At 40.6% G+C, this 144179-nt stretch overlaps 1 protein-coding gene and 1 long non-coding RNA gene across 6 annotated transcripts; one reads left to right on the top strand and one right to left on the bottom strand.

Annotated features, from left to right (window-relative positions):
- The first annotated feature begins 65204 nt into the window (after positions 1 to 65204).
- PFKP (phosphofructokinase, platelet) lies at positions 65205 to 143172 on the top strand. 5 transcript variants are annotated; one of them, XM_083378221.1, is made up of 23 exons: positions 65205 to 65579; positions 84001 to 84074; positions 91390 to 91467; positions 93193 to 93382; positions 97995 to 98160; positions 100838 to 100882; positions 100969 to 101077; positions 101934 to 102029; positions 104033 to 104125; positions 105663 to 105788; positions 107255 to 107319; positions 108547 to 108616; positions 111513 to 111659; positions 113896 to 113966; positions 115058 to 115145; positions 115792 to 115944; positions 124690 to 124842; positions 127140 to 127304; positions 129675 to 129736; positions 132146 to 132257; positions 135779 to 135878; positions 140130 to 140235; positions 142644 to 143172. In XM_083378221.1, the coding sequence occupies exons 1-23, from the start codon at positions 65498 to 65500 to the stop codon at positions 142780 to 142782; spliced, it is 2490 nt and encodes an 829-aa protein (XP_083234347.1). In that variant the 5' UTR covers positions 65205 to 65497; the 3' UTR covers positions 142783 to 143172. The 5 variants fall into 5 exon arrangements, 4 of the variants coding, with proteins under 4 accessions (XP_083234347.1, XP_083234345.1, XP_083234344.1 ...); XM_083378219.1 differs by lacking the exon at positions 115792 to 115944; XM_083378218.1 differs by lacking the exon at positions 124690 to 124842.
- On the bottom strand, positions 132407 to 136734 carry LOC310649625. The gene is made up of 3 exons (XR_014494270.1): positions 136656 to 136734; positions 135449 to 135523; positions 132407 to 132876 (listed from the first exon to the last, which is right to left on the bottom strand). It is a non-coding gene; the product is annotated as an uncharacterized lncRNA (long non-coding RNA).
- Positions 143173 to 144179: the final 1007 nt, after the last annotated feature.

The following is a 144179-nucleotide window of genomic DNA, read 5'->3' as shown; positions in this document are numbered from 1 at the left end:
AAATGGAATTAAAATAAAATAAATAAATAAATAAATACAGTACAAGGCCACAGGAACAGGAACAACTCCAAACACAAAAGCCCAAGAAGGTATAAAAACCCATCACTCCCAGCTCCATTTTGTCAGCCACCCCAGAAACACTGAAGCTTCTGGCAACTCAATAAACTGGAACTTCTTTCCTAAAGCAGTCTCCATTTTCTTATTCCTGGCTTGACTGAAGATTTTTCTTTCAACACAGTGATGGTAGGAGCATGTGGGAGACTATGACTCTGAATCCAACAGATCCCAAGAACAACTTCTGAGCTCTTAATCCAGAGGAGTGCAGTGCTGGTAACATTGGCTAGGATACCTCACAGAACCTTCAAAATCCCACATCTCTGGCAGAGAACCTGAGACTGAGGAAGACACAGACTACCTGTAAGGTTGAGAAGGAAATTTTCTGGAATACTTGTGTGTGTGTGTGTGTGAGAGAGAGAGAGAGAGAGAGACAGACAGACAGACAGACAGACAGACAGACAGACAGACAGAGACAAAGTGCATGTGTGCGCGCACATGTGTATGGACACACACATACATGACAAATACCCACATGGAGACATAAATATCTGTTTAAAAAGAGGAAAAAAACAGTTTGCAGATAGAATTCCCTCCTGGATCTAAACCACCTTCCTTTAAGTCTTTCAGAAGTTATATATCAGAAAGCTGCTTCCCTCTAGTGGATAAGCAAAATAATATTTTTAAATGTCCATGTTTAGCCCAAAGACTGCATATTTAAAATACAATGTTTGACAGGCTTCCTAAATTATCCTGTGTATCTGTAGTGTAAGGTTATCTAATGCTCAGACCTTTAAGATTCAATAGAAGATTGAACACAGGCTTTCTAAGTAAAGCTTTATTTTTGGCCAAGAACAAAGCTGGGTGCGCCTGAGCGGTCTCAGTGGCAGGTGAGACAAAGCTGGCAGGGCACACACCCCAAGTATCAAATCATCAGCTTTTATAGCTGTTACAGAACAAAGAAGTACATGTCCATCATGAAATTCCAGCTTAAACTTGCCCAAACCTGCCCCAAACCTGCCTCCTGTTCTACTGCTTTTGTTTTGTTGCCTTGATAGGTGATAATGACACAGACATCATATGATTTAGTACCTACTTCCCTTATTTCTATTCTCCTGGGCAGTTGAATAGCACATTTTCCTGCCCATGCCTCTGTGAAGTCCTGTAAAGTACTGATGGCCAAGAACCCTTTCCCACAGTCAATTGGAATCAATTTAAGGTGATCCAGGTGTTCGGAGCCACAAATACTCAGGGCTCGTACAGTGGCTTGACAAAGACTGAAGGGTATTTGAGGTTTACTAGAGGAAATCATGTGGTCCTCCCATTGGTTATAACTACTGGGGTAGCAGGGATGATAGAGATGAGAATATGAAGGTCAATAATGAACCTTAGGGGCGATAGTGTACTGGCAAGTGCCAGGAAATTAAGAAGTAGGGGAGATACAATAGCAGTATTCCAGTATTTGAGGGGCTGCCACCAAGAAGAGGGGGTAACGTTATTCACCAAAGCACCAGAAGACAAGAAATGATGGTTGGAAACTGATCGAAGAGAGACATGACCTGGAATTAAGGAGAAACTTCCTGACAGTGAGGAAAATTAACCAGTGGAACAGCTTGCCTCTAGAAATCGTGGGTGCTTAATCACTGGAGGTTTTTAAGAAGAAACTAGACATTCACTTGTCTGAGATGGTATAGGTCCTCCTGCGTGAGCAGGGGACTGGACTAGAAGACCTCCAAGGCCACCTCCAGCTTTATTCTTTCAAGATTATAGGGTTTTACATTCCATCCCTTGGAACATTTGCCCTGATTCTGGATAGAGATTGTAGCAGTTGGCAAGGCTTGCCTAGCTTGGGAAGAGGTTGATAAGGCACACTGACCATTCCACCCTGGTGGGAGTTTGTATAGGCAGATTAACTTCCCACATTGAGTCCATAAGGGCAGCAAGGTTTTGCTAGGGTGCTGGGGGCAAATTCCTCTAAGTAGAGCTTCAAGAGCTTGCTTGCATAATGATAAAGTGGTACATTTTTGACATTCTCTCAATCTCCATTTGAACCAAAAGTTCTGGTCATCAGGGTAGCATGGATGTCTGGGGCCAGCGTGTTCTTGTCCCTCCCATTCTTCTTTCTTACTATTTATGGTACATGTGCAAGATCCAAAATACTCGCCCACTCCTATTGGCCCTCGATCCTCTAAGACTTTACCGTGGAATCCAGGTTTCCAAGCCCCCAAGTTGAGAAAGCAGAGTTTGTAGCTACCATGGGCCAAATTCAGTTTCCGGGTCTTTTTCCCCTCTGACATCCCCATGTTTACCATCCCCAGTATCAAAGAAATCATTATCACTCTCGCAATCTGATTCTTCCTGCAAAGCACATAACTCAAGGAATAAATCAAATTCGTGAGACCCATTGAAATGGCCCTCGACAATGTCCTCCCAGGACAATACTTGCTCTTCTTCTTCTCCTCCTCAGACAGGTTCCAACAGAGTCAGTCCTTCCTCACAAGTTCGTTGTACTAGAGTCAGGGGTCTGGGACACATGCACCTTTTGGAGTAAGTTAGGGAGATCTTGTTGGAGAAACTCCTGGGGAGGCAAAATAGAGGGAGAAAGAAGCAGAAATCACTACAAAGAGATTTGTAAATTTTGGGGCTACCCCCAGATATTTGTCCAAATTGTAGCCTTGGGTTGTAGTGTTCCTCTGAGTCAAGACGGCAAACTCAGTAATGCAATCATAGTTCCATCCAGATTATTTTTATGTGTAACAGGATTGTGCTAATTTTTCTGATGACATTTGTCCTCCATGACCATTTACCAGATCCACTGTTGCCTCTGCATCACAGCAGCAAATGAAATGATAGCCAGATGTGAGGAGGTGATTTATGGCAGAAAGCCACTCAATATTTTCAAAACTACAGAGCAGTGTTTCTCAACCTTGGCAACTCAAAGATGTGTGGATTTCAATTCCCAGAATTATTTCAGCCAGCAATACTGGGAGTTGAAGTCCACACATCTTCAAATGGCCAAAATTGAAAAACACTGTTAAAGAGGTTTGCAGAAAGTCCTGGTTTCATAATAAGATCCCTGAAGAAGCAGAGCTGGAATATTCAAAACCACCCCCCCCTCAAAAATTATTTATTAAAGAGTGGGTAATTAAATAAGTTAATGATTTTTTCCATATCTGAAAATCTTGCCAAGAAAATTGCAGGCTATTGCCAGGAATCAACATTGAGTTGAAGGCATTATAAGCCACACTGAAAATCCATGGTTATCTCAATGGTCTCTCCCCAAAGTTTTCAGATTATTATCTTGTAGTCTAGTTAGCATTGCTATGCAACAAATTAAATATAGTTTCAAGGTATCTACCATTTTATTTTATTTATTTAAAGTAAATAGTTTTTGGTGCACCATAAAACAGGAAAGAGGAAGAAGGATTTATTCCAGGATATTTTAGACTTTCATATCTTGACTATGGTTTGGGATTACCTAAGTGATCTTGGCTTTTAAATTCAGCCAAAGTTAGCTACAGTAAGTTAATGGTACTTGCTGAATGCTTCTTTAATGTTATGAAGGCTGCTAAAAACTTAATAAATCATTTTACTGCCTTTTAATAAAGGATATCACCAAATTTTGATGGCGTAGTCTTGTAGAAAAGAGTTTTTGGGTCTGCAGTAATGGGATATTCGTTTTATGGGATATTCTCTCTTCTAGATTAGAATAGACCCAATCTTTTTGGCCTTTCACAAGGCTTTAAAAACTTGGTATATACCTGGGCCATAGCTATATTAAGGACCCCATTATTTAGTTTTGCAATTAATTAATTAATTAATTACTATTTGTGGTCATTTTGCGAGTATTTTTTACAAGTAGTCCTCCACTTATAACCACAACTGAGCCCGACATTTCTGTTGATAAATGAGATAGTTAAGGGATTTTTGTCCCATTTAATGACCCTTCTTGTCAATGTTGTTAAGTGAATAGCCATAGTTGTTACATTAGTAACATGATTGTTAAGTAAATCTAGTTTCCGCATATGCTTTGGTTGTCATGAATATGGGGGTCTGTTGCCAAGTGTTTGAATTTTGATCATATAACCATGGAGATGCTCCAATGGTCATGTGAAAAATGGTCATAAGTCACTTTTTTTATTGAAAAGTTTTAAAATACATTTTTGAAACATATACCCCATCTACCCCACCCCTCTCCCCATCCGTCCCATCCCAACACACACACCCCAACTTCCCAGAGCCGAATACAGGGTATTACATATGTGCTGCTCGCTTCGGCAGCACATATACTAAAGTTGGAACGATGCAGAGAAGATTAGCATAAGTCACTTTTTTCAGTGGCTTTGTAACTTTGAAGAGTCACTAAATGATCTGTTGTTAAGTCAAGAAGTAACAAGAAGTAACTTTTAAATTGTTTGAATTATAATTTTAGGATTGTAAGTGTCACTGCGTGTTTTTTTTTTAGTTTTGCCAGCTTTCTGTCTGTACATTTCTGTCTGTACATTTTCCCCTGCTCTCTGCACCTGTGTTACTATCTTACCATGTAACCATAGTGAATGTCACATGTTCAGCCATGTTATGGTTTTACTCTGTTTTGTCCTACTAAGTGTGCATGTCTAGAAAAAGTTTTCTCAAAGTTCATCGCCCTCTGTTAGGGAATAATAATCCTCCCCTGACAGTAAGTACCCAGTCACTTGGTTAAGTTGGATGGCTACAGAAAATTAATTAATTAATTAATTAATTAATTAATTAATATAATTGGAAGGGGACTTGCAGGTCTTCTAGTCCAACCCCCTCCTCAGGCAGGAAACCCTATACCATTTCAGACAAATGGTTGTCCAGTCTCTTCTTTAAAACCTCCAGTGTTGGAGCATTCACCGCTTCTGGAGGCAGGTTGTTCCACTGGTTAATTGTTCTAACTGTCAGGAAGTTTCTCCTTAGTTCTAGGTTGCTTCTCTCCTTGACTAGTTTCCATCCGTTGCTTCTTGTCCTGCTTTCAGGTGCTTTGGAGAATAGCTTGACTCCCTCTTCTTTGTGGCAGCCCCTGAGATATTAGAACACTGCTATCATGTCACCCCTCACCCTTCTCTTCGTTAAACTACACATACCCAATTCCAGCAACTGTTCCCTGTATGTTTTAGCCTCCAGTCCCCCAATCATCTTTGTTGCTCTTCTCTGTACTCTTTCTAGAGTCTCGACATCGTTGTTTACATCGTGGTGACCAAAACCGGATGCAGTATTTGAGGTGTGGCCTTACCAAGGCATTGTAAAGTGGTATTAGTACTTCACTTGATCTTGATTCTGTCCCTCTGTTAATGTCAAACTAGACATACCCAATTCCAACAACCGTTCCTTATATGTTTTAGCCTCCAGTCCCCTGATCATCTTTACTGCTCTTCTCTTCTAAAGTCTCAACAACTTTTATTAGATGTTCCTCTACTAAATATTAGAGAAAATGCCATGTTCTTCAATTCAGATCCAGCAAAGACAGTAAAGAAGTACAAATCGGTTCCAGTTGAGAACTTAGAATCAGTTCAGAAAACTCATTGAATTTGATTTGGATGTCCAACTCAATCTCGACCTTAGTTCTAAACTGGACCTGATGTTATTTGATTCCATCTGATTCAGACAAAATGAAATGCCTGTGTTCATGGAGGGAAAAATCTCTGAACTAAGCTGAATCAATGTGGACACATTCACTTCAAGGAAACAAATCGACCAATCAATTTAGTTTGTGGAATCAGCTTGAAGATCTGACTTTTCCAAATAAATTCAGAAGCATTGAATATTCACGAGCAAGCCAAGTGTGCCTGAGGGAGAGGGAAAAAATCAAAAGCATCTGCCCCAGGGAAATAAAAACACAGCCATGTTAAATAATTGAAATCTGTTCTTTCCCAATCTTGCAAATCAGCTGTATTTTTTTTTAAGAAAATCGCTCTGCAAAATGAGCATTTTGCTTCGCAATCTACCACCCGTCTGTGCCGGCTGGGTGTTAAAAACCCTCTTACAAAAACCAAAACTAATGCTCCTATCAACTCCCCCAAGACTCACAAGTTCTTCTAGAGACACCCCTTTCCACAAAGGGACATCGTCTCACAGTTTACTCTTGAGAGTAGCAAGGCTAAATTTGTGCCAGAAAGAAAGGGGGGAGGAAGAGTTTATATAATTATGGAAGTGTAAAAAATGAGAGAATTCTGTGGTCCTGTGATCATTTAGAATATTTTTTGGGGGGGATATTAATGGTTACAAGTAGTCCTCAACTTATTATCACAGTTGAGCCCAAAATTTTCATTGGGGTAAGCAGTAGAATTGTTGAGTTTTGCCCCATTTTACAAACTTTTTTTGCCACGGTTATTAAGTGGATCACTGCAGTTATTGAGTGAATCATGCTGTTATTAAGCAAACCTGGTTTCCCCCACTGACTTTGCTTGTACACAGCCAGATGGGAAGGTTATAAATGGAGACCACATGACTCAGGGTTGTAAGTTGTAAGTTACAATAAATGCCAGTTGCCAAGAATCAGAATTTTAATCATGTGATCTACAGGGATGCTGCAAGGGTCGTAGGTGTGAAAAATGGTCCTAAGTCATTTTTTTCAGTGCTGTTTTAACTTTGATCAGTCACTAAATGAATGATTGTAAGCTGAGGAATACCTGTACATAATAAAACAGAATAAGAGATGGAAGGGACCTTGGAGGTCATCTAATCCAACCCCCTGCTCAAACAGGAAACCCGACACCATTCCAGACAAATGGTTGTCCAGTCTCTTCTTTAAAACCTCCAATGATGAAGCACCCACAACATCTTTAGGGCAAGCTGTTCCACTGGTTAATTGTCCTCACTGTTAGGAAGTTTCTCCTTAGATCTAGGTTGCTTCTCTCTTTGGTCAGTTTCCATCGGTTGGTTTCCCCCTTGTCTTTAGAAGGTTACAAAACGTGTTAATGTGACCCCCTGCAACTATAGATAGGAGTCAGTGGCCAAGTACCTGAATTTTGATCACATGACCATGGGGATGATGCAACGGTCATAAGTGTGAAAAGCAGTCATAACTCACTTTTCTTGAGTGCAGTTGAACTTTGAACAAATGGTTATAAGTTGAACCAACCTTCCATCTGCAGTGCCCAAGAAACAAAGATGGTTTTCATAGCAGTATGATGAAAACCCCAGCATTGTATGTGTGTGTGTGTGTGAGAGAGAGAGAGAGAAAGAGAGAGAGAGAGAGAGAAAGAGAGAGAGAGAGAGAGAGAGAGAGAGAGAGAGCAAGCACAGGTAGTCCTTGAATTACCACCACAACTGAGCCCAAAATTTATGTTGCTAAGTGAAACATTTGTTAGGTGAGTTTTGCCTCATTTTACGACTTTTCTTGCAACAGTTGTTAAGTGAATGTTCACATTTGTTAAGTTAGTAACTCGGTTGTTAAGTGAATCTGGCTTTGTCCCTGATTTTGCTTCTCAGAAGGTCGCAGAAGGGGGTCATGTGATCCCAGGACACTGTAACCATCATAAATATGAACCTCTTGCCAAGCATCTGAATAGGGATGCTGCAATGGTCATAAGTGCGAAAAACAATCATAAGTCACTTTTTTTCAGAGCTATTGTAACTTTGAACGGTTACTAAATGAACTATTGTAAGTCGAGGTCTATCTCTACACAGAAGCCACTGATTCCACTCTAAACACTTAATTCAACTGGGCAGCCAACAAGCTATTTCTTTAGCAGGATGCCCAGGACAAACTGCATGACATAAGTTGTCCCAACTGCAGTCCTTTCTGCCTAACAGTTGAGCTGGCACTGGTTACCAGTTAAACAACAACAACAACAACTCCTGCTGCATTATAACAGACTTTGTAGAATAGCTTTCAGATTCAGATCTGAATCTGAACTTCAGCTATTTGCACAGTGGGAGAAAAGGCTTGGAATATAATTAGTCTAAGCTTGGAAGAAACTGCTTTGCCAGTTTACATTTAAAAAGACACAAGCAGTCTTTTTTAGGTATTATGACACCCTCTGCTGGTTTCTCACTTGTATGCAAGATTGTCTCAAGTGAAAAAACCCACAAAGAAATTCAGTTCACTAAGATTGGATTGTCCGACTTCCTCCAGATTTTTGGAACAGCTTGACCAAGATGAGAGTTGGTTAGTAGAACAATGAGGTTTACAAGACAGCACATATTTTTTACAGCCAGTTCTTAAATTTATGATTTTTACTTATATGATTTTTGAAACTAGAAAAACTGAAATTTTCAGTTTGTAAGGACAGTTGCTGTTTTAGGTAAAGATTACTTCACTGGTCCTAGCTGTGGTCATAAAATGAGGACTACCAAATTTTTGATTAATCTGTTCAGCAGGGATATCTTTAAGGTGTGATCAAATAGTAAAACTGGCACCCACAACAATGCAATTAAACCCCGGCACTTTTCAAAATGCAAATGCACAATAAAGGGAGTCATTTTCAGTTGCAAAGTTATGATGGCCATCTTGACTTCATTTTTTTATATTGTTTTATTATACCATTTTAAAACACCTGTAGTACATTATATGATTTGGGTATATCTTACAACCATTCCTTTAGTGACTGTTCAAAGTCACAATAGCACCGAAAAAGTGAGTTATGATCGTTTATCACACATAGGCCCATGGCAGTAGCATCATGTGATCAAAATTTGGGCGGTTGGCAACTGGCAAGTATTTATGACAAATGCGCTGCCCTGGAATCACATTTGTAACCTTCCTATCCAGTTCCCACAACCAAAGTCCACGGGGGAAGACAGATTTGCTTAAGGTTTGCATAATTCATTTAACAACTGCGATGATTTGCTTAACAACTGTGGCAAAAAAAAGTTGTAAAATATGACACAAGTCACTTGACAACTGCCTTGTTTAGCTATGGAAATTTTGGGCTGAATTGTGGTTGTAAGTTGAGGACGTGTAATAATATTTATACAGTGTATGTTAAGGAATTTTTTGTGCAGAGGTCTCCTTGTGCTACCAAAGAGTTGCACAGACAAGGAAGGGTACTGAGAGCAAGAGTCACACAGTAAGAGTACACTGAGTTGTAAAAGCAAAAAGTATTTTACTTTGAGGTGGTGTAAAAACAAAAAATGCACAGTCAAAAATAAACAGTCCAAGTCATACACAATAGCAACAGTCCAAGGAGTAATCCAAACTACAAAGTCTTCTTACCGGTCCAGAGGTCAATACACAGTTCAGGTTTACAACAGTAGTAAACCAACAGCAGAGCAAAAACAGCAATAGTAGAGATCAGCATTGTGTTTCACAGCACTTTGTACCTTCGTAAAATGGTCTGCAATATTTACATCAGATGAACAATACTCTAGCTGTATTAATTTATCCTTGATACATTGTCTGAAATTTAAATAATGAAGATCAGTATGTTTAGATCTTGTTCTTACTGCAGCATTGTTAGCCATCTTTATCGCAGCTTGATTGTCCTCATACACAATAAATGGATCATTTACATTTAAACCCATATCTAACAATAATTGTTTGTACACTAGCAGTTCTGTACATAACACTGATAGACATGAAAATTAAGCCTCCATTGTAGACAAGCTTATGTGTTTTTGTCTAATGGACTTCCATCCAATCAAAGAATCACCCAACATTACAGCCAACCCTGAGGTAGATTTACGAGTGCTTGTATCAGAGGCAAAACTCGCATCTGCATATGCAGTAAGGACTAACTCACGATTTGGCTCTAAATATAACGAGTAGTGAATAGTCTGCTTCAAATACTTTAATACTCGTTTAGCTGATTGCCAGTGTCTAACAGTTGGATTATTGTTGTACCTAGCTAATTGGTTTACACAGTAAAAAATATCAGGTCTAGTCCAATTACTCAGATACATAAGATTTCCTATCAAAGATTGATACATAGTCTTATCAAATACAGGACTCTCAACATTAGTGTCCTTAAAATCCATAGCCATCGGAGTTTTTGCTGGTTTACACATTTCCATATTGTATCTCTTTAATAACTGAGATATTTTACTGGCTTGCGACACCTTAAAACCCCTATTCGTTTTCACAATATCTAACCCCAAATAGTGGCTTATTTTCCCAAGATTTCTGATTGTGAATTTATTTTCCAATCTTGAAATGATAGTTTGTGCTTCTAACTCAGTTTTTGTTATTATTGCGATATCATCTGTGAATAATAAAAGAAAAGATAACGCTCCGTTGTGTTCTCTTCTAAACAAACAAGGATCAGCATTACTGGCTACAAAACCTAATGCACTTAACTCATTAACTAAACATTTATTCCACTCATAGCCTAATTGTTTCAATCCATAGAGGCTTTTCTTTAATTCCCAACAATCATGGTCTCTATCATTGGTCAATCCTGGTGGTATTCTTAAATAAATAGTATGTTGCAATGGAGCATGTAAATATGCAGTTTCAACATCTACATGGGTAACCATATATTGGTTTTTAGCTGCCCATACTAAAGCTGCTCTTAAAGTAGTTGCCCTCAGACTGGGTGCAAACACCTCATCATAAACCTCAGTAGTTTGGGCAAAACCTTGTGCAACCAAACGTGCCTTATGGGTTATAGTTCCATCTGCACCCTTCTTTATTTTATATATCCATTTGCAACCTATAGCTTGCTCACCAGGTGGCAGTTTTGCTTTCTCATAGACCTTAAGATCCTGCAAAGACTTCAACTCCCTGTTCATTGCAGCTTTCCATGATGCCTGTTCCTTTTCAGGATACATCCTGATCTCATCATAGTTAGAAGGTACTGAACTAACTTGACATATTATACTAGCTTCATAGTGATCAGGTGGATGTCTGATATGCGTTGAACGCCAAGGAATTACAGGGTTTTGAATTTCTGACTCCTTTCCTTCCTCCGTTTCATCTATTATCTCCCCTATCTCTTCATCTTTTATAATTACAGGAGATGCATTATCATTACTAGTTACGTTATCAGAGGAGTCCTCAAACACTAGAGCAGACATGTCAAACACAAGGCCCGGGGGCCGGATCTGGCCCATGAAGTGGTTTCATGTGGCCCACGAAGCCATCCTGGAAACAGTGAGGGAACGGCCCCCACTGCCTTGGCCCTGGCCCAGAGACCCTCCTTCTGCCAGAGACCCTCAGATCTGTCCCACTCCTGCCCAGGCCCCCATAGGCACCCTTGATGCAAACGATTAGAGCTGGCCATGCCCACCCAGTAGGCCACACCCACCCAGGTCACACCCACCCAGCCCCTTGAGGGCAACCACAAGGCTGATGTGGCCCTCAATGAAATTGAGTTTGACACCCCTGCACTAGAGGATCAGTATTAACAGTTCCTTGCTCTAATCTATCCCAACCAATGTGCTCAAGGAATTTTGCACTAGTACTATTATATACATTAGTTGTGCTTCGTTCCCAGAAACGATAGGATCTGTGGTTAGCTTCATAACCTACGAAGTATAATTGCCTAGCCCTATGTTGGCCTTTACTCCTGAGTTGTGCAGGAATGTGGACCCAAGCTGGGGTGCCAAATGTGTGCAGGTAATCAAGGTTTGGTCTTCTACCATGCCATATTGTATATGGTATTTTACCAGTAGAAGTATTAACAACTATATTCAGAACATGGTTTGCACATTTTGCTGCCTCCCCCCACAGTCTATCTGTTAAGCCAGAATCTTTTAACATGGTTCTCATCATGGCTTATAATGTTTGCCCATGTCTCTCAACAAATGCATTATGTTGAGGCCTATAAGGGGCTGAACGTTTATGCTCAATGCCAGCGGATTCTAACATATCAACAAAACGCTTATTTGTAAATTCAGTACCATTATCAGTAATTATGCACTGAACCTTTCTCTTTGTTTTTCTCTCCACAAACTTCAGCCAGTTTGCAAATTGTTGGAAAGTGTCTGCCTTTGACTTAAGCAGATAACAAAATCCATAACGAGAGTAGTGGTCAAGGATACTTAAAATATAACATGATCCTCCTAAACTTGGTTTCATGGGTCCAATTAAATCAGCAAACACAACTTCCAAAGGTACAGTTGTTTTGAAACCGTTTAACCCGTTTGCAGGAGTTGCCTTACTCTTTTCCTGATTACAGGCATTGCAATTCAAATACTTACTACATGGCTTCAGTTTAATTCCACTAACTCAACTGTTTTACGTAGTGAGTTAAAGTTTACATGCCCTAACCACCTATGCAATAAATGTATACACTCATCATGTGGCTTCTTGTTCTCACATATTGAGTTAGGTTTTACTGTACTAACCTGGTTACTTGTGAGAACGAATAAACCATCTTTCAAATTAGCAGTTACACAGGTTCCATTTGTCTCAATAGTGCATTGCTCCCCTCTGAATGTTACCACAAACCCAACTTTAACCAATTCCCTTACAGATAACAGGTTGAACCTTAGTTTAGGTATATATAACATAGGTAACTGTTCATCAATGCATGGACAATAGGAATTACCTTCACCAGAGGCCTTCATCCTCCAACCGTTTGCCAGTGAAACATATTGGTTGCTGTTTTTCATATTAATAAACCTCTCTTTCACTTTAGTGGTTGTGTCTCTCTCAGCTGGTCTCTGTCACGCCTTCTTCTGGACTCTTCCAGCAGTCTCCCAGTAATGTTAGTCAAAGTCAGTTCCTCTCTGGTCAGGACTTCCAAAGAAGAAACATACCCATCATAACTCTCATCCAAAGATGACAGAATAATGTAGACCTGATGCAACTCTGAAAAAATCAGCTCCTTTTCATGAAGCTCTTGAAAAGTTGCCTTCATGTAATTTAAATGGGTCAGCATATCTCCATTCTTCTGCAGACGAGCCCTAAACAGCTTACGTGTAAGGTGTATATGTGCACCCACACTGTCTCGAACATAAAGCCTTCGCAAAATGCCCCAACACCTAGCAGCAGACTCCTCACCACGAATATGGACAAGCTGCTGGTCATTCAGTGTTAGTCCAATAATGCAAAGAGCTTTCTCATTGCTTCTTTTAAAGTTGTCTATCTTCTTTGCATCCTCTTCGTCATTTGCATCCCAAGCAGTCGTATCTGGTGGGTTATTTACAACAGTCCATAGACCTTCCTTGCGCAAAAGCAAGCAGCATTTCGTGGACCAGGAAACATAGTTTGTCCCATCCAACCGGGTTATCCAGGAGATGCCTGACAACAGTTCCTGTGCCATTTTACACCAAAATAGCTAACACAAACTCAGCTAGGAAAACTGTGTGTACTTACTCTCAGGACAGGCCTGGGCCCATAACCAGAGTTAAGGAATTTGTTGTGCAGAGGTCTCCTTGTGCTACCAAAGAGTTGCACAGACAAGGAAGGGTACTGAGAGCAGCAAGAGTCTCACAGTAAGAGTACACTGAGTTGTAAAAGCAAAAAGTATTTTACTTTGAGGTGGTGTAAAAACAAAAAATGCACAGTCAAAAATAAACAGTCCAAGTCATACACAATAGCAACAGTCCAAGGAGTAATCCAAACTACAAAGTCTTCTTACCGGTCCAGAGGTCAATACACAGTTCAGGTTTACAACAGTAGTAAACCAACAGCAGAGCAAAAACAGTAATAGTAGAGATCAGTGAATTCAGAGAGAGAGAGAAGCTACTTCCTAGCTTCCTCTTATGGCCATGAGAACACCTACACACCCATTGGCCAACCAACTTCTCAAAGTCATAACATTATGGTTAATATATTTTCAACCCAACATTGTAGGCTAACACCATATGCCTAACAGTGTTGACTGGAGTTTCTTAACTGTGAGAGGGACCTTGGAGTCCTAGTGGACAATCACTTGACTATGAGCCAGCAGTGTGCAGCAGCAGCCAAAAAAGCTAATACAATCCTGGGTTGTATAAACAGAGGCACAGAATCAAGATCAGGTGAAGTACTAGTACCGCTTTATAAAACCCTAGTAAGACCACACTTGGAATACTGCAGCCAAATTTGGTCACCATGCTAAAAAAAGATGTTGAGACCTTGGAAAATTTTTAGAGAAGAGCAACTAAAATGATTAAAGGCCTGAACACTAAAATATATGAAGAACGGCTACAGGATTTGGGTTTGACTAGTCTAAAGGGGAAAAAAAGACATAGGGGAGACATGAGAGCAGTATTCCAGTATTTGAGGGGCTGCCACAAAGAAGAGGGCATGAAACTATTCTCCAAAGCACCAAAGGGCCTGACAAAAAACAATGGTTGGAAACTGACCAAAGAGAGAAGCAACCTGGAATTAAAGAGAAACTTCCTAACAGTCAAGACAACCAGTGGAACAGCTTGCCACCAGAAGTTGTGGGTGCTCCATCTCTGGAGGCTTTTAAGAAGAGACTAGAGAGTCACTTGTCTGAAATGGTATAGATTCTCCTGCTTGAGCAGGGGGCTGGACTAGAAGACCTCCAAGGTCCCTTCCAGCTCTATTCTATTCTATTCTATTCTATTCTATTCTATTCTATTCTATTCTATTCTATTCTATTCTATTCTATTCTATTCTATTCTATTCTATTCTATTCTATTCTATTCTATTCTATTCTAAACAGTATGATGTTTAAATAACTTCAATTTTTAAAGACAAAGAGAATTCATTATGATTTCCAAAGCTTATTGATAAGCCTAAGTTTGCTTAAATGTTACATCTGAAGTTGTATGATTGTTTATAAAAATAATACAATTGGGATACAAAAATAAATAAATAAATATGGCATTGATAATTGGAAGTAACAAAAGAGGTTGCAGGTATTCCTTGATCTGCAACTATTCATTTAGTGAACATTTGAAATTACAACAGCACTAAAAAAAACTTATAACCAGTTCTCGCACTTATGACCATAGGCTTCTCCACAATCATATGATCAGAACTGAGATACTTGGAAAGGGATTGTGCATTTATGCCAGTTGCAGTGTCCCAGAATCACATGATCACCATTTGTGACCTCCCCAGCTTGCTTTTGACAAGCAAATTCAATAGAGGAAGCCAGATTCATTTAACGACTGTGTGATTCATTTAAGAACTGCAGAATGACTTGCCTCCAGAAGTTGTGAATGCTCAAACACTGGAGGTTTTTAAGAAGAGATTGGACAACTATTTCTCTGAAACGGTATAGGGTTTCCTGCCTGAGCAAGGGGTTGGACTAGATGACCTCCAAGGTCCCCTCCAACACTTATGCCATTAGAAACTGGAAATAAAATGATTGGGCTAGGAGAGACTTTGTCTCTCCAGCAGTTATTGCTTTCCAGGAATGCAGAAATGCTGCATTTTTCTACAAAGAACCTGAACAGCTTTCTTTGAATCAATTTCCTTTTGAATAAGTGAAAGTGTTGCTCCAAGTATATCAATGAGATTTAGCAGAGGCAAGCAGGAATTCACTTTTGAGAAGGTAAAGACAAGACAGCACCTGCCACCTTCCAGCTCACCTGTCTAGCTCAGAGAAAGGAAAACCTTTCAAAGAAAAGCTTGGCTGGACAGGAACTTCGTGTGAATTTAACTTCTATTGGAAGATTTTTTTCCCCATTACATCTCCCACAAATCAACTCCCTTTTGGTTTCAGCCATGAAAAGAGACAGGCTACTATATGGAATGTTTACAATAATAGAAAGAGAAAAGGGGAGAAGTCAAAACATGTTAGTGAGAACCAAGCAGTGGTGGGATTCAGACGGTTCACACCACTTTGGCAGAACTGGTAGCTAATTTTTTTGTTGCCCAGGACTTCCGGAAGCGGCATCCACACAGAGAACTGGTTGTTCACCACTGGAATAGAGTCATATTTTCTTAGGAATTTTCAGAGGTCACAAGGAAATTACATTCTCATATCCTTTCCACTTCAGTTCAGAAAAACTTTATGGATCTTAGGTTTTGTAACCTGGTACAAAAAAAGTTGTTATAATGATGCAAAAAAAGGGGGGGGCAAGCTTACATTCTGTTTACAATCTTGGAAGAGAACAATGTTTCCTGATGAAAGTCCTTTTTTTTCTTCACTCATTACCTTTAATATTTATATTAATTTGCAAACTCATCATATGATTCTACATGAATCTGCAGGAAACATCACAGAAATTACCCATCTTATCTCTCACCCTTATCCCAAAGGAAGAATGTTTGCCATTTCCTCCAAGGCCTTGTTGATTGAATTTCACTTTTTTTATTTATTCATTTGTTAGTAAACTGCTTTCCCTGTCAAGCAGAGTATCCCACAGCAACAAAGCACACCATTTATTCCTTCAAAGATGTTTTTGATAGTTTTGTGTGTCTTCTCTAGTTTGTCATTTTATTATGATAAAAGTGTATGTACCCTATTAGATGTGTTAGTCTTAGCCACTTGACTTATTATAAAACTTTTATTCACAAAACATGAAACTCAGTCAACTGAACACTCTAATTTACTGGCACTAATGGTTGACACGGGTTGCTGCTGGCATCCTAGGTATCAACCAGGTATCTCCTTAAAATGTAAGATGTTCCGACTAGTGCAGTTTTTTGTAGCTTTGCTGGAGTTATTGCAGGAAGTTGCAATTTCTTGATGTGTTTTGTAAAGTTTTTGGACATAGTTCCCAGTGCCCCGATGACAATGGGTATCACTGTTACACGTTTCATCCATAATCGCGCAGTTTCGATGGCCAGGTCGCGGTATTTTGTAATTTTTTCCAGTTCTTTTTCTGGCATCTCCTAGTACAGTGATATCAATCAGCTGTACGCTTCGTTTCTCTACAACTGTGATATCTGACGTGTTGTGTTCCAAATGGTGATCTGTCCGTATTCGGAAGTCCCACAAGATCTTCATCCTCTTATTCTTGACAACTTTTTCCACCCTATGTTCCCACGACTTTTCGGACACAGGCAAGTCTTATTTTTTACACAATACCCAGTGGAATAGTTTAGCAACTCTGTCATGTCTAGCTTTGTAATCAGTTTGCGCAATTTTGCTGTACTCACATATTAAATGTGAAACAGTTTCAGCTTTGTTGTTGCAAAGTTGGCAATTTGGATTGTCAGTAGATTTTTGTATCTTCACTTTCATGGCATTAGTTTGTAGTGCTTGTTCTTGAGCAGCCAGTATTAAGCCTTCTGTTTCTTTCTTGATGGTTCCCATCTTAAACCATGCCCATGTCAAGTTGTTATCACATTTTCCTTCAATGTTTTTCAAATGTTGTCCATGCAAAGCTTTGGTTTTCCATCTATTTAATCTATCATCCAGCCGTTTTTCCTTATATTCTGCCTTTGTTTCTGTTATTTTGATAATTCTCTCTGTTTTCACAGCCTGCAGCAATTTTTTTGTACTTTGATTCACATAGTCATTCAAACTTCATTTTTCTTCTTCTACAGTTTGATGGATTTGCAGTAGCCCTCTGCCCCCTATACTTCTTGGCAAGTACAATCTGTCGATGTCACTTTGTGGATGTAGAGCATGGTACATGTTCAAAAGATTACACGTTTTCTGGTCTGGGTGTTCCAATTTGGCCAATGTCCGGTTGATAATTCCAGCTGGGTAGCGTATCACTGGGACTGCCCATGTATTAATGGCTTTAATTATATTTCCACCATTCAGCTTTGATTTTAGTGTTTTGCAAACTCTTCTGACGTATTCCTTTTGTGTTGACTCTTTGCCTTTTCCATTCAAGATGTTATCTGCTTCCAATATGTCTAGGTATTTGTAACCATCATCCTTTGCTAGTGCTTTCATAATACTTCCGTTTCCCAGTTCTATTCCTTCTATTTTTCCAACTTTCCCTCATTGCATGGATAATATAGCACATTTTCCAAGTCCAAAGTGTATAATAGTGTATGTACCCTATTAGATGTGTTAGTCTTAGTTAACCACTTGATTATTTATTATTATTATTATATAAATAAATAAATAAATAAATAAATAAATAAATAAATAAATAAATAAATAAATAAAAAAAATATATTCATAGGTTTGGTTCAAAGATCCTGCTGTCAGAAATGTTTGTGTGTGAGATGTCCTTGGTGCTCTCTGAGCTTGCTTGTTTTCTTGCAGACATTTCATTACCCTAACTAGGTAACATAATCTGTGCTATGGGTAGAAAGAAGTGCTCTTCAATGTCTCTTTATATTCTGGTGGTGGGTGGGGGTGGTCTTAGGGATTCTTTGGTTGGGCTGTCTACTAATGGCTCTTTGGAAGTTTCTTGATTGGGGTATTGCTTACTTGAGTTTTGGTCTGAAGTTGACTTTGGAGTTAATCTATGCTGATCTGGGTACTGATTACTAGTAGAGAGGTGCTGGAGTCTTTTTCTTTTTTGAGTTGGTTGATTGTCTCTTTTGCATAGTCTATAGATGTTGTTAATGTCTGTGTGTCTATTGATGGCTGATTTTTCAGACTGCCAGGCTTCTAGAAATTCCTTGGCATTTTTGGATTTAGCCTGGTTTAGGATTGTCACTTTTTCCCATTTGAAACTATGGTTAAATCTGTCTATATGTTGTGAAATTAAAGAATTGTTGTCATTCCTTCATCATGTGTGTGTTTGTGTATGTGTGTGTGTGTGTGTTCCCAGTGTGATTTCAGGCTAGATGTTACTTCTCAGCCCAACCTATTGGGAATCTTTGCTGGGAGTAAAAAATCTGAAAGATATTGTGCAGGGCTTGAATTGTGATGATGTTCATAAATAACATCATGCGGATTTTGATGCCTCCCCTGCAGACAAGATTGTCACTGGCATTTGAAGGAAAGAGGTCAAAAGAGGCAAGAGCTCTGCAAAAATCTTATCTGAAGGCCGGGGAGAAGAGGAAGGTTTTTGAAAGATGAACAGAACTTCATCAGCTCTGTATCTCTGTATCATAATATCTCTGGACGGGATATTATTCCGGATGGCAAATACCATGCTAAAGACGTTATGCTTCCTTGGTCCTGACAGATGGTATTATTTGATTAAAGGGACTTGAAGCACATCCACTCTGCCAATCTTACTGGACAAACAGGAACTATAACAGAGTCTACTCTAAGCAGTTCCTCAGATAGTTTATAGTTTATAGTTTATTATATTTGTATACCGCCCTTCTCCCGAAGGACTCAGGGCGGTGAACCTGGCACAACACCATGAAGGCCTTTACAGATGATAAACTTGATCGAGTTGCACTTAGAAACTGACTGGCAATCAGTACAGGTCAGAGACTACTAATGTCTCATGGGTACACTGAGGCATGTCCAACATTGCCCATGTTGCTGCATCCTAGACCAGTTGTGGTTTCTTTTTTTTTTTATTGAAAAGTTTTAAAATACAGTTTTCCTTTTAAAAACCCCCCTTCCCCCTCCCTGCTCCCCCCCTACCTCCCCCCAACCTCCCTCCCTCCCCCCCTCCCTCGACCCCCCCTCCCCCCCGACTTCCCAGAGCTAAATACAAGGTATATATATATAAAAAGGCAATCATAAACAACCATATACTAACAACTATAAATTCTAAAATCCATCACTCTCTAGCTTATATAGGATAAGACACACCTTGACAATATTAAATATATATAAAAAACTAGAATAAAAAAAGAAAAAAAAACGAAAGAAGACTTATTCGAATGCTACATAAAACTTCTTAACCCTATACTTGTTCTGGATAAACTCAATCCATTTTCTCCATTCCATAATATAACGTTCTTGCGAATGATCTTTCAAATAGGCCGAAATCTTCGCCATCTCTGCCAGGTCGGAAACCTTTAAAGTCCACTCTTCTATGGTCGGCAGTTCCTCTTTCTTCCAATATTGGCCTATCAAAAGTCTTGCCGCCGTAATTAAGTTCAACATCAGCTTAGTGTCCACAACTGTAGCGCCTTCAATTATTCCCAACAAAAAAAGTTGCGGACAAAACTTTATCCTCTGTTTAAAAATCTTCTGCATATTCCACCAGACTTTTATCCAAAAAGCCTTAACCTTCTTACATGTCCACCATATGTGAAAATATGTTGCATCTTCATCACCACACCTCCAACATTTAGGCTGATAATTCGGATACATACTTGCAAGCTTTTTAGGATCTAGATGCCATCTATAAAACATTTTATAAAAGTTCTCTCTTAGATTTTGAGCTTGAGTAAATTTTACGTTCCTCACCCAAATCTTTTCCCACGTGTCCATTGTAATAACTTCCTGGATGTTTTGGGCCCATTTTATCATACAATCCTTAACAAGCTCTGTTTCCGAGTCAATCTCTATCAATGCAAGATATATCCGTTTAATATGTGCTGGTCCCTGATTTCTAATCTGCTTTATCAAATTTTCATCAGTCATTGTAAATCCATTTTTCTGGTCTTCTTTCCACCTGGCCTGTAATTGAATATATTGAAACCAAGTTTGAACAACCTTCTCTTCTCGCAAGAGGCTATATGATTTCAAACACCAAACGTTCCTTTCCAGGCTTAAAATTTCCTTGTACGTAGTCACATCATGTTTGAAACCAGCATGTATATTTTCTATTGCGTGTTTTGGAATTGCCCACAATGGTATCTTGCTGCTTAGCTTATATCTATACTTCTTCCAAACTCTCAGCAATGCCTGTCTTAAAATATGCATCCTAAACACAGTATCTACCTTCTTATCATACAACAAATATGCATGCCAGCCAAACAACAAATCATGGCCCTCAAGATTTAATAACCTCAATTGCGTCAAATTAATCCAATCGCTTATTCCTACTAATGCAGCAGCTTCATAATATAATTTAAAATTAGGCAATTTAAGGCCACCTCTCTCACGAGTATCCTGCATAATCTTAAGTTTAACTCGTGGCTTTTTCCCTGCCCACACAAATTTATTGATACCACGCTGCCATTCCTCCAAGTTAGAATCTTTCTTAAGAATTGGTATCATTTGAAACAAAAATAAAAATTTGGGCAGGACATTCATTTTCACTGCTGCAATCCGTCCCAACAAAGACAATTGCAATTTTTGCCAACTCTCCAATTCTTTTTGAATTTTCCCCCATAGTTTTTCATAATTATTTTTATATAGCTTTGTATTAGAGGGCGACAAAATCACCCCCAGATATTTAACCCTTTTAACAATCTCAAATCCAGTTAATCCTTCTAAGAGAGCCTTCTGTGAAACTGTCATATTTCTAGCCAAAATTTTAGTTTTCTGTGTATTTACTTTAAATCCAGAAACCTTCCCATATTGTGTTATTATCTCCATCAGGTCCACAACAGAGTTCTCTGGCTGGGTCACTGTAACAACCAGATCATCTGCAAATGCTCTCAATCTATAGTCCTGATCTCCAACTTGTATCCCCTTAATTTTTTCCGAATTCCGAATCTTAACCAATAGTATCTCTAATGTTAACACAAATAACAAGGGCGATAACGGACACCCTTACCTTGTGCCCTTCTCAATATTACATGCTGCTGTCAGGCTATTGTTAACTATGATTCGGGCAGTTTGTTTTTGATATAATGCCCTAATCGGCTGTAAAATTTTTTCCCCAAAATCCATTTTATCTAAAACTTTCAACAAAAATTGCCAATTCAATTGATCAAAGGCCTTTTCAGCATCTAAAAAGATTAGCGCTGCAGAGATCTGGTTGTGCCTTTCCAAAAACTCTAACACATCAACTATATGTCTCACATTATTTTTCATTTGCCTACCACTAATAAACCCCGTTTGATCCCCATGAATCACCTGTTGCAGAACCCTCATCAGTCTATTAGCCAAAACCTTAGCAAATATCTTATAATCTGTATTTAAAAGCGATATCGGTCTGTAATTTTTAACTTGAGTAGCATCCTGGTCTTCCTTCGGAATCAAAGAAATAAAAGCTGTTCTCCAAGACGGTGGCACCTTTCCCCCCCCTCTGAATTGTCTGAAACAGTTCCTTTAACGGCTTTATCATCTCAAATTGTAAATTTTTATAATAGGCCGCAGTCAAGCCATCCGTACCTGGCGCTTTATCCACCTTCAGTTCCTTAATTGCTGTAAGAATTTCTTCTTCTGTAATCAGTTGATTAATCCCCTCTTTTTGTACTTGCATAAGAACCGGGATGCTAGCATTCTCCAAGTATATATCAATATCTTTTACATTAACTTCCTCTTTAGTATATAATTTCGAATAAAAATCCACAAAAGCATCCTTAATAAGATTCTGTTGAAACACAACCCTTCCTTTATACTCAATCTTATCTATATTAGAGGCCCTTTGTTTTTTCCTCAGTCTATTAAGCTAACCATCTGCCTGGTTTATTAGCGTTGCAAAAAGTATTGTGCCTGGCAAACCGCAGATTGGTTGCCACTTGATCTGCCATTAATTTATCAAATTGTCCTCTTAGCAATCTAATAGCCTCCTTGATCTTCACATCCTCTGGATTCAAAATCAAAGCCTTTTCTTTTTCCTTTATTTCATTCTCCAGTTCTTTCCTTCTAGTTTCCACTGCACGTCTATGTCTATTATTCATATATATCAACACCCCTCTCATATAGGCCTTGCTAGCATCCCAAACCATGTCCATAGAGGTACCCTTATTCATATTAATCTCAAAAAAATCCTTCATCCGCTGTTTGCATTCTTCCACATTTCTCTGATTTCTAAATAAATTCTCATTTACGCGCCACGAGCACCTGTCTCTTTTCTCCTTATCAATCTCCAACCAAACTGGACTGTGGTCAGAAATAGTTCTTGCACAAATCTTCACCTTTTTTAGTTCTCAAAAAAAAAAATCATTAGTCAACAAAATAAAATCAATCCTCGAAAAAGATTGGTGTCTGTCAGAATAAAAAGTATAATCCTTCTCCTGCAAGTGTCTCTCACGCCAAATATCTCGCAATTCCAGGTCATCCTTCATTTCAAAAAAAGATTTAGGCAGTCTAGCATGACTTGGAATGCGCTTAAAAGCTCCAGCCTTGTCCAACTGTACATCCAAAACACCATTCCAGTCTCCCATAAAAATAAAAGATTTATAATCCAACTGGGTAAGCTTTGTGTGGAGTAGGCTAAAAAAATCAGCTTGTTGTTGGTTAGGTGCATATAATCCAACTAGAAGCGTCTTTTTACCTTCTAACAACAGCTCAATCATAACATATCTTCCATGCTTATCTGCTTCAATTAAGTCTGCTGTTAGGGCACTTTTAACATAAACAACCACTCCATTTTTCTTATTCTCTGCAGAGGCAACAAATTGCGTACCCAGTCTCGAGTTCAATAAATGCTTTTGATCCAAAACTCTAATATGCGTTTCTTGCAAACATATAACATCTATCTTAAATTGTTTTAAATATTGAAAAACTTTCTTCCTCTTCTGCGGTGAATTTAGTCCATTAACATTCCAGGTTAGAAATTTAGTTGCCATGCATATCCTCCAAAAGCTCTTGGACCACAGCTTTAATAGGACTAACTTCTTTAGGCCGTGCTCCTCCCACAGCTTGACTATACGTACGTTGTGAAGAATCTGAAGACTTTTGCTGATCTTGTTCTTTTATTTTCTTTGCTCGTTTTAAAGCAGCACGCGTTACTCTTTGCTCTCTAGGATCATCCAAAGAAGTTGTAGCTTGATCTCCTCCAGCACCACTTTCCTCTGTTTCATCCTCTTGATGTTCTCCTTCTCCAGATCCCTTTCCAGCTTCCAGAAGTGTTAATGGGGTTGCTTTTAAGACATTATTGTAGAAATCACGCGCTTGCTTCACAGTAATCAGCCGATACCTTTTACCTTCATGCATCACCATCAGCCCATCTGGAATCTCCCATCTGAACCTTATATCTCTTTGCTTAAGCTCATGCACGAGAAATGTATAGTCCTTCCTTCCCCTTAAAATCCTTGGAGGAATTTCTTTTAAAACCAAGACTTCTTGTTCAGCAATCACCACTTTAGCATCATAGGCAGCTTGTATAACTTGATCTCTAATCTCTCTTTTTGCAAAATAAACCACCACATCTCTAGGCAACTTTCTCTGTCTGCCAATCCATGAATTCACCCGAAACACTTTATCCATAGCTGCTCTTATTTCAGATGCTGGCTGGTTTAATACCACTTCGAGAGCCTCAGAGATCAGCTGCTTTGAATCTTCTTTAATATTCTCTTTTAAACCTCTGATTCTAACAGCAAACTGCATCTGGTAATATTGGGCTAGGCTTAACTCCCTTTCCACTTTGTCTCTTGCATTTTCATTCTCCCGTGCTTTTACTTCTAATATAGCATTCCTTTGAGCCAGATCATCCATTTTTTCATCTAATTCTTCCACACATTCCGCCACTTTATGCACTGAAGACAAAATGTCTACCTTCATCACGCTGAACTTCTGTTCCATCCTCTCTTCCATTCTCTCCTCCAATTTCTCCAATTTCTCCTCCATCTGTGCAAATTTATCACCCATTGATTGATTGATTGATTCCAAAAGTTTATCCAGAGCATCTCGTAAGTCCTTCGATGTCAGCGCTTCAGGAGGGTGCAACGCCTGTAATGATGATTGTTGCACCGGCGAGGATCCACCGCTCCGAAGAGTTTTAGGGGGAGGTTTCGCCGCCATCTTTTAGTCCTCAATTATGACGCACTTTCACTTAAAGTTTAAAAAGTCCAACAAGCTAGAGAGTATAGTAAAATAATCCTCTTCACCTTTGCCTCTTGTACCGCTCTGCCTGCTCCTTTAAATCATAGTCCTTTCTTCAGGCAGGGATGGTTCGCAGACGCCTGGCTCTGCTCCAAGAAGTTCGGAGCAGAGACGCCGGCCAGCTGGGAGCAACCCAGGCTTCGGGGGAGTTCAATCCTTCAGCCGCCCAAGCTCCAAGCTCAGGCGGCCCCGGAGAACTCTACCCCTACCTGGGGCCTCACCCCCTCCTCTTCTCCCGAGGAGGGGGCTTCAATTTCGCCCAAACAGCTGATCGGCGCTGTTTCAGGCGAAAAAACAAACAGCTGAGCCGCGGGCAGCCCGGGAAGGCTGTCTTCGGCGCCGCGCCGCCACCGGAAGCCAGTTGTGGTTTCTGAGTGATCCAAACTCTTCTTCTTTTGTACATGCATTGGTAATCTATACTCATGCAAAGGGTGAGGGTCTGCTCATGAGTTATGATGTTATTTATTATTTATTAATTTATTTATTAATTTGGTTTATATACCGCCCTACTCCCGAAGGACTCAGGGCGGTTTACAAGGCAAAATTTAAAAACAATACAATATAAAATTAAAATTAAATTAAATTAAATTAAGTCTAGCCCCCCAAAAATTAAAATCACAATTTAAAAACATTAAAACCCCTCAATCCAAACCAGATAGCTCAAAGAGCCAGGTTTTTAGGTCCCGGCGAAATGAACGAAGGTCGGGGGCAGTCCAGAGTTTCGTTGGCAGTTGATTTCATAGGGCAGGTGTGCCCACAGAGAACGCCCTCCCACTGGGGATTGCCCGTCGGCAATCCTTGACCGGCGGTACCCTGAGGAGGCCCTCCCTGTGGGAGCGCACAGGACGATGGGAAATTGATGCTGGCAGCAGGTGCTCCCTCAGATAATCCGGGCCCATGCCATTTAGGGCTTTATAGGTCATCACCAGCACTTTGAATCTCACCCGGAGGGCACCTGCCTATCACAGTTGTATCTCATAGAGCTGGAAGGGAGGTCTTCTAGCCCAATCCCCTGACATGGTAAAACAGGTCAGTCATGTGTGATTGATCTGATTTTATGATCTTTTTATGGCAGTTAACAAGTGAACATTGTTGATTGTTTAGCAAATCAATAGTTCAGTATAGATATGATTTTGCCAAAACCCAGAAACAAAAGTTTTAGCAAAACTGTTGTAAAATGAAGCCATTTGACTATGGGATATCGCAAATGGTTATAGATGCAACTCAGTTGCTCAATGCTTGAGTTTGGTCATATGACCAAAGGGGAGGAGGGGCAACTGTCAGAACCTCAACTCTGCGTCATAAGTATCTCCTAGGTAGGTTTATAGGAATTCTGAACAATCACTAAGTGACCAATTGTAAACTGAAGACTACCGGTATGCAATTTTGGGTTGGTGTTTTTTAAAATAATAATTACTACTACAACTATTATCACTATTTCCTCAATATCTGAAATGAAATTAAGCAGAGTCCTCACTTGAAAGTTGTCTCTGCTTATGCTGAGATCTAACAACTGAGAGATTTAACAACTGAGTTTTCTCTTTTAATTTTTTAATCAGCCTTGCGACACACATATAAGATCTTTTTATCTTTTGCCTAGAAATCATTTTATCCAAGGAGGAACAGGAGGAACTGTTTTGGGTGGTGGTGAAATGGGAAGGAGAGTGTTCGATAACAGCATTTATAAGGTCCTTCAGGTGGGACACAAAATGGATTATCCAAATCTCCACCAAAGTGATCCACCAAGAGCTGCTCATCCAGGCAAGAGATTGCAAACTCTTATTTTCAAAATCTAATGCAGAATAACCATTCTTCCATCTCCGGGATGAGGTTAGGGTTGTAATGAAAGCATCAGGGCAGTTATTCCCCCTGATTCAGGACCTGGGTTCAAACTGGAATGTAAGATCAGGTTTATTAGGTGATTCTAAGCTACTTACTTTATGGCAGTTTAGTCTACTTTTGAAGACTGCTATGAAAGTGAAACAAAATTTATTTATTTATTACTAAATTAAATTATTAAATACCTCATATTCCTTCTTCTGAGGAATGTCTGTCTGTTTGTCTGTTTCTTTCTTTTTCTTTCTTTCTGTCTATCTATCTATCTATCTATCTATCTATCTATCTATCTATCTATCTATCTATCTATCTATCTAAAATTTTATATAAGATATAAATTCTATATCTTCATCATCTTTTAGTCGTAAGGATGGGAAGGGTAAGGTGAAATATATGGATAAAATCTTACATTTATATAAAGAATATGTAGCAGTTGGACCTCATAGGCTTCTGCAATATCTCTGCCTTGCTTCCTGGATTGTTCACTCACAAAACGAGAATAAAACAACTTGCTAGCTGGTCTATTGAAAGCTCAGATATTTGCTAAGAAATAAGCCTGGAGAGAAATGAGAATTTGTGAAAGTTTAGCTTAGAAGTACTGAAAAATTTTCTTCACCTTTAAAAGTCTTCTATATTTTTCATATTATGTAGATTAATAAGGTTTTGGCACCATATTCATTTTCTTTTATAGGCATATCCCCTTGAAACAGACATTGTTTCAACCAAATTTGTTGTTTATTTTAGTCAGCTTTCCCAAAGTGATGCTTTCCAGTGTGCAAAAGTATAATGTGTATTGACTAGCAATGATGGGTATATAGTCCTACCCATATATAAGACTATTAGATAGGAAGAATTGTTGCAGGTATTGAATTGGTAACTGATGACAGTTAAGAGACCAACCTTAAAATGTGATAAATAAGAGAAAGTCCCATCCTGTGAATCCATAATGCTGCCATCAGCAGCTATTCTGGCAATCAGCAAATGTGACAGGAATTCTTACCAACCAGGTATGAAAATACAAAAGAAACTAACTTGTTCCTGCTCTGATTGAGATGGAATTAAAATTTTGCAAAATTCCTAAATGCATTTTTTCAAAAGGAAATAATAGTAAAAGATGATTGTTCCATTCAAGCAATATCTTTATCATAAAGAAAGCACCAGAAAATATAGCCATGTTATGAGGAAGCAAATTAATTCATGCACTGTGACCCTCTTTCCAAAAGATGTTTTTATAAAGAACAGTTGTTAAAGTTTGATCAAAATAACAGTGAAACCCAACTTACCTTTCAGGAAATGTGTTAAATTAAAGGAAAGTTGAATTAGGAAGAATTTTATAATTATAATTTGAGGGTAGAAGAATACCTGAAGGAAGTGGCATAACTTTTACTAGAAATATTTAAGCAGAAGCTGAACATCTGTTGGTGACTCTTCAATTCCTGCATTGAGTAGAGGACTAGATTTCATGGCTTCCATTGATATTTCAAACTATATATCTCTAATTATAATTATAATCTATAATTTGATGTCCTTTGCTTTTTAAACATGATTTAATCCAAGTCCAAATTTCCTTTGAAAGATGTGGGATTTTTTGAACTTTAAGGCAATGCTAAAATTTAGAAAAACACCATACAAAAAGAAAGGTGTTTGTACATTAGACAACTGCTAAGCTTCTTTAAAAAAAAAAATCCATTGTTCTATCGATTGGGGTATTTGTTGCAGTTTGGTTACTTTTCATTGCTTTATATTTTCTGATTTGTATGGAAAAAATGATTTATTCTAGTGCCTCCTGTGGATTTTATTGGCAATGCAGCAATCTTTTCAGAAATCTGCATATTTTATTTAACCATAAATCCATAACCTGTATTTAAAAACTGAAGGACAACTCCTGTGCAATTTTTATTCTAGTGTGCTCATAGAGTAAATGTTTTCAGAATAAAATGTGAAAATGAAGTGCATTTCAGAGTTATGTCTGTGCCAGCTGTCAGAATTTTGCAAGCACTGTACTCAAGTACAGCTCTAAGCCTTGAACACTGAAAATGTGCAGTCTTAAGATCTAAACTAGTGACTGTAATCTGGAGAGAAAGATTAAATCCTTCTCCTAAGAAGAAGCTCTGGTCTGAACTAGGCTTTGTAAACCCACCCCGCCTCCTTTTTTTTCTCTCCCTCAAATTTATGATAATTATAGCGATTCTTTGTCAGCCATGACTCTTCAACCTTCATACTAAATTTTTATTTATAACCATGATCTATAGAATAAACCATAATTGGCTGGATCTGCACAATGCCCTAAACAATACATTTAAACCATGATTAAATGCCATATCTGCTGGTTCAGCATCATCCATATCAACATATTGATGAATTGTTTACATAAACAAGGCCTCCTGATCATAAAATAAATCTTTTGAATTGTGAAACCAGTCATAGACCACTCTGCAAAAAACACAGAGAGGGTGTTTTATTCTGGATGGAAATATGAACTATCATACTGTATGTACATCAAAATATCTTATATATACTGCTCAAAAAAATAAAGGGAACACTTAAACAACACAATGTACTGTATTTAATAGTAGGATGTCTTATCTTGTGTTCCCTTTATTTTTGTAAGCAGTATATTTTCAATAATCCACTCCAGTTTTCTACAATCATGCATACTCCAGATACATTGAGGTTCAGTCCTCTGGAATGCATCAAATTGGAGAAATCTGCCTTGTCAGGTTTGCATTACAATGAACCATCTCGAACAGAATAGAGCTGGAAGTGACCTTGGAGGTCTTCTAGTCCAGCCCCCTGCTCAAGCAGGAGAACCTATACCATTTCGGACAAATGGCTGTGCAATTTCTGGAGAAAAGCCACTCCATTGATTAATTGTTCTCAGGAAATTTCTCCCTAGTTCTAGGTTGCATCTCTCCTTGATTAATTTCCATCCTTTGCTTCTTGTCCTGCCTTCTGGTGCTTTGGAAAAAAGGTTGACCCACGTTTCTTTGTGGCAGCCACTCAAATACCTGTCTGTTATACATTAACACTGTTTCTGCTATTGAATTTTAAATATCAGCCATGTATTATGTATCCAGCGTATTGACTTACATTAATTTGTTTAGTGACTATTCAAACTTACAACAGCACTGAAAAAAGATGTTTAGTCCTCACACGTATGATTGTCACAGCATCCTGATAACCATGTGATCAAAATTTGGCACTAGGCAAGCCTTGTGCATTTATGATGGATGCAGCAATCCAGCATTGTGTAATTACCACCAGCTTCCAACAAGCAAAGTCAATGGGAAATTGGCTTAATGACCACTTGATTCACTTAACTGGAGTGATTTGCCTAACATCCATGGCAAGAAAGGTCACAAAATCAGACAGGGCTCACTTCATAACTGTTTTGTTTATCTATAGAAATTCTGGCCCCCAACTGAGTTTGCAAGTCAAAGACTACTTGTAATAATGTTTTCCACGGAGAAAGTTTATGCATTGGCATGAGATCATACTTTAATTTTCTCTATAAAACAGTACGATCAAAGAATTCTCATCTCTCTGACTCTTTGAGAACAAAGCAGCTGAATTTTTTGATAGCGCTGTCCTACATTTTTCTGCTCAAAAATAAATCTGTTAAAAGTGCAGGTTGTCTCTGATGAGAAAGGCATTGTTCTTCAAATCCTTAATGAAATCGCTAAGCTCTTTCAAAAAAAAGGTGTTCCCTTCCCTAATGTGAGAGATGTTCTAGAGTTTAATCCTTTGACACAGCATGAGCTAAAGATCTGTGTAAGTATCCATATTTTTTTTCTGAAGAATTCTTGAAATAATTAGTCAAGCCACATAACCTTTTCCATGAGGCAGAATACATTTACTCTGATTTTACCAAAAAAAAAAATCCAAATTGTGCAAATGGAAATGTTACCATCTGCAACTTGCATAGTTTGGATATGCATACTGGGAAATTCTGGGCATGAAATCCACAAATCTTCAAGTTGTGAAGGTTGAGAAACAGGACACCAAGGGATTCTTAACTCAGTAGTATAGTTGTTATGCTCCAAATATAGTTCTCACTTACTATCTGAGAACTGAATTTGGAGCACACTAATTGCTTTATATAATATATTCATTCAAATTAGTGGTTTGTTTGGAGCCATTAAATTTTTTAAAATCCCAATCCTTTCTGCCAATTCTCTTGCAAGGATAACTGCACACTTGTGCCTGTCCATGTTCTGCTTCACATGTTCTTTATATTTCATATATATGCGCCAGCCAGACTTCAGCATCCTATGACTACGAACATAGCAGAACAATGTTTTGAAAGGATGCAAGTATTTTTGAACCAGGTAAGAGGATGGAGTGCTTATTTTAAAATTGGATACTTAACAACCATCCTGCTTACCAACCAAGAGTACAGAGAAGAGCAACAAAGATGATTAGGGGACTGGAGGCTAAAACATATGAGGAACAGTTGTTGGAATTGCTAGAATATCTAGTTTAATGAAGAGAAGGACGAGGGGGGACATGATAGCAGTGTTCCAGTATCTCAGGGACTGCCACAAAGAAGAGGGAGTCAAGCTATTCTCCAAAGCACCTGAAGGCAGAACAAGAAGCAATGGATATAAACTAATCAAAGAGAGAAGCAACCTAGAGCTAAGGAGAAATTTCCTGACAGAACAATTAATCAGTAGAACAACCTGCCTCCAGAAGCTGTGAATGCTCCAACACTGGAAGTTTTTAAGAAGAGACCGGACAGTCATTTTTCTGAAATGGTACAGGGTTTTCTGCCTGAGCAGAGGGTTGGACTAGATGACCTCCAAGGTCCCTTCCAACTTTGTTGTTGTTGTTATTGTTGTTGTTACCAAAATTCTGGCCTCAATTTTGGTCATAACTTGAGGAATACCTATAAGGGTTTTCAGTCTGTAGTTTGGAATATTAAGTGTCATAAACATACCGTCCTTGTTTTTTAGCAGTGTGAGATTTAAAAGCCCCAAATCTGATACTCACAACTGTAAGACAAGTCTGGTTAACAAAGACAAAGATTTATGGAAAAGAAAATTGAAAATAATAAATAAAATAAAGAAGAAAGAAAGCGTTTGCAAACACGGCCTCTTAGACCCTTCCCAAATTGGATTGGGTTCAAAGAGCGGGCTGAGCAAGTTTCAAACTAGGCATTTATACTTTCTTTTCTCCATACATGCCCCCCTAAGAAACTTAAGTTAGTCTTTGAAGTCATTTACATTTCTAAAAGATCTTCTTTGAACTTTTACATCCAAAAGACTTATTGCAACAACTTCCTTACATCCGGCACTACACTATCTTGTTTTACTCACCACCTTGAGATGTTCCTATCCTTTTTAACATTTCAAAAGAACTTTGTTGATTACCATGTGTGAATTCTCTGTCTAAGCAGGAAATAGATAGCCCCACATCTTAGTGTTACATTTTATACAATTCATTGGTGTTACATTTTATACAATTTATAAAAGAATAACCTTTATTTTCCTTTAGCAGGAAAACAGTCGCTGTGCTTGGGAAGTCATTCAGCTTGGCAATTCTTCACCAAATTGAACTTTACACTGAAGTTTCTAGAGTCAGACCAGCAGAAAGTAAAACATTAAGACATGTCTACGAAGCAACTGCTGCCTTTAGATAAATTACAGTATTGAATAGATCACTGTGTTGCTTTTTTTCTAAGATTAATATAATAGATGCCTTTGAATAAAGTTGCAACTATGAACCATTTGCTCCTGGTGCCCTGTGTATTTGAAACTTTACTTACCGGTACTTACTTATTTATATCTTGTTTACAAATAACTCAAGATTTTGAACATATCCCACACACCATCTCCCTCCTGTTTTCCCCATGACAGTTCTGAGGTGGGTTAGGCCAAAAGAGTAATTTTTATTATTATTATTATTATTATTATTATTATTATTATTATTACTATTAATAATAATAATAATAATAATAATAATAATAATAGTAACAACAACAACAACAACAACAACAACAACAATAATAAAAGTTGGAAGGGACCTGGGAGTCATCTAGTCCAACTCCTGCTCAGGCACGAAACTTAAGGAGAAATTCCCTGTCAGGGAGAATAATTAGTGCAACATCTTGCCTCCAGAGGTTATAGGTTCTCCTAACCACCCAAATTTTTAACAAGAAATTGCAGAGCCATATGTCTGAACTGGTATAGGATCTCCTGCTTGAGCCTGGGAGAGTTGGACTAAAAGACGACCAAGGTTTCTACCCAACTCCATTAATCTGTTATTTTTTAAAAAAGCTTTCTCTCTATTGTAAAATTTAACCACTGCCCAGCCATTGACAGAAATTATTAGAAAACAGAAAAAAGGCAACTATCCGAGTTGCCAGTGCTTTGTGTTCTTTATTGAATCTGGGTCAATTTGGTTCAAAAAAAAAAGAATCTTCAACAATCACTTTCGAGTGAAAAATTCACTTAAATCTGCTGGATTGCGGATTGCAAAAGAACTCAAGATTTCATGCTGCCACCATGTGGCCACCAAATAACCTGGAAAGGAAATAAATACAGCCGTTTGGAGAGCTATGTCTTTAGTTCACCACAGGAGAGCACCCTGATACTGTCTACTGAAAATTTACCTTGAGATGGATAACAAGGATAAGAGAATACCGAATGAGGAAGTTGGAAGGGATCTTGGAGGTCTTCTAGTCCAACTACCAGCTGAAGCAGGAGACCCTGTACCATTTCAGACAAATGGCTGTTCAATCTCTTTTTAAAAACCTCCGGTGATGGAGCATTCACAACTTGTGAATGCAAGCTGTTCCACTAGTTTATTGTTGCCACTGTCAGAAAATTTCTCCTTAATTCTAGGTTGCTTCTCTCCTTGACTAGTTTCCATCAGGTTTTTTTTTTGTTTTGTTTTTCTTGTCCTGCCCTCAGGTGCTTTGGAGAATAAATTAAACCCCTCTTGTCTGTGACAAACCCTCAAATATTGAAACTGCTACCGCTAGTCCTTCTGTTAGGCTAGACTTATCTAATTTCCTTAATCATTGTATGCTTTATGTAAATTGTATTCCCCCTAAATATAGTTATAGTTTATTATATTTGTATACCGCCCTTCTCCCAAAGGACTCAGGGCACATATAAAATACAAGGTACAAAAGTTTAAAAAAGAATTAAATACAAAGCCCAAGGTAAAACAATAAATAATAATGTAAAAAACCACAATAAAAACCCCAACACAGCCCCCATCAGGCCAGGCCGGCTTGTTCAAATAAATAGGTCTTCAGATCGCATCGGAAGGAGCGAAGGTCCGGTGCCATCCGGAGCTCAACCGGCAAACGATTCCATAAGTCTGGGGCGCCCACAGAGAAGGACCTCCCCCTGGGGGCCACCAATCGACATTCTCTGACCGGTGGCACCCTGAGGAGGCCCTCTCTGTGGGAACGCACAGGGCGAAGGGAAGTTGACGCCGGCAACAAATATCTTTAGTGTTCTTCTTTCTAGAATCTCAAGGCAGGACACATTTGAGAATAGAGACTGTTTGAAAAGAAAATATAAGCCTTGACTCATCTTTCACTTTTTTCTTGCTATAACGGTTCATTTTCCCCTACTGGGTGGGAGGAGAAGGACATAGACAAATTAGACTATTAGCATCTGTTCCCTCAAAGTTTTAATGCTAATATTCTTACTAAATTCTGTTATTGTTTTCTCCAGAACAATATAAACTTCCAGTAGGATTGGACTTCAAAGACCATAATGGCTAGGAACTCTGGGACAGACAGGCAGATATCAGTTTGGGACAAATAGATATTGACATTTAATCCACAGGCCCAAAGAAAGTCCAGAATGGTATAGGATCCCGTGTGATGGGTAGGGAGCTGGACTAGAAGATCTCCAGGGTCATTCATTCCTATTATTCTATATCTATGTTGCAATGCTTTATGCTATGTGGTTATATAGTTCTCAGGAACAAGAGTGGGGACTAGTTATGTCCACTGTTTCAAGTGCAAGGAGCTATCTTCTCATCCATTATAATAATATTGCATCTTGCTTACCTCAATTTCTATCATAAAATCATATAATCAGAAAGCAAGCAAAGGAATTTCCCATCAACTTATAGCAGACACTATTTTACAAAATAGCAACATTTACCTGTACAACCTTCAAGCAAGAATTTCTCTGTTAAATTTCTATGCTAAATTCCTTACTAACCTATGTTTTATTAAATTGGATCCCCTATTTCACCCTGAAAAATAAGTCATAGAAGCCTATCATATCTGTTGACTAACCCTAAAGGTCCATTCCAATTATCTGTCTGAATTTTTTAATTTTAACAGTAAACCATAATATGCCAGACATTTAACCTTTGCCATTTGTGGAACCGTTTACCGGTTGAGCTCCGGATGGCGCCCGACCTTCGCTCCTTCCGACGGGATCTAAAGACCTACTTGTTTGAACAAGCCGGCCTGGCCTGATGGGTTTGGGTTTTATTATTGTTTTAACGTATTTTAACTTATTGTTGTAAGTTATTGGGCACTTTGTTTAATCTTTTCTTAATTTTTGTATTTTTGTATTTTAGTATTTATTGCCCTGTTCACCACCCTGAGTCCTTCAGGAGAAGGGCGGTATACAAATAAAATTATTATTATTATTATTATTATTATTATTATTATTATTATTATTATTATTATTATTATTATTATTATTATTCCAGAATGGCAAAAGAATCTCTGATAAAACTCAGGTAGATTAGAATCTTTATTACAGACAAGAATGAAGCCTCAAAGATAATTGATTGTCCATCACAGTACAAAGAAGTTGGAGAAGTTATATATCTATTCGCCAGGATTTTAAATTAATGGATAACTGGCTTTATCTTGGTGATTTGAGTTATGACAGGTGGTTTCAGCCTTTCTGGCCTCACCCTGGCACACTACCTATTTTCAGATGATGCCTAACTTTGCAAAATTCCATATTGTGCTGTGGATTCATTTTTTAAAATTGAAATGTTCATAATAAAGTAAAATAACTAAAACCTCAGAAGAAATGTTATACAAACAGCAGTGTGTTTATTATTTATTATAGCTGTAGATTGTCAAATTAATAAAAGGACTTGAAAGATTTGGCTGACTTGTAAGTATCTGGTCCTTTAAAATGGACATCCTTGACTGCCATCTAGTAGAATTGTGCACATTGTTCCTCTTGTGGTTTCTCTCTCTTACTACACTAAATAAAGTTGCTTGTTTGATCTGAATTATGACCTCCTAGAATCTCCTTAAAATCTGTGTTACCAGTGTCTTTGCTGTCTTCTAGCTCACTGACTTTCTCAAGCAATCAAAATATCTCCTACCAGATCAGAAACACACAACTAGACATGGTAAATAGAACTTAATAGAGCTTATGGAAGAAATAAACATAAATCTCTAAAACAAAAGCAAACAAAACAATCTAGAACTGATATAATTAAGAACCCATCCTATAAGCCACCAATTTTAAGACTCAGTTAGAAATCATCTAAAGATGTTGCTTGAATGAAACAATGGCATTTAAGAAAGGAGAAAGTGAATAAAGGTTGTGTTGTAATGCCAATAGAAACAAGGTTGAAATTACTGCCATGAATTATCTGGAGCCTGGCTGGAAACAGGAAAGTTGCTTCCTGCTCAAGAACTTTATATAAAGAAACAGAAAGATCAGAACATTTTGATCTTCAAAGAGTTTAATATTGTATATCTTTCATTTCATAGGAAAGTGATCCAAGAGTTGCAGATAAGCTTTCTTCATTTTTCCCACCAGTTAGAGAACCAGGATTCTTTGGCATCTGAGTGCCAAGAAGATCTGAGTCATTTGCCAAGTTAGTGTTCTAAAGGATGGGTGCTTTGGTCATGTCCTTTCACAACAATGGCCAGATAAGGGCTAGCAGCTCTTTGAAACACATTAATGGACTGATTTATGAATGCTACACAACTGAAAGTTCTTGTACGATGGAATCAAAAGACAAGATGTAAATCACACAAGAACTTTAGATGTATTTGAATGCATCAAGCATATTCTCAAAGGATGGACCTCTGGCATTTCAGTGGGAAATTGTATCCAAATGGCCAGGGGGAAGCCTGAGACAGAAGTCCTTTGTAGTTGGGTAGTATGTGTTTAGAATAGAATAGAGCTAGAAGGGACCTTAGAGGTCTTCTAGTCCAGCCCCCTGCTCAAGTAGGAGAACCTATCCCATCTAAGACAGGGGAATATCTACCCTCTTCTTAAAAATCTCCAGTGATGGAGCACCCACGATTTCTGGAGGCAAACTGTTGTACTGGTTAATTGAAATTTAAATTGTGTTAAATTAGGAGTTGGGGATTATTGTTTAGTTTTCATATTTCCCCCAGTAAAATGGCAAGAAACCCCATCCCTGATTATCAGTTCATACGATCAGAGTAAATCACAGTAGCCACAGATGAATCTCATAAGTTTGTTTACCTAGCTTTACTAATGAGTTACCTTTTCCGATGGGATGATTTCCTAATGTGTGGAAATATACCTTTCCTGAGTCCACTTAACTGAGCCTTACCCAACCTGGTGCACTTATTGACTTGGATTCCCAGTATTCCCAATCAAATAGCAGGAAGGCTAGATGGAATTCTGCCATTTTAGATCATTTTAGTAAGAGGCAATAAAAATGGGTCATTTGCTGAGGCATCTTGGTTGCTATGACAATTATTACTACCCTTCAGAATTCTCTATAGTTCCCTAAAAATATAAGAGCTGAGTGATATTATTCTCAAGGTAAAATACCTGTAAGAAGCCAAACCTCAGTGAGGACTCAGCTGAAGCAGACGTTATTGGGCCTTTCTTTTCTAATATCCCAAAACTAGATCTGAGCTCTCAAAGCAGAAAAAACTGAATCATTAGGATCAGAGAGAGTTTACATTACTTCCATTAAGAAAGACAATTAGGAGAACAACAAAACCATTTAAATTAGGAATAGAAAACTGTGGCCTGCCAAGTTTTGTTAAGTTTCAACAGCATCCCCTGTTGTTGCTCCTGAACTATCCCTAAAAATGTTTAACAAGAAGAGTTAGATGAAACCCCAACTGTTAGGTAAAACTAGTGATTTTTTTTTGTAAGAAAAAAGATGCCAGAACTCACATCTTTTTTTTTTCATTTTTAAATTTGGGGTCACACTTTTACACTAAAAAATTTTTTAAAAGATATTTTCAATTCACCATCAAATTTTTAAAATAAAGAAATTATTTACCTTTCGCATGTAGTCAATCACTGTACACACACCCACACATGTCAATTGTGTAATGAAACATAACGGTCGCCACCCGCAGTAAGCACTCAGTGTGCGACCACACAACCAATCACAAGCCGAGCAGCGCCATCACAACCAGTGTAGATGAAGTACACATGCATCGGACCCGACATACAAGCAGCCCACATGTACCATTTTAATGATGTCGCTGCCCACCTGCCATGCTCGACAGGGCGATTCAAGTCCATGTAGACCAAACATTAAATTTTCAAAAGTTACTTTTAAAACCTGGAAAATCCATCAAAAAAAAGGTGCTGGAACTCTATTCCTGTACTCTTCTATGACAAAAAAAAAGCGCTGGGTTAAACCTTGCAGTAATATAGAATTAGAGACTTAGAATTAAATGCTAGAATATCAGAATGCTTGCCTTAAGTGTATCAGGACATGAAGTAATCTCAGACTTTGATCTTGGTTCATGTAAACATTTGGTCTTCCGTAGTTGGGAGTGTACTTTCTCTCAATGCTGTGTTGGCTTGTAATCCAGGTGTTAAAATTCAACCAAGCTTTTGTTGACATGCATCTAAATTTTGTTGACATGCATCTATTTTTGACTTATCCTTGTCCAAGTGTCTAGGAACTGGAGACATGAGGCTGTTCTGCATTACAATTTAATTTCTAACAGTTAGCATAGCACAAAAGTTCGTTTCTATCACCCTGAGTTTTTTATAAGCAAAAATATATTTTGACAGTTGTGCCAAACCCAACACTCAGTGAAATTTCCACAAGCAGGATGCTCAGCCACAAGCAAAGCACTGTCTGTGTTTGTTTGCCTTAGTCTCCAAGCACTTTGGAGTCAATATGACTCTATTCAAGCTGAGTCATGCTGATCCTCATTTGAACTGGCATTAATGGCTCAGTATACAAAGAAATGACTAAAGTAATCTTCAAAAACCCAGTCCCAAGATGCCCTAAATGTCTGTTCTGTACCAGCCTGCTACCGGCCCTGCAGAAAAGGCAGGGACAACCCCTTTTACAATAAGGCAAGAGGCTGGAATTACGCCTGCCAAATTTATTACTACAAAAACAAACGGAACAAGACAAACCAAGAAACAGGAGCTTAAAGAAACAGAAACAATCCAAGCGGTTGCCTTCAGCAAACCAGCCCCCCCCACACACATTCCCCTTATATAGAGTTCAGGGCATGGCTTCTCTCTGCCTCCTTCCGAGAAGCCCCATTGCCTTCCTCTGTTTGCTCCTAATTGACTGCCTCCTGCATCAGGCGTCCTTGAACAGGACCAGCTGTGGGTCATCTTCATCCACGCTGTCAGGCTCACACAGCTGGGTCTCCGTGGTGACCAAGTGGGAGGGGCCTGGCTGAGGGCTCTCATCAGCAAGATCTTCAACCCCCTCAGCAAGGTCTTCAACACCCCCCTCCTCCTCCTCTGAGTCATCCGACCCAACTGCCGAACCCACAGGCTGACCCTGAATCACAACACTGTCAATGCATTGTGTTGCAAACCTTTGTATTGCCTTAGTGGATTGAGGCTGATGCAGTGGTGGGATTCAGCCAGTTCGCACCACTTTGGCAGAACCAGTAGCTAATTTTTTGTTGCCCAGGCCCAGAATGGGCTTCCATAAATGGCATCCACACAGAGAACCAGTTGTTCAAATATTTGAATCCCACAATTAGGCTGATGTTTTTCAATGTACCAAAAGCAGAACTGATCAACATTAATGTAGGATAATTATGAAACTGGAGTTTGTCTCACTAGGACAAATAGATAATGGATTTTATATATGGTAACAGCAGTAAGGATACTATAAGCATAAAGGCAGAAGAATACAGAAATACCTAATGGAAGAATGGATCATCAAGGTAACAGACCTTGTGGAAATGTCCAAACTGACTTGTTTCATCAAGGAGAGAACATTAATCATTTTTATGAAGGACTGAAAACCCTTCATGGACTCTTTGCTGAGAATGAATAAAAATGAAATGGTGATTTCTGGATTTACTAATTAAAAAGGATATATATATGGGAAGAAGGGAATTATGTTATGTAATTTTGATGGATGAAAATAGAGTTAACTACATTTGTAACTGCTGCAAAGAAGATTGGAAGTCACTTTATTTTTCTTTTCTTTGTTCACTTTCTGGTCTATTTTGTAGTTTTTAACTTTGTAAACAAAAATTCTTCAGTGAAAGTGAAATGGTGTGATAATTATGTTTAGGGTAGAATATGTTGATAAATTGAGTGAAATCAGGGTACAAATGAGATCTCAGGTTTGGAAGGCCTATAAATATAGTTGGATGTGACCACACCTCTTCTCCCTCCCAGAAAGAGGAACAAGTGGGGAGGGGGAAAAAACCCCAAGATGGATAGATGGGAACTCAAGAAAGAAAGGTTTAGGCTTCCGGTTCCGGACTTTCAGTGCTCCCAGACGTGCGAGGGAATCGCTCCTCGTGTCACCTGGATTTCTTCATCGGGGGGCCCCTGTAAAGGGGTTGAAAGTCACCCTGGAGGGGTGATGAGCGAGGAAGAGGTCTCTCCAGTCAGTGGTAGAAGGATGGTGGCCCTCCCATTGGCTTGGAGCTACTCTCCGAACTGAAGAAGAAAGGATCGGCCACTCCCATGGCCCATCATTTAGCCGTTTCCTGCCGAAGCCAAAAGCACAACAAAGCACTTGAAAGCACTTGAAAACTGGGTGAGAATTGCCTTCTTGTTTTCCTAATTGTCTACTTTCCCTGTCAAAAGCTTCTTGAATTTGCTTCCCCCTTTGAGGAGAGAGGGAAGGGATTTTCCCCCCCACCCTCCTTAAAAGCGGCCTTTGTTTACACTGGGAGAAACAGCCTTCTACTAAATTATACTAATTTATTGGACTTACAGCCTTTCTACTTTTGGCCCAAAGTTCCTATATTTACAGAAATGGATTATTCTACCTATTAGTCTAAAAAAGGGGACAAAAAAAGAAATAAATAAAAAGATACTGTCTGAAAAGGATTTGAAGTATTCTGGGGATATCTAGTGAATACTATTGGCAAAGAAGCTTGCTTACATTTTGGACTGACCTTGGCATTAAGATAAAAACCTGAAACAGCTGGAGATGAATTTGGCTTAGACTTGTGGAGGTGGACTCTTACTGATTTTTGTTTGAAACATAGCCTCCACCAAGGACTACTTATAATTATTACAAAATGGAAAAGGATCAGCCACAAACCTTGCTTGATTATAACCTCACTCTTGAAACAATCTACAGAGTCACTGAGATGTCTATCTCCAGATTTAATAATTTACATGCCAACCTTAAGTCACAAATTGAAACCCAGACTGCAACTAAAGAATTTATACTTCAGAATATAACAAATTTGGAAGATATTACAATTGAGACAGAGGAATATTAGCAACAACTATCCAAAGAACTGACAACTCTAAAAGTACAAGGAACTATCACTATGGCAAATAACCTGAAGGACCAACAACAAACTATGGGAAAACTTAATACTCAACTTTTGACTCCATCAAAAGAACCTATAACTTTAGAAGTATACTATGTACAAGATAGTGATGCTAACATAGAGGACATGAAAGATCAACAAAGACAGTTTTCTGAAAGCCTGGATAGCCAAGCATTAATTACAAAATTGGACAAGACTCTTTACTTAAAGCAGATGAACCCAGATGGAAAAGAAATTCAGACTGAACTGAAGATAAAGTTTTTAGAGCAAATACAGAGACTAGAACTAACAGGGCGACAACATAATGATTACAAATGATTTGGTTTTTGTGGATCACTGATGGCTAGATGGCCTCCTTCAATTCAAATAATATGTATTGGAGCAAAGGGAGACCTATCTGGCAATTCAAAGGCCTTGGTTTGGAAACCTGACTGGCAAAAAAAGAAACCCAGAGTTAGATTTAAAAAGTGAGTTCTTAGAGAACCATTAAAGGTTATCCTTTTAGTAATCAGTGATCTATCAGGATACCCAAATTTGTTTAATTTGGAAAACAGTACTACATACAAAGATATTACGAATGAAATGGGAGAATTGAAATCTAGACAGGAATTAGAACAAGGGATAAAATTGGAATGGTGGGCTTACCTACAGATACAAACATGATATGGGAAAGATAAAAAAGAGTGGGGGAGAGTCTTGGTGGAGCAGTGGGCTAATGCCTCCTTAAGTAACACCAGCTACCTGCAATTAGTGCAGGTTCGCGTCCCACCAGGCTCAAGGTTGACTCTGCCTTCCATCCTTCCGAGGTAGGTAAAATGAGGACCCAGATTGTTGGGGGCAATAAGCTGACTTTGTAATAATGCTGCTTGGGGGCCCCCGAAAGCCCTAATAAGCAGGCATATACATAGAATGAAGGCTATTGCTAAGCACATTGATTTGTGCTTTAGATTGTAAGCCGCCCTGAGTCTTCGGAGAAGAGCGGGATATAAATGGGATTAAAAAAATATTCAAGAAACTACATTGGATAAAATTTTATTGGGGCCAGATGAGAAACAAATAAGGAAATTGTATAGTTTGCTATTGGGGTACAAAATGTTTGAGGAACAAGTTAAAGAACCAATGCTGATATGGGCTAAAAATTTGAGACATGGCATAGATTTTGATATTTGGCAAACTCTCTGGGACAGAAATAAAAAGATAACGCTGGCCTCAGGTTATAAAGCAAATTTATATAAAATGTTTTACCAGTGGCATCTCCCCCCAGCACAATTAGCCAAAATGTACAAGACAATATCCTCTAGCTGTTGGAAGTGTTCCGAAGAATTAGGTACTTATTTTCATGTTTTGTAGTATTGGCAAATGATACGGATATGGTTAGAAGAAATATCAGGATGGAGTGTAGATTATAGACCAGAATTTTTCCTACTAGGCATAACAACAGAGAAGCATATCAAAGAAGAGTTATATATAATGATACACATCATCACAGCAGTGAGAATGACGTTCGCCCAGAAATGGAAAAACAGTGAAATACCGGATGAGAGTGAAATGATAAATAAAATTTGGGCGTGCGCAGAAAAGGACAAGTTAACTTTGGAAAGTAAAAATAAAGATCAGTCAGATTACTACAAAATTTGGAATAAGTTTTACTCATGGTGGGAACAGAAAGGAAGGCCACAACAGAAACACACAGGATGCTGATTTCACATATTACTAGAATAAGGTGGTTGATAAGATTGAATATTCTATAAGTATATATAAATGATATGTACATAAAGTGTATATATGTATATAAAACACAAAAATGATGTAAGACAAGAAGGATTGTCAGACCGTTAACACCTTGTCCAAAGTTTTAAATAATAAAATTTGCAATTAAAAAAAAGAGAGAGATAGAACTAGAATGTGTTTATTTATCTATTAGGCTTATTTTAAACATAATTTGTGCACTGATATAATGGAAATTTGGTTTATAGATCCCACTTTTGATGTTAAAAGACATTTGATTATTCTATTTAAGAATTAAGAATTAGTTAAAATGATGAGCCTTGGTGGAGCAGTGGGCTAATGCCTCCTTAAGTAACACCAGCTGCCTGCAATTAGTGCAGGTTCGCATCCCACCAGGCTCGAGGTTGACTCAGCCTTCCATCCTTCCGAGGTAGGTAAAATGAGGACCCAGATTGTTGGGGGCAATTAAGCTGACTTTGTAATAATGCCGCTTGAGGGGTGTGTGAAAGCCCTAATAAGCAGGCATATACATAGAATGAAGGCTACTGCTAAGCTTGTAAGCCGCCCTGAGTCTTCGGAGAAGGGCAGGATATAAATGTAATAAAAAAACAGAATCTGGTCGTGTATAAATAGTTCTAGATTGATAAACATAGGCTGTGGTCCTGTCAGTAACGTGTGATGTATTAGGATGTGAAACAGACGATGTTTATTAGGTAGAACATAGCTACTCAGTCACTGCGTACATTTTAGATGCTATAGTTTTTGCTGTAATGAAATAAGGGAAATTTGGGTTGTGAATATTATTTGGGATGTTAAAGGCTAAATTTGAATAATATAATTAAAATTAAAATTAGGTAAATTTTAATAACAGGACATAGATATATTTCAATGAAATTGAATTGGCAAATTCTACAACCGACCATGCTATTTCTAGAAATTTATTAGTTTAAACTGGTTGTATGAAATTTTAAGGAAATTGAGAAGGATGTTTTGATAAGGTAACCTGAATTATGTACTGAAAACTCTGTTATTGAATCGCTGATTACCCAGTCATCATGATGCTTTCTAAATACGTAGATTTTAACTGAAAAACCAATAAAACTTGTTTAAAATAAATAAATAAATAAATAAATAAATAAATAAATAAAGGTTTAGTTGAATGAATGGGTAGATGGATCGATAGGCAGGAAACAAAGAGATATGGAATAAAAGTTTCCTTTTATCAACTCCTTGTACCCACTTAGGACTCATTCATCTGTTTTGGTTTTGACATTTTGGGGGGGAGGGGGAACAACAATATGGAAGTGGTTTGCATTGAAAGAATATCCACAATAATGTTTTCTGGTGGTTTCCTGACCAGAAGGAAACCAAATCCAACCCTTCTTAGCTTGTCAACATCAGCCACCTGATGGGGTTGATCAATAAGGTGGAGTTGCCACCTTATTGGCAAGGAGGGTGAATGGGAAAAACAGTGAGTGGGGAAAAATGTGGAGATTACTTGGGTCTCCCTTAGTTTTAGCCTGTCTACACTGCAATTCATAAAAGATGGATGCATTTTCTATATACATAATGCTCAATGTACGTTCAAGACTTGCAACAAGTTTTTTTAAAAAAAAACATATTAGAAATGTCACTTTTAATTTACAGTACATTACAAAATTTATGCTTAGCAGTTATAGAGATAAAACTCTCATCCCAGCAAATTCCAGAAGCCAAAGATAAAGTAAATAACTTCTTCCTGGAAATTTAAACCCACCCACCCCCAAACTCCTTGATTAGCCCAGTGTCACTATGTGTTGCAAAAATATCAAAAGGTTTTAAACCTTGTTATACTGCTTGCAATAGTGGCAAATGTGTGTAGCTCGGGTGTAGGATGTGGGTGAAGGTTCGTTCTCCATGCTTGTGGGTTGGTTTCTGAATGTTTCGTTACCAGGCTAGGTAACATCTTCAGCGGAGTTTAGGGAATGCCAGTGTCACTGCTCTTCTGAAGAGCACCGACACAGTCACCCCCTAAATGCTACTGAAGATGTTACCTAGCCTGGTAATGAAACGTATGCAAACCAACCCACAACTCGGAGAACGAATCTTCACCCTCATTTGTTATACTGTCTACTTCCATACTTTTTTTTGAGCAGGAGGGGAGAGGTGTGTTGTGCATGTCTGCTTTTTGTAGCAGAAAAAGAAGTGGGGAATGCCAAGCCAGGAGACAAACACATTTGAAAATTAGACATAAAATAACACTGCAAAGTGAAGAACTCTGTTTCTTTTAAATCCCAAATATTCTAAAGTATTATTCAGATATGATCATACATGAAATAATCAGGATATGCCTTCACTATTTATGGCTGCAATAGATGGGCATTCATACAAATCTGGCAGGATAGCTGTCATATATGAGAGGGACTAAGATCATCATTACCATAATTTTTGTTAATAATAATAATAATAATAATAATAATAATAATAATAATAATAATGATGATGATGATGATGATGATGATGATGATGATGATGATGATGATGTTGGAAAGTACCTTGGAGGTCATCTAGTCCAACCCCCTGCTTAGGGCTGTCTCTTCTTAAAAACTTCCAGTGCTGGAGTATTCACCGCTTCTGGAGGCAGGTTAATTGTTCTAACTGTCAGGAAGTTTCTCCTTAATTCCAGGTTGCTTCTCTCCTTGATTAGTTTCCATCCATTGCTTCTTGTCCTGCCTTCAAGTGCTTTGGAGAATAGCTTGACTCCCTCTCCTTTATGGCAGCCCCTGAGATACGGGAACACTGCTATCATGTCCGCCTCGTCCTTCTCTTCATTAAACTAGACATACCCAATTCCAGGAGCCATTCCTTGTATGTTTTAGCCTCCAGTCCCCTGATCATGTTTGTTGCTCTTCTCTGTACTCTTTCCAGAGTCTCAACATCTTTTGTACATTGTGGTGACCAAAACTGGATGCAGTATTCCAAGTGTGGCCTTACCAAGGCATTGTGAAGTGGTATTAATACTTCACATAATCTTGATTCTATCCCTCTGTTAATTACCATTTTAAGAGGAAAGTCTGCTATATTTCTAAAATCTCTTGCTACTACTGTGTGCAATTTGCCTGCATTAAGAAATCCTCCTTTGGAAAAGCAATCTAAATTCTGCACTGAAAACAGCCATGATACATTACATTAATTGAATAATCTTCCTTCCCTGTACACATCGTTCAATATCCCTTGGCAGCCATAAGCACTGTTAACCCAAAAAGAAAGAGTGGAGGTATTCCATGGATGCTGAATCTACAGCCATCTCATATTATTCTTTTTGCTTTCTGGAAAACTAAAGTGTACAAATCACAGCACGAAACAAACACTAAGAAGAACTAAACGGCCCCTTCCAATTTAAGATTCTGTGAGGAGGTGGCCAAAAGGAAAATAAAGCAGACTGAATTCGGGCTTAGATTGGTGCATTTATATAGCATCTGAATAGCGTTTGGGAATCCAGATTCATAGTCACTTGTAGAATGACTCACCATAACAGCTATTGTACTGATAGGTTGCGGCATTAAATAAATCTTAGGATTTGCCCTGCATAAGATGTTGTCATAGCTGAGGGATGATTCCTTATGGCAGAAGTGGAACTATTGGAGGGAAAGTGAAAGGAAGCAGATTCCAGTTGAACACCTGGAACTGTTTATCAGTTGAATAGGCTATCTGGAGAAACAATGGATTTAAGCAGAGTCATATATGAGGAATCCAGAAACAGATTTCACACTGCAATAACATACATTGAGCATGATTATGGATTAGATAATCTCTAAAAAATAAATAAATTCAGATTTGCAAAAGACAGCACAGGCAGAGGGGAGAGAGAATTACATGGCACTGAAAAGGCTTACTAATATAATTATCACATAAGCTTCCGTGATCACACCCACATGTGTGGCAAATGGTTCAGACAATTGTTTGCCTCTCTGGAAATAACTCTGATAAAAGAGATTATTTGTAGCTGAGTGTTGAAATGAGGGGTCCTTGGTTCTCTCTGCATCATCAGTGCAATGATGATATTACCTAGTTTGGGTAATGAAGTATCTGCAAGAAAAGAACCAAGCTCAGAGACCACCAAGGATCCCTCAGAATCAATTCTGGACTCAATTGCTCGTTAAAGTTATTGTTTTGATTCTCCCCAAACTTTAGAAGTAATTACTTCTTTCATCAAAATATCTCCAAAGAGCTCCACATACTTTGATTTGGAAGATCTCCAGTGAAGTGAGATATTTCCAAGCATTCAATGTTTATTTTGAAATGAGATTAAAGGGATGTGCATATTGATTCTTTTCTGTAATCACTTTCAAGTTGTTATTTTTATTTCCCTGTCTCCCCATTTTCTTCCTTCCATGTAAATGCCTATCTATTTGCCTGCCTACATTCCACTTTCACCTCTCACTAAAAGGAGTTGGAAATATATTTTCAAGAACTCTTTATATTGCCTTGGTTTCCTCAAAAATAAAATCAACTTTTCAGGGAAGGTTAGTTTTTAAGTACAAGATTAAAACAATTTATAGTCCCATGGAAAGAACTGACTTTCTAACATTTGCATTGACTCCACAAATATTAGTAAATAATCAACAAATACTAGATGTGTCCGAAACTGAACCAAGAAGAATGGTTACCCTTGTAAAGTTGAGTTAGGTTTTAAATATTGTTTATTATGGAGATGTATATCTTACCAGCTTCATGGTGCTTACAGGATTTCCTTGGAAGCCTTTAATAGGAACTAGGCACTGGATAAGGACAATACCTTCAAAAGTGTACCAGGAAGTCAGGCAAAAGAAAACAAAGCTACCCCCAGATCCTTGGCTCAAATTAAATGTCTGACTTTATAGAAATGGGCAGTATCATTTATCACTGGTCATACTGGGAAAACTTGGAGTTCTTCATCAGTTGGAACAGTGCAAGTTGCTTCCTCTAATTTTACTGAGACAAGGAAAAGTAAGATCCAAATGAGTGTGGGAAAATAATTTATGGTCAACCCATTGAATATACCCATGCATCAAAGACATACCTAGTAAGAGCTGTCCTTTTTGCCATTGCTTTAAACAGCCAGGAAGAAGACAATGACAAATTGTTTCCAAATTATGCATGAAAACTACATTATGATGGGCAGCTTATATTAAAATATAAAATAGGTTTAGGTTTAGGTTTATTAAATTTTTATACCGCCCTTCTCCCGAAGGACTCAGGGCGGTGAACAGGGCATATCATAAAACTACAAAAATACAAAAGTTAAAAAAGAATTAAATTATTGCCCACAGTAAAAACAATAGAAAATATATATAAATATTAAAACCCTAAGTAACTCCCCATCAGGCCAGGCCAGCTTGTGCAAATAAATGGGTCTTTAACCCGCGCCGGAAGGAGCGGAGATCCGGAGCCATCCGGAGCTCAACCGGCAGCTGATTCCACAAAGCTGGAGCACCCACAGAGAAGGCCCTCCCCCGGGGGCCACCAGCTGACATTCTCTGACTGGAGGCACCCTGAGGAGGCCCTCTCTGTGGGAACGCACGGGGCGGAGGGGAGTCGACGCCGGCAGCAGGTGGTCCCCGAGGTATTCCGGACCGATGCCATGTAAGGACTTAAAAACCATCACTAAGACCTTGAACCTCACCTGGAAGACAACTGGTAACCAATGCAGCTCGCGGAGCAAAGGTGTAACATGGGAGTACTGGGAAACTCCCAAGACAACTCTCGCGGCCGCATTCTGTACCAGTTGGAGCCTCCGAGTGGTCTTCAAGGGAAGCCCCATGTAGAGAGCATTGCAATAGTCAAGACGAGAGGTCACGAGCGCATGAGTGACCGTACACAGGGCATCCCGGTCTAGATAGGGCCGCAACTGACGCACCAGGCGAACCTGTGCGAAAGCCCCCCTAGTCACGGCTACTACATGATCTTCTAAGGTAAGCCGTGCATCTAGGAGGACTCCCAATTTGCGAGCCCTATCTACGGGGGGTAAAGACTCACCCCCCGTAGAAAGTGATGGAACATTTTGAATGTCCCGGGATGCCGGAATGTACAGCCACTCAGTCTTGTCAGGGTTGAGTTGAAGTCTGTTCCTCCCCATCCAGACCCAAACCGCCTCCAGGCAACGGGACATCACAGCGAGGGCATCACTGGGGTGGTTTGGGGTCGAAATGAAAAGTTGGGTATCATCAGCATACAGTATTGATAAAAATATAAACATACCAAAAAACACACCACCATATTAACAACACAAAATGCTAAAACAATTGAAAACCATACAGACACTTAGAGAGCATAGTAATTCAAGAACAATATAGCCGTTTGGGCTACGCACCATTTTCTGATCCCCAGACCAGATGGCAAAGCCAGGTCTTTATATCATTCAGAAGACCGTCAATGTTGGGTTCAGTCTTACCTTGGGGGGAACTGAAGTTCCATAAGGTAATTATAGTAGCAGAAAAGACCTATCAGGTGACAATCTCCAGTGGATAGAACTTACCACAAGCCTCTTTTGCCTCAATTAACCTGGCTCAATGTCATGTAGGGCTTTATAGGTTATAACTGGAACCACGAATTGAACCTGGAAGGAAATTGGCAACCAACTGGCAATCACAGAGCAAAGGTGTAGTATGTGCATATGTAGGTGCATACATAATTGTCTGCCTGCTACATGTTGCATCAACTGAAACAGGATACAGCTCAAGGACAGCCCCATGTAGAACACTTTCTGTTATCCATACAGAAAGTGGCCAGGGCACGAATGACAGCATTTTTTGAGCCAGGAATGAACACAAATGCCACATAATTTGAAGTTGAGCCAGCCCACCTGTCCTCAAATTCTATCTGCTCTTCAAGTCCAGAAGAACCTCCAGATTGTTCACAGGATCAGTCGGGGGAAGTGCAACTGCAGCCAGAATCAAAGATGATAAATTCCCAGATCCAGATGGCCCTGAAATTCCAAATCACTGAATCTTGCCAGGGTTGAGCCAAAATTGCTCCCCGTCCAAACCCTATAGTGCCAGAAACCAAGACACAACACTGGCAGTATTATTTTCATCAATGGCAGAAGATATGTAGCTGGGTATCATTAGCTTACTGACATTTGCCTAGGGATGATGTCATTTGGTTTCATATACTGCAGATATTAAGCAGGAGCAGAGAGAGACCCAAACCCCATGGCCTCCCACAATGTAGGATCTGGGAACAGGGGATTTTGCCCCCAATCTCATTGCCTCATGGTCTTCAAAGACTGGGGCTCCGGTATGCTAATTCAAGCATTTAAAATGTTGCATTAGCTGCATCTTGAGTATTTGTTCAGTAATGATGGTGGTGAAAATAAGAACTATGTCTTATTGTTTCCTCTCTCTAGAAAGCACGATTAGCATTATTTTCTCATGATAACCACTTCATAAAGTATGATGGGATAAAAGAGATAAGTCATCCAAAATCACCCAGTGAGTTTCAATGGCTGAGAACAGCCTAAATATCAGTGGCTTGTCTCCAGTAATAACTTAATTATTACGTTGACCATTGGTTTATTGTTATTTTTTACACCCTGCTATTAGACACAATGACTTGAAAAGCTTCTGAGCTCAAGGAGAAATAAGTTCAACTGAATCTTCTTGTATAGTATAACCTCCAGGCTAGAAAATCATGATTACAGCTTTACTTGTTGAGCTATAAAGCCAGATAACACAACTGGGTTTTGATCAAAGCTTAGAGCAATATTTGACTACCTTCTTTATTTTAATATTGTGCATAATTAATAATGGAAATCTTAGTCGAAACCATGTTCTAACTAAGTTATTTTTCCACAGAGGCTGTTTTTTTTATTTATTTATCAAATTTAGTGAGCCCCCATCCCACTTGCAGAGTGACTCCAGGCGGTGAATAGCCAAAAGGAAAAAAAAACAAAAACCAAAACCATATAAAAATATAACACATCAGTAAAAAGAGCTAAATGTTGGAGATGTGGTAGTTTAGAAGCTACCTATTTTCACATGTGGTGGACTTGTAGAAATATAAAAGCTTTTTGGATCAAAATTCGGTGGAACATTCAAAAGATTTTTAAGAGAAAGATAAAGTTGTTTTTATTGGGTATTGTTGTAGATTGTGATGTTAAAGAAACTAACTTGATGTTGAACATAACAGCAGCACGGTTACTGGTGGGACAATATTGGAAGAAGGATAGTTTGCCCACTGTAGAAGAATGGGTGTTTAAAGTTTTGAATCTTGCAGAAATGTCTAAGATTTCTGCTTATTTGAAAGATCATTCACAGGAAAGATATATTTCAGTTTGGAGGAGATGGATAAATTATATTCAGAACAAATATGGGACTAAAAAGTTCCATTTAGCTTATGAGTAGATTCTAGTGGGATATTGTTATTGGTACTTTGTTTGTAGTTATGTTAAAGGGGAGTTAAAGCACATTGTGAATTTGGTTAATTGTATATTATGCATAATTTTTATTTAGAATATGATTATTGTAACTATAATCCTGTATTTAGCTCTGGGAAGTGGGGGGGGGAAGCGGGCGGGTTTGGGGTGGGAGGGATTTGGGGATATATTGTAAAATTCTGTTTTTGTAAAACTCTTTAATAAAAAAAAGTAAAAAGAGCCAAGTAAAAACAGGGATAAGATAAGTTAAAAGTTAAAACGCAGGAGGAGGAGACATAAGGCATTAAACAATCTCAGGGTTGCGGGTTGCTCTGCAAATCCCATTCCAGTTGGCAGAGCAGATCTTCAAACTCTTTGGAAAGGCCAGGAGAGTGGGTGGGGGGATCTCACTTCTGGGTGGGGGGATTTTCTGCTTATTTCCTGTTGTGATACTTCTTCTGTTTGTCTAGCACTGGGTTGCTTATGAGTTCACTAGATCCTTTCCACTTAATAGTCCTTCTTTCTCCAGTACACAGAACTCAAAACTTCAACTGGGATATGTACAATCTGGTCTCATGTCTTCCCTCACCCACCTGTCTGGTATCATTATTTTCTTCCCCAAAGTTTTCTCACTTCCACACACCCATCTTCTGAGTCTCGTGTGCTTGGTCTCACCATGCTACACAGCTCTCACATTATTGATTCCAGATCTTTGGACACAATTTATAGGGAAAGGGCACAGTACTTTCAGAATGTATAAAAAGTGCATTAGTGCAAATGAGGTGTATATAGATACTAGAGTAATAACGTTCAACGAATGCCTGTAATTCCAATTATTATAGTATGCCAGGCTAATAAATTCTAAAAATATATTGAATGGGAGAATTAAAAAAGGTAAAGGTTCCCCCGCACATGCGTGCTAGTCGTTTCCAACTCTAGGGGCCGGTGGGCGAATTGCACAAGGGTAAATCCAACATTTCCAATATGATGCCTCTTGGATTGAGAGAGCAGGCTAGGGAGGGCTGGTCTTCTTCAGCTAAATGGAAAAAAGTGATGACACTTTGCTAAATAACACCTTCAACAAGATGGTTCTATGAATAATTTTATATGATTGTTTTCATTTCCCCCCCTCTGGTTGTAGTGCTGAGGGAGGGAGGGAGGGAGGGAGGGAGGGAGGGAGGGAGGGAGGAAGGACCCTTCAAATTCACTCTCTCAAAATAATGCCATATTAACATCAAATAATGCCTTTGAAGGACCATTATGAAAACTGTAGTACAGACACATAAAACTCTTTATGCAAACACAACCCTGATCACTAGACAGAAACAATTACAGGGCAGCAGTATTCAGGATACACACTTTAGAAATTATCCATCCTGTGTTTTCTTTCTTAAGGATCAGAAAGAATTTTCAAAGCAGAGGACAATTTAAAGAGAACAAAACACATTAAGTACATGCCTGGGAATTTTTTCTTCTCGAAGGCTCCCAAGGAATATTAAATTGGTTGTTGGGTTCCATCCAATACTACGGCTTTGTGTATTTATAGTAACATACACTTCACTCAGAAAGCCTTATATAAGGAGCTTTCTCCTTCCCACATTTTAAATGTGAATTGATACTCTCTCAGGCTGACAGGCTTCTAAATCAGAGCCAATGTGACTTTCCCATTTCCAGGAGTTGACTGCCAATGCCCCCCCCCATCTTCTCAACCAGCACATATCTCAAATGAAAACATTGCTTAAGTATTTGATCCTGGACTTGTGGAGAACAAAAACTTTTCCTCTGGTGATCTGGTACCTCCCACTCCTCTAGAGAGAATTGTTGCACTGGGCTCAAGCAGCCAAGGGACGCAGTGGCTCAGTGAGTTAGGACGCTGAGCTTGTCGATCAGATGGTCGGCAGGTTGGCGGGTCGAATCCCGAGTGCCGCGTAACAGAGTGAGTGCCTGTTACTCGTCTCAGCTTCTGCCAACCTAGCAGTTCAAAAGCACGTAAAAATGCAAGTAGAAAAATAGTGACCACTACAGTGGGAAGGTAACAGCGTTCCATGCACCTTTGGCGTCTAGTCATGCCGGCCACATGACCATGGAGATGTCCTCGGACAAGCGCTGGCTCTTGGGCTTCGAAATGGAAATGAGCACCAGCCCCTAGAGTTGGAAACGACTAGCACGCATGTGCGGGGGAACCTTTACCTTTACCTTTACAAGCAGCCAAGCAAGATGCTTCTCGCTACAGATAGTCCTCAATTTACAACCATTCATTGAGTGATCCATTTGAAGTTACAACGACACAGAAGAAAGTGACTTAGGCCATTTTTCACATTTACAACCATTGCCGCATCCTGGATGGTCACAGGATCAGAATGCAGACATGTGGCAACTGGTGCAGTGTCCAGGGGTCACGTCATCCCCCCCTTTTTTTGCAACTTTCTGACAAGCGAAGTCAACGGGTTACTAATCTAACAACTGAAGTGATTCACTTAGCAACAGTGGCAAGAAAGCTTGTAAAATGGAGGCAGACTAACTTAGTAGCTGCCTTGCTTAGCAATGGAAATTTTGGGCTGAACTGTGGTCATAACTTAAGGACTTCCTGTACTTGGCCCAACATGAGTGTATTTTGAAAAATACAAGTGCAGCATCCCCAACAGACCTTCAGATTTACTAATGTAAGTAAATGGAAATGGAAAGAGGCTGAGCCCAAAGAAGAAGATTCACATAAGTCAAAAATCTGCCATTTGAGATATATAGAGAAACTTGTTGAGATGAATGGCTATAGAAATAAAATAAATAAATAGTCCTTATGCCTCTTTTGGAAAGTTTGCTCCATATCTTGTCTTAAAGTTTGTGGCCATATTTTTTAAAAGTATAATGGAATAGAATAAGAGAGTTGGAAGGGACCTTGTAGGTCATCTAGTACAGCCCTTTGCCCAAGCAGAAGTTCCCACACCATTTCTGACACATGGCAGTCCAGTCTCTTCTTGAAAGTCTCCAGTGATGAAACACCAACAACATCTGAAGGCAGTCTGTTCCATTGGTTGATTGTTCTCATGTCAGGTAATTTCTCCTTATTTCTGGGTTCAATCTCTCTTTGATCAGTTTCCATCCATTATTCCTTGTCTGGCCTTCAGGTTCTTTGGGAAATAGGTTGACCCCCTCCTCTCTGTGGTAGCCCCTCAAATATTGGAACACTGCTATCATGTCTCCCCTGGACCTTCTCTTCACTAGACTAGCCATGACCAGTTCCTGTAACCGTTCTTCATATGTTTTAGCCTCCAGTCCCCTAATCATCTTTGTTGCTCTTCTCTGCACTTTTTCTAGAGTCTCAACATCTTTTTTAGAGTGTGGAGACCAAAACTGATTGCAGTATTCTAGGTGTGGTCTTACTAAGGCTTTATAGAGTGATATTAGTACCTCACGTGATCTTGATTGAATTCCTCTGTTAATGCATCTTAGGATTGCATTTGCTTTTTTGGCGGCGGCTGTGCAGTGTTGGCTCATATTTAATTGATTCTCCACTAAGACTCCAAGATCCTTCTCACAGTTGCTGCTATTAAGTCTGATTTCACCCAATCTATCTGTGTACTTTTGGTTTTTCTTGCCTAAGTGTAAGACTTTACTTTTCTCTACGTTGAATTTCATTTTGTTGGATAGGGCCCATTGTTCAGGTTTGTCAAGATCTTTTTTGATCCTGAGCTTGTCTTCTGGGGTGTTGGCTATTCTTGCCAGCTTAGTGTCATCTGCAAATCTGATGAGTTCCTGTTCTATTCCCTCATCTAGGTTATTTATGCTTGCCCAATACTTGCCCAAGAGGGACACACACCAACTACATCCATTCCCTTGTATTATGTTTTCCAGAGGAAGGAAGGACAAAGGAAGGAAAGATAGTAGGAAGGAAAAAACAGCTTAAAACTTAGTAAGAGTTGGAAATTAAGATCTGGGGATAACCAAATGTCCCAAGGAGAGAATGAGGTTTATAAGATGAAATAGGTAGACATGAACAGGTATGCAGAAGACATGCACTGAAGACCACAGAGTAAAAATATAGAGAGACAGAGAAATTCAAATGCCAATGGGAAAAAGTTTATCAGGGCCAACATATTTTACAAAAGCATTTCTTTTGCTAGATCATGAAAATGCCCATATCTACAAGACACCATATTGTTTTGAAAATATGAAATATTCTACATCAGAATGGGGCAACTTGCCATGGGACAACTTGCTGAGGGACAATTTAACAATTCTATTTAATTATTTAAAATAAATATAATTTTCATTCTGTCCCTCCTTTTGCATCCTTTCTTTAATGATTCTATTCCATCCTTTCTTTGATATTAGTATAACTCTTATCCCACAACTCCTGTGGCAAGTGGGCTGTGGCGAATTGTCATAGACCCTTTCTACATATACATTTTATCACTGACTATTCTTACAAGAGGACTTTTCATCACTATAAACACAGGCTTCCATCTAAAACAGGGGTTCTCAACCTTGACAATTTTAAGACTTGTGGACTTCAACTCCCAGAATTCCTCAGCCAGCAAACCTGGCTGAGAAATTCTGGGAGTTGAAGTCCACAAGTCTTAAAGTTGCCAAGATTGAGGACCCCAGATCTAGAGCATTGTAAAACCAAAACAAATCTATTTTAGATTTCTAGAATTAAACCAATTTATTTTAAGTTATTTTATTTGATGGGCGAATGAATGTATTTTAGTCTTTCACTTTTATTGACAGTATGAATATGCATTACTATTTTCCCAAGGGTATGCATCTTTTAAAAAAATATATTCTAAAACAAGCAGGATAAATCCAGGGTTTATAAGATTTTGATACCTATAATATTTAGTACATTGGTGGTTTTCTCATTCTCTTTAACTGTAAGTCACTGTAACCAAGTAACAACTGAATTCATAATTTTGATCCCTTTGTTGCATTACAGCCATCTCATTGTTGCAATAGTGCATCAGAGAGACCACACTTGGAAAATTGTGTCAAATTCTGGTCACCATGATACCAAAAAAAGATACTGAGACCTTAGAAAGAGTGTAGAGAAGAACAACAAAGATGATAAGGGATCTGGGGCTAAGCTGTACAGTATGTAGGATGAACAGCTAAGAGAATTAAGTATGTTTAGAATATCAAAGAGAAGATTTAGGAGTGATATAGTAGCCATCTTTGAATAACTGAAAGGTATTTATTTCCCATTTCTGGCAAAAACCACCCCATAGGGACGTGGTGGCTCAGTGGGTTTGGATGCTGAGCTTGTCGATCAGAAGGTCGGCAGTTTGGCGGGTCAAATCCCGAGTGCCGTGTAACAGAGTGAGCGCCTGTTACTCGTTCCAGCTTCTGCCAACCTAGCAGTTTCAAAGCATGTAAAAATGCAAGTAGAAAAATAGGGACCACTGCGGTGGGAAGGTAACAGCGTTCCGTGCGCCTTTGGCGTCTAGTCATGCCGGCCACATGACCACGGAGACGTCCTCGGACAAGCGCTGGCTCTTCGGCTTTGAAACGGAGATGAGCACCGGCCCCTAGAGTTGGAAACGACTAGCAGGCATGTGCGGGGGAACCTTTACCTTTACCTTATTTTAGCAAACAATGGCTTCACTTAATGACAGTGGCATTCACCTAACAACTATGGTATTTACTTAATTGACTACCATGTTTGCTTAATGACCATTGCATTCAGTTAACAACCTCTGTATTCAGGTAACAACATAGCAAAACATGTCATAAATTCATGTCTACCCATGCAATGACCTCTTTTACAACTGTCACAATGAATGTCCCTAATTTCAGAGCTCAAATATGGTGATAACTTGAAGACTATCTGTAATAGAAGAGAAAGATGGCAACATTCTTTCTTTTTCTGTTTTTCCTAATCTGTTGAGTATACTTACTAAAATAGCCCAGAACTGTATCCCATCTAGCCTAAGGTACATATTTTAGGTAGAACACTACTTTGTTTGCTAACAGTATTTTTATATTATGGGACAAAAACTATCCCCAAAATATTTTATGGATTCAAAATCAGTTGAATTGAAAACAAGCAAAAATAATATGCAAGTTAACCCAAAATAGCAATTTTTTTAAGCTGATAAACAAATAACTCCATTGATGTATTTAACCCATGATGGTGAATTACAACATTGCTTATTTAGTATTGGTTTGGTGCAATGTGGCTTATTCAACACCCATATTTTAAACGAACCATGCTTAGTGTAATGTGTGATTCAACCAATCTGTAGACCAGGATTGTGTACTAGACACTATTTTCTTCAACTGTTCTTTGTTCAATAATGACAATTGCATTAATGACAGCACAACTTGCTGACATAGTTGATACATTTTGATGGTTGTGTTCACAGGATGTACTGGATTATAATTTAGCTTCTTTGTTTATAGCTTAGTAAATATTAGTATAAATATATGTTTTTCTGGAATTTTATAAATTGGCTTTTTCATAAAAGTGATGTTAGCATTTTAGCATGCAGTCCATGCCTCCTTTAGAAGTTTTAAAACTGTGTGGGTTTTTTTAGCCAAAGCCATTTCTTTTTTTAATACCATATGTAACATCAAGTCTTTTCATCAATTAAACAATAGAGAGTTTTTTTTTCTGGAAGTCCTTGACTACACTTGCAAGTGTTAAGAAAGATGCAAACTATCTGGGAAAGGGGAATGACCATAAATCAGGGGTCTTCAAACTTGGCCCTTTTATGACTTGTGGTGTTCAACTTACAGAATTCCTCAGCCAGGCATGCTGGATTCTTGGAGTTGAAGTCCACAAGTCAAAAAAGGGCCAAGTTTGAAGACCCCTGCCATAAATTCACCACTTATGGAATGTTCTAGGATCAATGTTTTCTATTTAATTCTCACATCTAACTAATGTCTTTTGGTGCTTGATTTGTTGCTTTCTGATGCATCATATATAATATAGGTAACCTTTATTTCTGTAATATAAGATCTACTATAACAGGGATGTCAAACTCAATTTCATTGAGGGCCGAATCAGCATTGTGGTTGCCCTTGGAAGGCCAGGTGGGTGTGGCCATGGAGGGCGTGGCCTGCTGGGTGGGCATGGCCATCTCTACATCATTCGCATCAAGGGTGCTTGTGGGGGTCTGGGCATATGGGTGGGACATATCTGAGGGTCTCTGGCAGAAGGGGGTGGGACCAGGGCAAGTGCCAAGGCATGGTCCACTGGAGGAGCCTCACTGTTCCTCTCAGGCCATGCAGGGGGGGGGGCTGGATGGTGCCGCGGTCTGCCAGAGCCCTAGGCAGCAGAGGTCAACCGCCCAGCCCAGCTCTCAAGCACCCACAGCACCAAGCCCAGTCCCACTTCCTCAAGGGGGTGCCCAGGTGCACTTACCTCCTCCTTAAGGCTGCTGCTGCTGTGCTTGCTCTCCTTAGCCAGGTTGCTCATGATGGGTACGAGGGCAAAGTCAGAGGGAGGCCCACTCCCTCTCCAAGGGAGGAGACCGGCTTTGTATCCAAAGTTTCCTTAGCAATAGGATGGGAGACCCCCATGATAGGCCAGGAGGAGGGGGCAAGGGGATGGTGAAAGGGCAGCAGGGCAGGACTAAGGCAGGACTTCCTTCAGACCATCCCTCCCTCTCCTTCCTTCCTTCCTTCCTTCCTTCCTTCCTTCCTTCCTTCCTTCCTTCCTTCCTTCCTTCCTTCCTTCCAAGAGTGGTGGGAAAATATTTGAGATGAGGGAGGGAGAAAAACAGGCAAGAAATGCAGCTGGGGAGGTGTCACCCTTTGTAGGAATGAAGAAATGCACCATCGCCTGGAAGTGGCCAGCACATGGCCCTCGCCTATTTCACATACCTGGCTTGATGGGCTCTGGGGGAGGGGATGCCATGAGCAGCATGAGAGTCGATGTTACCTGCGCAATGCTGCCCAGCTCCCAGCCTGCCGGGTTTCAGCAGGCAGCGAGGCGCTCTCCTCACAGCACCAAGAGGCTGAGCTGAGTGGTACAAATCCAGAAAGAAGTGCGATGCCACACAGCCCCCAGCCTGTCCAGTTTCGGCAGGCAGCGGGGTGCTCTGCTAACAGCGCCAAGAGGCTGAGCCAGGCAGCGCTAATCTGAAGAGAAGCGCAATGCTGCCCAGTCCCCAGCCTGCCCAGTTTCAGGCTGCCTGAGAGGCTGAGCCGGGCAGTGCGAAGCTCGCCAGCTTTGCACCTTGTTGTCTGCTGAAACCAGGCAAGCTGGGGGCTAGGCAGCATTGCACTTCTCATCAGATTCGTGTCACCCAGCTTAGCTCTTGGGGCTGTGAGGAGAGTGCCCCGCTGCCTGCCCAAACCCCTCCCCCAGAGCCCATCAAGCCAGATATGTGAAGTAGGTGAGGGCCGTTTGCTGGGCACTTCCACGCAATGGTGCATTTCTTCATTCCTCACAAAGGGTGACACCTCCCCAGTGCGTGCCCAGGGGGTGGGGCCGACATGGCCTGGGCCCATCCCTCGCTGTTTCCAGATGGCCTTGTGGAGCTAAGACTAAATGCATTTCAGCATAGATGACCACCCCAAAATTGTACATTTGCTCTTGGCTGGCCTGGGCCGGGGCCAAGGCAGCAGGAGCCATTGCCCCACTGTTTCCAGGATGGCTTCACGGGCCACATGAAACCACTTTGCGGGCCGGATCCTTGTGTTTGACATGTCTGTCCTATAAAAAGACTTTATTCCTCTCCAATAAATGCTAAACTCTTTCTTTTTGCCTGAAATGGTTTGTACATACTGTTTAGAGGACAATTTGCAAAGTTATTCTCTCTCCCAAATTTAGGCATTAAATATATATTAGCTCAACCAAACACACTTGCCTGAGTTTTAAAGCCAAAATACAAAATACAGTTATATATCTTCATACTTTCAAACATAATAACATCCTCAATCTACACCAGGGTTGCCAAACTGCCGGCCCACAGGCCGGATGTGTCATGTGAAAGCTGCGTCCATCCCAGCTCCGGCAAGGGGAAAAAAGTCATGATACGTCGTGACACATCACATGACGTGGTGAGTTTGACACCCCTGATTTATACTAAATAAAAGCTTGGATCAAATGTCTGAGAACAAAAATCCTTTCATATAATGTAATTAATATATTATAATTTAAAGCAACAAATTAATATATTATTTGAAAACAAATCCATCAGATATATATTTAATAATCCTAATTTTGAAAGAAAACTAACTCAACATAGTGATTCCTCCCCCCCAAACTAGCCATTAGAACAGAGAAACTGGACTTCTTATAAATAAGGGACCTGTCTTTTCTCTTCTAATCAGAAAAAAACATGTCTTTAAAAATAACTTTGACAGACATTTTTGTTGTGTACTGGGTTCGTTGCGCAGGAATGAAGACGAGGCGAGTGAGTTCAGCAAAGAGCATGGTTTATTTCTCGCAGGATCTGAACTAGAGAACAGGGCTGCAGCTGCTGCAATTTATACCTTGGCCCCTAGGCAGTGGCCAATAGGTTTGAAGCAACCTATTGCCGCCTAGGGGCAGCCAATAGCAGTGCTGGAGACGGGTTGTATGAGGTGCAGGGAGCCGTTAGCTAGCTCCCAGCTTAAACAACCTACCAGTCGTTACCACGTGGTGTTACAAGCAAGCCCAATACATTACAATTTTCTTGTAACAACAACAACAACAAAATGCACTGATGGAAAAGCATAGAAAAGACACATCCCTTTGATAAGAAAAGAACACTTGAGACAGTACACAGCCTGCAAATATAGAAGAGAGAAATCCTTTTCTCTGAACTGACTCAGCTAGCTTTGCCTGACCACACTTGTAGATGGATATTATAAGTTTTCTAACAGATTGGAAGAAGCAGATTGAATACATTGAATACCTGTTCAATTAACACAGGACCATCACCCCCAAGGCTGTGTGGTCTCTCCATTATTCTTTTCTCTCTATACCAATGACTGCATCTCAAAAGGTCCCTCTATTAAAGTAATGAAATTTGCAGGTGATACAACAGCCATTGGTCTCACTCAAGATAATGATTATGAATCTGTATATAGACAGGAGGTTAAACCACTGGCCCTGTGGTGCAGCCAGAACAATCTGGAGCTGAACACCCTTATAACTGTAGAGATGGTAGATTTTAGGAGACACTCTCCTATTTTACCATCTCTCACAGTATTGGACGACAGAGTGTCAACAGTAGAGACCTTCAAGTTTCCAGATTCTATAATCTCCCAGGACTTGAAATGGATGCCTAACATTAGAACCATCATTAAAAAGACACAACAAAGAATGTTCTTCCTGCGTCAAATCAGAAAGCTCAGACTGCTGATACAGTTCTGCAGAGGAATTATTTAGTCTGTCATTTGTACCACTATAACTGTTTGGTTTGGCACAGGACAGGTACAACCAGCTTGCCATCCATTGAGGACCTGTATACTGCACGAGCTAGAAAGAGGGCTGAAAAAATATCTACAGACCCCTCACACCTTGGACATATTTTTTTCCCTCTCCTCATCATACACATATACTTCTCCCCTTAGGACACCATTATAGGGTACTACATATCAAAACAACTAGACACAAGGATAGTTTTTTTCCCCCCATCACTCTGCTAAACACCTAATCCCCATAGCACTGTCTTATGTCTAAAGAATGCCTACCCATGTAGTTGGGCTCTACTGCTATTATCCTTCTCATCTTCTCATCTTTCTCTTCTTCCTATCTTTCCTACTACCTTCTTCTTATTGGTATCTTATGATTTATCACTTGTAGTTTATATCTTATGATTGCATCCTATTACTGCCTGACAAACCGTACTCAATGAATAGTCCTCAATGGCACTACATCCACATGGAGAGAAATAAAGAGTGGGGTACCACAAGGTTCTGTCTTAGGCCCAGTACTCTTCAATATCTTCATCAATGACTTAGATGAGGGAATTGAAGGTGAACTCATCAAATTTGCAGATGACACCAAACTGACAGGAGTAGGCAACACCCCAGAAGACAAACTTAGGATCCAAAAAGATCTAGACAAACTTGCCCCCTATCCAACAAAATGAGATTCAATGTGGAGAAAAGCAGTTTACATTTAGGCAGGAAAAAAAATCAAAGGTCTAAGGATAGATTAGGTGAGACCTGGCTTAAAAACAATAACTGTGAGAAGGACCTTGGAGTCCTAGTGGACAATCACTTGACTATGAGCCAGCAGTGTGCAGCAGCAGCCAAAAAAGCTCATACGGTCCTGGGTTGTATAAACAGAGGCATAGAATCAAGATCATGTGAAGTATTAGTACTGCTTTATAAAAGCCTAGTAAGACCACACCTGGAATACTGCAGCCATATCACAAAAAAGATGTTGAGAGTTTGGAAAAAAAATCAGAGAAGAGCAACTAAGATGATCAAAGGCCTGAAGACTAAAACATACAAAGAAAGGCTGCAGTACTTGGGTTTGGCTAAAGAAAAGAAGAAATAGGGGAGACATGATAGCAGTATTCCAGTATCTGAGGGGGCTGCCACAAGGAAGAGGGGGACACATTGTTCATCAGAGCACCAGAGGGAAGGATGAGAAACAATGGTTGGAAACTGATCAAAGAGAGAAGTAATCTGGAATTAAGGAGAAACTTCCTGACAGTGAGGACAATTAATCAGTGGAACAGCTTGCCTCCAGAAATCGTGGGTGCTCCATCACTGGAGATTTTAAATAAGAGACTAGACAATCACCTCTCTGAGATGGTATAGGTTCTCCTGCTTGAGCGGGGGCTGGACTAGAAAACCTCCAAGGTCCCTTCCAGCTCTATTCTATTCTATTTATCATCTATGACATCATTTTGTGGTTTGTATGTACACTGATAGCTTGTGCACCAAAGACAAATTCCTTCTGTGTCCAGTCACACTTGGCCAATAAAGAATATTCCAATTCCAGTTCCAAATGGCAGTTGATGACAGTTGATCTGAGGGAGAAAGAGGGGGGGGAGGAAACCAGTTCAAAAGTCAGAATACTGTGACTGAGGACAAGGTTGCAGACAGAACCAGGGTGCAGCTTTTTGAAAGAGACAAGAACAAAACTACAAAGAAACAGGGTCCAACTTTTTACCAAAATTCAAGAAAACCTGCGGGCGATGGCAGAACGTAAGTCCATAAGAAAAAAAATGAAATATTGTATAAAAGAAAGAAAATGAATGAACAAGTACAGAAGTCAGAAAGTAATCTCATAGGACACATAAGCCAAGGGCACAGGGTACCCACTATTTGAAAGCTGACCCCCCCAAAGTAGGTGATCACACAATGCGGGAAATTGCAACCAGTTTATTCTGTACAGCACAAAGAGATTACATCACAAATTGAGAGCTCCCAACATACAAATCGGCATACATTTTATGCACTTTTTGAAAACAAGGGCACATAATTATTAACAAGCAATAAACAACAAGCAGCAAAATATTTTCACCCTTAATAAAGGATTATCCTGCCATAAGGTGGGTTAATTACTAAAATATTGTAACCTTAGCCTCTCTGTTCCTAGCCGATAAGGCTGGCAATTAAGTATGCAAATATTTCTAGCTAATTAATCTGCAACAGAAAAGCAGAAGTTAACCCTGAATCAACTGCTATAGGATTGGATCCCCTCTCTGAAAACGATGGACTCAATTTTAAAAAAATGAAAATACTTAGAGAGGATGTAATCAAAGAAATGAAGTGTGCAGGTGTGCATATGTGTACATGTGCATCTATTTGTGTGTAAGAAATTACTACATAGAAATGCCCGTACTGGTGGACTTCACTTACCAACAGTTTTTTTTTAGCTACCATTTGAAGTTATGATGTTGCTGAAAAGTAACTTTATGACCAGTGCTCACATTTATGCCAACACAATATGTCTGCAGCCTTGTGATCAAGATCTGAGTGCTTTGCAACTGGCTTCTGACATGCAGAGTCATTGGAGAAACCGATAGGAAAATTGCAAATCATGATCATGATGGTGACTTGTTTAGCAATTGCAGAAGTGATGTTGTAAGTCCATCACAGTCATGTGCTGCTTTGCTTAGTGACGCAGAGCTTAGCGACAGAGTTACCAGCAGTGGTGGGATTCAAATATGTCAACAACTGTTCTTTGTATGGATGCTGCTTCCGGAAGTCCATTCTGGGTCTGGGCAACAAAAAATCAGCTGCCACAGTGTTGTGAACTGGCTGCATCCCACCAGTGGTTACCAGTCCCAATAGTGGTCACTAAGAGAGGACTACTATATGTTTTTCATATTGCAATAGTAATAGAGACAGTGTATGCAATCCAACTAGAGATGTAATTTGTTTAGCTTAGTTTTGGAGGTCGTGAATCCATCTGATTTATAAAAGCTAGTTTATCATCCATAAAAATAATAATTCTGTGCATTTATGAACAACAAACAATAATTTTGGCAAGGTAAACACATCACGGTGCACTATGGCTCATTTGTACAGAGCTGTATTCACAGTTCTGCACAAATGTGAATCTGATTTATGATAGCTCCATCCTTCCCCGCCTTCGAGATGTGTGGACTCCAACTCCCAGAATGCCTAGCTACTATAGCTACTAAGAGTAACCCTGGGAGTTGTAATCTTATACCGGCTGGTTACCAACGTCGGCATTGGCTTAGTGCTCTGTACAAAGCAAGAATCGGTCGTTATGCAATAAACTGCCTGGCTTAGCAAGATACACGAAAGTAGCCACAGCAGCTGATCCAAACGTAAAGAAGCCGTGTTTTACACAAGCACCGGCTGAATTCCCTACACACAGGAGCTCCAATTGTAGCAGAACTCAGGCAAGCACAAGGTGAGCGTTCCTCTAGAGGTCAATTTCCTCTTCTCCCTTCGCGTTTGTTCTTCCAGGAATCTTGTGCCCTCCTCCCTGAGAATTTCTCGCAACCTACCGAAGGCTTGCAACCCCTCTTCCCGCCCTGCCCGCGCTTCACTATTGGTCGCCTCTCTTGCCTGTAAAAATTGCCGACGGACGGCTTTCTCAAAAGGGAAGGCGGAGCCAAAGCGGCTCGGCTTAGTGCTGTCAGCGGCGGCTAGAAGGAAGAGTTCGCTGCTGCAGCCAGAACTGCGCAGGAGGGCAGAGAGCGAGCTGTGGGACCTCGCCTCGTACCTCTCGGGCGGCGTGCATGATTTCCCCCTCTCTCGCACGATACAGGCAAGAACCAGATCGTGTGCAAGGTCAAGATCCAAAGCGTCAGCGTCCGCGCCACGCACAGCCCCGCAGCCCAGGGCGCCTTCCAGCAGCAGCCGGAGACGCCACCACCGCCGTCTTCTCCTCCTTCTCCGCGGAAATCGGCACCCTCGCCCACACTCGAAATCTCCAAAACTATGTCGAACAAGAAGCTGTTCGAGGACCTCTCGGGCAGAGGCAAAGCCATCGGAGTCCTGACCAGTGGCGGCGATGCTCAGGGTAACGAGCAACCAGGCGGAAGGCTTGTGGGGGGCGTTGGGGTTCGGGGCAAAAGGTAGGGAATTCGCGGATGCCGTGCGGTCGGGATGCTGGAGTCTGCAGGCTATGCAGACCTGATGATCCGACGGGGTGGGAGCGGTTTGCTAGGGTAACTCTAGCACCCATCATTTCTGGCTTATCAGGATAGGGAAGGGGGCTACAGAGACGGGAGCGGGGGGGGGGGAGATAAAGACGGCGCTGGCAGGACGCACTGAGTCCTGGCTAATCCGGCCTCGATTTGTCCTCTGAATGTTAAAGGTTCTGGGGCTGCGCACAGGTCGACCCGTCTGTTTCACACCAACGCGATCGTGGCACGCGGAGTAAGGGATGCCAGGGCTACTGCTTCTCGGCTGCTCTTTGCAACAGGCGGCCAGAGGGAAAGCCACAGCGCACAGATGGACCTCGAGGCGCAAACGTGCTGGGCAGCAGAGCGCTTCCTCGCCCTTGCCCTTTAGGAGTCCCTTTGCCCTTGTCCTGGGGGATAGGAGAAACTCGCTTGTGGGGCTGGGGGGGGGTGTTGATGTCAAATAACCCATCGGGTTTCTGCACAGCTGATATCGGAGAAAAAAATTGGCCGGCCCTGATAGCCCATCTTCGTTTATGACACCCTTTTTGAAAGAACAAAAAAGATGATGAGCGCATTTTTGCGTTAAAAGGCTTCAGCATCCTATCCTACAGGATGAACCAAAGTGATTGGAACGCGCAGAAATCGTGCCCTGAAATGCCACACGCTTCTAGTGTAAAAGGCGCGTTCTGCCTTTCGGTTCTGTACTTCCACTGGGAATTGTGCTTGACTATTTTCGGCTGGCCTGAATTTTAAAACAAATTTGCCTGTTCCCACCGCGCCAACCCTTCATACGCTACGCTAGTATGCGGAAATCGTGTTGGCCTATTCCCACGTGTGAAATTAGCGTCACGTAGGGGAGGCCTATTTAGACGCGCGCCTTCGGATATGCCGGTTAAAGGCTGGCTGCGTCGACATCCGCTTTAGCCTTCTGTTATTTGGTTTAATGATGGCGCATGGAAAGAAGCCAGATAGGACGCGAATACGGGAAAGCGGGGTGGCGGTTTTTCATGTCTGCGGGATGGGGGGGGGTGGGCGGGTGCCCGGAGGACCACCGATCGCTCCCTTCGTCTGGGGTAACCGGCGAAGAGGAAAGAAATCGCCAACGTTGCTTACGCACGTGTGCGCTGCTTTCAGGAAGCGACAGGATGTGACCGCTACGAATCGGTGGAGACAGCACCAGTAGCAACAACAATTCTTTCCGAATCGATCAAAAACTGTCGGGATCCCAAAAGGATTCCGAAACAGCAAGCCACCGCCCTGGGCGTCGTGCCCAGGTGCGAAGACTGAGCGCGTCCTTGCTTGCCGGTGAGGGAGGGCGCTAGTGGGCTCCGGCGATGAAGGCAGAGGCCGCCGAGTATGGTGCTGTGACGTCACGGTTTAGCTGCGGGCTAGGTCTGTTTTCCTACGCTATTTTTTTTTTAGCTTTGATATTTTCCATTTTCTTGAGCGGTTTGGTTTGGCGTTGAGAACGGGCAAGTAATGAGAAGGGGTGAATATCTCTGATAAGAATCTAAGTTTTATTTTGAGGCTGTGTTTAAATCCGATGCTCTTCCTTGCCTTTGGTAGTTTTGCTCTTGCTTTGCACGAAGAAAATGAATTATCTGAGGGCCCTCCAGGCATCATTCTTAAGGGAGAAGCAGATGAGGTTTACAACATCTTCCACACCTAATTCTCCAATTCTGATGTGTGACAGCTATGAGAAAGGAGTTTGACTGGAGCTAACTTCTGAATCACACTTTAGGGTGCAGGAGGTTGCAGGGTCAAATACTGGGCTTAGACCTTGCTCTGTGCAAAAAAAAAAATCTCTATAAATTTTTTAATTTTCTTCAGGAAGTAGTTTATCCAGAGAGTGAGCCTTGGCACAGTTCTGCTGCATAGTTTGGTCTTAAATAAGCAAGGCCAAACAGTTTTGTGTCTGTGAGAAAAATGAAAACGATTTGGGGCGGGGGGGGGACCATAGCCTGAGACATTGCTGCATTCAAACAACCCAACTTCCTTCTAGTACACTCAACTTGCCTAAGCAACCCTTTGAAAATGGCTGCATTTACATTCTAACCATGAGTCAGAAGAGGAGGCAAAAAGAAACTTTGCATTAGTTAAGCTTGCAGAGCTGAAAGTTGGACTTCAAGCCTGCTTATTTCCCTTGGTGGGCGGGGAGAGGAAAAGCTCTCAAGCCACTTTGAAGGTGGCTTCTGTCTGGAGGGCCATCAAAGATATTCTTCTGGATGAAAGACACATGGGGAGAGGGCATCCTGGTTTATTATTCTCTACAGAAGCCAGCCCTGGGAAAATACAACTCTTTTTCCATTAATATTCCACAAGGAATGTGTGTCTGCAAGGCTCGCTTTTTGAATCCCAGTTAAAAGGTCACAGAGAGAAGGTGGTGCCCAAAGAGATTCTGAAGTGTGGAAATGTCTAAGTGAAGGTTCAAAAAAAGAACAAAAAAAAGACTGAAGGGAAATTGTGTGAAGCTGCTTAGCTGAACTAGGAGATTTCTTTTTCTGGACATTGGCCAACCGCCCTATCTGGGAGGGGGAGAAATTCATCGTCTTTGTTTATTTATTTATTTTAATTCCATTTATATCCCACCCTTCTCCGAAGACTCAGGGAGGCTTACAAGCTTAGCAGTAGCCTTCATTCTATGTATATGCCTGCTTATTAGGGTTTCACTTTCTTTCCCCCAAGATGGTTTGCAACTAAGGAAAGCCTTCCTTGTTTGCCCTTGTTTCTTCCACAAATTGCCATTTGAGTTGGAAAGCAAAGTTTTAAATAAATTAAAATGAAAAGAAATTCGTGCTTTTTGGGGGGCTCCTTGCAGCATATGATCGATATATATGTGTGCATGCATGCGTTCATGTGGATGCACATGTACATAATCCCTACTGAATTTGAGAATAGCTCTCCATAAGCTTAGACTTTGTTCATACACGCTTTTGAATGTTTGAACAATGGGTTAGAGGAACATAACTGCTGTATTAATGTAACGAACTATGCTCAGATTATATCAGCAATATCAGATTTATTCACTGAGACCAAAACAAATCCTTTCCAGCCTTGGTTAGTCTGTCATGCGTGAGTAGCCTTCTGATAGATTATAGTCTTAACCAAGTGTCCTCTAAAACAGGGGTCCACAACTCCCAGTCCGTGGACCAGTACCGGGCCGCAGCATGCCAGCAACCGGTCCGCACAAACAAGCAAAGTCCCATCCGTGGGATGCAGGCAGCACACAAAACCACGCCCCCTCCAGTCTGTGGAAAAACCTTTCTTCACGGAACTGGTCCCTGGTGCCCAAAAGGTTGGGGACCTCTGCTCTAAATTGTGGTTGTTCAGGTAGTCCTCAAGTTACAACTGTAATGGAACCTAGCTGGGATAACTGTTACAAGTAACAACCAACCATCTCTGCTCTTCCCAGTGCATTCATTAAATGAACGTGAAGGTCATTAAGTGGATCACGGGGTGGGAGAAATCTTGGGAGGCCTAGTGCAGGCTCGCCTCAGGCCTCTGAAAGCTCCGCCTCCCTGAATTACACCGTGGCCCGCTTCTTGCCCCTTGGGGTACTGAGCCCACACATCAAACCTTTCGGCTTAGGTCTCCCTTGCTTGGCTCTCATAAGCAACTATTGTTTTCCAAGCCAGATTCTACAGTCATGCTGTGCAGGCATAAACAGCTTTATTGCTGGGTTGCATGGGTTCCTGGGTTGAAGCAGTTTACCACTGCACTCAGAAAAAGATGGCTGCTTGTGGGACTGTGCCGTATGGCTCAGCAACGGAGCGGCCTATCCTTCTTCCCTACCCCAACTTCCTGAGCTCTGGAGACCCTCGAAAGGTAAGTGAATGATAGGTGGACAAGACAGGGAGAAACATATGGAACATGGTGGGTTGGCAAAGGAGGTCCAGGGCCTGCAGGGATCAAGTGGGGCAGGATGGGTGGGGGGAATAGGCAGGTGGGCACTGCAGCATTTGCGGCCAGTCATAATGACCACAGGTGGTGCCGTAGTGGTCTTAGCTTTGAAACCAAGTTGTAAGTACCTTTTGTGCCTGTCATAACTTTGAACAGTCACTAAGTGATTGATTGTAAGTCGAGGACTACCTGTTATACATGCCAGTAAATATTGTCAATGCCCTGTTGTGGGACAATACAAAGTCTTTGTAATCAGAAGACTGAGAAATACATTTTAGGAGAATAAAGGCCTTTTAAGGAGAACAACGTATCTTGTTGGGACTTGTACAAAAAAAAAAGAATAGTTTGATAACAAGGCAGGACTTGGAATTTGTCCTTACTGTCTGTGTTTGGAGTCATAGTTTACAAGCTCATTACTGCTTTTATTACTAGGCCTTCATTTCCACAAAGGGTTGGACTTGTTCCTCGGTAGTCTACATCCCCGCAGATTTGTCTAGAACTCTGCCTACATTCTGGAACCCATTACATATCCAGTGGTGGGATTCAGCCAGTTTACACCACTTCGGCAGAACTGGTAGCTAATTTTTTGTTGCCCAGGCCCAGAATGGACCCCTTGAAACGGCATCCACACAGAGAACCAGTTATTCACATCTTTGAATCCCACCACTGACGACTGCATATATCCCTTTCAATGTCAGGACAGCCAGACCACACTTAAACTTGCTTGCTAATCTCCGTGGAGTACTTTCTGTGCTGAAGTCAAGAGGCATGATTTCCCCAGCATTATTACAGGAGTATTCACATGCACGCAGGCAGGACATGTAAACATAAATTTAAAAAATTAGTCACAGTACTCACCGATTAGAGCATTTCCAAACATGCATTAGCTTGTTCCCCAAAGTCTGAACAGCAATTTGGGGGCTTCTTCCCTTTTCCAGATTCAGTTACAGTTTTATTCCATATAACATCAACCTTGTGAACTCTCAAGTTTCTTCCTTCTGTTATGTATTTAAAATGGACAGAGATTAATGTTTATATGTGTATATATGTGTGGGTGTGTGTGGGTGTTTGTGTATAATGTGTATCTGTGTGTATGGGTAGATACATACTTTCTTTTTAAAGCAGGCAACAGAATTTCATTTTTAATGTGGGCCAGTGTGCTCACAGTAAAAAAAACACGACAATAATGGTGATCTTAGCTCAATTTACCTAGGTCAGTGTTTTTCAAACTTGGCAACTTTAAGATGTGTGGACCCATTCTTCAGGATTTGTGGATCCTTGCTGGAGAATTCTGGTCCATGTATCTTAGAATTCCCAAGGTTGAAAAAACGCTGACCCAGAATTAGCCCTCTGACATTCAGTAGAACTTGTTCCCAAGGAGAAGTCCACTGACTGGGCTTTAATCACATTTTGCCATCTCTAGTAACAGCAGAGGCTTTATTTGTTGATTCCCATCATGCAGATAATTTGATTCAGGCATGGTATAAATTCAGTTATAGAGTTTTGCAAGCTATGGGTTAGGGCTGGGCCCCTCTGTCGAGCAGTTCCATGGTGGAAGTTATAAGGGTGACAGTCATTCTCTTGCCTTCCTTTCCAAAACTGGACACTGCCTTCCCAAGGCCCTCTCTAAATCGAACTTCTGCTATACCTGAGTATCCTAGTTTGTTCAGCAGCCTAACAGTGAAGACTTTGGTATCCTCTGCTTTTTAACCAATTCAACTCAAACTGCATGGAACACCTCCTAGGTGGAGAGTGAACGAATTTCATTGATCCAAAATTTAAACCCAGGTGTAACAGGGTATATTTTTAATTGTGCCCCATACATGATAATCTAGAGTTCTTCATAGATAATTATATTCCAAATATTAGGCATAGAATTTAGGATTCTATTAATGGTTGCAACATTAGCTTCTTTAAGACTGATTTATTTTCCAAGTACCCTATTAACATAAATGTTAAAGCAAAAAAGGCACAAGCCAAATGTTATGCATTAATATTTCCTTTGCTGTTCTGCCTCTCCAGCTTGAGGCAAGGGGGAAGGGAAAGAAGCCTCAAAATTGCTGTTGAGATTTGGGGGGACAAGCTAATGCCTGTTTGGAAGTGCCCTAATCAGTGAGCACTATGATTATTTTTTAAAATTTATTTTTACATGTCCTGCCTGCCTTGGAAATTGATAAAAGCATTCATGTAAATACTCATATAATGATGCTGGGGAAATCATGCATCTTGACTTCAGCACAGATAGTGCTCCATGGAGATTAGCAAGCAAGTTAAGTGTAGTCTGGTTCTCCTGACATTGAAAGGGATATATGATGAGTTCCAGAATTAAATTCAGTGTACAGTACTTGTCATTCAGTCCTCATCAAACTAGAATGAAGAACTGAATGAGGTCCCAAGAAGATCAGTTTTGGGCCATAGATATTTAATAATAATAATAATAATAATAATAATAATAATAATAATAATAATAATAATAATAATAGTATAATAAATAATTATAATAGCAGCAGCAGCCTTGGGTGCAATCCCAAAACTGGAGCACCACTTGAACACCATTGGCATTGACAAATTTACCGTTAGTCAATTGCAAAAGGCGGTATTCCATCCTACGATGATATCTGTAATACCATCAAATATCCACATCTGCCTATCCCAGGTCCTTGGTAAGGACTTGATAGGTAGACAAAATGCCAAATCCAGTCTGAACATCTGGCTGACTGTGCAATGATTAATAATAATAGAATACCATCTGCATTAACAAAATCACCATTAGTCAATTACAAAAGACAACTGCGTTTGTAGGAGGTGAGGGAGGATCCCTTGCAGGGTCGTGCCGAGGAGTTTAACCAGCATCTGTCGGACAAAATCGCTCAGATTCGGACCGGTCTGGACTCTGACTGGGTAAAGTCTGTCGAGCAGGACACGGGTGGTCTTGTCGATATCATCTGGGAGGAGTTTGATTCTGTGACTCCGGAGGAAGTGGACAGGATCATGGGGAGGCTGAGCACCACCACATGTTTATTGGACCCGTGCCCTTCCTGGCTGGTCTATGCAGCCCGGGAGAGGACACGCAGCTGGTTCCAGGCAGTTATATCGGCTTCTTTGAGTGAGGGTAGCTTCCCCACCATCTTGAAAGAGGCGGTGGTGAGGCCTCTCCTCAAGAAGCCTGCCTTGGACCCAGCTGTATTGAATAACTTTCGTCCTGTCTCCAACCTTCGCTTTCTTGCGAAGGTTGTTGAGAGTGTGGTGGCACATCAGCTCCCTCTGGTCCTGGATGAAGCGGATTATCTAGACCCGTACCAATCGGGTTTCAGACCCGGGTACAGCACGGAGACGGCATTGGTCGCGCTGGTGAATGATCTCTGGAGGGCCCGGGACAGGGGGCATTCCTCTGTTCTGGTCCTATTAGACCTCTCAGCGGCTTTCGATACCATCGACCATGGTATCTTGCTGCGGCGTCTCGGGGAATTGGGAGTTGGAGGCACGGTTTTACAGTGGTTCTCCTATCTCCAGGGACGCTCGCAGTCGGTGTTGGCAGGAGGGCAGAGGTCGACCGCGAGGTCTCTCATTTGTGGAGTTCCTCAGGGGTCAGTCCTCTCGCCTCTCCTGTTCAACATCTATATGAAACCGCTGGGTGAGATCATTCGTGGTTTTGGAGTTGGGTATCATCAGTATGCTGATGATACCCAGCTTTTCTTTTCGACCCCAAACCACCCCAGTGATGCCCTCACCGTGATGTCCCGTTGCCTGGAGGCGGTTCGGGTCTGGATGGGGAGGAACAGACTTCAACTCAACCCCGACAAGACCGAGTGGCTTTGCATACCTTCATCCCGGGTTTATTCGGACATTCCACCTCTCGCTATGGGGGGCGAATTATTACCCCCCGTAGATAGGGCTCGCAACTTGGGAGTCCTCCTAGATTCACGGCTCACCCTGGAAGACCACATAGGAGCTGTGACTAGGGGGGCTTTCGCCCAGGTTCGCCTGGTGCGCCAGTTGCGGCCCTATCTAAGCCGGGATGATCTATGCACGGTCACTCATGCGCTCGTGACCTCTCGACTAGACTACTGCAACGCTCTCTACATAAGGCTGCCCTTGAGGACCACCCGGAAGCTCCAACTGGCACAGAATGCAGCCGCAAGAGTTGTGTTGGGAGTTTCCCGATACTCCCATGTCACACCTCTACTCCGTGAGCTGCATTGGTTGCCAGTTGTCTTCCGGGTGAGATTCAAGGTACTAGTTATGGTATTTAAAGCCCTACATGGCAGGGGTCCGGAGTACCTTAGGGAACACCTGCTGCCGGCATCAACTTCCCTCCGCCCTGTGCGTTCCCACAGAGAGGGACTCCTCAGGGTGCCACCGGTCAGAGAATGTAGATTGGTGGCCCCCAGGGGGAGATCTTTCTCTGTGGGCGCCCCGGAGCTATGGAACCAGTTACCGGTTGAGCTCCGGACGGCTCCCGATCTTCGCTCCTTTCGCCGCGATCTGAAAACATACCTGTTCGAACAAGCTGGCCTGGCCTGAGGGGGGATTGGTGGGGTTTTTATTATCATTTTATTTGGGGTTTTATTAATGTATTTATTGTTTTTATGGGCATGTATTTAATTACTTTTTAATTTTTGTAACTTTGTGTTTTATTCTTGCCCTGTACACCGCCCTGAGTCCTCCGGGAGAAGGGCGGTATAGAAATATTAATAAATTAAATTAAAATTAAATATACTGTAATGATAGATCATGTGAAGTATTAATACCACTTTATAATGCTTTGATAAGTCCACACTTGTAATACTGCATCCAGTTTTGGTCACCACAATGTAGAAAAGGTGTTGAGACTCTAGAAAAAGTGCAGAGAAGAGCAACAAAGATGATTAGGGGACTGGAGGCTAAAACATATGAAGAATGGTTGCTGGAATTAGATATATCTAGTTTAATGAAGAGAAGGAGTAGGGGTGACATGATGGCAGTGTTCCAATAACTCAGGAGTTGCCTCCAAAGCACCTGAAGGCAGAACAAGAAGCAATGGATGAAAACTAATCAAGGAGAGAAGCAACCTAGAACTAAGAAAAAAAATATCTGAGAGTTGGAACAATTAATTAGTGGAACAACCTGCCTCCAGAAGTTGTGAATGCTCCAACACTGGAAGTTTTTAAGAAGAGATTGGACAACCACTTGTCTGAAATGGTATAAGGTTTCCTGCCGAAGCAGGGGTTGGACTAGAAGACCTCCAAGGTCCCTTTCAGCTATTCTATTCTATTCTATTCTATTCTATTCTATTCTATTCTATTCTATTCTATTCTATTCTATTCTATTCTATTCTATTCTATTCTATTCTATTCTATTCTATTCTATTCCATTCCACTCCACTCCACTCCACTCCACTCCACTCCACTCCACTCCACTCCACTCCACTCCACTCCACTCCACTCCACTTGTTTGACATCATTAAAAACTTCTGCCTATCCCAGGTCCTTGTGAAGGTCTCGAAAGGTGGATAAAAATGCCAAATCCAATCTAAACATCTCTCTGACTATGCCACAAACCATAATCCAGTAATAATAATAATTTATATGAAGAGTTGAAATGCCTTTTTAATTTGCAGATACCGAATTGGATGAGATTAATTAGTAAGTGTTAACTTCTGGTTAATAGCCCAGAAGAAAGAAAGTTTAGAATGGGTGAAAATAATGGAATGAAAATTAGCAGACACTGCAGTGTTTTTATTTAGGGAACACAAATGCATAAGTAGAGGCTGGGGGATATCCAGTTAAGCAGGGATACTTCCAGCAAAGATCTTGAATTAGTAACTGATAGCATACAAACTAACAGAGTGATGTGACTTGAAAGAAGGCAAGTATAATTTTAGGCAGTATAATTTGGAGATCAGAGAAAATAATCATTTCTGCTGTCTTTAGCCTTTAATCAGGCCCCATCTCAAGTCCTGCCCTCTGTTCTAGATAAAAGGTAAAGGTAAAGGTTCCCCCGCACATGCGTGCTAGTCGTTTCCGACTCTAGGGGCCGGTGCTCATCTCCGTTTCAAAGCCGAAGAGCCAGCGCTTGTCCGAGGATGTCTCCGTGGTCATGTGGCCGGCATGACTGGACGCCAAAGGCACATGGAACGCTGTTACCTTCCCACCAGAGTGGTCCCTATTTTTCTACTTGCATTTTTACGTGCTTTTGAACTGCTAGGTTGACAGAAGCTGGGACGAGTAACAGGCGCTCACTCTGTTACGCGGCACTCGGGATTCGACCCGCCAAACTGCCGACCTTCTGATCGACAAGCTCAGCGTCCTAACCCACTGAGCCACCGCATCCCTTTCTGTTCTAGATACCTACCATTAATTTTTTTCTGAGAATGTGGAAGGAGTTTAAAGAAAGTGGGGAAGAACAAGATAGCACATTTCAACGATTTTGAAGAATATTATACGTAAGAAGGTCAGGACCTCTTGTTTCTCATGGCAGTGTGACAGACATGGAATAATGGATGTAAGTGACAGATTGAATGTGGGGGGGGGAGAAGTACTCCTAACTTTCTAATAGAGCAGTGTGGCAGTAAAATCAGTCACATAGGGAGCTGGTAAGCTCTCCTTCCTATGATGTTTCAAGCTGCAGCTAAATGGCTATCTATCTGTGACTGGACTTGAAGGCCGAAACTCCCCTTCCAGCTGTGTGAATTTAGGATTCTACCGTTCTAATGCTGTCCTGGAGATAATGGAGATACCCCTGGGCCCCCATAGCTAAAATCATTTTTCATCTGAAAGGAATAGTCCTGCATCTCTTAAGACAGGTAGTTCTCAACTTCTAATGGTAATTGAGCCCAGAATTATGGTTGTAAGTTGTCTCAGTTGTAAAGCTGGTCACTATGTAAATGTACCCAATTTTATGACCTTTTTTTTGCTCTGGTCATTATGTGAATGCCATGGCGGTGAAGCAAATTCATTTAACTAATGGGCATTTTTTGCTGGAAACTGGAAGTCAAAGCTGGCAAAACATTTTAAAATCTTGATCACATGACCACGGGATGCTGCAAACTGCTGCAACTTTTGGCCAGTTGCTAAGTGCCCAAAATGAGATCATGTGACCAGAGGGGAGTGGCCGCTGGAACTTTGAAACTGGGTCATAGGTAGCTCTGGGGAGGTCCATCGTAACTTTGGACTTAAGTAGTCATAAGTTGAGGACTACCTGTAGTGCAATCAGATGCCTGACAGCAAAGACGATGTCAGATCAGAGCATGTATGGGGTGAGACTTTAAGGTAATACTTCAGTGGAGATCCTACTTGAACCTTTCAAGAATATGGTGAGAACATTTCATAAGCCAAGGCTATTAGTTCTGCTCTGATTGTGATCTTCAGGAATCTCCTGATAGGGGATAAAACAGGCAGGAACAGATGTCATGTTGATCTGGTCCAGTGTTTTCTTACCTTGGCAACTTGAATTCTTGAAACTGGAGTCCACACACTTTAAAGTTGCCAAGGTTGAAAAACACTGAACTCTGGTCCAGCAGAAGGCACTATAGATTCTTACTGTAGGTAGAGTATTTATCCCTATGTAACAGTGTGATGAGCACCAAAGAATTGAGGCCTTTGAACTATGTTGCTGGAGAAGACTCCTCCAAGTCCCTTGGACTGCAAGGCGATCAAACTGGTTAGTCCTAGAGGAGATCAACCCTGAGTGCTCTTTAGAAGGCCAGATCCTGAAGCTGAAACTCAAATGCTTTGGCCACCTAATGAGAAGGAAGGACTCACGGGAGAAGAGCCTAATGCTAGGAAAGGTTGAGGGCAAGAGAAGAAGGGGACGACAGAGAATGAGGTGGCTGGATGGAGTCACTGAAGCAGTAGGCGTGAGCCTAAATGGACTCCAGAAGATGGTAGAGGACAGGAAGGCCTGGAGGAACATTGTCCATAGGGTCGCGATGGGTCGGACACGACTTCGCAACTAACAACAGCAATAGTGTGATCAAACTGTAAATTGGGAAGTGTCAGGGCTCAGACTTATCTCTAGTTAAGAATTATTAAGGATACAGCCTCAGTTACTGTGTGGCAAGGACTTGCATAAAAGCCTTTTTTTCTTCTTGCCAATTATTTATTTATTTATCTCTTATTAAATTTATATACCGCCCCCCCTCACTATTTGGGGCGATGATAGGGTTAGGCTTACAATATAATAAACATAGAAATATAAAACCCATTGTAAATATAAAAACCAACTAAAATTACGAAAGATTAAACACAAAGTAAAAGATGAGCTTAGAACAGAGCAGCAGTGATGTCTATCACTGCCATTGACCACTTCCGGCCTAGCTGCTTCTTAAGGGCCCCACACCAATTGTTCTAGGGTTGTTTTAAGGCTCTTCCTAAAGGCCAGAAGGGTGGGGATAGATCGCCTGTCCCAGGGCAAGATGTTCTGAAGAGTGGAGGCCATGGCAGAAAAGGCTGTTTTCCTAGACCCAACCAGCCTAAATTCCTCTCTGCCAGAATGTGTGAGATGGGCTGATTCCATTGGGGCAAGATAGAGGCCTTCAAAATTGGTCCTTTTATGACTTGTGGACTTCAACTCCCAGAATTCCTCAGCCAGCATTCCTGGCTGAGGAATTCTGGGAGTTGAAGTCCATAAGTCATAAAAGGGCCAAATTTGAAGACCCCTGACATAAAGCAATGACCAACATCTTGAATTGGACTGGAATCAGGTTGGTGTAGCTCACATAAAACTGGTGATGATACATGGGCCACCTTAGAGGCCTCCAGAACGGTTCACGCTGCTGCATTCTGACTAGTTGTAGCTTCCAAATAGCTCCATGTAGAACGCATTCAGTAATCCAAATGAGAGATGACCAGGCATGGTACCTGTAGGGCCTCCCTATTCAAGAAATACTCTTCTTGCTGAATGTTGACCCAGAAAATTGGATCTGCAAAGGGTAAAGTTTTCCCTGTCAGTCATGTCCAACTTTAGGAGACTGTGCTAATCTCTGTTTCTTGGCTGAGGGAGCCAAGCGTTGTCTGAAGACCATTTCTGTGGTCATGTCGCCAGCCAGCATCAATGTATGCCAAAGGCACACAGAATGTTATTGCTTACCCACTGAAAAGGTACCTATTAATCTTGAATTTACTTGCTTTCAAACTGCTGGGTGGGCAGGTGGGCAGCTTTAATAAAATTGGTCAGAGTCAGTGGACAATACTGTGAACATAAAGATACCTGCAAGATAGATGGTCCTTTTAATTGATGATTAGAACAGTCAATCAAAACCACAAATCTAGACAATAGTGGATATTAAGTACAGTAAGAATACTAAAAAAGAACACCATGATGGTAATGTAGGAAGAAAAGCCTTCATCATGGTTCCTCCAGGCGGGGAATAAACATGGCAACTGCTTTGGGAAGTAGGTTGTAGTTTATTGCAGAGGAAAGCCAGACAGAAAGATGGATCCAACAGGAAAAGAAGGGGAGAGCACATGTGGGTAGTGAGTTTCTGTACCCCCTGGACTCTATTGTCTGGAGTTATTTCCTGTTTCAAGCTTGGTATTTCCTTTGTCACGTATTCTGTCCTGAGCCCAGGTGTGCCCCTCTAGGATTCTTGCTGGTTGTCTGTCCCAGCCCACCTCCCTGGGGCTGGGGTATGTAGATTTCAGAAGTCTTCTTAGCTCCAACCTCCCTGAATGTTTTACATCTGCATTTCTATAGAGTTGGTTTCTGCTTGGGGAAGGGAGACTTGGGGCTATTAAGAAAAACTGGGCATGCTTTTCTGCCTCTTTAACTTCTTTTTTTGGAAATGTATTTTCCTGCCCTTTTAATATTTCCTTCTCTGGGGAGCTGACCCCACAGTAACAAGCAATTTCTTCTTTTTTTCCACATTGCGTGGGAAGAGACTTTTTTTAAAAAAGGATTCTAGGACATTTCTATTAGAGCAAGAACATTGCTCACACGTTTTTGAATTCCACGTGGGAGTTGTAAATTAAGCACCTGGACTAGTGATTTATAGGATTATCATATCTACAAAGATGTTTGGGGCTGTTTTTGATGGAGTAGAGATCATTTATGATTCAAATTGCTAAGCTGTTTTCTTCACATTACATGTTACAAATCAATGCATTTTTGGATTCGTTTAATGGAGTAATAACAGGAGCCTCTTGGTTTTGCTGTCCTGTTATTATTGATTATTGATGTACATGAACCACAAGCAATTTTTAGGCCAAGCAGTGAAAGAATTTCGCCTGAAAAAGATAATAGAAAACTAACAGCTGATAATGACAGGTTGAAATTGGTTGGGAGATAATAAGAACAGCCATCTTTGAATTCAGCACTTTATGTTTGGTTTTATAATCAGGAAAAGATGCATATTCAAAGCCATCTGCTTTTCAGTTGTATCAGAATGGGGAACTTGGCATCCTCCAGGCAGTTTAAATCAAATGCAAATTATAAATCACTGATGAGAAAACTTATTGAGAGGAACATCAAGGTTTTTTTTAATTAAGCCTCTGATGACAGCAGAGGTTATAGCAATATCACAGTAATAAAGATAGCCCGTGGCTTAGGACCATAATGCAGTCTGCAGTCATCACATGACTAACCAATTTTATAACATTTTGGCAGTGGTCATTAAGTGAACCACCATGATCATTAAGGGAATCTGTGGTCATTAAGTGAATCCATTGTTCGCTGTGGATCATTTTTTTGCCGAAAATTGGAAGTAAATGCTGGTTTTCAGCAAAACATCATAAAATTGTGGTCATGTGACAATGAAGAGAGAGCCACCAATAGTTTTGGGTACCATCATAACTTTGAATGCCCACTGAACAACCAGTTGTAAATCAAAGATCACCTGTGACCTTAACAGTGGCTGAACTTTCTACATTGTTTTGTTTGAATTTTGTCTTCAGTTAAAAGTTTAGAAACAAATTAAAAATAATGTGGGCAAAAATGTGCCACTGAAAACAAGCAATTTGTTAATGAATTATAGCAGAGCGAACATGGGGCACCTCCAGAAATGGAGTTGGGGTTTTCATGAAATCTATAGGGGGACATACAGATTGATTATCCCTAATGCAAAAGAACTATCAACAAACTGTTCATTGTTATCTTGCATCTTAGATAATGCCCCTCACTTGATCATTTTTTTTATTCCTTCAAGATTCATCCAAAATCAACTGAGTTTAAAGAATGAAAAGTACATGAACTTTAAAAGGAGGTATCCTCTTTTAAAAAATTATTCACTTTTACCGGAAAACATCCATAGCATTATTTTTGATGTGGATTGTTGTGTCACCAATTCAGGAACCTTTTCAGTGAATCACACAACACAGCTGAGTACTGTGTTTTACTGCAAGCAGATTAGGGGCCAGTCAAGACAAATGATCAACACTTGACAATGGAGAATGTATAAACAAATTCAAATCCACCTACTGTGCTTCTTCTATTTTCCTGAGAGTGTTTTTTACCCATCAGAGACTCTTTACATTCCCTACATTCTTTCTCTCCTGTGATTGACCTACATTTTTTATTTGACCCTAGGGAGAGGGACACTTAGACAAACTGGCTCTTCCTATTTGTGCCCCCAATGAATTGCTAGGTAACAAACCCTCCGCTCGAGGCCCAGTTAGATAATTATTTTCTACTTTTGTCTTAACTAGGTGCCCAGTGCCTACCGGACACTTAACAACACAGCTAATCCTTATTAATATGTAACCTTCCCTTGCTGATGCTTAAACTAAGCAAAACCATTAGGGTGAGGGGACAGATAGAACAGCTATAAAGTTTCCCGAAAACGAGTTGATTTCACGGATTGTCTTCCTTGCTCTCCTTTGGTTCATGGTGTGTACTCTGGGAAGAATCTCTCGGAAACTATAAATATTGGGATTTCTATAATAAATTTCATTTATTTATTTAGAAAATTTACATTGCTGCTTACTTACACATGGCAACTCAAGGCAGCTTATAAGACATAAAAGCAAAACATACAAGAAATTAAAATAAAAGTAGCAAAATAAAAGTAATAAAATAACAGCCGCCCACCTTGGCGACAATACACTTTCATACCAGCCATTCATTGGGCTCATTTCCATGGGTTCCTCAGGCCTGCTGGCAGAACCACGTCTTAAGGGCCTTCCGGAAGAGTGTCAGAGTGGGGACTAATCTCATTTGCTCATGGATTATGTTCTAGAGAGAGGGAGCCACCATGGAGAAGGGCCTTCTTCTGAGTCCCGCCAGATGAAACTCCTTAGGGGATGGGACCCACAACATTCCTTGCCTCTCATCTCTAGTGGGTTGGGTAGATGTAACCGGCAAGAGATGGTCCCTCAGATAACATGGTCCAAGCCATGAAGAGCTTTAAAGGTGACAACTAGCACCTTGAAATGCATCCGGAAGCAAATTGACAACCATTGCAGCTCCTGCAGGAGAGATGATACATGTGCACACTAAGATCTGCACAAAACCATGTGGGCCGCTGCATTTTGCTGGAGCTTCCAGATGCTTTTCAAGGTCAGACCCATGTAGACTGCGTTGCAGTAGTCAAGATGGGAGGTGACTAGGGCATGAGTGACTGTGAGTAGGGATTGTTGGTCCAGGAAAGGGCATAACAGGCGCACAACCCGCAGTTGTGCAAAGACCCTCCTGGCCACGACTGCCACCTGTTCTTCAAGCAGGAGTCACTAATCCAGGAGAACCTCTAGATGATGCACTGGGTCTCCTTGGGGCAGAGCTGCCCGACCCAAGGCCACAGGTAGCAATTCTCCATGGGCCAAAGAACCCCAAACCCAGAGCCACTCGGTTTTGCCAGGGTTCAGTTTCAACCCGTTGCTCCCCATCCAACTCCTAACAGCCCCCAGGCACTGCGAGGGGGAAGTCAGGGCATTGCTTAACTCACCATGAGCTGAGATATACAGCTGACTAACATCAACATATTGATGATAACTCAGTCCATGGTGTTGATGACCTCACCAATGGCTTCATATAGATGTTGAATAGGAGCGGAGAGAGTACCAAGCCCTGAGGGACCCTGGAAAGCAGTGGGCAAGGGCTGGATTTCTCGCCTCCTATTAACACTGACCGAGAGTGGCCACAGAGGGAGGAAGTGAACCAGTATAGCATAAAGCAGTGATGGTGAACCTTTTAGAGACCGAGTGCCCAAACCGCAACCCAAAACCCACTTATTTATTGCAAAGTGCCAGGGGTGCATCAGTATTATGGTGCCCTCTGAGTGCCGCCTCTGGCATGCAAAAACCAGGGGCGCAAAAATGGGCCACAGTGCTGCATGGCGCCGATACAAGGCGCTGCACCATGCAAGAATGGGGCAGGGCTAGTGAGTATCATGCAGGCACTAGCCCCACCCCATTTGCAGTGCATGCATGCTCATGGCCCCGTGCACACATGCACACATGTAAAATGCTTCCCCCTCCCTTTTTTCCAGTCCGCCAATCAACAATGGTTGCTGACCTCTGCTCTACCATCTCTACTCGAGCTTGCTAGTCGGCCGCTTCGCCTCCTTTGTGCTGGGCGGGGCTTCTGCTCCGGGCGGTGGTGGCGACCTGATGGACCTGCTGCTGCTGGCAGTGGCGCGCGTGCCAACAGAGAGTGCTCTGAGTGCCGCCTCTGGCACATGTGCCATAGGTTTGCCACTTCTAACATGCGAAGCCGCTCCAGAAGGATACCATGGACGATGTTTTTGAAAGCCGCAGGGAGGCCAAGTAGAACAAGGATGGATGCACTGCCCCCGTCCTGCTCCTGTGCTTATGCTATGTCTTCCTCTATATACACCCTCTTCAGTATCCAACCCAAAAATGTTAAATGCCAGCAACACCTTCCCGTAGAAATGGATAAACTATAGGTCTGAACCTCAAAATGTCTTCTCTGCACATAATAAACATTACAGTAAATCCATTACAGTAATAAGTTGAGGATTACCTGTACAGTTGTAGATACAAGTGAATAAATCAAGCGTAGGACAAGAAATACCATCTGGTGCAGGATCACCCAATGAATTGATGTGTGAATGGTGATTTGAAGCAGGTTTTTTGTCCATAACGAACTATCTGGACCCCTGATTACTTAGTACTTGGCTCTTTTATGACTTGTGGACATCAACTCCCAGAATTCCTCAGCCAGCGTGCCTGGCTGAGGAATTCTGGAAGTCCACAAGTCACAAAAGGGCCAAGTTTCAAGACCCCTGAGTTAGTTGTTGGAGATGATAATTTTTCTGGCACTTTTGAAATCAACTTTTTTGTTAGATTACTAATGGGTGTATTTGATGGGTGTATTGTTTCAAGCATTTATTAGTTTCATCTAACTATTCTTTTAAAAATAATGTTTAATTATTTATTATTTAATTAGTATCATTATGTGATGATTATAGATTTGTGCACTTGCACATACATTTCCAGCTGATGTTAGATGATAATCATGCCTTTCCATGTTCTTTTTTTCCAGGTATGAATGCCGCAGTCCGTGCAGTGGTGCGCATGGGGATCTATGTTGAAGCGAAAGTGTATTTTGTCTATGAGGTTAGTATTTACTATTATTCTGCAGAAGCTCTGATAATCACCAGAGCTTGAAGAGAAAAATCTAGCTATCAAAATGTAGGATGAGAGAGAATAAACTGGGAAATAATCTTATTATCTAGTTGACCTACAGCCCCACAGATATTTAACATTAATATATTAAAAAAAGAAAAATTGAATATAACATAGAGAAGAAAAGAAAACAATTTAGTTATTTAATTATTTAATGTTTGTTTGTTCATTCGTTCATCCAATTTCTAAAGCTGCCATCTCACAGAGAAGAGCAACAAAGATGATCAGGGGGCTGGAGGCTAAAAAATATAAAGAACGGTTGCTGGAATTGGGTATGTGTAGTTTAACGAAGAGAAGGACGAGGGGGGGACATGATAGCAGTGTTCCAATATCTCAGGGGCTACCACAAAGAAGAGGGAGTCAAGCTATTCTCCAAAGCACCTGAAAGCAGGACAAGAAGTAATGGATGAAAACTAATCAAAGAGAGAAGCAACCTAGAACTAAGAAGAAATTTCCTGACAATTAGAACAAATAATCAGTGGAACAACCTGCCTCCAGAAGCTGTGACTGCTCCAGCAGTGTAAGTTTTTAAGAAGAGACTGGCCAGCCATTTGCCTGAAATGGTATAGGGTTTCCTGTGTGAGCAGGGGGTTGGACTAGATGACCTCCAATGTCCCTTCCAACTTCAACTACTACTTCTTCTTCTTCTTCTTCTTCTTCTTCTTCTTCTTCTTCTTCTTATTCTTATTATTATTATTATTATTATTATTATTATTATTATTATTATTATTATTATTATTATTATTAGACTAGACAGTCACTTGTCTGAAATGGTATAGGTTCTCCTGCTTTACAAGGGGGCTGGACTAGAAGGCCTCCAAGGTCCCTTCCAGATTCTACTCTACTCTACTCTACTCTATTCTACTCCACTCCACTCCACTCCACTCCACTCCACTCCACTCCACTCCACTCCACGATCTTTGGACAGATTAGTGATGATTCAAATATTTCTGGTATCTTCTGGCTTTGCAAAATCTCAACTTTCTTGCAACTTTTCTTGCAGATAAGGAAAAAGCTGAATGCAGGTTGACTGATTCACTTTCTGACACATTGATATGAGCGATTGGTTGATATATTTCTTCATCTCTGTCGACTTTGACTTTGAAATACCTGGATGAATGCTATGCTACTGTCTGCATCTAACTCTTCTGCTAGAGTATTTTCAGGAGGCTTTAATGATGGAAGAAAAAGAAAGAAAGAAATAGTATTTATTCTATTGCTTTAGTTTTATTTGGTTTGTTCCCTTTTTTATGATATTTTACCTTTTCTGCAATAAGTACCTTTTTATTTTTATCATTCCTTAAAGTTTGGCCTTTTTCTCTCATTTGTAATGTAGTCTCTGTGGTTTGCAGCTTTTTTGCACTTTCTCCTTTCATTTCCTTTTATCGTCCCTAACGTCTTCACATAAAAATAATTAGATTCCTCTGTTTTATTTTCACCTCTCTCTGTTCTGCTTATGCTGGAACTTCTTCATTGCAAGTAGATTTGCCTCAATGAGCTTCCTGTTAGAATATTAGGTATAATGCAGAATATTTCTTGGTATCATTGCATATTCTATGCATGTTGGGGGCAATTAAGCTGACTTTGTAATAATGCCACTTGTGGGTGTGTGTGAAAGCCCTAATAAGCAGGCATATACATAGAATGAAGGCTACTGCTAAGCTTGTAAGCCACCCTGAGTCTTCAGAGAAGGGCGGGATATAAATGGAATTAAAATAAAAATAAATAAATAAAATAAATAACAGTGATAACCAAACTCGAGTTCTCCAACCTCTTTATTTCAGTTGTTACGAAGTAGTTTGGAAGTTTGGCATTCCCTGACTTTGCCAATGAATCAGCTTTCCATTGAAGGACAATGAATCCTTTGATCTTTAACAAGAGCTTTCTAGTTGAAGAACGCCTTTGATCTTTAACAAGAGCTTTCTAGCTGAAGAACGTTTGAGATATTTCCAGTATTGGTTCAGCACAGCTTCTCCCAAAATATTTTTTCAAGTTATTTTGAATGCCCCTGTGCTGTCTTTTCCTCATCTCTGCTCTCTCTGCATTTAAAAAAATATGCGGGGGAAAATATTTCAAATTATTGCAATGAAAAACCTGAAAGTATTTAGTGGTCACTTCCCAGAATTAATGTCCTTTTAAAGATCTAGCTCACTGTTGTTGTTTTACCTATTCTGCTCCCAAATGACTCACTCCAGGCCTTTTGAGACTTTCTTTTTGTAGTCGGCAGTTGAATTTTAATTGAATCTTAATATATCTGAAATCAAAACTTGCCTTCTTTGAATCAAGTTGGAGCTTTGCTGATTCATACACCCTCAGGACATAGCCTGCCAAATGGCCTGTATGCAGTGTGTTATATGCATATTATTGGAAATAAGTGGCTGAACTAAATGCCTGTATGTAGTACTCTCCCTAAAATTCTGCAGGCTAAAAGAGATCGCTTGTGTGCCCAATGCATCTGAAAATTAAATTAAGAGCCATTTTCCACCCTACTTGAAAAGTTCCTGAGCTAATAAAATGTTCTATGATTTATCAGAATCGATAAACACTGGCCCTGCCCAAGTCCTGCCCTTTCATTGTCCATCTAGTCCTTTGCGCCTTCCTTCCTGCCTAATACTGTAATTCTTTTATCAAAGAACAGCTCTGCAAATCCTTGCTGGGTTTCTCCTTTCTGCTATTGCGAGGGCAACTGGCAACTTGTTCAGTACAGCATGATAGAGCTGAAAGCTTTTCTTCAGTCCACACCTTTTGAGCAGTTTTGCTTAAGAGGAGCAGACTCTTTTATTGGTTTCTTTTCCATTTTCTCCTGACTTACTTCAAGATGAGAAAGTAATGGATCCAAGGCTGTTCATGGTCAGTCCTGATTTAAGAATTGAGGAGGATCTTGGCTAGTTCTCCCCTGATTAATAGTGGAAAGTTTGGTTGAGGTTTGCTGTTTCATTATGGAGATAGCGTGGAATTGAAGAGAGGGAGAGATCCATTAAAGTGCCTGGTATACCAGTGGATAGTGTTTAAATTGATAGAGGAGAATATTTGTAACTCAGGGTTAAACTACATGGTCCTTGGTGCTCCCTGATCTTGGTGGTTTTCTTGCAGACATTTTATTAACCAGTTAGGTAATATCATCAATGCTAGTGATGATATTGCTAAGCACATTGATTTGTGCTTTAAATTGTAAGCCGCCCTGAGTCTTTGGAGAAGGGTGGGATATAAATGGGATTAAAATAAAATGAAAATAAAAAATAGTGGTGTTACTAGTTTGGAAATGAAACTGCAAGAAAACCACCAAGCTCAGAGAGCACCAAGGTACCTCACAGAGTTTAAATGTCTTCTCTCTTGGTTGAATTGAAAAATCAACTGATCATGGTTTTGGCAAAATTGTGGACTGAGGCCATACCTGTACCTGTCCAAAATGTTAATCTGTGGTTGAAATAATTTCATCCTCTGTGCATTATTTTGCTTCAAAATGACCCCAAACACAACAGAAACATGTTTGATTTGCATTTGTGTATACTCACAATTGCACCTCACTATTTCAAAGTTGATCCTGACTGGATGGTGAAGAATTTCATGTTGTACAGAGAGTCTTTGACTTCTGACCACAATTGAGCCAAACATTTATGTTGTTAAGTGAGACATTTGTTAAGTGAGTTTTGCCCCATTTTACAACCTTTCTTGTCACAGTTGTTAGGTGCATCACTTCAGTTGTTAAGTTACAGTAGTAACACGGTTGTTAAGCTTCCCCATTGACTTTCCTTGTCACAAAAGATAAGCAACAATCAGAAATATGAATCAAGCACCTGAATTTTGATCTCATAATCATGGGGATGCTGGAAAGGTCGTAACTATGAAAAGTGGTCATAAGTCACTTTTTTCAGCGCTGTTGTAACTTTGAACAATCATAAACAAATGGTTGTAAGCTGAGGAATACTTGTACTGTGAAAGTCACTGTTAGCTGAGAATCATAGGAGATGTGATACACTCATCTATATCCATTTAGAGAATGTCACTTAGAAGGAAGCTGATGTAATTGTCCACTAAAATCTCAGCTTGGGTTTACTATGCAATACAGTGCAATCTAATCCATGTTAACTGTGGCTTCTGTTTTTGTGCCAGATAGGACAGATAATGGTGCTGGAATTGTTTTATATGTTTGGGGTAGTGAGTGAGTACTAAGTCCCTCATCTTTATTCAGCTAATGGCTTCTCCCACTCATCTCCCACCCTCACCCCTCTGCTACAGTTTGACATGGTTTCCCAAGCAATTATATGTGCTCTGAGGTTGTGGGAGAATGGAACACGCCCCCCCCCTTGTCAGCCAAACTGCTATTCTGATAGCTCTTTTGTGTCTGCTCTCAGTCAGTGCAATGCGTGCTAAGTTTGGTATTTAGCAAACAGAACTCAGCATGGATATATTTCTTCCAGTAAAAGATTATGTTATCGCTCTGATTCCAGTGCTTTAAGATACCAAAGTGTGTCACAGAAAACAGGCCTTTATTCCTAACAGCCTTGGCCAGCTTGTATGTAGACTGAGACTGAAGTTCCTAGGATTGAATGGGAAGCCTGGAATCTGTGATCCCAGCTCAGTTGGAAAGGATGAGATTGGAGAACAGTGGCTAGAGGTCAGCTGAAATGGCACTTTTCTGCTGTAGATACTTTTCTGAAAGTTAGACTTAGACAACTGGAATTGTCCACTGTATGAGAAAAAGGAGGGCTTTTGAAATGGTAGTTAACCCTGTGATGAAGCTGTTTGTGGTCAGGAAACTGCAAGGCTGAAAACATATTCCTCCTTTTATTTTACTCTCTCCGTCACACCTGGGTAACTTCCCTGTTCTCATTGACTCAATAGTACCTGATTTTCTATGGCAATTTTCCAACCATATTGCTATGTCCCAAACCTGATTTATGATGGTTTATTTTAGGCAGCAGCACTTAGATTGTATTAAATTTGATTGATGAATGAGTAGATTGTTAACCTTTAACCTTAAAAAGGTCTAGTTGCAGTTCAAACATATCCATCTTTCTTCTGGATAGATCCCATGTTTCCCTCCCCTCTCTTAAACACCCAGGGAAAGTAGGGGAAGGGTGATTTATTTGTATTTTTAAATAAGTGATTTGGCAAGGAAAGCCCAATAGAACAGTTAATCCTATGCTGTAAAGCAATATGCATCTCTTCAAGCAATACAAGTAGTCCTTAGAATCACAATTAAGCCCAAAATTTCTGTTGCTAAGCAAAATAGTTATTGAGTTTTGCTCCATTTTATGACCTTTTGTGACACAGTTTCTAAGTGAATCACTGCAGTTGTTAAGTGTTAAGTTAACACTGTTATTAAGTGAATCTGGCTTCCCCATTGACTTGCGCTTGTCAGAAGGTCACAAAAGGTGATCATGTGACCCTGGGGCACAGCAACCATCATAAATGTAAGCCAGTTGCATAGCACCTGAATTTTAAACATGTGACATGGGGATATTGCAACAGTTGTTCAGTGTGAAAAACAGTCATACGTCTCTTTTTTTAGTGCTGCTGTAAGGTTCAAATGGTACTTAACAAACGTAAGTCAAGGACTACCTGTACTTTATTAAAGGTGTCAGCTCTCCATTAAATAGGGTGTACCCAGGTGATGCTAGAAACATCTGAGCTTCAAATTCAGAGGTTTTAATGCTATTAGATTTTGGGAAAGGAGCTGAAAATTAAGGAATTATGACTAACTCAGAGGTGCAGATGTTAAAACGCTCTTTCCCCCATTTCATGATATAAAGTAGAGACTAAAAACTCAAATACCTCTTGAGGAACAGGCTCTAGTGATTTTGGTTCACCTCGATTGTTTTGTTAACTGGAAAAAAATGAATAAGAGATATCATGCCCTTTAATGCATGATTTTTGATGTCAAGGAGGAGTAGTTGTACATACTGGAACATAATTGGACAAATTGTTACTGTATTATAGAAGTTTCTTAGCAAGGACAGATGATTCCCCATTCCATATTTATATCTTGATTACAATGGCAGTAGAACAGAACAGAACAGAACAGAACAGAACAGAGTAACAGAGTTGGAAGGGACTTTGCGGGTCTTCTAGTTCTGTCCTTCTCAAGTGAGAGACCCTTTAATCTTTTCAAACAAATGGCTGTCCAATCTCTTCTTAAAAACCTCCAGTCACTGAGCACCCACGACTTCTGAAGACAAGCTGCTCCACTGATTGTTTTCACTGCCAGGAAATTTCTCCTTTGTTCTAGGTTGTACTGATCACATGGCTTCTGTCTACTGTAGAGCATAAATACGCACGTGGATAATGTAACAAAATCTGTCTACCTTGCCTTGGGATTAGGCATTCCTGGGGTTACCCAGGCATGGCATACGTGCCAGATGTCTAGTTTGCAAATACAGGTTTAATAATAAAAGTCACGTTTTTCTTCCAGGATTACACTTGCCCCTAATCTTACTTTATATTCCATCTTTCTCCGTTGAGTTATATGAATTCCTGCTCTGTAGTAGTTACAGACTTACTGCTAAAATGGGAAACCCGTTGCAACATTTCCTGTTTTACATGAGGTTCTATCTGTTGGTAGACATTTGGCATTTAATTTAGAATGTTGGTGAGTGCAAACATGCACGCACACACAAACACGCTTCAAATATTTTATGTAACACAGCATGTAGCTGCCTGCCTGTACCACTGGGAGCCCTAGATATAATCTTAATGTTGGCATTTTGTCTCCTAGTAACAGGTCTTCTAATGAGCTGCAGTTGTCCAGTTAAATATGTAGTTCCAGGGATTGGAACTTCCAATATAAGCACTGAAGATTTTATCAACTTTTGCACTATTTAATACTACTGATTATGTTAGCTTTCAATAAAAGAAAACCAAAAAATGTTAGACTTAACCCTGCTGACAGCTATGGATGTGTCCATTTAGGTTTTTCGGCACAGCAATGATACATTTAGCTTATAGCCATGGGGTTTCCTGGGGTGTCAAATGCAGCTATGCAATAGAAGTCTGATCCTGCTTATTGCTTTTCAAGATGAGACAAAGATGGCTGAACGTGATCGACAGCAAAGGAAATTCACAGTTCTCTGAGATTTTTCCTGTGCATGTACTTGCTTGCATTTCTAGAGTGTAACCTTAAAATTTCATTATCTGGGGGGCGGGGGGGGGGGAAAGGTTCTTGCATGATTTATATATTCTCTCCCTCTTCCTCCTTCCTTCCTTCCCTCCCTCTCTCTCTTATATACTGTGTTTTCCCCCACAGGGATACCAAGGTATGGTTGATGGGGCTGAACATATTGTTGAAGTTACATGGGAGAGTGTTTCAAGTATCCTCCAAGTGGTAGGTACCAAATTAAGGGGAATATTAATACAGATACTTACCTGATAATGTACTAAATCATTCCCAAAAGACTAGAGATAACATAATGTACATATTTGAATGATCAAGAAGACTTATTGACTCAAAGGTGCTTTTTCAAAAGGCAACTGGACTGTTTTTTCCTTGAGGAGGAGGAAGAAGTTTTGATTCTCACCCAAGAAGCTTCATCAGTTGAATCGATGAAGCTTCTTCAGTGAGAAGCAAAACTTTTTCTTCCTCCTCCTCCTCCTCCTCCTCCTCCTCCTCCTCCTCCTCCTCCTCCTCCTCCTCCTCCTCCTCCTCCTCCTCAAGGAACAAGTAGTCCAGTTGCTTTTTGAAAAGGAACTTTTGAGACAACTCCCTGACCTGGATGCCTGAGAATGTCCATAGATATTAAGACTTACTGACATTCTTGTTTTCTGCTGCTCTCCAGTTTTTTCCAGTGTGTTTGCAACAGAAACTCTGCACCAAGTCTTGAGTCTGGTGTTTTTATATGCTGCTTTTCATTTGTCTAATAATGAGACCCTTTACAAAGCTTTGTCATGCTGGGTTTGTTTTTTTTAAAAAATTGCTTTTGGATTGAGGGTGCTGCTCTTGAATATCAGTTCCATGGCTCTTTTCTGCCTACTGAGGAATCAGTACAATATCTGGAAAAACTGCAATGTTTTCAAGTTACATAACTTTTCTTTTGTGCTGGTATAATGTTCGATTAGGGACGCGGTGGCTCAGTGGGTTAGGACGCTGAGCTTGTCAATCAGAAGGTGGGCAGTTTGGCGGGTCGAATCCCAAGTGCCACGTAACAGAGTGAGCGCCTGTTACTCGTCCCAGCTTCTGCCAACCTAGCAGTTCGAAAGCACGTAAAAATGCAAGTAGAAAAATAGGGACCACTACGGTGGGAAGGTAACAGCGTTCTGTGCGCCTTTGGCATCTACTCATGCCGGCCACATGACCACGGAGACGTCCTCGGACAAGCGCTGGCTCTTTGGCTTTGAAACACAGATGAGTACCGGCCCCTAGAGTAGCACACATGTGCAGGGGAACCTTTACCTTTTTAATGTTCGATTAATTATGGGCCATCAAGTTGGTGTTGACTCTTAACAACCACAAGGATAGATTTGCTCCATGATGATCTGTCTCTAACCTAGTTTTCAGGTCTTCCAACAGTGCAAACAAATTTTATTTCACCTCTATAGGCAGGTCACAGCACAATACCTGTGATTAAGCATTTGATAAAAGGAAATGGCATATTGCAATCATACACAATACAGATTCTCTGTTTCACAAGATTTGGCCAGCACTCAAATTTCCTCCTGCCTCCTTAATCTTACTGTGTTTACACATCTACAGGGCATGCCGAGGGTGTGGTAGAAGAGAATAGTAAGTTCAACAAAGCCAGGAAAGTGGAACAACAGCTAATATTTTCATTTTTGAAAATAGGTTTGTAATATATGTGTGATATGGATTAAGATGAGTGCCATGCCTGGCTGTTGTGAGAGTTGTAATTTCTGCATCTTTGGAGGGAGGGTGCTAGTTGTGAAAGGCTGTCATATATATTGTAAGCAACTTTTATTATCTGCCTATATTTAGTAATAATGAAGAGAATTTTTTTCCCTATTCCAATGGGCACTAAATATTGCTTATGGATGATTTACGGCCACTGAAACGAGATCTGTTTTTCTTAGCTGAACTTTTCCTTCTGTCTTTTAGGGGGGGACTGTTATTGGCAGCGCTCGCTGTAAAGCTTTTCGGACTCGCGAAGGTCGTTTGAAAGCAGCCTGCAATCTGGTGAAGCGTGGAATCACAAACCTTTGTGTGATTGGGGGAGATGGCAGCTTAACCGGTGCTAATCTCTTTCGGAAAGAGTGGAATGGCCTGTTGGAAGAGTTAGCAAAAAATGGTAGGTTATCTTGTGGCTGTCAAAGCACTGAATCACCAATGTATGCCACAAGAACATCTCTAGGTAGTGATCAACTTACAAGTGGTTGCCTAGCAACCGTTTGAAATTCTAATGGAGCTACATGGGGAGGGGGTACTTACAACCTGTATTTGAGGTCCTCATGTTCTCATGCCCCACCCTCTGATCACATGACTGCACTTCAGTGCTTGGCCACTGGACTGCATTTATGGCCATTTGCAGTGTACACATTTTATGGTGGTTTTCCTGAAAAGTGGCATTCACTTTCAATTTTTGGCAAAACCACACTCATAGCAAACCATTGATTTGCTTAATGACTGTTGCATTCGTGCTTTACGACCACCATGTTTGCTTAGCCACCACCTGCAAAAAAGATTGTGAAATGAGGTTGGCCCCAGGACTGCGTTGCTTTATAGCCATGAGTGATGATTATGATGGACAGCTTCCATTATGGTCATAATTCAAGGATTGCCTATATTTTCCATACTGTTACTTCATTTCCAAAGTGCTGATACTATCCAATCATGAGAATCTAGCAGTGATTCCTAAACTCCATATTTTCAACCCAAGTTGTGCCTTAAAGCAATTTAAACTAGTGACAGCTGGGATATCTAGTTAGTATAGAACAGATATCCAAAGAAAGGTGTTTTTTTTTAAAAAAAATCCCATTTATATCCCGCCCTTCCCCGAAGACTCAGGGCGGCTTACAATTTAAAGCACAAATCAATGTGCTTAGTAATAGCCTTCATTCTATGTATATGCCTGCTTATTAGGGCTTTCGCCCCCCCTCCCAGCGGCATTATTACAAAATCAGCTTATTGCCTCCACAAACTGGGTCCTCATTTTACCTACCTCGGAAGGATGGAGGGCTGAGTCAACCTTGAGCCTGGTGGGACTCGAACCTGCACTAACTGCAGGCAGCTGGTGTTACTTAAGGAGGCATTAGCCCACTGCTCCACCAAGGCTCTTGGTGGTTGGAGACCTGGTTTGTTTGCAGAAGACCCCAAATTCAATTGTTTGGAATTCAGGCATGTTCTGAGTCTAGAAAATGGAGACAAGTGGAGGGAATGAAAAAGTTGGACTCTGGAAGCATCCCTGTAGAATGTTTTGAGCCATCATCCTATGCCAGATTGGTTCTCCTGGTGCTTCACATGAAAGAATAAGGAAAAATCTTTTGGTATTGCACGAATACATAGCAGCATGACAGGATGAAATGATTAGCTTTGCAGATGTCATTGTAACAAATACAATAGAGTTGGACGGGACCTTGAAAGTCTTCTAGTTCAACCCCCTGCTCAGTTAGAGACCCTATACAATTCCAGTCTCTTTTGGAAAGAGTCCAACGATGGAGCACCCACAACTTCCGAATGCAAGCCATTCCACTGATTAATTGTTCTAGCTGTATATATGTGTTAATTTTTCTAAATATGTGATGTCTATCACGCAGAGAGATTCACAAATAGGATCCCAACACTGTTGGGCACAGAGTTGCTATGTACACACTTAAGAGTAAGTGTAACTGCAAACTTACATGTTTCTTTTAGTGTTGGTCATCTTTATTCCCCCTTGGGAAATACATCAGTTTTCTTGTGGTCTTTAATTTCTTTTGTTTACAGATCACAGCTACATTTCCAGCAATTATCTCCTCTTTGGGCATTTGTATTAGTTTTATCAGTTCCGATTTTCAGCTATCTTGCTGACCTCATTTCTCTACATAGTTCCTTTGTCTGCAATACTCTGAGTTTTTTTCTGGGCTTTAATTGTACCTCCTGTTAATTTTTCTCATCCTCCATTTGTGTGCTGAAATGCTTCGTGGCATTTCAATTGCACTGGAAATAATTAATGGTCTATCTATCTATCTATCTATCTATCTATCTATCTATCTATCTATCTATCTATCTATCTATCTAATCATATTTGAGAACTTCCCATCCCTCTCACAGAGGGATTCTGTGCTCTTAAATGGTCATGAAGTTAATTGATGTCCTTTATAAACCATAATTCTGGTATCAGCCACAGATATAGGTTCTTCAAATGGGTCGCTCTTGTCAGAACAGCATGCAATTTGTTCCTGAATTGCCTGGCAGAAGGCATATGCAGTGAACTGTACTAGCATTGTCTTGATGTCTTGCTTTTGTTTGCTTTTATGGATGAATAGATTCACTGATAATGAAGCACATCTTGCAAATGAGGCAAGGAAGTAAGTGGCCAACAGTGTGGTCAACATACTGTGTACTAGTGCTCGTAACACAATCACTTTTACTTACTCAGCTTCTCTGATATTGCTGCTTGGGTACTTTGCAGTCATTTTAAATTCCTTTTTATGCACATTTTTCATGCATCTTCCTGCAATATTTTCTTTATCCATTGATAAACAATTCTTCATCCACCCTGGTGAATAGATACATAGCTTTAACTTTTATCTCTTTCTCTTTTCACTCCCCCTCACCCCCTCATTGTTTTTTTAATCCATTGCCAAGTCTGATCACTTCCAACATTGTACAAAGTCATCCCTTCCATCTTTCACTGGTCCATGATTTCCTCATTTGTTGCGGTTTTCTTCTGTCCAGGCTTCTGTTGTCATTGGCCTCTTAATTCCATTCCATTCCATTTTTCTTGTCCTCTGATCACTTGTGTCAGTCTTTTTACATGTAATCAATCCCCAGCATCTTATCGGTGAAATCTTTAGATGAACTAATCTCCCCACTTTATTTGTTAGCCAAACAAAGTCAGTGTACCTGATCTATTTATCCCTGCCTTCACTTCCTCTTTCTTTGAGTTCTTTTTCCAGTGTCAGATCTGGAGGGGACTGTAAGTTTCCTGTTGTGGATCCCTCCTTTTATATCAATAACCAGTTGAAGCTGGACAAAGACGGAATAATTTGGATTGCTTTTTCAGATCGAGGATTGGCTTAAAGGACCCCTTTCAATTCATGTATTTTAGGAACTTATTGAGAGAAAATAATCACCTAGGAGAAGCAAGGAAAAATATAAATACAGTAGGTCAAGAGGATGAATTAGAGCCAGCAATTTTATCCTTTAGAAGATTTGAGAGGCAACCTCAGTATCAGAAATCTTCAATTCGAAGAAGGATGGAGAGCATGACATGAACTAGCTATTTTTGTTGTTATTTTTAGCTGACTTCTATTTTTGGGATGGATGTTAAGAAATGGGGAAGCTGAACACTTGACACTGCAACCATCATAAACATATCTAACACCCAGAGCCCACAAAATGTCTCAAAGCTTGTTCTTGTGTACATGAAATTGTCCAGTTGCTAGAGATCTTTTCTCACTTTCATATTCCCCCCCCCAATTTTATTTCTTATTTCTATAAGCTGTGATATTCTGCAAATGAAAGCTATTGCAGTAGTTGAGTTCCAAACAGGCATCTGCAAGATCTCACCCCATGAGAAGGAAAAGTAAAGTTGCCAGAAGGTTTTGTTTTCCTTCTCTCTCTCTCTCTCTCTCTCTCTCTCTCTCTCTCTCTCTCTCTCTCTCTCTCTCTCTCTCTCTCTCTCTCTCTCTCTCTCTCTCCCTCCCTCCCTCCCTCCCTCCCTCCCTCCCTCTCTCTGCTAAGCTTCTTGTTTGCCTCTCAGTTATGAAAACGGCAGTTCTGAAAAACACCCTCTATTTGTGGTAAGAAAAATGACTACGAAGATCCATTTGAACCAGCATTACAGTACTGATTGTGAAGCTGTCTTGTTCTTCAGGTCATCAGCCTACAAGAATATTTTTTTCCTCTCTGAAAACTGTGCTCATTTTGGTAAAACTTCGCCATGTATGGTAGAAGCTAGCATTCAGAACTGAAAGAGCTTGTTGCTCCCTTTCGGCTTCGGGAAATATTTGCCTTTCCTTGTGAATAGCACAGTGAGAAATATCTGTGATTTGCCATTTCTTGGTTAAAATTGCAAGGTCATGTAAAAGTGGCTCAGATTCACCAATTGGGCCATTCTTGGTAAAGCATAACTACTCTCATTTAAATACGAATAATATGGTAAAATGTGCAGAGTCCTATCTACAAATCTAAAATGGCCTCTTTCTCCCCTCCCCTCCTCCTCTTCTCTGTCCCCTACCCCTCCTCCTCTTTCTCCTTCTCTCCTCCCCCACCCCCTCACTCTCTCCTACCCCATCTCTTCCTCCTCCTCCCCCTTCTCCTCCTCCTCCTTCCTATTGAGCAATGGTTGTCCAAAGTTTGAAGAGAGGTCTTATTCAAATCTGGTACCTGAAATTTTTCACACCCATGTTGAAAAAAATACAGCTTCTCAGACATTCCAGAGGGTATTCAATGAGGCTGGTATATTGATGGTGTCCAATCTATTTTTTTCATCCTTCCTGAAAACAGCCAAAAGGAAATTTCTATATACAGCATACAGTTTATATTCTGAATTAAAAGGTCTAATTAACTTCTTTCTTTTCATATCATGTTCTTATAGGGCTATACAATGCTAAAGTGATATTATGTATATCTTGAGACTAGGGTCGTCCTAAAGATGTCTCTGAGACTCAAAGGGAAGGGATTTTTCTTGAGTACTTCTGGATATATTATTACTTCTTTTTCTTTCTTTTTCTTTCTTTTTTTCCCTTTTTGGTCAGGTGAGATTGAAGAAGAAGCTGTAAAGAACTATGCTTACCTCAACATAGTGGGAATGGTTGGGTCTATTGACAATGACTTCTGTGGGACAGACATGACTATTGGCACAGATTCTGCCCTGCATAGAATCATTGAAGTTGTGGATGCCATCATGACTACTGCTCAGAGGTATTTTATTCACTGAAAAAATGTCAGAAAGATTGAGATGACATCAAGAAAATTCAAGTAAAAGCTAAAAATCCATAGTTCAATAGTTACACTGAAACGCGAAATCTCATTGATTCCAATCTTCTGCTAAAATGATCATATACCACGTTGTCTGTATTATATTTTGTGACCATAAGAGCAAGTAGTTACAATATCAAGGAGGACTTTCTCCTGAAAATAATATTCCTACTTCATACTTTAGAAAACTGTGCCATGAAACCATGGTTTTGTGTTTTTTTTCTGCCTTTCCTTCAGTGGCAGTCAAAACTTACCTTGCCACAAACAAGTTGTCTTCATAGATTGCACTAAGCCAAAAGATAATTTGCTGATTTAGAGTAACAACTTGTAGGAATTTATTCATTTTGCTTTATAAACTATGGTCTGTGGTTAGGTGTTGTGTGAACAAGTTTCAGCAAGTCTGTACTTAAATTGATGTATAAATCCAGACTCTGATGGCCTTTCCTCACACACTTTTTCCAGAGAGAAGACAGGGAAGGTATTTGTGTTGGCTAGAAAATTCTCTTTTCCTTTCCCTTTTTAGAAAACCAATTGGTATGGATTCCTTCAGGAAGGTTTATCATAGCTGAAGAACTTCTACAGTTCTCAGTCTTTTCTGGAAGATTTAATTCATATTAACATTTTTGGGATAGGGCATTCCATACTATAATAATAATAATTTGTATTTGTGGGCTAATGCGGTTTATCATAGCATACTTTTTGATTTAGCTTCTGAGCATCTCTGAAATCCATTTCAGGTCCTCCATATGGATAGCAAAAAAACTGCTCTTTTTGCCCACTCCTGCCCCATCACGCCTTTGGAAGCATTTATTTCCCTTTTAATGCTATCAATGGCTTATTGTACCTCAAAAGACCAAATTGTGGTTAGTGCAACCTGGAACCTTTTGCAATAAAGCACAACTAAGTTAAAAAAATTCTGAAAGCCAAAAAAAGTGAAAAAAGATGCAGTACATTTCAATATATGATTCCCTGACATAAGAAAATTCTTCCTTTATTTCAGATGCTTCAAAATAGCTACATGGAAATGCTGTACAGGTAGTCCATTACTTACAACAGTTTATTTAATGACTGTTCAAAGTTACAGCAGCATTGGAAAAAGTGTATTATGACTGTTTTTCCACATTTACGACCATTGCATTCCTGTGGTCACATGATCAAAATTCAGACACTTGAACTGACTCATATTTATGACAGTTGAGTGTCCTGGGATCATGGGATCACCTTTTGCAACCTTCTGACAAGCAAAGTCAATGGAAAGCTGGATTCACTTAACAACAACTGCAATGATTCCCTTAGCAACTGTGGCAAGAAAAGCCATAAAATGGGGCAGAATTCACTTAACAAATATCTTACTTAGCAACAAAAATTTTGAGTTCAGTTGGGTTTGGTAAGTTGAGGACTACCTGTATAGAAATTTGTTTCTTGAGAAAAACACTCTATTTCTTAACCTTATTGTCAAGATAGTTGCCTTTTGTCTCCCAGATATTTATGATATTTAGGAGTTTACTCCATACTTGGTATCATGACAGATGCTACAGCTGGTATTACTGTGTTTTTTAAATTATTATTAAACGTTTACCAATCAGGCAGATGCCCTTCCAAACTTTTTTATACCATGCAATCTTAAAAAGCTTAATGGGAGGATTTCCCCCCCCCTATGATGTCTTCTCTTGGCATTGAAGGAGTGTGGAAGGGAGAGTGCAGATTCTCCATACAGATATTATTTAATTAATCATAAACATCCTCTTAGAATTTTATCATTAACTTAATAGAAGAACATTTCATATTGTCTTCTTGGAAAAGAATTTTAAAGGCAAATACCCCTTTTCATTTAGCTGAATGGGAACTAGTAAAGAAAGGAAAATTAGGGCCCAGTGCAAATGGGGGCTTCCTTCTTGCATTTCACCCATAAAAAAGTACTTTGTCGAGCATGCCAGGATCACACTGTAGTTTATTATCTAATCTTTGGAAGTTTGCAACCTTTGGCTGGCTGTGGGACTGATGGAAAATGAGCCTTGGGAGGCATGCATGAACTCCTAAAAACCGGCAGCTGAGCCTTTTCATCACGTTCAGTGGAATTTGTCACATCATTAGAGAGGTGCTGTGATAAGAATGTGGCACGCAAATATATGACAGGGGAAAGAAGAACCTGGACTTTCCTTTTCTTGTGCTTTCACTGTCTATTGCATAGTTCTGCAAGGCAATAAGAAGAAACGTGTTGGGGAGAAAAAAAAATTGTGCAAATCTACTTTTGAGTTCTGGTAGTATCCATAATTGAAAGGTAATAGCAAACATAAAGAATAGCCTGCAGCCCCTTTGTAAATAATAACTTTTCCTTAAACTTTAGAGTGATGTGGTGGTTTCCAGTAGTAATTGTGGAGAAATATGAGGGGAAAAAACTTCGGTATTTCTTATAAAATGATACTATAGACTTGTTGCCAGCTAGACCATGAATTAAGGAAAGTCCATCTGAGAGAGTGTGAGAAGGAAACAAGAAATAAACAAAGAAACAAAAATATAAGCATAGGAGTCATCCACTTAATGGCAAACTCAAGATTTGTACATTTGGATAGTATCTTACTGTTTGTTTTGTTGTTGATCTATCTTGTGATTTCTGTAGCCATCAGAGGACCTTCGTCCTAGAAGTGATGGGAAGACACTGTGGGTACGTATCAGCAAGATAAACCATTTTTAGTAAAACGTTGTGGTGTACACTTCAGATATTGATTGGGAATTTCTTCTTTGCCCTAGGTATCTGGCACTTGTTAGTGCTTTAGCCTGCGGTGCAGACTATGTATTTATCCCTGAATATCCACCTGAGGAAGGATGGGAAGATCACATGTGTGCTAGGCTTTCTGAGGTAATTTTTCTCAGCTTTGGGCTTCCTTAGGAGATTATCAGATCCCCGGTGAAAGCTGAGCACAAACAACCCAAATTTCCAGTCTCTAAACAGCAACTGGACCAAAAGGGACAACATGGCCTGTGAAAGCTGTTTCATTTGGCATTCTTAGATTATCTTTCTTGTGTTTCTTTTCTAAAAATGGAGCACTGTAGTGGAGGGTAGCCCCATGCTGCACGCTGCAGTCCAATTATTTTTAGCTAAGAAAATGTGGCCATTCCCTTAATGGCTCTAGGCAGCTTGCAAAACAATATGGTTAAGTTACTGTTGAAAGCAGGAGGTTGGTTTGCTCAAATAGCACAGATGCACAAAAATGTCACTAAACATTGGGCTTGTTGACATCTTTCCCCCAAAAATAAGGCCTCAAAAATTCATTTTAATGGCAGAATTTATTTCTGAAAACTATGGGCTGTTCTCTTTCAACTTGTGTCAGAAGAGTTGTCTGCCTTAATTCTTACACTCAACTTTATCATGAGACAGCAAGAAATCTCAACAACCTTCAGGAATTGTGATTATGAATAGGTTTGGTTTGGGGAAGCATGGTTCACTACAGTTCCCAGAATGTCCAGCTTTGCTCTGTGTGGGCCTTGAATTCCAACAAATTCTAGACCAGGGGTAGGGAATGATGGCCATTTTATGACTTGTGGACTTCAATTCCTAGAATTCCTGACCCAAAATGCCATATATGCATATTTAGAATATTTGTATCTCATGCAGTAAATAAAAGCTTTCCTAGCTATGTTCAGAATTCAGTCTTCCACTGTTTATTTCAGCTTCTGTAGCTTTACTGATCTGTCTTAAATTTCTTTCACTCTAGAACCGTGCCCGAAAGAAAAGGTTGAATATTATAATTGTGTCAGAAGGAGCAATTGATTCCTTCAACAAGCCTATCACTTCTGAACAAGTTAAGGATGTAAGTAGCTGTCCATCATGACTTCTGCCGAATGTCGTGTCCTGTAATTAAAATGCAGTGTTTGTTAAGTACTGTTACAATCAAGATTGCCTTTGAAAACCATATGTACATACATACTGTAGAAAATTCACTTTCATGTTATTAGCTTCTGTGTTAAACTAAATAATACATATTGAGCAAATATCTACTGTGTAGAATGTTCAGCAATATTGATAAAGCTTGATTCTGCAGATACATTAATTTGAGTTCTAGTGCAGGTTCCCCTGTCTGCTATGTGGGAAATGTCACTGTGTCAGTCTGCTCAAAGCAGCCCTTGGTAGAGGTCTTAATCCCATTCCCAATTTCAAGCATGTCAGTTGAAAAAAGTGCCAGCTTTTTAAAAACTGCCCCTGTTTTATCTGTTTTTGTTGGAAGCCTGGGGAACACATTTGGTCCTTAAAGCTTTTTTGTGATCAAGAGGTGGGATGAGTCACACTGAATGAGATGGATGGTTTCTAAATTTATGATATAAAGAAATAAAATGAACGAATAAACTTTGGTTTTACTACTGTGTTAATATAAAAACACAAATCAAGCCAGATAATGCCTCAGTTTTTTACAGTAGCAATTTGCCACTTGATACATGGTCATTTGTATTTATCCAGGTAGTGAAATTACCAACTCTTAGAAAATTCAGCCTTTGATGAAATATGGCCATCTGCACAGATTAGATACCCAGTTCTATAACTTTCCTCTTTTCTTTGGCTGAAGTCACTATGCTTTATTTATTTTAAAAAATAAACATTTTACAAGGCAAGGCTACAATTGGTTCAAAATATATTTAACAGGAATTGATGTAGGATCCTTTCCTTTCCTTTTTTAACTGGACATTCATGGAAATTTATTTTACCAGCTAGTTATGCACATACTCTTTAAAGGTTATGATTAAAATATTGTGTAATTTGCCCTTATTTTATTTTTAATGCAGCATGGTTCAGTTTCATTTGTTCCATGCTTGACTCCCTCTGGTTTTGCTTTTTTGTCAGCGACATTAAAACCTGCCTGGAAAATATTCCATTCTTTTTGCTGCTTTAAACATGCCATTCTCAGTTTGTTTCCTTTTTGTGGTTTGTTAATAAATATCTGATTAAAAGCTCATTACATAAAACTGATCTGGTGTTTTACAAAACGTGACAGTTATCAGCAACTCTTGTCAAAACAAACTTTTACACTGAATTTGTGGACTGCAGCCATACAGCAAATCAGAACTGCTATAAAAGGATGTAAACTAGTTTGGTCAGCTTATTTATTTATCATTATTTCAGTTTATGTCACCACTTGTTTCTCAAGTAGTGACTTTGAGTCATGACAGAAATTTAAAAATCAATAAAAAAGCAACAAGTAATGTACATATAGAGCAGAGACGCCCCCCTCAAAAAAAACTTTTCAGCTCATTTAACCCTTCACAAAGTTTCAGATTCTTCATCAACTCCCAAACATTTATAATATGCAAATAATATTTAATTAATATAATATACCTAACAGCAATGATAGCTTGACTAGTCCCACCAACTCTTGGGGATCAACTTTGACCATTTTGGAGAACTTTGATCTGGAGGCAGCTGATAAGAACAATAGTTACAATCCTATCAACCATCCCATGGGCTCTCCTTAGTTCCCTGATTCCCACACGTGGGTCAACAGCCACGTGTGTAAGGCTTTTCAGAATGCTAGTAGAGTTAGAGTAGCTGGATGTTTGGAAGGGAGTGGATTGGTGTTCCAGATTGCTGTAACCGAAAAGGTCCACTTCTGGACCTATCAGAGGGCATTCCCTATCAGACAGAGAAGAGACCCAGAGATTTAAATTTGATGGTGGAAGAAATAGAATTAGAACTGAATTTGCGAGAGGCATTTTTCAAGGCTTACATTAGATCTTCCACTCAGTGCTCATGTAAGGAAAATATCTGCACACTTGCTCCTAATCCATCTTCTTCTTTGGGTTCACCTTTGGTCTTCTTTTGCAGCTTGTAGTGAAGCGGTTAGGGTTTGACACACGGGTAACCATTCTTGGCCATGTGCAACGAGGAGGCACACCCTCTGCTTTTGATCGGATTTTGGTGAGTGAAGCTAACCAATTTGTTTTTGAGTATCCAAAGAAGAATAGCCTTTCCACCACAACCTAGTTTTAGATGGCATTACTTGATTTTTTCTTCCTTGTTCTATCCTTTGAACCATGGTAGGAATTAATGGAAAAAAATGTTTGAACTTAGGTCATAACCTAGGGGCTATGGTTAAATTTCTATTCAGCCATGCAGTTGCTAGACAAAGTTGGAAAGGTCTTTCCTTCCTTCCTTCCTTCCTTCCTTCCTTCCTTCCTTCCTTCCTTCCTTCCTTCCTTCCTTCCTTCTTTTGAAAATAGCAAAAATCTCCATTAATTATTTAAAAAAAAAACAGGAGAAAAAACGATCCCTAAAAACAATGTAGATAAATGTTTTAATTTCTACTTCCTTATAAAACTGGGGAAATTGTCTCCTTTTGGAGAAATAAAACTGTGGTAAGTCTTTCCAATTTCTATAGTTAGATAATTATCCTACAAAAGTTAAAGGTGCTCAAGTAAAGGAAATGGGAATATTAAAAACTCTCTTAGGCAAATTATACTTTCAAATCTATTCAGATTCTTTTTAGTCATTATGCTAGAACGGTCAGTCTAAAGTGGTCCAAAAGTGGTTCATTCACAAAAAAAGTCACAAGGAAAGAGAGGTAGAGGCAGTAGAGGGATTGGTTGCAATTCGGGGTTGCTTAGCTTCCATCTTTAGTTGACTCTAATCTGTGTACATAGAGGCCCATACAATGACCTAGAACAGGGGTGTCAAACTCAATTTCATTGAGGGCCGCATCAGCATTGCGGTTACCCTCAGGGGGCCGGGTGAGTATGGCCAGGTTGGGCGTGGCCTACTGGGTGGGCGTGGCTAGAGTGCATATGGCCTGCTGGGTGGGCGTGGCCAGCTCTATATCATTCGCCTCAAGGGTGCCTATGGGGGCCTGGGCAGGAGTGGGACAGATCTGAGGGTCTCTGGCAGAAGGAGGGTCTCTGGGCCAGGGCCAAAGCAGTGGGGGCCGTTCCCTCACTGTTTCCAGGATGGCTTTGCAGGCCACATGAAACCACTTCGCGGGCCAGATCCGCGCCCCCCCCCCCGGGCCTAGTGTTTGACATGTCTGACCTAGAAAATCAGAGTGAATCCCCATAGTTGGGTAAGACTGAGAGCTTCAAGAAATTGGATGAGCTACAAAACAGGGCAATACCTGGAATAGACAGAAGATTTTGGGGTATCTGCCTGGTAGATATCATCCTTGTTCAAATTTAGTTTCTTTAAAAGACATATTTAATGTAAATAAACAAGTACTTAGTTAACTCTACTGTAGTATCATAAAGCAAATACTTTGTTCTCTTGAAGGTTTCCGAGCCTTTAAAAACCCACTAAATTCTGTGCTGATAATATTAGAATTGATCTCCCTCTCTTATTTTTAATTTTATAGAACTGATACTTCTTAAGATGGGTTTCACAGGGGACTGTTGGCATGCTTCAAAACCATCTACTACCAGGTGTTCTAATGCCCGTAAAAGAACCAACCGTGTTTCCTTTTTTTTAACAGGCCAGCCGTATGGGAGTAGAGGCTGTCCTTGCCCTTCTGGAAGCCACCCCTGAAACACCTGCTTGTGTGGTGACCTTATCCGGGAACCAGGCTGTCCGCCTGCCTTTAATGGAGTGTGTTCAAATGGTGAGTTTCCACAAGGAAGTGGCTGCATTCATTTGCTAGTATGATCTAGCAATCAATAGTCTGTTGTCAGCTGGAACACTTGCAGTGACATAAGAGAAATGCTTATCAGCACTGTGGACAATCGATTCCAGTCCGTCTTGCAATAGGAATAATTGGGCCAAATGGCTGCTGGGAGTTTGATAGCAAACTGGGATGCTGGATTGCGATAACCCAGAGGACTTTGATAAAGGAGCCTTGGTGGAGCAGTGGGCTGATGCCTCCTTAAGTAACACCAGCTGCCTGCAATTAGTGCAGGTTCGAGTCCCACCAGGCTCAAGGTTGACTCAGCCTTCCATCCTTCCGAGGTAGGTAAAATGAGGACCCAGATTGTTGGGGGCAATAAGCTGACTTTGTAATAATACCGCTTGGGGTGTGTGTGAAAGCCCTAACAAGCAGGCATATACATAGAATGAAGGCTACTGCTAAGCTTGTAAGCCGCCCTGAGTCTTTGGAGAAGGGCGGGATATAAATGGAATTAAAATAAATAAATAAAATAAATAAAAGGAGTTTGTTTATCTTAGGCCTTGTTCTTCCTGTTTGTTTTGGCATACCATAGTATGTGTACACTCTCATGAGCATGGGCATATAGAGTGGCTGAAATCATTCTTGGTGCTCCAAGCTTCTGAAGTAAAACTATGCAGAAGCACTCCTTAGGATGAAATATATTAATACATACTTTCAAAAAACTCTGCCTTTCCTTGTTTGTTTTTCTACCTTAAATATCAGTCCTAATTTACAAAAATATTGAGCCAAGGCTGTTTGTCAGAATAATTCACAAAAGAATGAGTCAAATTAACAGCTACATGTATAAGACCATCTAGGTTGCTAATAAGACAACACTTTTATTACAGGTATTCCTCAACTTATACCCATTTGTTTGGGGACCATTCAAACTTATAATGACATTGAAAAACTGACTTTTCACATTTTTTTCACATTTACAACTGTTACATCAGCCTATGGTCATATGATAAAGATCTGGATGCTTGGCAACTGGTTCTTATTTATGATGGTTGCATCATAAATAATGTGTGATCACTTTTTGTGACCTTTTGATAAGTAAAGTCAGTGAGAAAGCCAGATTCACTTAACAACTGCGAGACTAACTTAATGACTGGAGAGATGCACTTAACAACTGTGGCAGGAAAGATCATAAAATGGAGCAAAAGCCACTTAATAAACATCTTACTTACTAACTGAAATTTTGGCCTCAGTTGTGGTAATATGTCTATCTGTAGTGTTAAGTATAGCCTTGAATAGGACTGATTATTATAAGGGGCTTGTACGCAGGGGTAAATGTATATAAAATTTCATTCTAATCCCATCAAAATCATTTAAAATTCATAATCCCATTTGTGGAACTGCAATGGTAGCCCATCCACTTCTTGCCTTACATATGATTTGTTTTTTTTCCCCTAATTCCAAAGACTCAAGATGTACAGAAAGCTATGGATGAAAGAAGATTCAAAGATGCAGTAGAACTCCGCGGAAGGTGCAACTTTATTATTTTTTTCATCTTCTGGAAGAAATTGTTGGGTTGCTTCCCATTGAACAGTGATGATTAATTATAGATAAGATACTTTTGAGAGCTGAAGCAAGGTCAGCCAAGCAAGGCGCCACCATCTTGGGAAAATATACTAATTATATCAAAGGCTTCTGCTTGTAGGTAATCATGGGAAAAATAGCTTCTGTTCCTAATAATTTCTCAGTTCTATCCATGTGGGGTAAAATTCTACTCAACTGGGATAAAATCTTAGGTCTTGAATTGCACCTAAACAAGGAGATAATGGAGTAACCATGATGTTATGAGCCATTGTGGCACAGTGGTTAGAATGCAATAGCGCAGGCTAATTCTGCTGACTGCCAGCAGTTTGGCAGTTCAGTTCTCAATGTCTCAAGGTTGACTCAGTCTTAAATCCTTCTGAGGTCACTAAAATGAAAACCCAGATTGTTGGGGGCAATATGTTGACTCGGTAAACCACTTAGAGAGGGCTATTAAAGCACTATGAAGTGGTATATAAGTCTAAGTGCTATGCTATTGCTTTTGAAATGCCACTAGTTAAAGCAGTGGAAATTGCTTTGAAAAAAAAAAGAAAGAAGTATATTCTGAAGCATAAGTATACAGTATTAGTGAATCTGGATTTTTCCCAAATATGTATGTGTTGGTAAGACTTAAAGAAGTCTAAAGTGTCTCCAGATGGGTACCATGATGCTCACATACACTAGGGATAGCTAGAAGCTTTTTTTTTAAAAAAAAATGTATGGGATGTGAAATTGCTATTGTCATGTTTCAAAATGTTGTAATTCTTGCTGTCGTTGGCTGTGTGCCATGGGGGCAGGTTACTGTTCTAAAAATCTGCACAAGATAAAAAGTTCTCTCTATCCCCACCTCCCAGTTTTATTGCAAAGGGATACTTTCTCTTTGCAAAGTCATGCGAAATTACATGATGGCATTTATCACCTGCAGAAATAGCAGTCTTCTGGAAGAGGGACATCATTTTGTGGCTCCATCCATTTGTAGAATATTAGGCTGAGGAAGGATGGCAAAAATATACAAAAATAAAACGGACTAATTATTATATTTGCTCATTGTTTGTTTAATGATCTACTTATTTACTTAGCAGATCTATATCAAGGAATTTTTTTATTTTGTCATAACAATACAGTGCCACTATGTTTGCCAGTAATGTTATGAAAAAAATGGAAATTGTTTTCATAGGAGTTTTACCAACAACTTGAATACCTACAAGCTCCTGTCTAACAAAAAGCCAGAAGATGAACTACCTAAGGTACACTTCATAAAGGCCTTGAATTTTTTTGTGTTATTTCTCATTTTAGTTTGCTTGCCAATCGTTTGCAATTATGTCAGAAAAGGAAACAGATTAAGAGTTTGGAAAAACTACAGCGAAACACTGTTTTGATAGACTAGTTTTAGGTTTGGCGTATACCTTTCCATATTTAAGAAAGTCCACTGAATCAAAATTTGGCTATTGCTGAAACTGACTTAACTTGCTCATTTTTTTTATCTGGTTTTTGTCTGGAGCTTTTAAACCATGTATTTAGAGATCACCTTTGTAGATTTGTTTCATAGCTAATTAATACTTTACATTTAAAAAGTGTATCTCTGAGGATTAAGAGTATTAAGAAGGCAGGGGTATACATGAAAAATTAGATACCCGTGATACAGTTTTATGACTGATGGATCAGATTAATTCATTTTGTATATGAACATAGGACTTTGAACGTTGACATCCATGGTCTGCCACAGATAAGAAAGAAGTTTAGCACAGTTTAGGAAGGGTAGGTAACCTTGGCTCTTTTATGACTCGTGGACTTCAATTCCCAGAATTCCTCAGCCAGCCATGCTGTACCAGCTTACTACCGGCCCTGCAGAAAAGGCAGGGACAACCCCTTTACAAAAAGGCAAGAGAGGCTGGAACTAAGCCTGCCAAATTTATCGACACAAAACAGAGCAAACAGAGCAAAACCAAAACACAAACCATGAAACAGGAGCTATTCAAACGGTTGCCTTCAGCAAACCAGCCCTCCCACACATTCCCCTTTTAAACAGTTCAAGGCGTGGCTTCTCTCTGCCTCCTTCTGAGGTGCCCCATTGCCTTCCTCTGTTTACTCCTGATTGACTGCCTCCTGCGTCGGGCGTCCTTGAACAGGGCCAGCTGTGGGTCATCTTCACGCTGTCAGGCTCACACAGCTGAGTCTGCGTAGTGACCAGATGAGAGGGGCCTGGCTGAGGGCTCTGTGAAGCCTCAGGGCTGTCCTCTGCAGGCTCTCCAACACCCCCCTCCTCCTCCTCTGAATCGTCCAACCCAACTGCCGAACCCACAGGCTGACCCTGAATCACATCAGTTGCCTACCCCTGGTTTGGAACAATAAACGTTGCTTCTTTTTGGTGAACCCCATAATGCACTTTATGGAACTCAACACCCTGTTGACAAAAAAAGGATGGAAATGTGTTTGCATGTCTTACATCCCTTCAAATTGTTCACCTTAGACCTGTGAATTTCGATAAAACAGTTTTAGGGAAATTGCTCAAGGCTGGTCTATATATTTTCCCCATAAAGGTAGTCCTTGACTTAGAAGCATTTGTGTAGTGACTGTACAAAGTTACAACGACACTGAAGAAAGCGACTTATGACTGCTTTTCATACTTATGACCATTGCAGCATCCCTACGGTCGTGTGATCAAAACTTGGATGCTTGGCAACTGGTTGTAATGGTTGAAGTCTCCCTAGGTTATATGATCTCTTTTGTGTCCTTTTGACAAGAAAAGTCAATGGGGAAGCCAGATTCATTTAACAATCATGTTACTAACTTAACAACTGCACTGATTCATGAACAACTGTGGCAAGAAAGTTCATAAAATGAGGCAAAATTCACTTAAGAACTGTCTTTCAGAAACAGAAATTTTGGGCTCAATTGTGGTCGTAAGTCGAGGACTACCCGTATTAGGACTATGATGATATATTTCAAGGATCAGGAACAGCTAGATGGAAAGCATTTCCAATGTTGGCTTCTATCCACTCTGAGATATTTTTTCTACCTTATCCAGGCAATTTCAAAGCATGTTGTGAACTTTAAATTGACCACCACAGTTATTCTCTTTTCTTCACCATGGACTCCCTTTAAATACTTTTTGTAGCCATGGACCAAGACTTAATTCAAGATTTAAATCATAACATTTCGTCAAGCCTTTGCAGACCCCCTGTGATGACATCACGCCCCTCCAGGGGTTGGCAGACCACAGACTGAGAATCACTGCCCTATAGGATTAAGAAGTGACTGGCATGCTAATGATGTTACAGAGATGAAGATAATGCTTGTCAAATGCCAATCTAACAAAAATGTTCAGGCAGAGTGACTTATGGCACTCCATAAATTGCTTGCTAATACTTAGGACACAATCCTGCAAGAACAGGGTTTCCACTGGAAATAAGAATTGAGTCCACATAAATCAATATTTCTGAATAAAATACCTTACAGCAGATAATAAGAGGTTGACTTTTTATGTTGGATAAAAAGTCTGTAAAGCACAATGTGGGGTTTTTCATTGGATATATTGCGGATAGTAAAAGGTGGTTTACTGCTGAGCAAAAGGCTTTATTTATTTATTTATTTTTATTTTAATTGGATTTGTATACCGCCCTTTGGATGTGGACTGATTGAAAGGTTTGTAGACAGTGTTTAATGATTTGCTGTTTTATTGTTTAGTTATCGGCTGTTTTTCAGCACAATATAGTTACTACATATGAAAGGAGGTAATCACTTTTAGGAGGACAGGTGTGATACTTGCTTTTGATATTTATTTATTTCATTTTAAGAAAATGTATTTCTTCTTTTGTATGTGTGTATTGGCTAGATTAAAATCAACACTGGCATTCAAATCAATTGTGTTACATCGCATGTTTTCCTGGTTTTCTAAAATAAAGTTTAGGTAGTTGCAGCCTTCTTCAAACAGAAATTAATGTAGAGGTAATGGGATTATTATATCAACTATTTTTTTAAAAAAACAACAGGGGTTCTAAAATTGGGAGACTGTTTTTTAATTGCTTACACCAGGAATTGTTTAAAATGTCTGAATTCACTTTTTTTTATTCTAAAGCCATTCTGCTGTGCCTTGTGAGTTCTTCTGTATTCCAAAAAAAAACCTTGCCACTTCTTCTGCAGAGCAATTTTACTGTCGCTATCCTAAATGTGGGTGCTCCAGCGGCTGGGATGAATGCTGCTGTCCGTTCTGCAGTGCGACTTGGAATCACTGAAGGACACAAAATGTTAGCTGTCACTGATGGCTTTGAAGGCTTTGCTAGAGGGCAGGTCAGTATTTCCTAAGTTTGTCTGCTGTCACAATTTTATGGAAATAGTCTCAACAGGAAGATACACTTGGCCAGTCTTGCCTAGGATCAGGTGCTACATTAGAACTTGGATGGTAAGCCCCCTCCCTCAGGCTATCCCAGGGTTGAAAGACAGATGAAAACTCATAGGAACATAAACAGTGTCTTCTGGATTGGACCCCCTGGCCCACTGAGGCCAGCAGTCTTTTCTGGTAGTGACCAACCAACTGTTCAAAGAACCCTACTAGTTTCCCGGCAGTAGAGAGAGTCATGCTGCCATCAAGGCTAATAGCCATTGATCTCCATGAGCTTCATGAACTGTTCTAGCCATGTTTTGGAGTAGGTGGCAATGACATTTCCATATTGTTGCCAGGAAAACCGGATGGCTGCATCTACATAGCCATAAGGATTTGTGGAGTCAAGGGAGCCTTCATCTTTACTTTTTTAGGTAGAAATCATAAGAGTTATTACAATTCTACCAAAATCCTGGCCAGAGAGAGAAGCAACCTGGAATTAAGGAGAAACTTCCTGACAGTGAGGAAAATTGGAACAGTGGAACAGCTTGCCTTCAGAAATCATGGGTGATCCATGACTGGAGGTTTTTAAGAAGAGACTAGAAGGTCACTTGTATGAAAATGGTATAGGTTCTCCTGCTTTAGCAGGGGGCTGATCTAGAAGACCTCCAAGGTGCCTTTCAGATTCTATTCTATTCTACTCTACTCTACTTTACTCTGCTCTGCTCTGCTCTGCTCTGCTCTGCTCTGCTCTGCTCTGCTCTACTCTGTTCTATTCTATTCTACTCTGTTCTGTTCTGTTCAATGTCCCTCTGCAGAAGAGCGAGAGGTAGCAGTATTCTTAATTGGACATAACTGATATATTAAGAGAATGTAATGATACTTTTTGGAGATAGATATTTTATGGCCTTTATTACCTTTCCCCCTCCATATGTTCTGGGTTTTAATATACATGGGTTGGGAAACTGTGGTCCATTGCATCATGGAAAACGTCAATTTGGGAAAGGCTGTAACATAAGAACAATGAGGTTGGAAGATACTGTAAAGGGATGTAGCCCATTTTCATTTAGTTTTTATATAATTCTATCCTATTTTTATGTTTTCCCTTCTGAAGAAGCATTTGCTCCCTGAGTGCTTTGTGAGAAATCTTTATGATCAGATTCTGTATCTTGTTCAGCTGCTGCGTGATCTTGATTTTACAAGAACAATGAAGGGTGATTGCATTACGTGTAGATAAGAATTCCAGCTGAGTAGCTACAGACAAAAGCCAATTATATCACAGGATCTGTTGTCACGTTGGGTTTTAGTATTTTTCCTTTGAGAAGGTGTTTAGGACATGAAATGCAGTGGGCGGATTCTGTCCTAAGACTTCTGATTCAGCAGATTTACAAAGCCTTAAAATAACTTCAGTTTAAAAGAAGCCGATTGCCAACCCAGATAGTTAACTATTATAGTGGTTTTGTTGTTTCATTATGACTTTTCTCCATCCCTTTACTACATTGTGACAATTACAAGAACTGCAGGATTTAATCCCAAAGTCCTTTAGATTTCTGGCCCAATCTTATTTTGGGCACAAATGGTGATTTATGTTCAGGAAACTTAAAAGATTCAATTTTTTTAAAATTCCAGCTAATCTGAAAAGCAATCCTGTTGACATGTTTTGTTCTTAACCAAACTACTCAAAGTTACCTGAGGAAGTGGCAGTCTCTCAGCAGACTGTCCGATTTGTCTCAATTTTGCTCTGTTTTTTCAGACTAAAGGCATATAAGCTTTTGTGCAATTGATCTGCACTTCTTAGCTTTTCCACTTGCTCCAGTTTAATTAAAAGCTACTGTTTGGTTTAGAATCCCATAAACTAAGCAGCTTTATAACCCTGCTGCCCCCCCTCCCCCCATGCTTTGCTTAAGCTGTCACTGAGTTAAGGATTTTTTAGATTTGATGTTTGGCCAGAGGAGTTTAGTATGTACTGGAAATTACATATATACTTGTACAATGAACAAATGAGAATTGTATTTGAGACAAACCATGGTAAATGGATCACAATGGATTTACATCGCACTTCATGACATCTTTGGCTCAAATGACATAGCTTCCATGCTTAAGTTTGATTTTTGTCGTTCCCTGTGGAAACAGTTATCTCTTAAGTTATGTCAGTAATATAAACATCATTTAATCAGTCCATCTTTTTGTGGTTCTGACTTACAGATTAAAGAAATCAAGTGGGGAGATGTTGGAGGTTGGACTGGCCAAGGAGGGTCAATACTTGGCACCAAACGGTAATTCCAACAGTATTATATATTATCTATCTAGAAATCATATAGAGGCAATAGTGCACATACCCTGAAATTACCATACAGTTGCACAGAACAGAGTTAATCACTAGCTGATTAAAAGGAAATGTAAGTGTAAATCTCTTCCTTCCTTCTTTCCTTCCTTCCTTCCTTCCTTCCTTCCTTCCTTCCTTCCTTCCTTCCTTCCTTCCTTCCTTCCTTCCTTCCTTCTTCCCTCCCTCCCTTCTTTCCTTCCTACCTACCTTCCTCCCTCCCTCCTTTTTTTCCTTCTTTCCTTCCTTCCTTCTTTCCTCCCTTCCTCCTTCCCTCCCTCCCTCCCTCCCTCCTTTCGTTCCTCCCTCCCTCCCTTCTTTCCTTCCTCCCTCCCTCCCTCACTCACTCACTCACTCCCTTCCTTCCTTCCTTCCTTCCTTCCTCCCTCCCTCCCTCCCTTCTTTCCTCCCTCCCTTCTGCCCTCCCTCCCTTTCTTCTTCCCTCTCTCCATCCCTCCTTTCCTTCCTTCCTTCTTCCCTCCCTCCCTTCTTTCCTTCCTACCTACCTTCCTCCCTCCCTCCTTTCCTTCCTTCTTTCCTTCCTTCCTTCTTTCCTCCCTTCCTCCTTCCCTCCCTCCCTCCCTCCTTTCCTTCCTCCCTCCCTCCCTTCTTTCCTTCCTCCCTCCCTCCCTCCCTCCCTCCCTCCCTCCCTTCCTTCCATCCATCCTTCCTTCCTTCCTTCCTTCCTTCCTCCCTCCCTCCCTCCCTTCTTTCCTCCCTCCCTTCTGCCCTCCCTCCCTCCCTTTCTTCTTCCCTCTCTCCATCCCTCCTTTCCTTCCTTCCTTCTCCCCCCCCTCCCTTCCTTCCTTCCTTTCTGTAGCTGCCCATCTCAATCCATGACTGGGTGACTTACAGTTTTAAAATATATACATATACTACAGATAAAACAAAAGCTTTTTAGAATAATTTTAAAACCAGTTGTATCCATTGCAATACATATCTGTGCCCCAGGTGAGCACAATTAAACGAGATGAAAAATTAAATGTATATTTAATTTTACCGCACATACTCTCCTGATTGTGTTATTTTAAAAATGTATTGTAGTACACTCCCTGGAAAATATTTGGAGAAGATCGCAGAGCACATGCGTGCTCATAACATCAGTGCCCTCCTTGTCATTGGTGGCTTTGAGGTATATAATTTTGTTTCCCCCCCTTCTTCTAAATCCTTGCTGGCAATTTGGCATTCATGGTTTAAACTAATGTACAGTATATAAATGCAGCTAATAAGAGAGAATAAGATTTACTTTTTCTCTATTATTATATATTCTGCAATTGAACTTGAAGAAATGTTTAGTATTTACCTTGAAAGTTTTTAAGCTGTTTGCGTTTGCTTGGTTTTTGTTTTTTTGTTAAATATTGTAACATATATCATTCTTTATATATTGCTGAGGTCTTCCTGGTGACTCTGTAATGTAGATGGACAGTAAATATTAAGAGATGGGAATAAGATTGAAAAAGGCATCCCTTCTCATGGTGCACGGCACTGCTTTCCTTTTCAAGGAACGCCTGCCTGAAGTCAAACCAAGTTTTGAAAAAGTGCCAAAAGACTGATTAACAGAGATAAAAGGCAGGATAACTTATACTCATGAGCCGTGATCCCTCTTTCAAATCACCTCTGATTCCCTGAAATAGATCGCTACTGTACCATCTGTCACCAGCATCTGTGTGTTTCTATAGAGAGCCAGCCTGGCTGTAAATCCCCACCTGCATTGCATTATCTGTTGCTGTTGTTTTCCTTCAGTTTAATTTCACATAATTGCTATATGTGACCATCAGGCATACCTGGGACTCTTGGAGCTTTCTTCAGCCCGGGAGAAATATGAAGCATTCTGTATTCCCATGGTTATGGTTCCTGCAACTGTATCCAACAATGTACCCGGTTCTGATTTCAGCATTGGTGCAGATACTGCTCTGAACACTATCACTGATGTAAGTTTCTCCTTCCTTCCTTCCTTCCTTCCTTCCTTCCTTCCTTCCTTCCTTCCTTCCTTCCTTCCTTCCTTCCTTCCTTCCTTCCTTCCTTCCTTCCTTCCTTTGTGGTTTACTAATATAACCATCCCTGTATGTTGTTTAACAGACCTAACACTGGAGTTTCTTTTGGACCAGAACGGTAGGAAACAAGATTGCACCATATAACCAGACGTACACTTAAAATCACATGCACGCAACTCATATCCGTACAGGCATACACAGGCATGTACACACCTATGCACACACACAGGCAGTTTGACCAGATTCAGAAAATGTGAAAATATTTTATTTATTTGTTCATAAAAAGTGCACACCCAGTGTTTGATCCAACATGTGATTTCAGTGAAGCTACTTCTTAAAACAATATAAAAATACAGATAATACAGTTTGTTAAAAACAAAGACAAACAACCTGCAAAAACACAATTTTTCAATGGTTATACAAGCATTTTTTTCCCAGCAGTGTGGAATTTGTTTCCCTTTGCTTTTTTCTGATATAGTTTTTTCATGTTTCAAGCCTAAACTCTATCCCTGAAATGTCCTGGTATTCTCCCATTCATATTAACTCTGAAATAAAACTCTTAATTACTTTTTTGGATTGAGCAAAGGCTGGCTAGGTGCTGCCTCCTGCTGAGATCTTAAAAAACTGGAAGATGATTCGGTATCTAAGAGTGAATGATTACCATAGTATGTAAAAGGGTTTTAGTGTAGCAAAATCTCTAGTTTGTTCTGTTTGAAGATAGAAAAAAAATCTGGTTTGCTTTCCTTAAGTTTCCAATGCAACTTTGAAAATTGTTGCATCCTAAACGCACCTATAAATGTAATAAAATGAGTTTTTAATATTATTGTCTCACAGGCTTGTAAAACATAAAGCAGAATATTGATGAAACACAATCCCATAACAAGAAATCCCTCCATGTTTTATAACCAATTGTTTATAATTGACTGGTGCTCCACAAGCAGGGGTGTGCATGGAATGGGAAAAATGTTTTGTTTCAAACCAGAAACAAGCCATCAAATTCCAAAGGTTGTGACAAAGTGTTTCACTTCACAGTTGGGAAGAACTGAGAGCCAGAATGCTTTGGTTGTTTAAGGTTTGGGAGAAACAAATCTCAATGGGGTGAGTAGGTTAGTGCTGGTGAACTTCACTGCATCTTCCATCATTATGCCTCCCGATGAAACATATCTTGCCATTTCCCATCTTCTCAATTCTTTATTTCCCTGTGTCCTCTTGGCCATTGAGGCAGGTCCCATCATCCTGCCCAGCCCTCCAGTTTTCCACTGCCACACCTTCCTCCCCTTAGCTGCTACTTTTTATTTATTTATTTACGTTCCACCTTTATAATTTGTTATAAGCAACGTAAGGTGGCAAGCATATCTAATATTTCTTCCTCCTATTTTCCCTTTAATAACTCCATGAGATGGGTTGGGCTGAGAGAGAGACTAGCTCAAAGTCACCTGGCTAGCTGTCTTGTCTAAGGCAGAGCTCACAATTTCCTGGTGATTGGCACAAAATCGCTTAGCTGGCTTTCAAGTCTAGGGTGAAACTAGAACTCATGGTTGCCTAGTGATTCGTCCAAGGTCACCAAACTTGCTTTCCTGACCAAGGTGCAACTAAAACTCACAATCTCCCAGTTTCTAGCCTTGTGTCTTTACCACTAGACCAAATTGGCTGTCTAATGTCTTCCTTTTTCCCTTCCTTGGCCTCTCCTTCTTGGATCAAACCAGACACCTTTGTTCACATCTGTTTTTCTGTCTGGTTTCTCCTGAAACCAGCTGTTATGCACGAAGCAATTCTTTGCATGGAATATTTTGGGCATGATTTAGCATGGACCTTTGGAGATAAATGTTCTAGGAGACAATAATTCCATTTGGCATTTAAGCCTCAGTTCACAGATTCTGTTGATTCTTCTCTTTTTTAGAGACAGTGCCTTTTACATGACACACTTTTTTTAAGAATCTCATGATGGTTGAAAGTTTGGTTGTGATTTAAGCTTTTTTAGGCTGTAGCTGACAAGGACAAACAAAAACTCAGAAAAATATTGCCTGAAGCAAAACACCTGTTGTTGTTGTTGTTAGTTGCGAAGTCATGTTCGACCCATCGCGACCCCATGGACAACGTTCCTCCAGGCCTTGCTGTCCTCTACCATCTTCTGGAGTCCATTTAAGCTCACGCCTACTGCTTCAGTGACTCCATCCAGCCACCTCATTCTCTGTCGTCCCCTTCTTATCTTGCCCTCAATCTTTCCCAGCATTAGGCTCTTCTCCAGTGAGTCCTTCCTTCTCGTTAGGTGGCCAAAGTATTTGAGTTTCATCTTCAGGATCTGGCCTTCTAAAGAGCAATCAAGGTTGATCTCCTCTAGGACTGACTGGTTTGATCGCCTTGCAGTCCAAGGGACTCGCAGGAGTCTTCTCCAGCACCATATTCAAAGGCCTCCATTCTTTGGCGCTCAGCCTTTCTTATCGTCCAACTTTCACTGCCATACATTGCAGCTGGGAAGACCATAGCCTTGACTATACGCACTTTTGTTGACAGGGTAATGTCTCTGCTTTTTAGTGTGCTGTCTAGATTTGCCATGGCTTTTTTTTTGCCAAAGCCATGGCAAAAAACACCTGACAGCAGTTTAAATAATCACTTGACAATGTATTTACAGGGAGAGGAGTAAAAAAAATTAAGATGGGTCAAAAAGTGAAGATGGTGGCCATAACTGCACAATTAAAGCCAAGCCCTTTTTAGGGGAGGGGCTTAAAGTATTACTGTGGCTGCCATCTTGATTTTTTTTTAACCTACCCCTGTTAATTATAGTAAAGATTGTGGGAACCTTGATTCTAGTTCTGATACAAAAGATTCTCCACTGCCATTTTCATAGGTGGGGAAGAGTATTTCCTGCATGCTTCTTACTGTCATTCTCTCTTTTACCAATTTTCTTGTCTGTCTTAACTGATCATAATTACACTTGTGGATTTTCCTTTAATTCTATTGACTAGATGGTAGTTCTCGGTTCTCTTCTACCAAAATAATTGCTCCATATTAAAATCACAAATCATATTCAGTGCCAAGGAAGCATCATTACTAATTTTGTTTCTTTGCTTGTTTTGCTTGTTGATTGAATTTTTTATCCCAGCAATATCTAAGTAATCTTTTTCGAAAGACACCCATATTGATCTTCTGTTATTATTTGCAACCACGGAGGCATGGGATTCAGATTTGAATTTATGCTTTAATTGCATCACATGTGAATTTGTATATTTTGTGTAATGAAAAATCTCAGCCCTGCTAAATGAAGAGCTGGTGTGGAGAAGAAATTAAAAGAAACAAACATAGGAATGACTTTGTCCCCAAATTCTACTGCAATATATATATATATATATAACTGAAGATAACAAATATGCCTAATATTCCTGCTTCCTATTTCATCCACATCAACAAATCTATGAGGTTGTTTGGACTGAGAGAGAATGACTGACACAAAATCATTCACTTTCTTATTCAAGCCATTTTAGAGTTTTTCAAAGGATGTACAGTATGTTGTTTTTTCTAAATTGAGAAAAATCCATAGTATTTCAGTAAATTGCTGTAAAAGGTTATATGTAGGTTTCTGACCATTGGTAATCAAAATTAATAATGTAGGGCTTCTATGTATTTATTTTTATCCCACCTTTATTGTTTTTGTAAATAATGTAAGGCAGCAAATGTACTTAATACTCTTCTCCAATTTTTCCACAATAACAACTATGTGAGGGGGTTGGGCTGTGAGAGTGAGTGTCTGGCTCAAAGTCATCCAGCTGGCTTTAAGGTGGGACTAGAACTCGCAGTCTCCTAGTGATTGGTCCTAAATCATCCAGCAGGCTTTAAGGCAGGGGTGTCACACTCGCAATGTCAAGTGACATCTCACGACGTATTGCAACTTTTTTCCCATTGCTGGAATGGGGTGGGCGCAGTTTCGCCATGACACATCCGGCCCATGGGCCAGCAGTTTGACACCCCTGCCGGGTGCCTGGTTTAGCCTAGGGCATGGGTCGGCAACCCGCAGCTCCGGAGCCGCATGCGGCTCTTTAAGCTGTCCCCTACGGCTCCCAGTCCTCCTCTGCTGGCGGAGGTTTGGGGAGCTGCGCATGCAGCTCTCCAAACCCCCACTGCCCCGTTTGCAGAGATGCTGCCTTCGTCCATGTTTGACGAAGGCAGCAGTTCTGCAAATGGGGCGGCAGCGGTTTGGAGAGCTGCGCGTGCAGCTCTCCAAACCGCCCCTGCCCCGTTTGCAGAACTGCTGCCTGCAGTGGAGGTTTGGAGAGGTGCGCTCACACTCTCCAAACCGCCACCATCCCGTTTGTATAGCTGCCGCGTTCGTCCATGTTTGACGAACGCAGCAGCTGTGCAAACGGGATGGTGGTGGTTTGGAGAGGTGTGCACGCACCTCTCCAAACCTCCACCATCCCGTTTGTACAGCTGCCGCGTTTGTTCCATGTTTGACGAACACGGCAGATCTCCAAACGGGCGGCAGCAGTTTGGAGAGGTGCGCATGCACTCTCTAAGCCACCACCGTCCCGTTTGCACAGCTGCTGCGTTCGTCTGTGTTTGACGAACGCGGCAGATCTCCAAATGGGATGGTGGAGGTTTGGAGAGGTGCGCACGCACCTCTCCAAACCTCCACCATCCAGTTCGTACAGCTGCCGTGTTCGTTCATGTTTGACGAGCGCGGCAGGTCTCCAAATGGGCGGTGGTGGTTTGGAGAGGTGCGCCCACACTCTCCAAACCGCCGCTGTCCCGTTCGTACAGCTGCCGTGTTTGTTCCATGTTTGACGAACGCGGCAGACCTCCAAATGGGATGGTGGAGGTTTGGAGAGGTGCGTGCACACTCTCCAAACTGCCACCATCCCGTTTGCACAGCTGCTGCGTTCGTCCGTGTTTCTTTCAAACGTGGAGGAACGCAGCAGCTCTGCAAATGGGGCGGTGGCAGTTTGGAGAGCTACGCAGCTCTCCAAACCTCTGCCTCCCCGTTTGGAGAGCTGCTGCGTTCATCAAAGAAGTTTGGAGGTCACGGGAGAAGGGCAGGGTGCTCGGGTGGCTCCGGCGGCGCCCGGGCTGAAGGCACCGCCGCAACCCAGTGCCCGTTGCCAGGGAGACCAATCGCTGCCATTGCACAGGTGCCTCACGGCTCGAGGGAGCCGCGCTGCAGGAGATGCGAGGCTTCCTTCGGCCGGGGAAGGGCCCGTTGCCTCCAAGGGGGGCCGGGCGGGATCCTCTGAAAGGCCGTTTCCTTCCTCGGCCTGCAAGTCCGTCTCTTCCCCCCCCCCGTAAGCTGGCGGCACTGGGCAGCGACAGGTGCGTGCAGCTCAGGATGCAGCGCGGGCGTCGGGGTGGTGTATGTTTTTGCTTGTTCTGCGCATGTGTGTGCGTGCCCACATGCGCGCGCACATTTTGTGGCTCCCACTTTTTTGTGTGTATGACAGAACTGGTTCCGAGTGGCTCTTTTGCTGTTTTGGGTTGCTGATCCCTGGCCTAGGGCCTTATTAAACCAAACTGAGTATATGAGACTGTATAAACATAGGTCTAAGAGGAATTTTACGGACAGATTAATTTTTTGATCACTTTTCTATAATTTTCTATTAGTATAAGTTGCTTATTTATCTTAACGTGAAACCATTTACTTCCGTTGTGTCTCCCAACCTCAACAGTCAATCATCAACAAACTTAAGAATTTTATAAACAGTCCAAACCAATAGTCATTAACATTTTAGGAAGTCAGTCCCATACATTTAGCATGAAAACTTTTTAATATCTTCAATCTTCTGTACCTATGCCAATAGTTTACCCTAATTCTAAACTATGAGAGGAAAATACGTTTCTTTTCCCCCACAGCCTCCAAAGTGAGACAATTTTTAATATTTCTCCATGTTTGTAAGCTTCATCAAGTATTTTTGAAGAAGGATTTTGTCAAAAGATTTTGGAAATCCAAGTATGCATTGGATCAAATCTATGTTCTTTGCGATTCCCCCAATATTGGTGAAAATGCATGGGAATATAAATAATTTTCCATAAAATTCCAGCAATGGAATTTATAGACTTTCCCCCCCTCCCTTGCTTTATTGTCAAGTTCTGTTTAATGATCGCGTTGTGCTCTAGGGATTGTATCTTGTATAATTTGTAGAAGATTATCCAGTTAGATTTCTCTTTTTTGTGGATTAAAATAGCACCTGATTATCTTGGGAAGATAGCAGATTCCTTTTTGACTGCCTTCTAACTATATCCTGCTAATAGCTTGCGAGTATGTGAACAGGACAAGTTCTATACTTCTTGGAAATAAGGCTGTTTAAATGTGTGTTTGTGTTTATGTATTTAAGATTAAGTGCTAGGGCTACCGTATATGGTATTAATAAAAGAGAATATTTGTAGCTCAGGATTGAAATGAGGGACCCTTGGTGCTCTCTGACCTTGGTTTTTTTTTGTAGACCTTTCATTATCCAAACTAGGTAACACCATCAATGTTAATGATACCATATATGGACTGAAAAACATCAGATGATCATTAGGCAGCTGCAAAAGGATACAGATAATGCAGCTGAGATAACAGCCTGAAAATACCCCTGTGTCTCCTTTAAAGGGATTGTAAGGCTCTTACACGTCTTGTAAGAGATGACTCAGAAAGCGACAATGGGTATTCTGAACACAAACAAATTGGTGTATAAAGCTGTGTACTACATAAAGGTGCCATGATATGGGGTTTCCAATTAACTTTTAAAAATTCTCCCTTCTGAAGACCAACCATGCATGCTTGTTTATATCAGATTTCACTTTTTCTGAAACAAGAGCTATTTGGGTAAGTCTTTGCTTAAAATGGTAATTAAGACCAGGAACTCTGTTGCTAAGAGATATGGTCATATGATGTGATGTCATATGATTCCCTTGACTTATGATGACAGTTCCTGCCGTCCCAGTTGCCCATTGACTTTGCTTATTGGAAGTCAGCAGTAAGGGTTGCAAATTGTGATCCTGTGACCTCAGGATGCTACCACATCTTAATTGTGAACCAATCACAATCACAACTATGGAGATGCTGCGGTGGCTGCAGCTGGGAGGTCTCATCATAAGTCCCCCTTGTTCATCACCATCCTAATTTTAAATAGTAGATGAACCAGTGGAATTTGAGTGAGGACTACCTGTATATCAAGGGAAATAAACCTACATATTGTGCAATCTAAAACTATCAGCCCCGCTAACATTGTCCCGTGTCTGTAATCGGGCATTTCCCAGAAGCCCAGCCTAACAAACATGAGCTGCACTGAATTATCTTCTTCTTTTGCTTAGGGTGGCTAAATATTCCCCTCCCACCCTCCAAAAAAAACCACTTTAGATTTCAGTAGTGACCCTGCACATTGAACACTTTCCTATGGGTGGAAAAAGAATACATTCAGGAAAGTGGCTATGTTACTCCTTTCTCTTTACACTTTCTGCATGCAGATGGTTTTCAGGGTGGCAAACATAAAAAACCTGAGAGCTCTTTCCTTCAGCCTGCCCAGAAGCTGAGGACCTTTGCTTATAGCTGCCATGACTGATGAATGATAGTCACTGGCTCTCTGCAAGAAGCTAAAAATGTCAGCTAATATTTCTACGTACAGGGGAACAGAAAACTTTTTTTTTCAGAGTAAAGGGTTTTGAGTGGACTGAAAGAAATAAAACAGTAACCCACACAATCTTGAAAAACACCATTTTAATTTGGCAATACCTTTGATTAAGACCAGCCCAAACAGTGTTAGCTGTTGCTATTACTCAGTTGTAACTATTATTCGGGAAGGATGAAATGTTTGCTCCCTACATCCCCAGGAGTTATGCAGAAATAAGAAAGATTCCTATCAGAAAGCATTTGCTGCACAAAATTAGCAGATCATTACAGTGGAAATGTGAATTTCCTTAATGTAAAATTTACATTGACCCTTCAGGTGCAGATTGAAATGCAGTGAAAGCCCTGTGGGTATGAAAGACACGTATTCAACTTTACATAAATACAAACAATAAACATGAGTGATGGATGTATTATGAAAAATACTGCTATTCTTTTGCATTCAAACACCTTCTATTGACTTTGAAAAGAGAAGCTAGCCTCTCATTGCCTGACCAAAAGTGAAAGGAGAAATCTTCTCATAAATGCTTATCTTTGACATGGTTCTGCCTCCTTCCAAGCTCAAAATGAAACAATTGATATCTTTCTGTCCTCTTTGGCCTTGTAAATGGTGCCGAAGTAGTCTGGGATAATATTGGTGGTGACCATGAACGATTGGCTAGTTGAACGGCATCTGGCTTCAGGCATCATCTTTGGGTTATTGGCCTAATCCTAATCCAGTTTAAGAGAAAAGCAAAGTATAAATCAGTGAAGCCAATGTCGACTTCTTCCTGATGTTTAGAATGCAAAAATGCACTTTAATCACCAGTGGTTTCTCCTCTGTACTTTAATCTCTTTCTTGCTTTTGTCAATTTTCTACTAACTCCTGCTGATCTTCTGCACCAATGCAAATCCAACATTCTGTATTTAAGTTGACAATAAAGTCAACCAGTCTCGTTCCTTAAATCAGTAGCGCCGTGGGATTTGCAGCCCTGGCTGGTCAAACTTTTCACTGCGACACACAAGCAGTCACCAGTAGAATACTTAACAAGTATCCAGATTTGGCCTTAGTATGTTGCTTATCATTCCTTGTCCCACTGCTTCAGGCCTTTGAGAGCTGCTTGATGCTAGCTGAAGCCCGGGCCCGCTATGAGGAATTTTGCATCCCAATTTGTGTCTTGCCTGCCACTATCAGCAATAATGTCCCAGGCACTGACTTAAGTATTGGTGCTGACACTTCCTTGAATGCTATTGTTGAGGTAAGAGAGCAAATATTTTCGCACAGATGCAGGAGAACAAGCCTGAATGCTTATACAGAGGGCATGCATTCAGAAGCATTTTATGCTTCATGGTATGGAGGTAAAATCCTAAGATTCCCCCAGGTTGGCTTTTCCATGCAAATTAGCCTGCAGAATCCATTGCTGATGTGCTACATGCATAGGTAGAGCTTAGAATAATATTTCTCAAACTTGGCAGCTTTAAGACGTGCGGACTTCAATCCTGGAAGATGTTTTAAAATCTATAGATTTCAACTTCCAGAACATGTTTTAAGATACGGACTTCAGTTGCCAGAAAATGTATTAGGTGTTGAGTTGCTGGCTAGGAAATTCTGGGAATTAAAGTCCACACATCTTAACATTGCCCAGTTTGAGAAAGAATAGTGTAGAAGATGTATGAAACCTGAAGCAGACAAAATGTGCAATCCTGCTGGAACCATATAATTTTAGTTCTCCATTGTCAGGCAGATGCTTAAAAATATGGCTTTGGAATGAAAAATGCCAGATGAAGCATATTCACAGAAGGTCCCTCCCTGATCTGTTGGAGCTCCATTTGCTTCTACAAGGGCAAGAATTCCCACCAGTTCCTTATTTAGTATTAGACTTTCAGAATGGACAGATTGGACAACCATTTGTCTGGAATAGTATAGGGTCTCCTGCTTGATCAGTGGGTTAGATTAGAACAGGGCTTTTCAACCCTTTCACACATTGTACCACTTTTAGGATATGGCAACATCCGAGTACCACCAGTCACCTAACAAGTTGTCAAAAACTTGATGACCCAAAAAAAAAAAGGAAAAAAGTGATGAAGTACAGATAGTCCTCGACTTACAAGAGTTCGCTTAGTGACTGTTTGAAGTTACAATGGCACTGAAAAAAGTGCCCCCCAAGCCACCGCCGAGCAACACACCTGCCTGCCCAGCGGCGTTCCTCTTCCTGCCCGAGGTTTTCATTGTTGTGAGCATTTCTGTTGAGGATTGGCAGCGGGGGTGGTTGTTTGGTTTTTATTCCCCCCATCTTCTGGGTGGTTGCAGCAAGTTTTGGTCACTTCACATGACCCTGGGACACTGTGAGCATCATAAATATGAATCAGTTGCCAACCATCTGAATGTAAATCACAAGACCCTGGAGATGCTGCAACATTCCAGCTGATCGGCGCTTCTTCTGGGCTCAGAAGTGCCAGGATCAGCGCTGAGCTCCACCTGGAGCCTAGCGCTGATCTTGGAGCTTTCACTGAGCCCTGACAGCCCTGCAGCTCCAGCCATGTTTCACTCAAGCTTGTGCGGTGCTGCCACCAGTTCAGCTCATTCCCCTCCCCCGTTACCACTTTTCTAGGATGGTTGCGTCCCACCTGCCAGGTGGCAATGTACCACAGGTGGTACCCGTACCACTGGTTGGAAAGATCTGGACTAGAAGACCTCCAAGCTCCCTTCCAATTCTGTTATTTTATTATTCAGGTTATGAAGAACAAGTGGTTGACATAGATCTAATTGAATTGAATCTGTAGCTTGATAGATGCTAAGCTGGATTCTAGATACTTCAACTAGGTGCCTAGCTGACTTCCTTGGCCAGCTTTTTCTCCCAGCATACTGTAGAACAAGGGAAGGAAACAGACTTTCATGGCTGAACTCTACTCAGTTGGAGTTTAGCTTCACAGTGCCTATTTAATTATTTCAAAACTTCCCAGGATGATCAGACATTCTCTTCCAGACTAACTTCTGAAGATTTAGATCTTGACCCCAGAGTGCAGCAATTTCCAAGGATGAAATGCAGGTCTTCCACATTGGGCTATTAAAGACCTTAGTCCATAAGCATCGTCCAGAAGCTCTCAACATATTTTTGTTTTGTTTGTTTGGGATGCCTTTTACAGGTTGGGATTGAGTCAGCATTGCTGCAGTTTCATCCCTTTTGAATATTTCAGTGGCTTGTTTATGTTTTACAGAGTGTGATTAATCACCCTGTGTTAAGAGGACAAGATTTTTTTTCTAGCTGTCTTTAAAAAGACAGATCAGAATGTGGTCATTTAGTTGTTTTTTTCTAAAAAAAAAAGGAAAAAATGCCCATTTTGTGCCAAGAATTTCATAACTAACATTATGGTTTAAAAAATATAGTTGGAGTCTAAAAGGCCAGGAAGCGAAAGTTAAGCACTTTTAAAATAATGTTTGCTTTTTATGCTTTGATAACATGTCCACAAGTGGAATTCCATTTGGCCTAGATGACACTTTCAAAGACGACAAGCATGTTTTTGTGTTGGTCACTAACATATTTTTCTTTGCTAGACCTGTGACCGAATCAAGCTATCGGCAAGTGGGACAAAACGACGCGTGTTCATCATTGAGACCATGGGAGGCTACTGTGGCTACTTGGCTAACATGGGGGCTTTGGCTGCAGGTGCAGATGCTGCATATATTTTTGAAGAAAAATTTGACATTCGGGAGCTACAGGTGGGCAATTCCCCCATCATTGTCTTATTTCACATTGATGGGCTGATTCATACTTTCACGTACTACTCCATAGTGTTTTATTACTTGGATGTGGATGGTTACATTAATCCACAAGATCTACCTCTTTAGTTATATTCGAGCTGACTTTCATCTACAAGTCATCAGTTGATAGGATACCCACCCATCAAGGGTTAAGGGTTGTGTGTATGATAAGTGTTATGTGATGACTACTGAGAGGTCCTTTGGGAACCTTCTGTTCAGATGATCTTTATGAATGGTATATGAATTCTCATTGGTCCAGAATTTGGTTGTGACGTTACATAGGTAGTTCTCAACTTAAAAACTATTCATTCACTGACCACTCAAAGTGAGTTATGGCCGCTTGGGGGGCGGCGGCGAAAGCTCTAATAAGCAGGCATATACATAGAATGAAGGCTATTGCTAAGCACATTGATTTGTGCTTTAAATTGTAAGCTGCCCTGAGTCTTCGGAGAAGGGCGGGATATAAATGGGATATAAATGGGATTGCTGCATCCACGTGGTCACATGATCAAAATTCAGACGCTTGGCAACTGGCTTATATTTATGACGGTTGCAGTAGTCCTGGGGTCATGTGATTGCCTTTTGAGACCTTCTGGCAAACAAAATTAATGGGGAAGCCGGATTCACTTTCAAGCAGTGGTGGGATTCGGCCGGTTCGCACCACTTCGGCAGAACCAGTAGCTAATTTTTTGTTGCCCAGGCCCAGAATGGACTTCCAGAAGCGGCATCCATACAGAGAACTGGTGGTTCACATATTTGAATCCCACCATTGCTTAACAGCCATGTTACTAACTTAATAGCTGTAGTGATTCACTTAACAACTGTGTTAAGAAAATTTGTAAAATGGGGTAAAACATTTGTCTCTCAGAAGCAGAAATTTTGGGCTCAATTGTGGCTGTTAAGGGGATGACTGCCTGTACTTCACTGGGACTAGTGAGGATAAGTACGCCAATATTTTATTATTTTGGCTGGTTTTAAATGTTTGTGATAGTATGTGAGAAAAACCTTGGGAGGCAGGACAACTAGACACAGTTGAGACAATGGTCAGATTAAAGACAGCTTAATCTGCAGCTGGTGGCTGTAGCAAGAGGCTCAGATGAGACCTTTCCAAGTTTCTCGAGTTGTAAATGAGGCCAGGAGAGAAACGGACTTTCAGATTTGCAAGATTCGTCTCTTCCACACATTTATGCAACACACCTAAGTTTCTCCAAATCCCTTGCCGGTATGAGTGTCTGATAAGGAGAGCAGTAATAGCCAGTTTATTTAGCTGCCTTGTCTATGCCTGCAGGCTTTTCAGTGTGTATTATTTGTGAGGTTCCATAACTATAACAAATACATGAATAGAAAAGACGCAATAACAACATGTACTAGGGATCTCCCTGCAGTACTTGGCATATGTTAGTGGTGGCTTACTTGTAGCTCCTAGAGATCGTGGTTGTAAGAGTTTATGGAGCAGCAGAATTGGTCAAAAGTCAGACTATCCCTGTAATCTCCACTACTACCACCACCACATCCTCCTCCTGTTCCTCCAGAATTTCCTACAATATGTATGGCTGTTAAATGAAAAAGAGCTCAAAGTGCTTAGCTTACTGCTAAGCTTGTAAGCCGCCCTGAGTCTTCGGAGAAGGGCGGGATATAAATGGAATTAAAATAAAATAAAATAAATAAAATAATGTATCAAAATTGATAGTTCATAAGAACACGGGACGCGGTGGCTCAGTGGGTTAGGACGCTGAGCTTGTCGATCAGAAGGTCGGCAGTTTGGCGGGTCGAATCCCGAGTGCCGTGTAGCAGAGTGAGCGCCTGTTACTCGTCCCAGCTTCTGCCAACCTAGCAGTTCGAAAGCACGTAAAAATGCAAGTAGAAAAATAGGGACCACTCCGGTGGGAAGGTAACAGCGTTCCGTGCGCCTTTGGTGTCTAGTCATGCCGGCCACATGACCACGGAGACGTCCTCGGACAAGCGCTGGCTCTTCGGCTTTGAAACGGAGATGAGCACCGGCCCCTAGAGTCGGAAACGACTAGCACGCACGTGCGGGGGAACCTTTACCTTTACCTTTAAGAACAGTCTACAGTCAACATTCCTTAGATCTCTAGCTGATCCAGGAACCTAAAATTGAAGTTTCTCATTTACTCCTTCAATATTGTTTGGAGAGCCTATAAAACTTTGGAGAGATTTAATGTACAGCCAGTTAAAGATTAAAAAAAAGAACAGGAAGATTATTCCTTCTTGTGAAGAGGATGATTATTGCTTCTTTGTGTTCAAAAGAAAGACATGATACTTTTCTCAGTTTGCAAAATAAAAATAAAAATGGTGTTTATTTTGTAGGCCAATGTGGAACATCTCACCGAAAAGATGAAAACCAACATCCAGAGAGGTTTGGTACTCAGGTAAGTGAACATTCATAGGTATAACTTTCAGATCCTGTGAATGTGGTACCTGGCATGTTGCAGGAAAAGGAGGGAAAGAAGCAAATACTTTTCCAATATGAAGGAATAGATTGTCTTCTAAAAACATCCAAAAAGTGCAGGCATAGCCTTTGGCATTTCATAATAAAGGATGTGGGGCACAGGAGCATCATATGAGATTTTAGGATTTCCATAAGTCAATCAATCTATTTATTATTATTACAGCCACAAGTCTAAAGCTAAGCATTTCCAAAAATTACTACCAAAATATAATTTTCAGGGAGACAGAAGGAAAAAAAAAGATTGTCTTTTATAATTAATAAATGGGATGGATGTTCTCATAATCCAATCCAGTTCTTTGATTCAGTTCAAAATATTTGAATTGCTTCAATTCAAAATAGAATGTTCTTGTTCAGGACAATCTGAGCGTATTAGTTTGAACCCTCGGATTTTGGAGAGAAAAAAGTACCTGCTCAAAAGCAATATAACTGCAATTTGTTCCACAGGTTTAACTGAACCACCCTCGGGATAACATTTCAGGTTGATATTTTTTTTTTTTGCACAATCCCAGTATTTAATTTCAGTTTAATAGAATTGTCAATGCAACTACAGGTAGTCCTCGACTTACAGCCATTCATTTAGTGACCATTGAAGTTATAATGGCATGGGAAAAAGTGACTTTTGACCATTTTCACATTTATGACCATTGCAGTGTTCCCATGGTCACATGATCTAAATTTGAATGCTTGGCAATGGCATGTATTTATGATAGTTGCACTGTCCTAGGTCATGGCATCACTTTTTGACAAGCAAAGTCAACGAGGAAGCCAAGATTCATTTAACAACCACATTACTAACGTATCAACTGCAGTAATTCACTTAACAACTGTGGTGATAGGTTGTAAAATGGGGCAAAACTCATTAAACAGCTGTCTTGTTTGGCAATGGAAAGTTTGGGTTCAACTGTGGTTATAAGTCGAAAATTGCCTGTATGTGAGTTTAGTTTCTGTCTTGGCTCAACCCATTATTTTTAAAGTGCAATACATCAAAAACAAAGTCCATCTTTTGCACAATCATGATCTAGAATTAGTTAGGTCTACATAAATGATGCTTCAACGTTTCCTGGCTGGCAAAGGAGACAATATCTGGATGGATCATTTGGTAATTCCACTTCAGGTAGGCAGAACTTACTCTGAATACAAATCCCATTCCTTAGCATCAGAACCCTGAAGCCGAAGTACTGACATGTATAACAGGTGGAGGTGAAATCTGTCTCTTTTTTTTTTCTTGACTCCCTTTATTTCAGAACAGTTTTTCTCAACCTTAGCTTTAAGGTATGTGGACTTCTGCCCCCAGAATTTAAGATGTGTGTATTTCAACTCCCAGAAAATGTGGACTTTAAGATGTGTTTGAATTCTGGGAGTTGAAGACCACTCATTGTAAGGCGGCTAAAGTTGAGAAACACTATTTTAGATGTAATTCTGGATATTTCCTGAACTGGTTCAATGGTATGTGGTACACAGTGTAAAAAAACAAGTCGGTAGGGTGGGCAGGTTGATCTCTTTCAATCACAAGGGTTGAACCCTGTGATCCTTTGGCAATAGCTCAGATTGGTCAGGCGCTGATGCTAGGTTGGGTGTTTTTGCTTTGACTCATGCTCATTTTGTGGCCAATCTTTTTATACGCAAAGAGATAAACTTATCTCTTGAAGAGAAGTAGGTGCAGAAGATGAAAATGTTTTCATCAAAGGTGAAGAATGTGCCTGAATCAATTATATACAGTATCTGAAGAGTGATTACCTTGTAAATTGACATTTGCTGTGTTATTTGCTCTTTAAAGCTAGGCAGGTCTCTATCAGGACATTGTTTGAATGGAAAATGGTAATGGCATGTAAGAGATGAAGCAAATATTGTTTCCTAAAGGATTGTCAAATAAGAGAGGGCATAACCCTCAGCTGCATAATGGATGGAAAGAGAGACTCAGAGAGGACCCTTCCAAACTGCTGGGACTGGGTGTGGGGGAATTATAATTTCGGACTTGCAACATAGATGTCAGCCTTCACAGGTAGACTAGTCAGGTAATAAGACCAGGTGAGCTAATTGTACTTCATAATAAGGCTGACAGCTTTGTTACCTTAACTGATTTTTGCAAGTTTGAAAATACAAACCTCCCACCATCTGCTTTACAACTTTAGGGAAGATCCTTTCTCTTTCTCTGCCCATTTTGCAGACCTCTTATCTGACCGTCCTGTCTCTCAAGCTCTTTCTCGCATACCATTACAGAAACCTAATCAGAAATCCCTTTTCACCTTCCCAAGTACTTGTACAGAAATACAGCAGTATAGAAAAATTGTATCAAATAAATAAGCCATGCTTTTTGGGGATCACACAGGAATGAAAATAGTAGCGAGAACTACACAACTGACTTCATTTATCAGCTCTATTCGGAAGAAGGCAAAGGGGTCTTTGATTGTCGAAAGAATGTGCTGGGTCATATGCAGCAGGTGAGAATGGCTAAGTACTCCAGGTGGGGACAAGTGGGTTGGAATGCTTCTTTTAACCCAACAACAAAGCAGCACAAATGCCCCTAATAGGTTGGAACGATATACAAAAGCAGCTATCCATCACACTTGTGACAGTTGGGTTTCTATATCTCTAGCAGCAAGCAGTGTGTCCACTTCCACTCTGCAGAGTAAAAGGCTGTTAGTTGTTGCTGCTTAAGTTAGCATTAGAGAAGTTTAATCTCCAGTAATTTCAGTCCTTTTTTGAGGAGCAGTTGTTAAGTAGGTGTAAAGATTTTGTCATTGAATAGAAGCCATTCTACAAAAGCTTTTGTGACTTTACTGAAGCCTAATTTAAGTCCCAGCTGACATAAACAACCCAAATGAATGTAGCTCCTGGGGTAAGAGACCAGATACAAATTTTTATTAAGAAAATAAATAAGAAGAAATGAAAATTAGCAGTGTATGCATGGTAAATATTCTATGACCCACAAAGCCACAATGATTATCTGATCATGATTTTTACTGAAGTAGCATGCTTCTGTAGGCTGTATGTGTTGATTGACTAATTTGATTATGTCCCTTCAGATCTAGCACAGGTAATCAGGGTGGCTAACAAACTCTGGAAAAGACATTAAAAGTTAAAACACTACTAATGCCCCACTTTGAAAGAGCCATGATGGTGCAGTGGTTAGAATGCAGTATTACAGGCTAACTCTGCCCACAACCAGGAGTCTGATCTGATGAGCTCAAGGTTGATTCAGCTTTCCGTCCTTTCAAGGACTCAGCATATTGTTGGGGGCAATATGCTGACATTTTAAAATGCTTAGAGAGGACTGTAAAGCACTATGAAGCGGTGTATAAATCTTAAGTACTGTTGCTACTGATTCCTAGAGCTGTCAACAGCCAGTGCTGCTGGGAATTGTAGGAGTTGAACCTTTCAGGATCGCTGAGGGGAGGAGGAGGCGGGCACTAAATTGGAATGAAGAATAAAGAACGCAAATGCATCATCCTCTGGTGGAAAATAGGCATGCACTGGGCTATGCCTCATTCTGTGCCTAAATGTGAGATAATGAATCTTGTGCAAGTCTAAAATCGGAAAGAGTCTTGTAGCACCATATATTATCTCGTTATATTTACCAACAAAAAGTTCTTAAACTATAATCCTGACTTACAGCCACTTGTTTAGTAATTGCTCAAACTTACAAAAATGATTTATAATCAGCCCTCACACTTCTCTTTCTCTCTGTGTGTTTATTTTATTTTATTTATTTTAATTCCATTTATATCCCGCCCTTCTCCGAAGACTCAGGGCGGCTTTACAAACTTAGCAGTAGCCTTCATTCTATGTATATGCCTGCTTATTAGGGCTTTCACCACCACCCCAAGCAGCATTATTACAAAGTCAGCTTAATTGCCCCCAACAATCTGGTGTGTGTGTAAATATGGTGTGTGTGTAAATATGTCATCAATCATTTTTATATCTATCTATCTATCTATCTATCTATCTATCTATCTATCTATCTATCATCTATCTATCTATCTATCTATCTATCTATCTATCTATCTATCTATCTATCATCTCTGACAAATTTATATCCTGCATATTTTGCAGTTATATAACCATTGCAACATCCCCATGGTCATGAGATAACTAGCATGTTTTTACAATAGTTACAGAGTCCTGGAGTCATACGAGGGCAATTTGGAAATAAACCTCTGTTTGGTTATCAATGACAGACACTCGCAGATACAGAACTTTTATTATACACATTAGAAAACTAAATTACATTATTTTTTGACATAATCGCCACTCAAATTGAAGCATTTGTCACAACATCTTTCAAGGTTTGAAATTTCTTAGTAACAGTCGCTCAGTGCCAAATCTGGGTTATGGGGTGGTGGTGATCAAAAACATCCCAACGGAACTGCTTCAGAAGTTCTTGGGTGCATCTAGCTGTGGGCGGGCGAGCATTATCATGAACCAAAACTACTCCAGAAGTCAATGCTTGTTATGGATGGCTCGTCTGAGTTTTCGTAACTTCTGAATTGATGATCGAACCAGGCTCCATGAGCTTCACTAGCAGTGCTCCTTTGGCATCTTCACATTTGGTGGGATTTTCTATGGCACCACTTCCGGTGTGGTGTTGGTTCACAGTAATGCTCACCTGCACACCGCTAGACACACCCAAGAACTTTTGATGCAGTTCGGTTGGGATGTTTCTGATCACCCACCCCCCCAATAGCCTTGATTTGGCACCAAGCGACTGCTACTAAGGAATTTCAAACCTTGTAAGACGTTATGACAAGTGCCTCAATTTGAATGGTGATTATGTGGGAAAGTAATGTAATGTTGCAGTTTTCTAATGTGTATAATAAAAGTTCTCTATCTGTGAGTGTCTGTCATTCATAACCAAATGGAGCTTGATTTCCGAATTGCCCTTGTATAATCACCATCTACCGTGTTTCTCTGAAAGTAAGGCCTACCCTGAAAATAAACCCTAGCTTGATTTTTGGGGGTGTGCCTAACATAAGCCCTACCCCCAAAGCAAATCTTAGTTTTGGGGTGAGGCCCATACCTAAAAATCAAGCTAGGGCAGGGGTAGGGGGGGTGGAGCTGCCCCACCCGCCCTGCACCTGCTTACCTTGCAGCCAAGGCCTCTTCTTGCTGGCCCAGCTCTTCTTTTGTGGCATCTTCTGCAGCCAGGTCTGCATTTCTCAGTCACGGGCCTTTCCAGAAGGCCATTGCAACTGAGAACTGAGTTGTAGATTCAATCCGTAGCTCAGTACTCTGCTGCAGAGGCCTTCTGGAAAGTCCTGACTGCAAAATGCAGATCGGAATGCACCTGCAGAATGAAGCTGCTTCTTCTGCCCCAGAAGAAGTGGACCAGCTGGGTGGGACTCTTGGTGCCGGAGGTGAGTATAAAAGACAACCCCTCCCCGAAAATCAGACCTGGTGCCTCTTTTGGAGACAAATAAATAAATAAATAAGCCCGTCTTATTTTGGGGAAAACACAGTATGATCTTCCCTACCCACTTCTGACAAGCAATATTAATAGGAAAAATCAGATTTGCTTAATGACCACATGACTCATTTATCAACTGCAGTGATTTGTTTAGTAACCATAGCAAAAACTCACAAAATTGGTCATGTCTCACTTAACAACCGTCTTGCTCAGCTTTAACAACCTTACTTGTTTAGCAAAGGAAATTCTGGCTCCAATTTAGTCACTAGGTTCTCTTTATCAGATGCGATGGAGTAGCTATACCTAATGTAGGATTTAAATTGGGATCAGTCTATCCACTCTGTTGCATCGGATAAAGCGAGGCATATAAAATTAGTCTAAAAAGGTGCTGCCAGCTATTCTCGAGTTTGACAAGTATGAATGAATGTGGTTCTTTTTCTACAGTTGTACATGGTTTTAACTCATAAACACATCCTCCTCATTATTTTCCCTACCCTGTCCTTCTAAAAAAAAAATCCCGAAGGCGACTTCATTGTTAAATTGTGTTGATTTTCACAGGGTGGCGCTCCTTCTCCATTTGATAGAAACTTTGGGACAAAAATAGCGGCAAAAGCTGTGCTGTGGATCTCAAAGCAACTGAAAGAAAGCTACCGAAGAGGTGAGGAAATATTAGATGCATTTCATGGCAAGGAGTAGCGAACCAGCTGCAAATTGCCACTAGACCTGGGAAACGGGGTAGGGTGGGGGGGAGACCATGGTTGGAAATTAAATTATTTTATAAAATTGTTTTATTATTAAATTTATATTCCACCCATTTCACCGATAAGAAAATGTCTGCAGGAAAACAACCAAGCTCAGACAGAGCACCAAAGACCATCTCTATTCAACCCTGAGCTACAAAAATATTCTTTTCTATTGTAATGTCATAGCATCTAGTTAGGAATGTCCATGAAAAAGGGTAAGATACTTTATTCCAAATCCAAAGCATTCTAGAAGTTCTGTTAGACCTTTTCAGGTTGGCTAAAATTTAGCAGAAACAAGAAAGCATAGGATATTATTCTGGGTTTGGATCAAAATAAAAATCAGCAAGAACCCAGAATGGGCAAGTATGTCATCACTCTTCTCTGCCATCTTCCTTTTATGGGGTTTGAGTTGACCCATCTGGCTCTGATCTGGCTTTGGTCTTCCCTTCGGTCATCTCTGCTGATGTCCCAGCACTGGGTCACTTGCCTCTGTCTTCCCATTCCTTTCTTCCCCTGCCTCTCCTCAGCATTGTTACAGAACACCATTCTCTCTATTCCATTTTATTTATCAACCAAACCTCTGGTTTGGGCACAGAACCCCTGTTTTATGCATAGAACGTTTCTCACATTTCTAATATTTAGTATTCAACTCCAGTTCTATAGAGTCAGGAATTTTAATTATGCATATGTACCTATGACGCGGTGGCTCAGTGGGTTAGGACGCTGAGCTTGTCGATCAGAAGGTCGGCAGTTTGGCGGGTTGAATCCTGAGTGCCGCATAGCAGAGTGAGCGCCTGTTACTCGTCCCAGCTTCTGCCAACCTAGCAGTTCAAAAGCACGTAAAAAATGCAAGTAGAAAAATAGGGACCACTACGGTGGGAAGGTAACAGCGTTCCGTGCGCCTTTGGCGTCTAGTCATGCTGGCCACATGACCACGGAGACGTCCTCAGACAAGCGCTGGCTCTTCGGCTTTGAAACGGAGATGAGCACCGGCCCCTAGAATCGGAAATGACTAGCGCGCATGTGCGGGGGAACCTTTACCTTTACCTATGAATGCAAACACATTCACTTGTGCACAGAATTGGGGTTTCTTTATAATGCTGTTGAAAATATTTGTGAGGGATAATTCAGTCTTCAGACTACATTATGAGTAGTTGCTTGCTCACATATACAAGGGCTAAAGGCTCAAAATATGCTTCTTTTAAGCAACCTCAAATGAGTTAAATTATGTTTGAGTGGTATAGCATTCAGTTAGCTAACCTTTCATTATTTCAGGAAATTCAAGTCAAGAATCCTGGGCAGTGGGAGGCAGTAATAAGAGGAGTATTAATTGTCTTCAACTTTGGCTGGATTGATCTTCACCTAAACAGGCTGCATTTTTATATAGATGAACTCAAGGTTGTTGTTGCTTGCAACAGTGTTGGGTTTTGTAGTTAATAGTCTGGATCAACCTTTGCAACCCAGTGCTAATCTCTCATGCCCACAACTGATATGATACGGTCAACAACTATGATGATTGGAGTGATGGAATTAGCTAGCCAGGAAATCTGGAAAATGGCTGTACCTGCACCAAAGATCCATTTTCTTACTGACTTCCTTAGTATAGCCCAGACATGTCAAACTCACGACATCACGTGATGTTGCACGACGTATCGGAGCTTTTTCTTCATTGCAAGCAATGGGGTGGGCGCGGTTTCCTGATGAAGTGTCCAGCCCGCGGGCCGGCAGTTTGACATCCTGGTATGGGATATTTTTTCAGCTGAGAGATTTTAAAATTAAAAAAGGAACTATATATTTAGTTGTGTAACTGAGGAGTGATAATCTGAAGACTTGCCTTCAAAAAATAGAAGTCTACCACAAAAAGCATTTTCATGTACACCAGAGGTCTTCTGAATTACTTCTGTCATTCTAGAGCAGTGTTTTTCAGGCTTCGCAACTTTAAGATATGTGGACTTCAATTTCCAGTATCATGCTTAACAAAATAACAGAGTTGGAAGGGACCTTGGAGGTCTTCTAGTCCAACCCACTGCTCAGACCAGGAAACCGTATTCCATTTCAGACAAATGGTTGTCCAATCTCTTCTCAAAAGCCTCCAGTGATGGAGCATCCACAGCTTCTGAAGGAAAGCTGTTCTAGTAGCTCAGGAGTATCAAACTGATGGCCTGTGGGCTGGATGCGCCACGCACTGGCCACACTCACCCCAGCTCTGCAAAGGCAAAAAAACATTGTGATACATCATGATACATACAGTACATGATATGATTGAGTTTGACACCTGTGCACTAGCTGATTGTTCTGTCAGGAAATTTCTCCTTAGTTCTAGTTTGCTTCTCTCCTTGACTAGTTTCCATTCATTGCTTCTTGTCCTGCTTTCAGGTGCTTTGGAGAATAGCTTGACTCCCTCTTCTTTGTGGCAGCCCCTGAGATATTGGAACACTGCTTTCATGTCACCCCTCACCCTTCTCTTCGTTAAACTAGACGTATCCAATTCCAGCCACCGTTCTTTGTATGTTTTGGCTTCCAATCCCTTGATCATCTTTGTTGCTTTTCTCTGCATTTTTTTCTAGAGTCTCAAACATCTTTTATAAATATATCTTTAATTTGCCAAGTTTTAAAAATATTAGTCTATAGAATGCCCTTTTATGTATTTGTAGTTTTTAATCCTATAAAATGTTATAGAATTCCATAAAAGTATGCATTTGTTAGATTTATGTCCTGCCTTCCATTCAGGAGCTCAAGGTGGCATACAAAGTGCCCCTTCCTTCCCCCACCCCCATAATCCTGAGTTAAGGTGAATTTAGAGTTGCCCATAACTGCCAATATCCATCAATGCATACCTATGCCAGCTGGTACAGAATGCAGCCGCGAGAGTTGTCTTGGGAGTTTCCCGGTACTCCCATGTTACACCTTTGCTCCGCGAGCTGCATTGGCTACCGGTTGTCTTCCGGGTGAGGTTCAAGGTTTGGTAATGGTTTTCAAGGCCCTACATGGCATGGGTCCGGAGTACCTCGGGGATCACCTGCTGCCGGCGTCAACTTCCCTCTGCCCTGTGCGTTCCCACAGAGAGGGCCTCCTCAGGGTGCCACCGGTCAGAGAATGTCGTCTGGTGGCCCCCAGGGGGAGGGCCTTCTCTGTGGGTGCCCCGGCTTTATGGAATCAGCTGCCGGTTGAGCTCCGGATGGCACCTGACCTTCGCTCCTTCCGACGCGGTCTGAAGACCTACCTATTTGAGCAAGCCGGCCTGGCCTGATGGGGGATGTGCTGGGGTTTTTATTGGGGATTTTTATATTATTCTACTGTTTTTAGCTCGGGCTCTTATTTAATTCTTTTTTTTAATTTTTGTATTCTGTATTTTTTATGTGCTCTGTTCACCGCCCTGAGTCCTTCGGGAGAAGGGCGGTATACAAATATAATAAATGAAATGAAATGAAAAGGTTGACAGGTAAGCGGATGCTGCAGAGGGCTGCAGACAAGCCAACATAAACACCTCAAGATCCCAACCGCATTCATTTTGTGGCGGTGCCCACCCTGCATGCTTATTGGTTGATCTGGGTTCCTGTTCTGTGGTTTGCTGTTTGAGCCAGAACCTTAAAATTTGCTTATGTATATTAAAAAAAAACACCTATGCAACCATCCCTTATGCCTACATTCCATCATGTACAATGCTGGAGAACTCTGCTCCAGCTTTAAGAGTGGAATGAAAATTACTGTCCTTCCAAAGTCCTCAGATTTGTGATACCAAGATGCTCATTGCCCAGGATTCTCCTTCTCCCCAGGTTTTAGGTTCCTGAGTATGTGTTATAAATTACAGGCAACCACATTTATTTAGTCACAAATATTCTTTCTTGTTTCTCCCTGCTTCCAATGGCTTCGTGGAACACAGAAGAAGGTAACGTGCTGAAAAAGTTATGTTGTTGGTTGTTGTTTTGTTTTTTTTAAATACTAATGCTGAGCATTCATTCATTTTTTGGCTCATCCTAATTTCCAAGTTTTCATAATTCTCATTTAACACTCTTTGTTATACTACTTTAATAACTAACCTAGATTAAACTCACAGAGAGGAATTCTCTTAACACTTTCCCCTTTCCTATGTAGTCTTTTCCAGTTAATATGTACTATTTTGTTACACTTCTTGTGATTAAAACTATTTTTTTCCCCCTCCATAGGAAGGGTGTTTGCCAATACTCCAGAAACTGTGTGCCTTCTAGGAATGCGTAAGAGAAACCTGGACTTCCAGCCAGTGATCAAGTTACAGGATGAAACAGACTTTGTGTAGGTCAAAGATCTCTGTATAATTGTAGAACAGCCAGCCGAGACCTGATGCCCCACCAGGATCTTTAATTCCCAGTTAGCAAGATTGAAGTCCTTTGTGTCTGCAGGTCAGAGTTAAGAAAGGTCATAGAGGTGGAAAAGACAACAAAATAGCATATATCCAACAGCATTATTCCTCAGTTGATTTCAAAGACTGCTGTACATACCATAAAGTAGTTCAGATTTCCGTATGAAGTACCCATGGCAGATCAGTTGAGATATATCTTGTGCAGATTTCCCCACAGTACAAATGGCTTCTAGATTGAGTTTGGGGATGTTTTTCAGCAACATCAACTTTATGTAAGCAAAGTGTGTTACTTTTTCTACCCGCCCAAGTTCTCCACGGTAGCATTCTTGTTAATTCGTGCTTCTCTGAGGCTGCACTTTTCTCTTGCCAGTGCTGTTTGTGTGGAAGAATTGAGAGTTGTCCTTCACTGAAGGATGTTAATTGCAACATCAGAAAGCACTGCAGAGATAGGTCCTGAAGTCATTCAGTTGTCACAATAATGTTTGCACTGCAGATGGTTGAACAGGCTTTTGAAATGATAATCCCTGGGGAAGCAGAAGGACAACAAAGTCAAGGAGATGGTCAGGAACATGTGTTTGAAGCCTCACTCTTGTTTACATGCAAGTCTTCACTTGGGCTTCCTCAGAACTTTGGCCAGTGTCAGAACAACCAGTGATTTGGCTCAGCCTGATGGGTAAACCATGGAGCAGGACAGACCTGGATTCATACATAGAGCATGAAGAAGGGCTTACTCCGTCCATTCTGTAAATTACAGGTAGTTCTTGACTTAAAACCGTTTAGGGACCATTTGAAGTTACAACACTAGTGAAAAAAAGCCACTTAATACCCATTTTCCACACTTAATGGCTGTTGCAGCATTCCCATGGTCACATGATCAAAATTCAGACTGGCATGCATTTATGAAGGTTGCACTGTCCCCAGGGTTATCTGATCACCTTTTGTGACCTTCTAACAAGAAAAATCAGTGGGGAAACCAGATTCATTTAACAACTGTGTTACTAACTTAAGGGATTCATTTAATGACTTTGGCAAAAAAGGTCACAAAATGGGGCAAGTCACTTAACAAGTATCTTGTTTAGGAATGGAAATTTTGGGCTCAGTTGTGATCTTAAGTTGAGGATTACCTGTAATTCACAGAATGGATGGAATAAGCCCTTCTTAATGGACGCGGTGGCTCAGTGGGTTAGGACACTGAGCTTGTCGATCAGGTCGGCAGTTTGGCGGGTCGAATCCCGAGTGCCGCGTAGCAGAGTGAGCGCCTGTTACTCGTCCCAGCTTCTGCCAACCTAGCAGTTCGAAAGCAGGTAAAAACGCAAGTAGAAAAATAGGGACCACTACGGTGGGAAGGTAACAGCGCTCTGTGCGCCTTTGGCGTCCAGTCATGCCGGCCACATGACCACGGAGACGTCCTCGGATAAGCACTGGCTCTTCGGCTTTGAAACGGAGATGAGCACCGGCCCCTAGAGTCGGGAACGACTAGCACTCGTGTGCGGGGGAACCTTTACCTTTTTTAATGTTATGTGTGGGACTGTTATAAAGCTACAACAGCATGGAAAAGTGATTTACAATTGGGATTTACACTTAAAGAGCGTTACAGCATCCCCATGTGGTCGTGTGATCAAAATTTAGGCTCTTGGCAATGGATAGTATTTATCACAGTTGTAGCATCCTGGGCTCATGTGATCGTCACTTGTGACCTTGGCAGCCAGCATCCCACAAGCAGGGTCAATGATTCACTTAGCAACCATGGCAAAATAGATCATAAAATAGAGTGTAACTCAATTAACAACCGTCTTGCTTAGCAATAGAAATTCTGATCCCAATTGTGAATGGTAAATCAAGGAATACCTATATTTATTAAATAATTGTCGTATAATAAATGGGAATCAATGAACAATCTGAAACTTTATGAGCTGAAGATTTTGGGGACCCATGATTTACTGTTTCACTGAAACCCCTTTACAGTAATAAACTAAGTCTCCTATATGATGGTCATTATAGGGTTTCCTGCCTGAGCAGGGGGGTTGGACTAGAAGACCTCCAAGGCCCCTTCTAGCTCTGCTGCTCTGGAAGCCATTTTCTACTTATCAAGAAACCATGTCACTAGCAAACATTCAGCTGAACATTGTCACATGTGCTGCTGTGTGAATGGATGGTTCTTATTAGTTTTAATTGGCTTTGTTTTGAGCCCATTTGGATTATTGCATATAAGATAAGCTCTCATGAAAATCAAATGAATAAATAAAATTTCTTGGTTTCAGCTTGGGTAGGGGCCTCAGCTGCTCATAGCTGTCCTAACAGAAACTTCTAATGACAATTTCTCTCCCCTTTTGGTTCACAGGCACCGAATTGCTAAGGAACAGTGGTGGCTAAAATTGCGTCCTCTGATGAAGATCCTGGCCAAATACAAGGCCAGCTATGATATTTCTGATTCAGGCCAGCTAGAACACGTGGTCAGACCAAACGCATCTGAAGCCTGAGTGCAACGCCAGGATGTCCCTAAGTGGAACTTTTTTTTCCTCCATTGTGCATCAACAGTGCTTTAGAATATGTGTTACAGCTTCTTTTTGTAACATGTAAGTTATTGTACCAGCACTTTACGTGGGAAACAAAAACTTCACAATGTTATCTGTTCGTTATTTTTAGGCTTCATCTACAGAATGGGACACTCCAGCGCCTAGCATAACAAAGAAAACCCAGTTACCAATGTGCTCCTTATGAATAATTGTCCAAAACCTGTTCTATGCACTCAGTGTGATGCCGTTTGTCTTTTGCACTTTTACCAGATAGTGTTTACACTCAGAAGCATAGTTTTGCGTAATAAATATTGAGAGACATACATGTGATCCAGCCATAATAAATACTGCATTATCATACGGTTTCGTGTCCTTTGTTCTCCTAAAGCTTTCACCTCACTTAACTTTTCCACCTTGTTCTTAAGCTGAATTGACTGTCCAACATCCAGGTCATTCAGAGCATTGTTGCTTGGAGGCTCTTATGTAGGTATTTAGTAAGGTCACTTTGGGATGAAGCTTGTGCGCAAGCCAAATTGTTCTTTCAAGACTTGCTTGTTGCCATCATTTTTCACCCCAAGGACTAAGGCAGCTCTAGCAAAAATGAATGACTAAAAGCAGTAAACAATTACTTACAGGCCTGCAGACTTTCACAAGTGCTTTGATGATACTCCCAAAGCATTGCTGCAGAATTGCTTCAGGAAGCAATACAAATAATCCTTGTTTAATGATGTTAATTGGAATTGGTAACCTTGTTGCTAAGCAACACAGCCATAAACTGGCAGTGAAGGTGCCATGGAATGCTGGCTGCAAGCCAATTACCAAGCTCCTAAATCACTGTGATGGCTGCAATTACAAGAACCCACTGTAAATCCCAATGCTTCAATACTGTTGTAACTTTGAATAGCCACTGAATGAGGACTACCTATACATCCATTGCCTTTTCCTCCAAATTGGCAGTGTTTCTTTGTGTTGTGCTGCCTCCAATTTTAGAACCAAAAGAGATTTCTGCCAGATGGGCTAGTCTCTTTCTGATCTTTTCTTCGGCTGGAGGCCTTGAGGTAAGCCTCAAGCTTCTCCCACAGCATAAACCGGTGCTTCTCAACTTTGCAGCCTTGAGATACATGGACTTCAATTCCCCAGATCCCAGTTCTGAAGCAACGGAGGAATTCTGGAAGTTGAGGTCCATTCACCTTAAGGCTGCCAAGGTTGAGAAGCACTGCTGCAAATTGTCACTATTTTCAGATATTTCTTTTACTGCAGTGAGATTCGCTTTGAAATTCAAGTGGCTCCCACATGAAGAATTTTTTTATCAAAAATATTAGTGACTCCTGTCTGTCCAGGATTCATTCTTTGCACTATCT

This window comes from Vipera ursinii, assembly GCF_947247035.1.
Source record: "Vipera ursinii genome assembly, chromosome: Z".
Lineage (NCBI taxonomy): Eukaryota > Metazoa > Chordata > Lepidosauria > Squamata > Viperidae > Vipera > Vipera ursinii.
The sequence above is the reverse complement of the archived record's forward strand: the minus strand, read 5'-3'. Positions and strand labels throughout refer to the sequence as shown.

Excerpts from the sequence above, each read along its gene's own strand:
- PFKP (XM_083378221.1), top strand. The coding sequence starts at position 65,498 with ATGTCGAACAAGAAGCTGTTCGAGGACCTCTCGGGCAGAGGCAAAGCC. Across the intron at positions 107,320-108,546 it reads GCAGTAGAACTCCGCGGAAG|GAGTTTTACCAACAACTTGA; the intron begins GTGCAACTTTAT and ends TTGTTTTCATAG. Across the intron at positions 127,305-129,674 it reads TTGACATTCGGGAGCTACAG|GCCAATGTGGAACATCTCAC; the intron begins GTGGGCAATTCC and ends TTTATTTTGTAG.